Source organism: Tiliqua scincoides, chromosome 8 (genome assembly GCF_035046505.1).
Source record: "Tiliqua scincoides isolate rTilSci1 chromosome 8, rTilSci1.hap2, whole genome shotgun sequence".
Taxonomy (NCBI): Eukaryota; Metazoa; Chordata; class Lepidosauria; order Squamata; family Scincidae; genus Tiliqua; species Tiliqua scincoides.
The window spans coordinates 40663585-40785480 of record NC_089828.1 but is presented as its reverse complement, the minus strand read 5'-3'; the positions used below and the strand labels follow the sequence as shown (position 1 = coordinate 40785480).

General features: G+C 45.9%; 4 protein-coding genes across 6 annotated transcripts; 3 read left to right on the top strand and 1 right to left on the bottom strand.

Annotated features, from left to right (window-relative positions):
- Nucleotides 1-2574: 2574 nt before the first annotated feature.
- On the top strand, nucleotides 2575-45555 carry PIAS4 (protein inhibitor of activated STAT 4). 3 transcript variants are annotated; one of them, XM_066635055.1, is made up of 11 exons: nucleotides 2575-2675; nucleotides 13792-14233; nucleotides 26331-26415; nucleotides 26929-26970; nucleotides 32068-32158; nucleotides 32491-32619; nucleotides 36887-36992; nucleotides 40774-40847; nucleotides 41494-41654; nucleotides 43629-43771; nucleotides 44510-45555. In XM_066635055.1, exons 1-11 carry the CDS (start codon nucleotides 2649-2651, stop codon nucleotides 44716-44718), a joined length of 1509 nt encoding a protein of 502 aa, XP_066491152.1. In that variant the 5' UTR covers nucleotides 2575-2648; the 3' UTR covers nucleotides 44719-45555. The 3 variants fall into 3 exon arrangements, with proteins under 3 accessions (XP_066491152.1, XP_066491153.1, XP_066491154.1); XM_066635056.1 differs by having other exon boundaries at nucleotides 2646-2679; nucleotides 44510-45554; XM_066635057.1 differs by lacking the exon at nucleotides 2575-2675 and adding an exon at nucleotides 4834-4916 and having other exon boundaries at nucleotides 44510-45554.
- An 11463-nt stretch (nucleotides 45556-57018) lies between these two features.
- EEF2 (eukaryotic translation elongation factor 2) lies at nucleotides 57019-70284 on the top strand. Its single transcript, XM_066634865.1, has 15 exons — nucleotides 57019-57142; nucleotides 58999-59213; nucleotides 60248-60429; nucleotides 60636-60847; nucleotides 61794-61972; nucleotides 62748-62853; nucleotides 63382-63495; nucleotides 64908-65046; nucleotides 65168-65363; nucleotides 66150-66408; nucleotides 66697-66804; nucleotides 67409-67762; nucleotides 68132-68314; nucleotides 68416-68548; nucleotides 69347-70284. Exons 1-15 carry the CDS (start codon nucleotides 57140-57142, stop codon nucleotides 69538-69540), a joined length of 2577 nt encoding a protein of 858 aa, XP_066490962.1. The 5' UTR covers nucleotides 57019-57139; the 3' UTR covers nucleotides 69541-70284.
- Nucleotides 70285-79105: 8821 nt separating this feature from the next.
- DAPK3 (death associated protein kinase 3) lies at nucleotides 79106-97812 on the top strand. Its single transcript, XM_066635649.1, has 9 exons — nucleotides 79106-79152; nucleotides 80509-80649; nucleotides 85475-85835; nucleotides 88044-88173; nucleotides 89296-89344; nucleotides 89714-89740; nucleotides 91981-92133; nucleotides 92467-92512; nucleotides 93578-97812. Exons 2-9 carry the CDS (start codon nucleotides 80588-80590, stop codon nucleotides 94118-94120), a joined length of 1371 nt encoding a protein of 456 aa, XP_066491746.1. The 5' UTR covers nucleotides 79106-79152; nucleotides 80509-80587; the 3' UTR covers nucleotides 94121-97812.
- A 7204-nt stretch (nucleotides 97813-105016) lies between these two features.
- On the bottom strand, nucleotides 105017-117584 carry LOC136659281 (protein-lysine 6-oxidase-like). The gene is made up of 8 exons (XM_066636417.1): nucleotides 117579-117584; nucleotides 117246-117507; nucleotides 114971-115079; nucleotides 111536-111673; nucleotides 110021-110177; nucleotides 107343-107438; nucleotides 106162-106277; nucleotides 105017-105161 (listed from the first exon to the last, which is right to left on the bottom strand). Exons 1-8 carry the CDS (start codon nucleotides 117582-117584, stop codon nucleotides 105017-105019), a joined length of 1029 nt encoding a protein of 342 aa, XP_066492514.1.
- Between the last annotated feature and the right edge of the window lie 4312 nt (nucleotides 117585-121896).

Here is a 121896-nt window from a genome sequence, read left to right as displayed (position 1 = left end):
GATAAGGTGAACCATCAGTTGAAGATCAAATCCAAAAATGCAGACTGCAATGGTTTGGCCACATCTGCAGAATGAACACCAGTGAGCTGTCACAGATGCTCCTCTGGCAAGAGTGACCTCCCTACTAGAGCTCAAACACATCAAGGGAGATCTAAGGAACCAGTGACTGACCATCAACAAGGTTAGAAATATTGCCAACAATCACCAAGAAATCTGCCACTCTTGGCAAGAGTGGAAATGTATCCTGAATGACACACGAATCCCAGTAGCACCTACAGCAGTGTATTGGTTGAGAGGATGACCTGCTCCCCAAATGCCAGCTATGGACTGAAGAAGAAGCTAGGCTCCCCACAGAACCCCAGTTGCAGCCTGGGATCCTTCTGGATCCACAGCTATCCCTGGATTGCCAGGTGAAGGCTATGGGGGGGGGGCGGATGACTTTGCCCAATTCCAGCTGTCAGACTGGCTACAACTGTACCTGACTCAGGGCCCAATCCTATCCAATTTTCCAGTGCTGGTGCAGCCGGGTTAATGGAGTGTGCGCTGCATCGTTTGGTGGGGAGGCAGTCCTCAAGGTAAGGAAACATTTGTTCCCTTACCTCAGTGCTGCATTGCTACTGCACCAGTACAAGGAAAGTTGGATAGGATTGGGCCCTCAGTCAGATCTGGCTATAGTGGTCCATTCCTTAGTGACATCTCGTTTAGACTATTGTAACATGCTTTATTTGGAGCTGCCCTTGAAGATGGTCTGGAAGCTGCAGTTAGTGCAGAATGTAGTGATTCAGGTGGTCATTGTGCTCAGTGGTTTGAATCAGCTATGCTGTTGCTGTGGTGGCGGCACTGACTGCCCATTTAATTCCAAGCCCAATTCAACATGTTGGTGATTACCTTTAAAGCACTACATGGCACGGGACTGGGATATTTGAAGGACTACCTTCTCCCACATAATGCTGCTCATGCCCTACAGTCGTCAGATTCGGTCCTGCTTAGAGTACCATCGCCACATGAAGCCAAGAATGGTGGCAAGGTGCAGGGCCTTTTCTGTTTTGGCACCATCTCTATGAAACCAACTTCTAGAAGACTTGAGGACAGTCCCCTCTCAATATGGCTTCTGGCAAGATTTAAAAACACATTTAATTTGCTTGGCTTTTGAGGCGGGATGATTTCCCTAGTGATAACTTTTTTTAATTACTGTGTTTAGATTTAGTTACTTTGTACTACTTTTTTGGTTTTATTCTTGTTCTGTTAGATTTATTTATTTCATTTATTTATGGCATTTTTACCCCACCTTTCTCCCCAAGGCGGCTTACAAAAGTGCAGGTACAGAGAAAGTAAAATTCCAGTAAAAACAATTGTGCTATGACCTAACAATTCATAAAGCATTATAACAAACTTAAAAACAACCATAAAACATAATTACAACAGAAGAGCAACAGCAACACAAAGAAGGACAAACCTGTAAAAGGATATTAATTAAAAAGGCCAAGACTCAAAAGGCTTGTTTGAATAAAAAAGTTTTTATAAACTCCTTGTATCGTAATTAATTGATTTTCTTTTATTATTTTGATACATTTTATTATATTAACTGTATTTTGAGCTTTGGAAAAGAGGTTTATAAATCTTTTAAATAAATAATTAAAAAGGCTGTCTCAAAAAATGTTGTTTAACTGCATCTGACAGAGAAAACCTATGCATGTTTACTCAGAATTAACTTACTGTTTTCAATGGGGTTTACTCCTAAGGAAGCATAATGGGATTGCAATGAAGTGTGTAAATTTAGTTGTTAAATCTGCATATATTTGTACGATATGAAAAACAACAGTGTATATCACAGCAGGCCCTGTCTCCAAGCAGCGCTCCCTCCAGTAGAAAAGCAAGGACTTGCACATCCACAGCACTTACAATCCACAGCTTTACTTATACTGCCCTAACCCTACTTGTAAAAACTCTAACCCTAATTTAAATTGAAGATGAGTTGTATATAAATGGTTGCTGTTAATTGAGGGCACTGTTTAAAGAAGTCAGAAGGGTTTATTAACTGATTAATCCAACAGATCTATGGATTAACACTGCACCAGGGACATGCAGTTGGAAGGGAGGCAGAGTCTCCCCACTGGAGTCCTTCGAAAAGCACCGCCACATGGGAGGTGTGGAGCGGGGAGGCAGGTGAGGCAGAGCCTCCCCCCAGCATCCGTTTCCCTTCCCCACTCCCATCCCGTCAACGTTCTTTCTGTTCCTGTCCCTTTAAGAGCTCGGAGGGTGGGGAGGAGAAAGAAGAGCGTGTGGGTGTGGCCACAATCTCAGGCCGGTCCGTTGAGAGAAGCAAGCTCCCTGCCTGTGTTGCTTCCCCTTGAGTGCGCAGGCGCGGGAGGGGGGAACAGAGCGACAGCCTCATCAGTGTCGTGCGCATGCGCTTTCCCGCCTCGCTACGGGCGGCGGAGAGAGCCTGACAGGCTTAGCGGCGTCGACAGCGCTCTGCGCATGCGCTGCCCTCTCTCGTCAAGTGAAAGGGGAATCCAGCGCGCAGTCAGGATTGGCTAACCGCAGCGCCTTCGGGGGGGCCCTACTCAGACGCCATTGCTATCACGTGACCCTGGCGGCTCTCTTCCCTCCACCTGTCCCCGGCGCGTTGGACGCTGGAAGCCAAGATGGCGGCGGAGCTGGTGGAGGCGAAAGTGAGTGAGTGAAAGAGAGGAGGGAGTGGGAATGGGGAAGAAGGAGTCCCCCTCGCCATCCTCCCCGTAGAGGTGGCTGCATGTGCCTCACTCTGAGGGGGGGGTTACCTGAAAGGGGGCGGGGCTAAAGAACAGAAACGCCCCGCCCCCTGACCCCAATTGAGGGGGAGGAGGCCCCCACCCTGGCTCTTGTTCCGTTTGGCCCACCTGAGCCCCCTTCCCTGTTACTGTATATTTCTCCTGCAGACCCTTCGCCAACACTGACTGCCCCACCCCCAAGAAGCAGCCTCTCACTTCCCCTCCCACATTTGCTCTGTGGCCCCCCCCATAGATTTATTATTCCCACATTTTATTTTACTATGTTTCTGTCCTGCCATTTGGAAACTCCCCCTTGATGTGAGAAACTGCCCCCTAGGGACGTGTAGTGGGTGGGGAGGCAGGTGAGGCAGTGCCTTCCCACTGGAGTCCTTTGGAAAGTGCCACTGCCGTGTGAGGCACCCAGGCACCCACAACCCATGCACTCTGTGGGTGGAGAGACAGATGAGGCAGAGCCTCCACACTGGAGTCCTTCGAAAAGCGCCGCCATCATGTGAGGCGCCCAAGCACCTACAACCCATGCGCATTGTGGGTGGAGAGGCAGGTGAGGCAGAGCCTCCACACTGGAGTCCTCCAAAAAGCGCCGCCGTTGTGTGAGGCACCCAAGAGTCCACAATCTGTGCTCTGTGGGTGGGGCGGCAGGTGAGGCAGAGCCTCCCTACTGAAGTCCTTTGAAAAGTGCTGCCGCTGTGTGAGGCACCCAAGCACCTACAACCCATGCGGTCTGTGGGTGGGGAGTCAGTTGAAGGCAGAGCCTCCGTGCTGGAGTCCTTTGAAAAGTGCTGCCACCATGTGATGCTCCCAAGCACCCACAACCCACGTGTTCTGTGGGTGGGGAGACAGGTGAAAGCAGATCCTCCCCACTGGAGTCCTTTGGAAAGCACTGCTGCTGTGTGAAGCTCCCAAGCACCCACGACCCATGTCACTGGCAGACCTAGAGGGGGGCAAACGGGGCAAATGCCCCAAGCACTGACCCTCCAGGGGTTCCTCTGGACCCCCGCCCCCCCAGGAGGAGCATCCAGGAGCGCTGCAGAGAGGCAGCTTGCCTCGCCACCGACTGAACCGCCCCCCTCTCCTCCTCCTTTATAGGAGGATAGGAGACAGGCACCCTAGAGAGGCACTGACGCTCTAGGGCACGCATCTCCTCCTATAAAGGAGGGGGTGTGGCCCAGTTGGCGCCAAGATGCTGCCTGAGAGGCAGCTTCCCGCTGCCTCCCAGGAGCACTCCTGGGTGCCCCTGCTCCGCCTCTGAGGGCGTCCCTCCTCTGACTTTGGAGGAGACACGTGCCGCTTCCCAGCCCCCATGGAGCCTTCCACACAGCTTACAAGCGGAAGCAGCTTACCACTGGAAGCAGCTCCAGACTGGTACCCTGGAGATTCCCGTGGCATGGAATTCTCCGTGGGGGCCTCGGCTGCCTCCTCTGTTACCTCTTGTTTTCAAAGGGGGAACAGAGGAGGTAGCCGCACGGAAGTAATTGCGGTGACGTCATCATCACTGCAATTACTTCCAGGTCAGGTGCGCCTGGGGCAGAGAAGGGGGGCGAAACGGGGTGCGGAGGGGCGGAATACTGGGGGTTTACCTGGGCTCATTGACCCCCAGGAATGCCTCTGACCCATGTGCTCTGTGGGGGGGGAGGTAGGTGAAGGCAGAGCCTCCCCACAAGAGTCCTTTGAAAAGTGCTGCCACCATGTGAGGCTCACCCACCGCATATCCCTTCAAGTTGGCTTGTATGGTGATTTGTCAGAATAATTTTAGAGAACTGGTGTAGCTGTGTGGCTAAAAGACTGACCTGTGTATCAAGACTTTCCCTGTCTTGAGTCTCTGCCACAAATTCAGGAGTTACAGTGGCTCTCACTAAACCTGTCACCTCCTTTGCAGTGTGGGGATAATAACACTCACTTCCCTTACAGGGTGATTGTAAAGACTACTTCAGTATACAGGATGCATTATCAAAATGATGTGTTTTGCAAACTGAAAAAGTGCTTTTCAAATATTATCGTTGTCCATTTTTATAATAACCATAATTAAATTCTAGAGGGTCGTTGGGTCTGTCTTTTACAGAAAGAAGTCTTGTGGCATCTTGGAGCCTAACTGAGTTACTGTTCCAGAAGCTTTTATGGACTAGTAGAACTTATTTTGATTAGGTATATCAAGTGTTATCCCTAACTGTCATAACTGTTCGTATCTATAAACCAGTTTTCTCCAAAATGGAGACCACTTTGAGCCAGCAACGGTTTCTCCGGCACCTATGGCGCTTACTGTTCTGCTGGGGAGCCCCTGCAAAGCTCCTCCGTGTGCCCCCTGTCTTCACCGCGTCCACTCGCTTTTGTCTGAAAATCTGGGCGCAAAGCCTGCTGGGGTGTCGGAAGTAGGAAGCGGCTGGATGACTTGGGGTGGAAAGACTTGGGGTGCACAGAGGTGCTTTGCAGGGGCTCCACCATGGAAATGTAAGCGCTGTTCATGCAGATGAGGGCTTAGGTAGGGTGCTGGATTCAACCGGTAGGCCAGAGTCTGAAGAGCCCTGCTATAAACAATTCAATCACAACAGCAACCAAACAATTCTGTAGACATGGAGACTTTCCTATTGATAAACCATCAAATTCTAGGATTTTTGGAAGAAAGAGAGAATTTTTGGATATGTAAACCCAAACACCTTTGGCCTCAATCTTGAGGATAACACTTGGCATGTGCATATTCCACTATTCTTCTGAGAATTCTCCCACTCTCAGTATTCTTCAAACTGTCACCTACGCCTGGATTTAAATCACAACTGTATATTACTGATGATGAAGGAAGTGTCTAACTAAAAAGTTTTTAAATTCTCTTTTTTGTCATTCACTTGTTTACTCATGTGTGTGGTTAAAATGGGGGGGGGGGACAGTCACAGTGGACTCAAAAAGTTGTAGGAAATGCAAGAGTTAACTGTAGGTTTGTAATGTACCTATGCAAAGCTATAGGTCTGTTGAAGCTTCTGCCACAATAAAACTGTTTAATGTGTCACAAAGCTTTGTGTATGTTGACAGTTGGCATTGTTATTGGTACTGCTTAACTCATGGCAAAAGCTATGAGTAACTAATGATTTGAAAGCTCATGCTAAGCCAGTATGCTATACTAGCTTCTTTACAACATGCACCAATGTATAACCATTGGTGGTGGTGGTTATGACAATGAATTGATTTCTGTGATCGGAGAATAATATGACTGGTGTACTTTACAGGATGGTTGTAAGGATTGCAGAACATTGATATGTGCGGAGAACATCACAGACGGTATAAAAGCAACATATTATGATAGCAAACACATAGAAAATTTAGCATCTGAGGTGAAAATTAGTCCAACCTGATACTAGCAAAGATGGAGCAGAGCCCATTCTTTTCCCTAGCACCCACTGCATCCTTTGCATTTTCACTTACAATAAGGCTCTGTCTTGTCTCTAGGCATGGGTCTATGGCAAGGAATTGGCACGGGTTGTGGGAAGGTTGAAGGAAAGGTTGCAGGTGGAGATGTAATTGGCAAGACCTTGGGTTAACTGAAGGATTCATAACAAGTCCTGTGCATGTTTACTCGGTAAATGCCATTGTGTTCAGTGGGGTTTCCTTCCAGTAAGCCTTTGAATGTGCATATGGTGGGATTGGAGGGGTGTCCCAGATTTGCTTGGGGGGGGGGCCCATTTTCCCTCCAATTTTCTTTTGTTAGGTGTTAGGTATAAATGAGTGCTACTGTTCTTTTTATATGTACACACACTAAGCTAAGCACTTGTAGTATCTGCTTCCCACCTCTGCCATGCCCTTTCTTGCCTGCTCTGTACCTGCTGCTTCTGACTTTTTCTTTTGGCCTTTGTCTCCACCCTACCATCTAATTTGCCTCTGTGCTATTCTAAGCAAGGGGAGCTTGGGAATGTGACTGTGAAATGGTGGGGTGTGACTGTGAAGCTTTGGTGAAATTTTAGGAAACAGCTCTGGTAGGTTTATCTCCTGGGGGCCTGTCAAACTTTGCACACTCTATGCGTCATAATAAGTGAAGCTATGACCTATTTTTCTTAATTAGTTAAAAGGAGAATAGACTTTCAGAGCTGTTTTCATAATTCTCGTATCTAATGCTTCATATAACACTTTCTTCCTTAAGTGCACTTTGTCTATCTGTCTTGTTCTTCGAAGTGTATAAGATAAGCTGATATTTTGATCTTTGTAGGGCAGAGCAAGTTTCCAATTCCCATATTTTAAAGTACATGGCAGACAGAGGGTGCAATCCTAACCCCTTATGTCAGTGCTTTCCAGCCAATGGGACATGTGCTGCATCCTGCAGTTGGGTGTCACTCATGGAGGCCTCCTCAAAGTAAGGGAATGTTTGTTCCCTTACCTAAAAGCTGCATTGCCCTTAGGATTGCACCCAAAGAAAAACAAAGGAGCAAGTGGATGTCAGTTCCACCTCCTGTTAGGTCATCCCCTGGGACAGTGGCCTGATGAGTGAGCAAGTCTGCCCTGTAAGCATCTATAGGGGTTCAAGAAGCATAATGTGGTCTACTATGAGGCCTTCTTTACATAATAATAATAATAATAGTATTTATATACCGCTTTTCAGCAAAAAGTTCACAAAGTGCTTTACAGAGAAAATCAAATATCGAATGGCTCCCTGTCCTAAAAGGGCTCACAATCTAAAAAGATGCAAAAGAACACCAGCAGACAGGTATGGCTGGGTTTACTTGTAATTCACTCCAGTTAAGTGGCTGACAGACTAAATTTCCACCAAACATCTTTCAAGTTCTAGTGCGGGCTCTGGCCCTAACACAGAAAAGAAACCTCAAATTCACTGTTCTTAATTATACTTAGTATTTATATAGCGCTTTAGAGTATGCAAATTGTTTCATAAACTCTTACCTTGCATGATTGGCCCCAGGATGCTGTATCAAGGAGGGATGCTGTATCCCCAGGAGGGATGTATCAGCAAGTTTAATTCTATTAGTTTAGGACTCAGCTGAGACCAGGTGTTTATTCATTTTAGTTTATTCATTTTTAACAAGAGTTAAATTAGCATAGTAAAACTAGAAAAGTTGTGTTATTGCCAATTACTACTGCTGTGGTGCTTTTCATAATAATGGCAGACAAACCCTCTTGCATTTCATGGATTTTGTGCCTACTGTTTACAGCTCTTTTTCTATGCTTACATGTGTATGTTAAAGATGCCACACGACATGTATGTTTCCTGCAAGGTAAGTGTTGTCCCCACATTGCAGTTTTTTGAGATTCTGGATACTTATGCTGTTGGTACCTAAGGCTACCCAATGTGTTTGTGGGTGTGATGAAATTCTCAATCAAGACTTGTACTTTCAGCTGCTATGCTTTGGTTTCTAAGTACATATGTGACAATGGTTTACCAACATTGTTTTTTCACAGTTAATTTCAACCATTTTTGGGTTCATCTAATGTAAATGCCATGTTTTGCCTCTTTCTCATGTTTGAGTTAATCATGTATGGCCATAGGATTCTTTCAGGTTTCAAGGGGCAAGAATTGGATATTAAGGAACTGGCTTCATGTATTTAAGTTGCCAGCCTTTTGAGGTTTCATCTTAGTTGTTTTTGGCTCTTGGGTGATAAAGAGCCTGGGATTTTTCAGGTCTTTTGGAGTACTTATAGGAAGTATGAGCAGCTTGTGACTCAGCAAGCAAATGCAGGTGGCCAGCTGCATATGGAAGCCCACCAGGGGCTTAGTAAACGTCCTGTTTTTTGTTGCCTGGCAGAGGCTGTAGAATTACAAAGCTGTTGAGCACTTGGCAAGCTGCAGTACATGGCTAGTGGACTGCATTCAGCTTTCTGGTTTCAGAATTCTGTCAAGAAGATATCCAGAGGCAAAGGAAAACTGAGCCCCAGTTGTAGACAATACAACATTTTGTCAAATGCAACAAACTCAACTTGCGATCTGGAAGTGCTGCAGCTTGGTTTTTCTGCCTGGCTCTAAATGTTGCTTCACTTGCCCTTCTCTTCTTTGGGAATTAGGCTACAGGGGACCAGTAGCCTTTCCAGGGGTTTTCTAGCTCTCCTCTGCCTTGCTCTGCCCATGGAACATGTGGCAGTTATGCAGGTTATCTGCTTAAGAAATGGGATGCTCTGGGTGGGTCTCTCTCATTGAGGGCCAGTCATGGGGTTGAAGACCTGCTCTCTTTCCCAGAATTTTATATAGGAGGGGTGTGCAGACTCAGTCCATGGTGGGAAAATGCTTTTTAAAGCCTCATTTGAAAGTATGGCCTGTCTTTTCTTGCTCTCCAGACACCAGTGGGTATCTGTAAGAGGAAAAGCAAAAGTGTTTTAGTGCAGTAGTTTAGCTTCAGGTACTGGAAGCCTAATACACTTCCAGCTGTAAACTGTGTGTTTAGGCTGGAAATTGTATACATGTGTAAGTTTGTAAATCTCCTGGTAGAGTCTCTCACACAGCTCATACAAAACACGTAGACTTGCACTGAAGTCTGTGGGGCTACTCATAAATAGTTGGCATAATACTATCAAATTTGGGACCCACCATATTGGGATATTCCGCAAACATACGTTTCTAAAGAATACTAGCTGTGCCAGCTAGATGGATTCCCGGCATTTGCACTGTTCATGATGAATTTCCTCATTCCCAGCCATATAATTATTAATTATATTTTTCGCTCCATAAGATGCACTCCCCCCCCCCCCAAAAAAAAGTGGGGGGAAAAGTGTGTGCGTCTTACGGAGCGAATACTGCCAAAAAAAAAAAACTCCGCCCCTGGCCCCGCCCCCTGCCTGCTCGATCTGCTCTGCTTCCCAGTCAGAAGCTACTCAGAAGTAAGTCTCAGAGTCAGTGGGGCTCACTCCCAGGAAAGCGTGGGTGGGGTGGCAGTCTCACTGCCCAATCCTGTGCATGCCTACTCTGAAGTAAGTCCCATTAGAGTTAGGGGGGCTTACTCCCAGGAAAGCCTCTCTCTCCCCCCCCAAGCCTGGAGCATCACAGCCTCCCTTCCCCCCCCCCACCCCAAGCCTGGAGCATCACAACTTCTCTGCAACACAATCACTTTCCCCCCTCTCTCACACACACAGGCTGCCCCCTTCTCTTACACACACAGATGCTCTGCCCCCCCCCACACACTCACTCACACAGCAGGGGAGGGGCGCTTTCACTCACCTCATCCAGCATCTGAATGTAAGCCCCCCCATCACAAAGAAAAAACTGTCTCCTTGGTCAGAATGCCAGTGTTTGCTTATTGCACAAGCCCCAGGTAAGGCTCAGTTCTCACCATAAATCCAGAGGTTTGTTGTGTCTTGAGAATTCAAGTTGTGGTTGGACTTTCCACTTGTTCATTTGTACTGGAATCATGGAAGAACTGGCGAGGAGGTAGATGTGGTGTCAGCAGTGGCCCCTTTAAGGGTAAGGCCTGGGCATTCAGCAGAGTGTGCTGCACAGCTGCAGCCACTGGAAGGCAATAGGGCCCTCAGGGATATAAGGAGTACCTGAGGCAGAAAGGGTTTGTGGGTTTTGAAGGAGCGTAGGTTGGAGGTAGGAGAGGAGACTGACTGGGTTTATTGAACTTGGAATCTGACTGTGGATTGTGACTGACCTTGGACTGTAATTTGGCTTATTGGTTCTGGACTCTGATTTGGCAACTCTGATTGATGGAACTGATTTATTTGGCATCTGATTTACTGGAACTGGACTCACTTTTGCTTGCTGCACTGGTGAGTTGCACAAGGGGGACTGATCAGCCTTAAGCGGGCACAAGGCCCAGTGGATTGGGATTTGGCAGAACATCATTGTAGCAGAAAGATAATGTGATCCCCTATTTGTGTGCACCTGCTTTTGTGAGCTTCATAAATTCTAACTCTAGCGATGAGTTCTTGGGGTTTCCAGAAAACTAGAGTACTCAAACCTTTAAGTCTCTCCATTTGTTAATGACAGTGATAATGGTTCTTAATGCCACTATTGACTGCTGTTCACTTTACATGGTTCAAATGTTATTCTGTTACAGTTTATTAAATATTTTATTACACTATTTGGTTCAGAATATTTTTTTTCCTGTTTTCGACTTCTAAAAACTAGGTGCGTCTTATGGTCAGGTGCGTCTTATGGAGCGAAAAATACGGCACTTGATTTTGTCTGTAAACTGCTTTGTGAACTTTTTTGTTGAAAAGTGGTATATAAATTTTGTGGATAGAATGTTCTTTGCTCTCTCGCAAAGAACCACTAGAACCAGGAGTCATCCACTAAAATTGAGTGCCAGGAGAGACAGAAGAGACAAAAGAAAACGTTTCTTTACCCAGTGTGTAATTAGTCTGTGGAACTCCTTTCCTCAGGATGTGGTGATGGCATCTGGCCTAAATGTTGTTAAACGGGGTTTAAATAGATTTCTAGACAAAAAATCCATCACAGATTACAAGCCTCCTGGTTTTAGAACTAGGCTACATCAGAATGCCAGGTGCAAGGGAGTGGAAACAGGATGTAGGTCTTTTGTTGTCGTGTGCTCCCTGAGTCATCTGGTGAGCCACTGTGAGATACAGAAAGCTCGACTAGATGGGCCTTTGGCCAGATCCAGCAGGGCTCTTCATATGTTCTTGGATTTTGAGGTCACCTGGTGAAATGTCTTCTGAATCTGTTGTCAGACTTCTTCATGTTAATGCTCAATTGCTGTCTCCTTGGATCTTAGATAGTGTTGCACTTGACATGACATTGATGAAAAACTGGGGCAAAAATGTGTTGAAGCAGTTTGTGGGGAAGGAACCATTCTCTGGCATGTTGCCGCAGTCTAACCCAGTGCTTTCCATATTTTTTTGACTGTGAACCTAAATACAGTTTTTCTCTCAGTTCGTTGACCCATGGAGTAGGTATGTATTAATAACCATGAACATTGTCTTCTCACAACCCTCAGGAACATCTGTGTGACTCTCATTTAGAAACTACTGGTCTAACCCTTTGTTGCTTCTGTACCGGTCCTGCGTTCCCCCTGGGATTTGTAGTTAGGAGGGTTTATTGTGCATTCTCTGCTAGAGATACCTAGCTGTGTCATTACAAGCTTCAGGACTTTCTGAGGAGTAAAAATGGCTGTTAAATCACTTTAAGCCTCTAGTGTAGTGTAATCCTACATGTGTAAACATGAGTTACAGTTTGTGTGTATATGTGCATGCGTGTCCATGTGTGTGTTGCAATGATGCCATCTGTGAAGAGCAATGTATTCAGGCAGGGAGATAATAGTGGCAAGGACTAGCAAAACACTAAAGCCCCATTCCTGACCATTGGAGCCTTTTCCTGGCTGTTACGGTGGGGCCTTTCATAGACCAGAGTTTCATGGCTGAGAAAGTGCCACCTATGGTGCCCTGGTGTTTAATGGCAGTGTCTAAGGATTTGAAACATGACCAGTGTCTTAAGTGGAAGTTTGTTCCCAAGGAATTGAAGGTGATGTTCAAAATTTGAAGAACCTAAAGAATTAAAATCAAGATGGTTTCAATTGCCACAAAACAAGACTCATTTAAATAATGTACTGTTTGTAATTCTCTGTTTGTAAATGCACTGTTAGTATTTTTGTTGTTCAGGGCAAATTACAGTTACTGTTTGATTGCTGTAGTATAACCATTGTAACAAGTTGTAAGCCAATGTATTTTAAAACTTATGCAACCCATGTGTAGAGGTGTTTGAAAACAGTGTTATTTTTTCTCAGAAGTAAGCCCATTGTATTCAGTACAATGTAATCCTTTCAACTCCCCAGAAACAAACACACCTCTGCTTATGTGTCTTGTGCATGCAGAATTATATCATCTTAGTGACAAAGGGGTAACTTTGAAATTGATTTCTCTTTTGCTCTTTCTCTACACATCTGAGGACTATAAACAGCATCGCTGCCTGGAAGATGAAGTACCCAGAAGCCAGGGCTGGTACTTACTGGTTTGTCCAAAAGATGGGAAATAGATGCTGCTTAGTTGATAGCATTGTAAATATGCATAACTTGAAAAATGCTCACCTTCCAGAGGTCACATAGTTGCAGAGCATAAAATAGGAGGAAAGATAACCCCAACAGCTTCTGTGGGTGGCTGTGGTGATATACAGGATGGCATCTTCTGGCTTCTAGTATCAACTTTTTAGGCTCTAGGTCCAATAGGAAGCCCACAGTAATATAGTACTTGATCTATTGAGATATTTTTAATACTTGACTTCAAGTCAGAAGTATTTTCCCCTATGGTTCATTCTTTTACACCAAGTAGCCCCCTTAAGTTAATGTGTTTTGATAGAAGGTTATGGATTAAGTTTCAATAAACTTTAATAAGTTTAACTGAGTGTTGACTTCAATATGTCTATTTTAAAGTTAGTTAACATTTGAAACATGTTTATTTTATAAACAGTTGGTGTAGTTGAAGTCAACTGTATATAGATGAACTGATTATAATGTTAAAAAAAAATTCCGTCCACCCTGATTGATGATGATAAAGGGTATTGTGGGTGGATGGAGCTCTGTCAGCCAGTTCTTACAAATCAGATTATAAATTATAATGAAAAAAGAAAAGCATACTTCACAAAATGCAGAACTGTTTACTGTCCTGTATATCAAAAATACCTGCTAACCAGAATTAAGACGTGAATACCAAGTGCAGAAGTGGAGAGATGGGTGAAAAACTTCATTCAGTGGGAAAATCAAGACTTTCCAGAGCCCTCTTTATTTGAGAAGATCTTTACTGTGTTTAAAAATAATTTTTTGAATGCCTGGCAACACAGAAATCAAATTCTAGCATCATGCAGTTGTTTGCTTCAAAGAGTTCTTTCTTATGCAGTGGCCCTACCCTGAATATGTGTTCACACAATCCTCGCACATGTGTGGGAGGATGTGATAGTATTCTGGAAAGAACCCCCTCATGCGTGGAGTTTGATAATGCAAGCAGAAGATGTGAACAGTGCTCTAATGTCTCATTGAAAAGCATTCATGTTCTGTGTCCCTGCTAGTCATGCAAAGCCTAGCTGGATATATTCATTAGTGGCACGTTTTTGACTTCAAAGTTTCTTTCTCTTCCCCTCCCACCTCAGAACATGGTGATGAGTTTCCGCGTCTCGGACCTCCAGACGTTGTTGGGATTTGTTGGCCGGAGTAAGAGTGGCCTGAAACATGAACTTGTAACTCGGGCCTTGCAGCTGGTCCAGTTTGACTGTAGTCCAGAACTATTTAAGAAGATCAAAGAGATCTATGAGACACGCTATGCCAAGCCCTCTGACCTGGTTCAACCGTCACAGACGCCACCACAGCACCGACCGCCTCCAGAAACCCTTTCCCTCCACTCTTCCTACGACCGCAGCAATGCGGTAGCCAGGACTGCTCTTTCGACTCCTAGCATTGACTATCCTGCCCTATATGGCAAATACTTAAATGGACTTGGACGGTTGCCTGTCAAGCCAGTGAAGCCAGAGGTCCGACTGGTGAAACTTCCCTTCTACACCATCTTGGATGAACTGTTGAAGCCCACTGAACTTGGTGAGTTGAGTGGGTATATTGCTGCTCTTGTGGACTTTCAGGTGGGAGGCAATAAAAAGAGCTGTTGCAGGGACCCTGGTCACATGTAGCTGTGGGGCCTTACGGCATGTTGGCCAGAGGACAAATTGAAGTGCCCTTTCAAAATGACTGCAGGTGACACTTGCATGGTACTCCTCACTTGATTACTTCAGAAAGGTGAGAGATGTTACTTTTTTCTTTTTGCCTAAGGTCTCCTGGAGAGGGGACCTTGAAGTTCTGAGGTTAGTACTGCTGGAACTGAAATGTTTTGGGGTTGGAGAAGACATTGAGCTTCATAAAGCTTCCTTGGGGAGATTGCACAGGTGGTTTTTGGCCGTGACCAACAGTTAAACTAATTATGATAGTGCTTCATAGTGCAATTACTTCTCAACTTTCCATCTTGCTGGGAACTCTTCTTAACATGATCTGCCTGTTTTCATGCTCTAGGGCAGGGGTGCTCAACATGTTGATCGCGATCGACCGGTTGATCGCGAGGCAAAATGAGTCGATTGCGGAGCCCTTAGTTTAGTCTAGACTCTAGTCTATAGACTCTATAGACTAGAGTCTAGACTAGACTAAGGGCTCCACGATCGACGCATTTTGCCTCTATAGTGCCTGGGCGCTTTCTTCTATTACTTGAGCCGCTAGACGCTCTTCTCCCCACGCCTGTCTCCTAGCAAAGGGACCGGAAGTGGCTCGGGGAGGGGAGGGGGGCTCGGCCCCTCCTCAAGTGGAGACGCTGCTGATGGGGCCGCCGTTGAGGAGCCATTGAGCCCCCCTCCCAGCGGCTGGGCCGGGGGGCCCTCCCCACAGCGAGGCGACTGGGCGCGGACCCTCCCCTCTCAGGTGAGGTACGGGGGCTGGGAGGGGACAGCGAGCGGAGAGTGGGGCTGGAGGCGATGGGGGCAGCAGTTGTGGTGGAAGTGCCGGGGCTCCCGGCGGAGGGGGCGGGAGGAAGGCTACGGTGCTCCATTAGGAGGGAGTCGCTGAGGGAAGGCTCGGAGCAGAACTTCGGTTGTGCCTTGGAGAACCTGAGGAGAATCTCCAGAAGGGCTTGGGAGCAGCCCGGGACTGTCTGGAGCAGTTGCTTGGGGCCAGTCAGAAGTGCCGCTGATGCAGAGTGGTGGCAGCCTCTGGCTGGGGAAGTTTCTCAGCAATTGAGAGATGCAGGTGCCCAAGGCTGCGATCCTCTCCTCACTTACCCAGGAGTAAGCCCCATTGACTAGCATGGGACTTACTTCTGAGGAGACAGGCTTAGGTTTGGGCACACAAGCTGCAATCCTCTCCACACTTACCCGGGAGTAAGCCCCATTGACTAGCATGGAGCTTGCTTCTGAGGGGACATGCAAAAGATTGGGCTCTAAAGCTCCTATCCACACCTACCGGAGAGTAATCCCCATTGACTAGCATGGGACCTACTTCTGAGTAGACACCATAGGGTTGGGCTCTGAGGTTGCAATTCTGTCCACATTTACACAGGAGTAAGCCCCACTGACTATAATGGGATTTACTGCTGAGTAACCTCATCATAGGGTTGGGTTCTGAGGTTGCAATTCTATCCATTTACACTGGAGTAAGCCCCACTGACTCTAATGGGACTTACTTCTGAGTAGACATGCATAAGGTTGACCCCAGCATGTCTAATTCTGTTATGGCAAATGCTATTATGTTGAAATGCCAGCAAATATACTACTATGAAGCAAAAGAATTCACTGGAGGCACTGTGTATTGCTTAGCCCTGAACCAGGGAAACTGCCAATGCCCGATTTTTTTTATCTTTATTGATTTATTTCACTATGTAAACTGCCTTATATACTACTTTTCAACAAGAGTAGTTCATAAGCTGTCAGCAGCTACTGTCCGGACTATGCATCCTTGGCTGATGCACTTCAGTGCAAGTCATCAAAGTAAACTCAAGTAATTACAAAAAATGTTTTAGTTAATTATGTTGTGTTGTGCAATATTGTCTCATGCGGTTATGCAAGGTACACCAACATACATTGTACACATAAATGTTATATGTTATGATGGTGCGAACATTGTAAAAAAACTCTGGTAGATCTCCGGGCCTTGCTGGGTTTCAAAGTAGCTCTCGAGCCAAAAAAGTGTGAGCACCCCTGCTCTAAGGAGAGAGACATAGGTAGATGGCAGAGCACATGGTTTGCATGCACGTGATCTCAGGTTCAGCCCCTTGCACAGTCAGTTCAAATGAGTTGAAGTTACATGGATGGGAAAGGCCTGTAGCCTCTGAGCTACAGCCTAAGCCTTTGAAAAGCTGCTGCCAGTCAGAGGAAGAAAATACTGAGTTGCATTGCTCAGTGGCTCAATATGGCAGCTTCGTATGTTCATATACCATGTAACTCCTGAAGTTTTTGAGAATTCTGGTGCATGTTCAAGTGTTGCAGTGGCAGTACCTGACCAGGAGAGAGAACCTGGGGTCATATTGGATAGCTTAATGAAAATATTGACCTAATGTGCAGCAACTCCATGCTAGGGATCAGTAGAAAAGGGATTGAAAGTAATACTGCAAAGTACCATATTGCCCTTATGCAAAACTATGATGGAATACTGTGTACAATTCTGGTTGCTACATCTCAAAAAGGATATTGAACTGGATAGATGGTAGAGCTGAAAAAGAGCAGTAAAGGGCAACCAAAATAAAAGTGCTGGTGCATCTTCCCTATGAGGAAAGGTTGACACATGTGGGATGTTTTAACTTAAAGGTCACGAAGGCAGCAGGGAGGAGACTGGGAGAAGATGATTTAGAAAATATATACATAATGTGGAGAAAGTGAACTGAGATTTTTCTTTTTTCCCAGTGGGAGGGGAATCTAGTTCATCATTGTAGGAAACCAATTGCTGAATTAATGGTCCTTTTGTTTGATCTTGCAGGATGCTGGTAGTTATTCAGTTGTTGCTGGGCACTAGGGAGACTGCCTTAAGCCTCACCTGCACATGCCCAAAGCAAGTTGCCACTAGTTTTCCTCAACCTTTTCTTATACCAAATGTGCAGAAATTTAGTGAGAAAAGGTTTTTAGCATGATGATAGTGACAGGCCAAGCTTCATCTACCAGGCTGATGTTGAAGGTACAGGCCCAGGGGAGAAAGTGGCTGTTCTACATCTGGAAGTAGCTTGTGGCTGTGCATTGCAGAGGAAGTTTTGATGGCTTTTAGAGGACTTGTTTACCATTATGGACAGGCGCCCACCAATATTGGCTTGGCGTACTTATTAGTGCTGGGATAGGGAGAAAGTAAGAATTGGCAAGAGAGAGTGCTGCTGTTTCTTATCTTATCCAAACCTCACTATGAATAAAACGATTACCCCACTCCAGGACACCCCACCCATTGACCAACTGGTCTGGGAATCAGAGAGTCTAAGGCTTTCTTGTCAGACGGACAAGGTCATTTCTGTCAACCAAGTGAATTTATGGATACCTGAATATTGATCTTCTGATTTGAATACCTACTGAGAAGCTTCTAAGGAATCCCAGTATTCTCACAGAACATAGTCTGAACGTCACTGGTTTAGTGTGTGGAGTGTTAAGACTAGAGAGGCCTGAGTACAAATTCCTAGCCTGCTATGAAACTGCACCTATGATCAACTCTTAAACTGATGTATCTAACAAGATGGTAGGAGAGGCTAGAATAGGATGACCCCCATACGCTCTCCTGTGTTCCTTGGAAAGAATGATGCGAATATCAAAAAGTATTTTGGGGTTGAGAAAGGAGTTTGGACCCAAGCCCTGTTAACTAGGAGCCCTGGAGGGATTTTCCCCTCAAGGTGGTTTCCTTATTTAGGACTGGGCATGCTTAAGTTTCTTAAGTGCCAGCATTGTATACAGGTATTTGAGCAATCAAGCTCTCCCCCCCCCCCCCGTTTCAGTTCTGGTAAAAATAGCACTGACCTCATCTGTAGGGAGTGCAGACTTGGGGTTATGGAGTTTATGGGGTTGGGGAACAAAAGGAAGGAGCAGGAAGGTGAAGGGAAATTGGGATCAGGGAGCCCATTAGGAAATGAGCGAGTAGGGAAGTAAAAAGTTGTGGTTTCTGGACTGTGTTCACTTGAACAGGTGTGGGGATTATTCTGGACCTTTATCTCTTCTTTTTGTGAAGTCCATGCATCTTTTATACACAGGGGCACATCCCCTGTTCTCCAAACACCCACACGTGGAGAGATCATGCTCTGTGTTGGCATGTACAGATGGCCCAAATTTGGCTGTTCTGCTAGAGAGGAACATTCCATGAGTCCTCTTGGTGGTGGATAGAAGCATTCCAGGGAGGGATAGGTTCCATACTCCTAGTGTTGGGAACTTGAGTTAGTGACTTGGACTTGAATTGCGAAAATGCATGATTTTTGCTGACTTGCCAACTCATGAGTCGCATGCGTGGAAGTCTCTGAAAAAGACTCGAGTCAGGGCCCCCCTGACTTGGCACTCATCCCCATGCGTGCTGACTCGAGTCTGCCTGTGTCTGGGGGTGCTTGCTCTCTGTTTTCGCAGTGTGGAAAACCTCATGGGGCAAGCATTCCAACGTTGAGGAGGAGGGAGTTCCAGCTGGGAGGCAGGAAAGGGTTAATGCAAGCAGGAGTGGAGAGGCGGACTGGGCTCTCTATTCCTGTCTCTGATAGGAAGGAAGGAACAGATGATCATTGGACAAAGGAGGGGCATTCTCATATTTCCATTGGCTGAGGGAGGACAGGAGGATGAGCAACCCTCATTGAATGAATGGTTGCAGTGAGTCTACTTCTGAGTAGAGCTGCAAGGATCGGGTCATCCTGGTAAGCCTCCCAGCTGCTGCTTGAGACCCTCTCACTGCTTCTGTCCCAGCTCTCACAGTCCCTCCCACCCCCTCCTGCCCTGTTACGAATGGGAGGGAGCAGCAGGGGAGCGAGTAAAGAGAACTCCGAGACAGACATGCACATGCACACCCAGCAGCAGCCCTGTTTTTCCCATGGCTGGCTTTTTAAAGGGAGCGGCTCATCCCAGGGAGAGAGAGGAGGCAGAAGAGCAATCGTACTTTGCCGGCATGGTTATGTTTTTACTTGGGAGGAGGACACTCATTGAATGAGTGGCTAAAGAGGGACTACTTCTAAGTATAGCTGCAAGGATCGGGTTGTCTGGTAAGCCTCGCAACTGCTGCTCATGACCCTCCTCCTCCCTCTTGCTGCTTCTCTCCTGGCTTTCACCATCACTTCCACACCTCTTGCCATTTTACAGATGGGTGGGGACAGCTTGGAAGTGTTCAAAAAGGGCTCTGACACACGCACACACTCCCCACCAGCAGCCCCCTTTTTCAACTTTTTAAAGGGGGGGCTCAAGTCCTTTAGAGTCACTAAAGGGTGACTTGGTGACTCAGAAATTGCCCGTTATGACACATTTTCGAGTCGAGTCATGGGGAGGCAGTGATTTGGCGACTCGACTCAAGTCAAGCAATGCTTGGTTTTCCTAACACTGCATACTCCTGAACGCTTCTTGAGTTTTATCTCCTCTCTCTGTCCATCTGTGCAAATGACTCTGCAAGTGGTAAAACCGTTTCTGGACTGTGCCGCAGTGGACTACGTGGAAGAAAGGCGTTGTGCTCTTCTCCCCCCCCCAAATATAAGGAACCACTTGTACACAGAAAACTAGTGTGTTGGAGAGAAGCAGTGTGGCCTGCCACGACATGCTGATTTTTTACATACAAGAAGTTCTCATGCAGAGGAAACATTTGATCCTGCAGTGTGAAGTGGTGGTGTTCTGGACTAGTTTTACCATATGATCTGCTGTTGCTGTAGTCCAGCCTTTGTGGAGAACAGCACAGATATTACAGGATATGAAGGGGTGGTTAAATCAATAGTGCTGTGTATGTGACTGCTCCTTTGACCTTAGGAAGATTTTGTACTTTTGGGGAACAGACGTTTTAGTCATGCTTGGGTAACCAGACATCTTCCTAAATGCTTCTGTTCAGGCATCCAATGGTAAATAATAATAATAATAACTTTATTTTTACCCCGCCTTTCTCCCCGAAGGGACTCAAGGCAGCTTACAACAGGTTAAAACAGATTAAAAACATAATTTAAAAACAGATAAACAGGGGCAGGAGGTCTGGTCTAGAGGGTTGAGCCTCCATTTGCCTGAAGATAACATCCGAAGGTCGCCAGTTCGAGGCCACCAGCACCGTGCGACCTTGAAGCAGCTGACAAGATGAGCCGAGCTATTCCATCTGCTCTGAGCGTGGGAGGATGGAGGCCAGAATGTGTGACCAGATCAAGAAAGAAACATCTGAATGTTGTGGTTTCTTGAAAGATAGAAACCTTCTTTCAAATTGTAAAAATCCCTACGGGGATTTAAATAGCCTGCCTATGTAAACCGCCTTGAATAAAGTCTAAGGAGAAATCTGAGGACCAAGAAAGGCAGTATAGAAATACCTGTATTATTATTATTATTAAAAGTGTATTAACACATATCATAAAAACAGTCAGATAAAAAGTAGTAAAAAGGTAAAAAGAGCATAGAGCAGCAAGTTATAAAAGAATCAGGCCTGTAAAAAATTAAAAGATGTTGAAAAGATGTTAAAAAGGCAGAGAACTCAGAAGGCTTGTTTAAACTTAAACGGAAGGGTCTTCAGGCCTTGCTGAAAAGTCTCAAGAGAGGGAGCCATTCTTAAGTCAAGGGGAAGGTCCTATTTCTAGCCGCTGCCCCACGTACCTCCCTAGGCGGCGGCACTTGTAAAAAGGCCTTCTCTGTTGACCTAAGAGGACGAGCCGGATTGTACGGAAGTAGGCGATCTCTAAGATACCCTGGCCCAGAGCACTATAGGGCTTTAAAGGTCAAAACCAGCACCTTGAATTGGGCCCGGAAACAAATGGGCAGCCAATGTAGCCGCTGGAGAAGTGGACTGACGGAGTCAGACCGCCTACCTCCAGTAACCGCACGGGTAGTGAAGCTGGATCTGGCAAGCATTGGTTGTATAACTCAAAAAGTGAAATTCCTGTATACTGATTTGGGTCTGTAGTCCATCTGATCCAGGGGTATTCATTCTGGCTGAGAACAGCTCTGTCAGGGTCTTTCCCAGCTCAACCATCTGAGCTCTTACTTAAACAATTTCTGCCCAACGTTGCATATGTGCAACAGGGACCAAATGTGTACACCTGTGGGCTGGGCAGAAATGGGTTAACTGGAGGTGCTGGAGATTGAACCCAGGACCTTCTGTATGTGAAGCATGTGCTCTGTTTGCTGAGCAGTGGGTCATCCTCAGTTCTGTCCTTGAGAATGCTGCTTCATGCTAAATGGCAGGACTGATCTCTTACATGTGCCATGAAAGGCCTAGTGTTAGGTGGCATTTGTAGGAAAAGGGAACTTCACTTCTAGATTGGGCTCTGGAGTAGAAATGTCTATTCTTGTGACATGGCAGTTTCTCTCCCCCGCCCCCCTTCAACCATCTTCAGCTTCTTGAGGATTCTAATCCGCAATGAATGTTTTGCCAGTAGCCTTTTGTTCAGCTGAGCAAAAGCTAAAGGGCTGGCTTCCCACTTGCCTCACTCACCCAAGCAAAGCTCTCTTTGGTTCCCATTCTTCCAGAAAGAGATGCTTCGGCCTCCAGTTGCCTGACCTGTGCTAAGTGGTAAAATATTGAATGTGTCCACTGGAGAGGTGTGTAAGATCTGCAAAATGTGGGTGCGAGTGTGTGATGGGCACTGAACTTAAGAGTCTGGAGGGGAGCAGTGATGATAAGTGATGTGACTAGGTTCCATGCAACTTGACTGGCCTTGGTAGCCATCCAGAACTTATGATTGCCAGGATTTTGTTCCTTCTGAGGAGAAGCAAGGTTTTGTGTCTGAGCTTTGGAGGAATATGAATTCACTGATAATTACACACACCCAGCTCTACACTCCAGGAAGAGACCTGGAGTTCATCACTTGCCAGTACGCGAGGGAGAATGGACCACTCACTATGGCAAGAGAATGATTCTTGGCCATAACTCTGGGTTACAAGAACTTTGGGGGTTGACACAGTTTCTGATTCATAAATGACCTGGAACCGAATGAATGCCCAGCAGCCCAGCAAGATAAAAGGATGATTTGTTAGGGAGGGGAGCTTAGGAAAAAGGAATGAAGAGACCAGAGATGGAGTACAGCAGTCTGTCAACCTGGGTATTGCATGATAGATGTGATTTTTGGGTAGTTAAGAGACTCCTTAGCCAAGCAAGCATTCTGGGAAACAGATCCTCTGAGAGCAGTCTAGGCAAATAGTTCAGATTTTGAGACTCTGGCATCATCAGATATTTAGGCACTATATCAAACTTGTAGTTCAGTAATTCTCAAACTTCTTAGCACTGGGATCTACTTTTTTAGAATGCAAATCTGCCAGGACCCACCAGAAGTGATGTCATTAACCTGGAAATGATGTCATGACCAGAAGTGACATCATCAAGCGGGAAAATTTTTAACGCCCCATATGACAAAATTCAAATCAATCAAGTAAATTAAAAGTTTGCAATAAACGTTTAAAAATTTATTTAAAATAAAAAGAACCCTCTTAATCCTCCCAAGAGGTTACTGATCTGTTTTTTAAAAATTCTCCAAACATCCCAAAGACTGCAATCTTATCCATACTTACTTGGGAGTAAGCCCTATTGAGTATCATTGTTAAAAGCATATACATAGTAGTTGTTAAAAGTACATGTCTGTAACATTTCCCCAAATGCAGTCACATACCATGGTAGTATCAAGTCTAATATATTAAAAATAAAACACACAAAAATGAGTGGGGGCCCATCTGAAATTGGCTTGTGACCCACCTAATGGGTCCCGACCCACAGTTTGAGAAACACTTTTCTAACCTGTTTCAGAGAAGCAGCCTCTGATGCAGAATCTCTCTCTCTCTCTCTCCTTTGCAGCTTTTGGGGTGATTTTTTCCAAATGACCAAATAGGTTAAAACTTGGAGTAAATTTTTACCACACTGTGATCAAAATCTGCTAGAGTTCTCCACAGACTGGTTAAGATTGTTTGGGGCCAGTGTGGGTCATAGGCTGCCATTTGGCCATCCTTGATTTTACAGTAGTAGTGCTTTATATGGTGAGTACTTTTATTAGGGGTAACTAGATGTTTCAAATCAGGGCTAGTTTTTGAGTCTCACAGGACTCTTTCTTGGGCTCCATATAAAATATAAAAGATGTTGCTGATAAAGCGTATGGTGGACTCCACATCTGCAGTGTGTGACAAGATTCATGAAGCTCTTTGAAGACTTATGCTGGTGCTGTTGCCGGAACACAGTTCTTTATCAAGGTGGCTGAGGCAATGTTGTTGTTTTGATTGCAGAAGTAATCAAGAGTGTTAGGTGTCCTCTGAGAAATTCATTTTTGCTCTGATTCAATGTGTTGTTTCCTTGCTGTGGTTTTAGAGCATGGCAGGGTTGTTAAGGGGTTTGTGTGAACAAATGATGCTGTTGCATAACCCGAGGCTTAGTGTGTAATGTATATGTATCTGTGCTGTCCCTGGTGCAACTCAGTGAGGGTGGATAGTCCTTGGGGTGTTTCAGCTGCATTGTGCCACCAGGCTGAGGCAGGCAAGGTGAGCACTGCACTTCATCCTCTCAGCCCATTTTGAAACATGGGTCAAATGGGTCTTGAAACAAATATGTGTCTTCATAGAGAAGCTCTTCCATCACCCTGTCAGTGCTGTGTACTGTTGCTGCCTACACCTTTCCCTAGCCCTGTGGCTCTTACCATCTTTTCCTGTTCTCCCACAATTGCTTCCAGGAACAGTTCTACCACTGGGGCCAATGCAGGCACCAGATGCCCAGGACAGACATTTCATCTGCCCACTCATATGGCCAACCGTGGCATGGCAGGAAAAAGAATCAGTTCAGTAGGTTCCAAGGCTTGGTGTTACTATCACCTGTAGACGGAAATGTGATTTCTCAGTGATAACGAAATACATAATACTGCTTTCTGCACTTTTTATTTTTGTTTTTGTTATTTTGTTAAAATCAGTGAAAAAAATAAAACATCTCTACATTTTGGGCACTAAGCTAGTTGGGCTGGACTGGGGGTTGCATTGGTAAAAACTGTGGCTGTATCTGCTGACATATCACATACCTAGTACACTTTAAAAGTAATTATAATTTATAAAAATGCACCCTTGGAATAAAAACACATTTCCTCCTTGGGAAAACAAAATGGGTGAAAACATAAAAACATTTAAGAATTACTCTACCTGTAGAAGTTGTGCTGGTCAACCACCAAGTGAGAAGACACTTCATAATCCCTAATAGTTCATAACTTCATAATATTTATAGTGAATGCCAAGCCAACGACCTTTAGGTGGAGAGAATAAGACACTTGGGTTCTTATGATCTTCTCCAGGAAGAAGATTTCTGCTTTTTATCTAAAATACGTTGACTGATCTAAGCTTCCTTTGGTTAAGGGTGGTGGTTCTGTTGGTGTCCCAGTGACTACTTTCAGTGCCCAGTTTTCCTTGGCTTCTGCTTTGTTTCAGTTCTTAGTGAACCCAACCAAAAACTAAGATAATGGATAATTGTTTGTTACCTGTTGTAGGAGGCTCTGGCTTACAAAAACCTCGGCCACAATAAATGGGCTTTCATCTAGGATGCCATAAGACTCTTGGGTGTTTACCATAGATGTGTAGATACTTTCTTTTGTTTGGTCAAGTCATGTGAGGATCTACAGCACTGGTTCCCCACCTGTGGTCTGCAAGATCCTGAAAAGTGGTCTGCGTGATCTCAGGGAAAAAAAGATTCCCCTCAGTCACTTCCAGCGTCTTGCTGATGGAGTGCTGCCCCACAGACCATTAGAGAGGGCAGAGAATGGACCACCCAGAGCCAGCAAAAAAAGCAGCAACCCACAAATGATAAATCCCTATTTATTAGAAATTTTTTTTGTGCGCAGGTGGGGTGGGGGAATTGCATGTGGTCCATGACAATTCTAGTTTTTACCTTGGAGGTTCATGGGCTCCTAAAGTTTGGGAACCATTGATCTACAATCAAGACAGTAAACTAAACAAACAGCCTCCCTTTCAAGCACTGACCAGGTCCAGACCTGCTCAGCTTCAGCAAGATCGCTACATCATGTACTTTCAGACCACATCAAGTTAGTTTGCCTAATGATAGAGGCAACCATGACAGCAGAAGAGGCAGCTGAAACCTTTCTGCACTGTATCACTTTAAGCAGCAGGTGATAGTGGGGGTGCTATGTATTTGGTGCTTTCCTAGGGAGGGAGAATGAATCATCTAGCACAGCGCCCCTTCTGGCCCCTACTGTACCAATTTGCACGATCCACTACTGGCCCCTACTATACCAGTTTGCAGGATCCAAGTACCACCAGAAGTAACTGGCAATGGCATCATCGCCAGTGACTTGCTGATTGGGAGGCCAGACACTAAGTGATAAACACCAGTTAGAGGCTTAGGGTGGACAGGAGGGCTTTGTCAAGTGCTTGAAAAGAGCACGCTGGAGTTTTTCCTGCTGAGCGGAGCCTCCTACTGCCTCTTGCCACATTGCATTTCTGGTCTTCCTGTCAGGCGGCAGGGGTTGGGAGTCCTGTGAGTACTACCAGATACCATCTCAAGTACCACCAGTGCTACAAGTACCACTGGGTGAGAAACATTGATTTAGTGTGTTGAAAAATGGCTCTTTCTCTAACATGCTGTTTTAAATGTTGATGTCTTTTCTACATGTGGAGAAGCTAGTTCCCCCCCACTCTTTGTTTTAGTGCTCCCCTGGGTAATGGGAACAGCTCATTTGCATGTAGAAAAATAGTGCATCAAGATAAAAGATTCTGTCTACTTTCTACATTCAGGAAGCTTGAATAAAAACTTGGCAAACCTCTACTGCCATCTGCAGCTTGAACTGGTTTGAGCCTTTTTATTGCTTGATTCTGCTTAGTCTTAAACTGGCCCTGTTGAAATTTCCTCTGAGGCAATGGAAAAGCCTCCAGAGGCCTCCCCTTGGAGGAGTTTTTGGTCATTCAAGGCACAGACTGAACCTGGGTTTCTCATTTAAACTGTGTGAAGTTGAGGTCAGTTTCCCTCTTACCTCAATACTGTCTGCCTGATGTCCTCTTTGCCTCCCTGTTTCCAGTCCCACAGAACAATGAGAAGCTTCAGGAGAGTCCATGTGTCTTTGCGCTGACGCCGAGGCAAGTGGAGCAGATCAGAAATTCCAGGTACTCCCTTTGGTTTCCTGACAATTCCTAGAGTCCCTCACTGCTGTCCCCTTCATGCTGTGATGCTTTTCCTGTAGGCTGGTCTTTCCAGTCTTGAGAATCAGAATCCAGGGATGTGGGAAGCCCACAACAGATTCTTTGGTCCTGCAAGGAGGTTTAGACCCTTGGCTGTTAAAGCATCACCTTATATAATTGATTAATTGCAATTGATTAATAAATTAAGGTGAGAGGAAGTGCTGAAATGATGGAAAAACTATGTTTGGGAAAGGGAAACTCCCAGCAAGACATTACTCTCTGATCTTTAAAATGGGAAGAACAAGCATATCTGGCCAACTGGTAAGCAAAATGAAACCAAGCAAAGAAAATGTAAGATTCTTTAACTCAATTAAAAATTCAATGCTCAGTGTTGGATTAGGTTTGATAAATACTTGTTTGCATTCTGTGTCAAATGGATGCCTAATCTCTCTCTCTCTCTCTTTCTTTCTGTGTGTGTGTGTTTTTTTAATTTGACAGAGAGTTGCAGCCAGGTGTGAAAGCAGTCCAGGTTGTCCTCAGGTAAGCCTGAATGACAGGGTGTTAATTAAACCCCTGAGACAATGACTGAATGGGTGGAGAGAGATTATAAAACCAATGTGATGATGTCTAAAGATATCCTTGATTAACATGAAGCAACTTTGCTGCAAAGCAGTTGCCTGGGTCCCAGGCTCTGTCAAATACCCAGCTTAGATGCTGCAAAAGGTAACAGCCTTCCTTCCTTTCAAAGTTGAGGCATCCAGAGTACGTGTGACTTGACTTGTGCAGTCTGATTGCATTTTAGCCTCTATGCTACCTTTTGGGCCCATATCAAGCATATTTTCAGCATCAGAGCTGGTCTGTGTGTTCTCCATGCTCAAAGAAAATCGACCAAATTCCATATCAAAGAAATCCCTGCTTATTTTTCATAATTATGCTCCATACGATCTATGGTTGTAGGTGGGAGTTCTGGTGGTACTAGAGGGGCATTGAGATGTCATCTTGACCAGTGGAAATACTGTTCAGTAACATGTTTCTCCTTCCTTTACTTTGTTTGTGGCTGCTTTGAGAGCTGGAAACTTTGTGGGGCAGGAGGCATTAAGGGGGGGGGAAACTATTGTTCTTCACATGGTTTAGTTCTGTACCCTGTGGTAAATTCTGCTCTTGGGTAGAGTACAAATACTTCTTCCTATAAATCGCCAAGTGGCTTGGTTCCTGTGCACTACCTTTAAAATACTTATGCCCTGCTTATGAACTAGACAAATCTTGAGAGCAGCTTTCAATGGATTAAAACCATAAAAGAACAGAATACAAAGCAATTAAGAAAATTAAAATTGGCAAGAGAACACCTTTCTTATCACAAGTAACCCAATTATATTCAGTTAAAAACTTGAGCAAACAACTTAAGTGGTTGCTAAGCAAACATTTTTTAGGAGGGATATACTTCCCCCCTTTAAAAAAAAAAAGTGTGGGTGCCACAGCAGAAAAGGCCCTGTCTCTGGCAGCTCCCCACTCACCGCAGACACTCGCCTATAAGTCAGTCTCACAGATAAACCAAGGGCAGGTTTTGAGCAAAAAAAATATCATGGAATCTCCTATGACCCTCGGATAAGTCGGGGGGGGGTCCCTAAAAAAAAAACTTAGGGGGGGTGTCTGACTATAGTTTTGACTGATTTTACCTGAGGCCAGATCCTGAAAAATAACTTACCACTAATTGTTACCTAAGAACTGTACAGTCTCTAATTTATTAAAAACATAGTAAAAGATCATAAGATACATTTTAATTCTTTTTAAATTCTGGTCTTCACCACCTTTGTGTAAGCACTATTCGTGCACTGTAAACAACATACCAGTAGAACAGTGGTTCCCAACTGGGATTCATGTACCCCCAGGGGCACTTAACAGGACCTTTAGGGGTACTTTAGGGGTACTTGAAACAGAATGGCATAATGGCTGAAAAAGGCAGGTCGTGCTCCAGAATGCTTTGCAGGGCCAGCAAAGCAGGTAGGAAGGTAGCTAGTTGGCTGTGAAAGCCCCACCAATAGCTAGTATTTGGTCATCAATTCATCTATGAACCAGTGATTGAAAACCAGCACAGTAAAAAAGCTAAAACATAATATGAAAAGTGATTAATCACCCAGAATTTCTCAGCAAACTTCTGGTGCAAAACAGTGTAAAGGTAGTCTTTTGTTCTTCAAACAGATAAAAAGAGAAAACACTGTGATAAATACATGAAGTCTGGGCTTTCATATAGAAGAGATGAGGGCTTGTATTATTAATTACATTTGTTAATTGAGCTGAAAATAGCCACATTGGGCCTCTCCTCATCAATCTTATTATCCATGGGCTTTGAACAGGCCAGGAAAACCATCAAGCAGCGTATTGTGGACATAGAAAGACCAAATAACCTCAATAATGCCACAGAATTTTTTATTAAGGAAGACCTCAGATATATTGCAGTTGCAGCCCCTTACCTTACCCAGCTGGAGCTGCATAAACATAGAAGGGCATTTACACTGGCCCGTATTAGTGTACTGCCCTTAGCAGTGTAGGAGGGGTGTTATAAAAAGATTCCGTTTTTGGAGTGGCTCTGCCCATGTGGACTGGAGCAAGTCGAAATCACGGAGCATGTTCTGCTGCAGTGTACGCTCTACTGAGACATTCGTGCTGCTCTTATTTCTCCATTGCTGCACTGCTTCCCAGATCACACGTGCCAACAACATACTTATTGACTGCATTCTGATTCTAACTCGGCTGTTGTGTATTGTGTTGCAAAATTTTTTGCTGCCGCTATGAGCATTCGGAAAACCACGGTGAAAGATCTTGGATAATTTTATCCAGACTAAGGACATTGTTTGGATATAGTTGTGAGATATGATCCGATATGTAAGAGCATAATTTAATTAGCAGATTATTGTATAGAACTTATTAATCCTTTGGATATTTAGCATAATTTGGCATAATAGAGATAATACAGTTGTAGTGATGTATGGGTGATAGAGCCCTTTCAAATTTGGATTTTAAATTGTTTATGATATTAATTTTCTTCTCATGTTAAAATTGTGTTCATTTTATTTTGGACTGGTGTGTGACTGTAATAATCAATCAATATTAATTACAAACATTTTGCTAATATGAAGGGAAATTTATGGAAATAGGCTACCAAGGGATATGCAAGTGAAAAAGGTTGGGAACCACTGCAGGAGAACCATGAATCAAATCCACCTTTAAGGTGTCTGGTGTGTGAAGCTGAAAGCTCTACATACAACATACAACCCATAACACATAACTGAGAGTGTGCAGTTCAATTCACAGCAGAGAGATGCAGCTGCATATATTTGCAACTCTTTTTACTCAGAAGTAGACCCACTGCTTTCCATGGGTGATGGTGATCACTCTTAGGTGATGGTGCATTGAATTGTAGCCTGGGACTTTGCTTCAAATGGAAAGGAGGATCCCATCCTGGTGTTGGAAAAAAACAGATCTCTGCTAAATGCAAGCCTTTGCAAAACAGAACCAGGCTGCAACAGTATTTGCAAAATGGAACAGAGGAGAAGAAAAGGTTAACTTTGGCTGGAATTTCCCAGTTGAAGCTACTGGAAGTTACTATAGAAACTAATCTCTGAATTGCTTCTAATGACTTGAGCAAGAAAGGAAATTTTTCAGAGTTGAAAAACTCTGTGCTCTGATTGACTTGGAGATAAGGCGAAGTGATAATTGGAGCTTGATTACTTGGAAAAAAGTTCACTTACTATAGGCGAGTATCTGCTGTAACTTCTGATGGTGAGAGATCAGAATAGTGCTCAGCTGTCAATACTGGTTGCACAGGTAGATTCTTGTGGGCAAAGATGCCCCTTCAAGACACCCTGGTTTCAGACTTCTAAGTGCTTTATAGGTCAAAATGAGCACTTTAAACTGAGCCTGGATAAAACTTGGAAGCCAGTGAAGATCTCTTAAGCACTAGTGAAATGCCTTCAGTATGACAGATCCCAGTTTTTCAGCTTGCTGTTGTATTGAGAATCAGTTGAATTTCTGGATCCACTTCATAGGAAGCCACAATGACAAAGCATTGTGTTCATCAATGTGGACATGGCTGAGACTGTGGAAATGCCCCAATCTTTTTTCCCTTGAAAATCACTCCCTGCCTTGTGATGACAGGTGATCTTTAGAACAGGTGCTCTTTTCTAGTTTTGGCCAGTTCTTTTGCTGTTAGCTAGAGACCCTTCTGCTCTGTAGTGCTTTCATTCCTCTACCATCCACATGTGAAATCTGAAAAGCCAAAGGTAATAGAGAGCCTTCTGGTGGGTGGGTGGGTGAATGTTTTAAAAAACAAAGAAACTACATGCTGCCAAGCATGTCTTCACAGCCGTAATGGTTAGAGGCTGGCTTGGTGTGTTTGTTTTAATTAAAGGAGAGCTGACAGTTTGGGATAAGTGAATTTTGAACCCCAATAGCAAATTCTGCATGTCAACAGGGCAGTTCAGAATGCATTCCAGTATGTGGGTTAACTTTTTGTAAGACACTGTTGACTGGGAAATGGGTGGAAGTTTCTGTACACATTGAGTGAGCCACAGGGATCTGTTGCACAAGAGCTAGGCCCTGACATCACATCCTGCCAGAATTTTCCATTTTTTCCTTGCCTGCATGTCAAACTTGACAGACCTTTGCATGTAAGAGAGAGAAATTCCAGTTGCCAGCATTTTGTTACCCACTAATGTGACAGGAAACAGGTTAGAACTCTGCAGCTAGGAACAGGCTTGTGTCTCTATGCCTGGGGTCATTGGGAGTAGGTTTAGCCCCCACCCCAGTTGTATCCCTGAGAGTATACCCTTTGGCTTACTTCCATCAATGCAAATGCTTACAATTCCCTCAGTTGGGAGAAGTCCCACAGGGACAAACAACATTGTATGCAGAGCCCCCACCTCATCCATGTTCTTTTGTTCTCCTGTGTAAGTGCTTGCACTTCACAGTAGTGTCATTCTTTGTGATAATGGAAGCCCTCTCGCTGCACTCAGTTTGTTTTTATCTTTGCACAGAGCTCCATGGTGGCTAGCTACCCCACAGACTCAGTGTCCTAAGGATTATCCAAACACTGAGGCAGTGGTGTAGCTAGCCACTCTGGAGCCCAGGGCAAAAGTAAAAGTGTTGCCCCCCCCATGGCATACCTGGAAATGAATCACTTCCTTTTGTGACATCACACCAGCTGTTTTTTTTTTAATTGAAAAATAAAAAAATCTGCCACCTCCCTCCACACCCAGCCCTCCTCCTGCTCATCCTCCAAGCCTCCCTGGACTCCCCCCCCCCAAGCTTGAGCAAGCAACCAGATACTGCGATCGCCACTGCCCATCTTGCAAAGGGTGCTTTTTTTTTTGCGCTTTTTGCAAGAGAAGCGACTTGGGGGGCATTTGCATGGGCGGACAGCCAGACTATTGCCTGGTGCAGTTGCTACAGCTGTACTCCCCCTAGCTATGCCACTACACTGAGGTATAGATGGGTGGCTTTCAGGCACTTTGACTTGATGGTCGTTAAATCAAAGTCTGCATGTTTGGGAATAGTAGGGAGGAGGTAAGAAGATTCAGCAAAGATAGCTGGAATGTACCTCTTTCTTATTTTGATTTTGGCAAATGCTTTCTTCTCCAGGATCTGCTACACAGATACTAGTTGCCCTCAGGAAGACCAGTACCCCCCAAACATCGCTGTGAAAGTGAATCATAGTTACTGTTCTGTTCCAGTAAGTCAACCTGAATTTCTTCTCTTAAACTCAATTCATGGGCATAGGTGGTATTTGTCCCCCTCTGCCTGTTTGGGATTCTTGGGCATGTGGTAGCTCCTTTCCATTCATGTTTAGGACAGTCAAGCTGAGTTGGGGGTTGGGAGGGGAGACAGGCTGATTTACCGGCATGCTGTTGGCTTGTACTTCACTCTTCAGTATGAGGGAGGAACTGCTGCAGCTGATCTGTTCTGACTAGACAGAAGAAGAGTTACTGCTGGCTTAACATGATGTCTCAACACTCTTGCCTGGAAACCATAGAAGGGACCATCTCTTTCTCTGTCTCTCTCTAGGGCTATTACCCCTCCAATAAGCCTGGTGTGGAGCCCAAGAGGCCTTGTCGTCCCATCAACCTCACTCATCTCATGTATCTGTCTTCAGCGACCAACCGTATCACTGTCATTTGGGGCAATTATGGAAAGGTACGCGTGGAGGGGAGGGAATGCACCCCCCATTTTGAGTTTTCTCAATCCCAGCTCCCTCTTGTTCTCATCTAAATGTTACTTCACTTTGCACGCTGATGTGCTTTGGTTGGGTACAGGTATACACAGCTGAAGCAGTGACTCTTCTGTAGATCTACATGTGCCCTTCTTTGGAGAGACATACAAATGTTCAAAGTGTATTGCTCGGGGGCAACAGTTCTTCCTGTTTCCAGGAGATGCCAGCTATCCAGTTGGCATCCTTCAGTCTCGGAAGACTATGGTATCGCACTCTGAATAGTGGTTCCGGAACAGTGTCCTCTCCAATGCACAAAACCTGGGTAAGGTAGATGTGGAGGATAGACTGTTACCCATGCAGCAAATCCCCCCTCTCCACGTTGCTGAAATGTTCCAATGGAAAGGCAGAAGCCAGTATGGTTGGTTCCAGCGGCTTCGCAGTAGTTGCCAGATTGTGACTATGTTCAGCCATGAACTGCCTCAGGGATTCTGGCTCTGGATTTTGCCTTGAGGTTGACTCCTGAAGCCTTTTCCATAACTGGATGTAGCCACAAGGCAGTGGAGGTTTGGGATCAGAGTTTTCCTTCTCTGATGAGCTGTCTTCCCAGGCTAACGAGTCTCATCTACCCGGTGGCTGTTTAGTCGCCTCTTACGACAAGTGCAGCCAAACTGAGGGCCTACTCTTGTCCCCAGCCCCCAGGGGAAAGTACTATATAGTACCCCAGCTATCCAAAGTACTGATTTTTCCCAAGGGCTAGCCGATTGCGCTGCTACTCCTTGCTCAGAGTGCTGATTGGCTGACCCTTGTGACAATCACAAAGCCACTGTCTTTGCCCAGAGCAATATGTTCAGTTCAAACCAAGCAGTTTGGCTTGAAAAGAAAAGCAAGTTGCATAAGTATGCCTGGGGAAGAGAGGTTAAAAATAGTCGAAGTCTTGCCTAAAACACTGTTTGCAACAGAAAAGCCCATATTCTTTCCTTGAGGAAGGTGCATCTGTAAGCTTTATCATCCTTGGTTCTTTGCTCACGAACAGCTTCCAATATGTACATGTTCCTAGAGCGGTACATACACTGAAAAACGAGTGTTACCTGTGGAAGGAATTCCCGAATTTACTTGATAATATATTTTCAAAATATATCTTCCATTACTGGAGGAGGGAGGATTTGTCTTTGTAAGTTTGCCTGTCCCTATCAAGATAGTGGGTAGGCAGTGTCCCTACATGTGCAATGCTTTCCTTCCCCCTCCTCACAGGACTGAATGACACTTCTTCACTCCTATGGGAAGAAGTAAAAGGACACGCCATGAGGGGGGTAAACCCATGCCTGACTTTCAGAGCAGGTCGAATAACTCTACCCTAGACTGCAATTCCATTAGATACCCACTTATACATACATACTTAACAAGTGTCTGTCATCATGACTGCTGGGGAAAGACCTGTATGTTTGAAGCATACCATTGTATCCCCCCTCCCTGCCCCAAAAACTGGGTCATCAAGTATCATGGGTGGGGCAGGTTGGTATTTTCCTATGACTTGCAACACCATCATCACATTCAGTGCTTGACTACTTCCAAAACAGCAGCCATTCAGTCCTGTGTGATGAACTGTGTGGAGTACCCCAGTGACACTCTTTTTTTTTGTTTTTTTAAACTGGGGACATGGATCTCAGCTTTGTATCAGTTCTGCTAACTGCATCTTTCTTTGTGCTGTAAAACTCTATTGGAGTCTCTGCGCAGCCTTTCCCCAGACTTAGCCTCTTGTCTGCATTTGTGCAAAGCAGAGACAGAATCCAAGAGCTGGATCTTTTTGAAAAAATATTCTTCCATTTTTTGACAAAGTTCACAAAACTATGTAGCAAAAGGAATGAGAAAACTATGAGAAATATAGTACTATGAGAAATATAGAAGTATAGTATAAGAAGCACAGTGGAAAAAGTGCCACCAGTTTTGGATAGTGGGCTTAAGAAAAGCCCTGCTGGATGAGGCTAAGGGCCCATCTAGCCCATCTTTCTATATCTCACAGTGGCCCATCAGATATCTCTGGGAGCACATATGATGACAACAAGATACCTGTATCCCAGTGGTTCCCAAATCTTTGGGAAGTGCTGCTCAGGCAGCATGTGGCTCCTGGAAGTGATTGGCATTGATACCATCAACAGTCACTTCCTAGCCTTCTGAAGTGGGGGGAGGTCATGTGTTGCTTCCTGCGCTTCAGAAGACTTCTGACTGCCTTTTACAGGTTGGCCTTCATTGCCCACAGGTCCCTGAACCTGCAGGGCCAGCTGATCTGGAGCCACCAGACGCGAGGGGACTGCAGCTGAGGAGTCCCCAGCCCTCATAACACTTTTTAAAGGCATAAAAACAACACTTCTGGGTTTTTTTGGTGAAACCAGAAGTTGCATTTTTTTGCTTCTGAGTCCTGCAGAGGCAGTAGGCATACACAGAGTGTGCCTTGTGATGCCCAAAGGTGTCATGATGCACAGTTTGGCAAACACTGCTGTATCCTGTAACCACTCCCTTGCATCTGACATTCAGATATAGCATACAGGCATCATGACTAGTAACCTGTGATGAACATTTCCTCCATGAACCTTCCCAATTCCCTTTTAAAAGTGTTTAGGCCAAGTGCCATCACCACAGCCTGTACCAAGGAATTCCACAGATTAAATGTAAGCTGGGTGAAGGAATATTTCCTCTTGTCTGTTCTGAGTCTTTGAGGATGTCCTTTGGTTCTGGTATTGTGTAAGAGGGAAAAGAGCTTCCCTCTATCCACTCTATTCCTCCGAGGCATAATTTTATATGTCTCAGTCATGTCCCCCCTCATGCACCCTCTTTCTAGACTGAAGCGACTTAAACCTTGTAGCCTTTCCCCAGCCTGCTAATAATTTTGGTCGCTGTCTTCTGCACCTGTTCTCGGTTCACTGTATCCTTTTGTGGCAACCACAAGTGGACACAATACTTGAGATGTTGCCTTACCATCTATTTGTACAATGGCATAATAATATTCATTCTTAATCCCCTTTTTAATATACCCATGCATGGAATTGGCCTTCTTCACAGCCGCTGTGTACTGGGTCAACACCTTCATTTAGGTTTCCACCAGCTCCCCAAGATCTCTTTCCTGATCTGTCACAGACAGCTCAGAACACATCAGCATATATGTGAAATTTTGACTTGTTTCGTCAATGTGTATTAGTTTACACTTTGCTACATTGAAGCACATCTTCCATATTGCCTCCTTTTCCTCCAGTTTGGAGAGATCCTTCTGGAGCTCTTCACAGTCTGAAGAAGTTTGGTATCATCCACAAACTTGGCCACCTTGCTGCTTATCCCTACTTCCAGGCAATTTATGAACAAATTGAAAGCACTGGCCCCAAGTCATGCCACTTTCCCCCATCTCCCATTGTGAAATAGCCATTTATATCCACTCTTTTCTTGTTCCTAATCCATAAGAGGACCTGCCCTCTTATTCCCTGACTTTTGAGTTTTCTCAGGAGCCTTTGATAAGCTACTGTGTCAAACATCTTCTGAAAGTTCAGATACGTAATATCAATGGGTTTAACTACATCCACATGCCTGTTGACCAAAGAAGGTCAGACTTGCCCTTACAAAAGCCATGCTGATTCTTCCTCAGGAAAGCATAAATTATGAACCAACTTCTATACATAATCTGCGGGTGACAGGCAGCATCTTGGAAGAGGCATTCTCTTCCCCCCCCCCCACATTAGTCTGATGGGTAGTGTGTGTGACGGATATTGGTGGTACCACACAAGCACTCTTTCCCCTAAGGAGGAATTCCCACTGTCTCTTTTTAGGACACCTGCGGTAACTTTTCAGAGTGCTGTTCTGTATTGAGATCCATCATTTCCCTTATGTATCTTTGTAGATTGTGAGCTCCTTTTGGGATAAGGAACCATCTTATTTCTTCTGTGTTAAACTGTTTTGAGAATCATTTTTGTTGAAAGTGGTATTATAAATATTCTTGTTATAGTTGCTTCTGCTTTCTCCCTCATTTGCCCCTGCTTCTGTAATGAATCCTCTGAAGGACGTGGTTCTGTTTAGTAGACTCCTGCTACTTCCTGTGATCCCTTGACTTAGGATAAATGTCAGAATCAAAACAGAAATACACTGTGTTGTGCACGCACTTCACAAAGGACTATGGGGATATCTGAATCTAAGATTTATTTTAAAGTTCCTGACTTTAAGAGGAGTCCTGCGGTCTCACTCACTTTCTGTTATTATATCTCTTTTCAGAGCTACTCTGTGGGCCTCTTCCTTGTGCGACAGATGACATCAGCAGAGCTACTGCAGAGGTTGAAAACAATTGGTATTAAACACCCAGAACTCTGCAAGGCATTGGGTGAGCCTGCCCTGTCTAGGCAAACCTTGAAAGGCAGCCTCGACTGCTTCACACTAAACTGTGAGGAAACTGGTAGTTCGCACCAGCAGAAATGGGGGGGCAGCCCAAACTGGAGCCCATCTTGCTCTAAATCCTCCTTGTGAAAGCAGAAATGGCTTTTGACCAGCATGGATGCCAGATCACCTCCTCTGCTTGTTTCAGAGCTCCACTATCGTGTGTGTCAAGTTCACCGTCACAAGTTTGCTGCTGAAGGGGTGACCGTCTGGGAGGCTTTAGGCAGTGGCTTCCAAACCATATGTGTTCCCCCACCTCCCAAGTTAATAACATAAAAATTTTCTTGTTGGATAAACAAAAAAATGCATCTGCTGTTTTACCTCTCATAGTGTGGTACTCATGGGAATCTTTCAGACGGAGTTCCTCCGTAGTTGTTGTTATCAAGTTAGGGCTAAGCAGAGATGCACTTGCAGCTGTTAAAAGCTACCCGTGTTCCAGATTCCAAGCATTTTGCACACACAGTCTGTGCACCTATAAGCCACTTGCCAACATCTCTCTTTCTGTCACAGTACAGTGCAACAGAGAAACCTGGTGGTGAGACACCTGGTTTGGCACCTGGTGGTGAGACAAGGGATGTCCAAAGTGATTGCTTTACTTGCTTGGAAAAAAATCTTGAAGAGGATGATATTGCCTTAGACTCCCCACCTCTCTACACTGGTTGCTTCTAGTGGGAGGGAAGTGTTTTGATTGGAGGTAACACACCAAGGTGTGATAGGAGTTGTAGGGGAGGTGGAAGATGAGGAAGGGGCAACCATGTGAGGGCACACATTTAGTAGGAGTGTGGTGGGGGCAGAACCTGGGGAAAGAACTTGGCAAGGGCTTGGTTGGAGCTGGTCACTGCCACCTACCAAACTTACATAAGCCTTATCCTAACATATAGTATAATGGAAGACAATACAGCATAAGTGACATTGTTCTAAATGCATTTTATAACAAGTTGAAAAATGTTTTTGCTGCTTTGTGTTTCACTCCCTCATATGGTGTTTTAGCATATATTTCTTACACACCTATATGTACAGAGTATTTAAAAAGAAGCACTCCTATATTGTTACTCTGGTTTCTTTAAAACCCTGGCTATTCACTTGTACATGAGTTTGGTCGAGGTCAAGTTTATAATTTGATTTATTAGCTAGTGTAAAATACAGAACTATAAATCAAATGGCATCTCTGTCTATAAAGTGGAGGCTGTTGCAAGAAACTGCAATTTCCTTATACGAATTTAGAACTCTTGACTGACTTAGATGACTTGCCCAACAATGGAGGCTATGTCCTTTCTTAGAATGTATGTGCTCCTATGCACTTGTGGGAAAAAATTTCTTGATTTGACCATTCCATTTACAAGTGGATGATATTGGAATTTAAAAAATTTCAAATGTTATCTTTGAGAAGGGAAGGGTACTCACAGGTTTCTCTGTCTTTAGCTGTTACAATGGTCAACTTTTACAAATTTATTTTTTTAATATCCTGCCATATCCTATTCTGTGAGGGAAGCTCAAGGTGGCTCACAACTCAATCAGTAAAGCAACAATTAAATATAATACAACCAAGGTAATAATCAAATAATTGATTAAATAATCAAAAACCCAGAAAAAAGGGACAATGCAAGAGAACCATTATTAAAAACAAACAGCCTTATTAAAAACAAACAAAAAATTAAGGGAGAGGCTAGGCCAAATGTCTGCAAAAGGGAGCAGATCAAATATCCAGTGGGACAGAATCGTGGAGGCTGGTTGTCACAAAAATAAAGACTCTGGCATAAGTTGTCGCCAACCAAATTTCCAGCGGAAAGAGAAGCTGCAGCATATGCTCTCACAGGACAGGCAGTGTTGCATGGAGAGAGGGAGTCCTTCAAGTATTTAGGTCCTAGTTTATAGGTAATCACCAGCACTTTTAATTTTGTTCTGAAACTTACAGGAAGTCAGTATAGATGATACATCATCTGCATGGACATGTTCACAACCCCTAGCTCTGGCCAGCAGCTGCTTTCTAGACCAGATGCAATTTCTGAAGCCTTCCTAGTCAATCCAGTGTATGTTATAGTAGTCCAGTTTGATGTCACCTGTGTGTGGGTAACCACTGGCAGATCTGATTGATCCAAGAAAGGGATACCAGTGTTGGCATTCCAGCCTAAAACAACTAAAGGTGCTCCAAACCGTGACCATCACTTTGACATCCTGATTCAAATCTCTTGCGAAAAATTAAAGGAGCTCTGCAGTCAGACAATTCAGACCAGTCCCTTGACCCAATGACTTGGTCCTGTATTGTCTCTGGAAATACACTTGCCCTATTCTTTTGCATAATGTTTTTGGAGAAGTTTCTAATTTTGGAAATAGAATTAGTTTAAGTGTGTAGGAAGCCACAGCAGCCAAACCATATACCTCTAGGGAATGACTCTCAGACTCCTGAATTTTATTTCTTTTTTATTTCCCTTGAGCTCCTGCAGTGGATCTTTTACTATAAATTTTACCTGGATCACTGTCAGTATTAACTGCAACAAATCTTTTCTTCTCACTAAGCATGGATGACTTAGCAATAATTTCCTGCTGAGTTAGAAAGGTCAGAGAACCTGCCCCTATCACATACCACCCTTCCACCAGGAATGTGTTGGCAACCTTCAGTCTCGAAAGACTATGGTATTGTGCTCTGAATGGTGGTTCTGGAACAGTGTCTAGTGTGGCTGAAAAGGCCAATCCAGGAGTGACAATCCCTTCCACACTGGGAGCAAATGCAGTCTGTCCCTGGTCTGTCTCCCTGGCTATGGGCCTTCCTTCTTTGCCTCTTTGCCTCAGTCTGTTGGCCAAGTGTCTCTTCAAACTGGGAAAGGCCATGCTGCACAGCCTGCCTCCAAGAGGGCCGCTCAGAGGCCAAGGTTTCCCACCTGTTGAGGTCCACTCCTAAGGCCTTCAGATCCTTTTTGCAGATGCCCTTGTATCACAGCTGTGGTCTACCTGTAGGGCGCTTTCCTTGCACGAGTTCTCCATAGAGAAGATCCTTTGGGATCCAGCCATCATCCATTCTCATGACATGACCGAGCCAACGCAGGTGTCTCTGTTTCAGCAGTGCATATATGCTAGTGCAGTCACTAGGAATGACTATGGTAGGTTTAGCCTGCTGCTAAGAGAAGAAATTGTTTATTTTGAGGTTGTAGCATTACACCCATGTTTATTGATTAAAATTCTTTTGTGTGACTTAAAAAGCTGTCATTGCCAGTTAATTGGGCAGCAGATTTTCCAAAGTATTTTTTATACACATACGTGTAAAAGCCACAGCTGATAAATGCCATCCTAGAAGAGGCATTCCCTTTCTTTCACTCACTGGAGGGAATATCTCTTCTGAGGCTATACTTGCTATGTCATATGTGTGCATCTTCGAAAAGCAAGAAAACTTCTTGTTTCAGAATGTTTGTTTTTATATGCAAATATTCTTATCTACAACTCATATGATTAAATGGCCAAGGACTGATCAAGTATCAACTCTTGTGTATTTCATTTTAAAAGCAAAACAGGGTGATTGGGTGGACAGGGCTTGGTTCTTCTGTCTCAAGAATCAAAATGTCCTGGATCAGCCCGGCAAACTGCACAAGATTGAAGACAATATTAAGTTGCTTCATGAGAAGTAGTGCTTCCCCCTAGTAGTCTTGATTAACAGCCTGTGGACAGGAGACTGAGGCAGCCATGGAACTGTAAAAGTTACTAATGTAAATCTTGTTTCCCTTTTCCCCACACAGTCAAAGAAAAGTTGCGCCTGGATCCAGAAAGTGAAATTGCCACCACAGGTGTCCGAGTTTCTCTCATATGCCCGGTAGGTGTTTCACACAGTAATGCAAGGGGAATATGGAGGTAGCCAGAACACAAGTGGCAGGTTTGGGAAAAGATGGTGTTACAAGGGGCACATGATATTTTGAAATGTCTCTTAGGCAGCTGCCTTTAAAATTGCGGCCCATGTTTAATTTTTACCCCACTTTCTCTTCTTGTATTTCTCTCTCTGCCCTCTTAAAGAGATTTTGCAAGAAATGGTGGTGATGCAGCCCATTTCTGAGTTGCAACTTGCCAGTTACTGGGAGAGGCATACCCCATTCCCCAGAAACAATTTTGCTTCGCCCCGCTGGTCTGCCAAAAACCTTTTCTAGTTGCGATAACTTGAGATTTCACCTTCTTAATGCTTACACTTTTTTCTGAGGGGTTTTTAAACATAAAGATGTGCATCTTTTTATCTCATGTTGTACCGTAGCATGCGTGCACTGTGAAGCCTCTATTATTAGATGGCACACATTTTATAATGGAGCAGCACCTTGGCCGGTGTCTGGAGAACAGAGTGAGGCCCTGAAAATCCAGCAGCCAGCTGCCCTACCCTAGACCACAATAATTCCAGGAACTGTCTCTGGCTTTCTATTATGTCAGGAACTTTTATGGTTTTGTTTCTTATTTTCCCTTCCCACCCGCAAAAGTTGGTAAAGATGCGCCTGTCAGTGCCATGTCGGGCCGAGACTTGTGCCCACCTGCAGTGCTTCGATGCTGTATTTTATCTGCAAATGAATGAAAAGAAGCCAACATGGATGTGTCCAGTGTGTGACAAACCAGCCACTTATGACCAGTTAATGATTGATGGGTGAGTTACGCCAGTGGTTTCAAGATGAAAACAGAAGTGTTTTTTGTTTTTGTTTTTACCCCAAGCCCCAGGGAGGGCTGCAGAGGGGGTCACAGGTTCCCCAGAACCTCTGGAGAGCTGTAGTGATTCCCAGGTAAGTTTTATTTTTTTTAAAAAACCCTTCCCTGCCTCAGATCAGCGAGATCATAGCGATCACGTTGCTCCCCCACCCACCCACACAAAGACTTACAAGTCTGAGTAGGACTTTGGGAACCACTGGCTTACAGCATTTTTTCCCCTACGTGTTAGATAAGTATTTCTTATCTATTCTCTGTCTCCTGCTCCTCACGTTTGGTGTTTCTGTGATCACTGTGAGGGAGAAGATGCACAGTCAAGAGGCACCAGCAGGTGGAAATGGAAATGCTGGTTTGTCTTGCTGGCTTTCCTTGAAACTTCCTGATTTGAAACATTTATGGGGGTGGGGGGGGAACAATAGGAGAGTGTCATTACAACCAGGTGGTCACTGGAAATGGGATGCAGGACTAGATGAACCATTATTCTGATCTAGCAGGGCTGTTCCTGTTCATAGTCCCTCTGCATACTACCCTGGGTACCTTGGAAAAAGGAGTGCTTCAAATCGTATCTCTTAGTTGCCTGACGACATTTGGGGATCAGAGATGGGAAATATATATTTTACACTCCTCAGTAAATGTACTGAAAAGTTGTCCTGTGCAGCTCTCACTGAAATGAATGGATGGGGCTATAGTTCAGCAGTAGTGGAGCAGGCAGTACTGTTTTGCATGGAGAAGGTTCCAGGTTCAGGCCCCAACAGCACCTTAGGGTCACTTTGGGAAAGATCCTTGTTTGCAACTAGGTGAACCACTGCCAATTGATTTCAGTTGAAAATATTGAGCTAGATCAGGGGTGCCCAAACCCCAGCCCGGGGGCCACTTGCGGCCCTCGGGAGCTCCCAATCAGGCCCTCGGGGAGCCCCTGGTCTCCATTGAGCCTCTGGCCCAATGCAGCTGCTCTCAGCATGAGGACAATTGTTCGACCTCTCACCATGGCTGTGGGACGAGGGCTCCCTCCACTACTTGCCGTTTCACGTCTGATGCAGCAGTGGCAGCGAAGGATAGGCTGGCCTTGTTTTGTGCAAGGCCTTTTATAGGCCTTGAGCTACTGCAAGACCTTCATTCATTCATATAAGTTCCATGTCTAATAAATTTATGTATGTACATTTTAAATGTAATGTAAATTTTACATCAAATTTTAAATGTAAATTGATTCCTTCCCCCCCCCCCCCCGGCCCCTGACACAGTGTCAAAGAGATGATATGGCCCTCCTGCCAAAAAGTTTGGACACCCTGAGCTAGATGAACCAATGGTCTAACTCTGTATAAAGCAACTTCCTCTGAGCACTGTAGTTCATTTTGGTGAGACTTATGCAGAACTTCTCTATGCCTGGTCTCTGTGGCCTGCCTCCTGATAAGGCCACTCTTAACTAAGGCCACGACTTTCTGCAGGGCTCCCCGAAGCTTAAAAAGTGAAAGCGGAGTGATCGCACTCCACTCCAGTTTTGCAGTTTTGTGGGCTTCCCACACCCCCAGGAAGCTGCTGTAGGGACTGGTAAGTAAATGCCAGTCCCTGTGTCCCCTTTAGCTACACGATCCTGGGGATTGCGTCACTGCCTCCACCCTGCCCCTCCAAGGACTGACTGTGGCTCAAACTCTCCTAGAGAGTTTGAGAACCACTGCAGTAGAGCACTGGATGACAAATAAATGCACAAGAGCTCTCTGCAGAGCATAGAATTGGAAGGGCTGGAGCATCCAGTTAGGCTGTAAGATAGGATGTCCCATCCCTAGAAAAGTCTTTAAGAGATGCCTGTTATGTCATTTCTTGAAGACCTCTGTGGTGGAAGCAGTTCTCTTCCTCAAAGGCACAATCTGGTTAAGTGGCTTAGGTCAGCATTTTGTCTTGACTTCCTCCCCACCCCCAGGCTCCTGTCGAAGATCTTAACGGAATGCGAGGATGCTGATGAAATTGAATACTTGGTCGATGGTTCCTGGTGCCCGATCAAAGCAGAGAAGGAGAGAAGCTACAGCCCTCAGTGCCCGATATTAGTTGTGGGAGGATCCACAGGTGGGTCTAGAAGCCTTAGTTGTCAACTGACTTGTAACAGCATTAATTCCATCCACTGACACTCTAACTTTCCCTGATGTGAACAGTGGCAGAGGCTCTTATTATTCATCTCTACAGATGACTTCCATTTTCTGCCTGCAGCAATGTTGCTCACTCATGAGAGCAAGCAGTTAGGGCCCATTTTATGAGAAATTGGCAGGGACACTTTTAAATTGACACATCAAATGCTCAGGTGTGTGTATGAAAGCCCTTTTGTCTGTCTCTCACTTGAGGAGAAAACAACTGAAATCCTGAAATCCATCTGTTGTGGTGGAATTCTCCTTAGGATCCGGACCTAAATTTAGTTCTTGCAGACATTACCTGTCTGTTGTCTCAAACGTGTGTATGGAAAGGAGGGACATCACATGTGTGGGGATCATGGAGTACCTGCCACATCTGTTTCCCAAGATGTGAAAAGATTGTGATAGAGGTTTCTTTCTGTCTTGCTTGGCTTCCTGCAAGGACTCAAAGGGAGGGAAATGGACTTTGCTGCACATAGCCCATAAGGAACCTCCCTTCTGTTGGCCTATTTTGACAGTACTTATGGGTGTTGGGTGTTAAAACAGATACAGGCCCTGAGGCTAGGACTCAGACCCACATGGGACCAGTGAAAACCGTTTGCTAGAGTGGAAGAAGTGTGTGTGGAACCAGTACTTAGACATTTTAATCTCCTCTGCTTCTTCTTTGTCTTTCTCCCAGTGGGCACTTCAGATGTTAATGGGGTGCCACCCCCTGTCCCCACTACAAATGGGGAGAATGGCAAGGTCCCAGCCGATGTGGTGGATTTGACATTGGACAGCTCATCCTCCGAAGAAGAGGATGACGAAGAGGAGGACGACGACGATGACGGTGGACCGAAAAGGAAACTGCCCCGCTTGTACCAGAAGGATTTGGCTTCCGCCTGCTGACTGCAGAAGGCACTCTGAGACATCTGAGCGGAAAAGCTTGAATACTCTGGTGCTTACTCAGACACGGGAAGAGGGACTTTTTCTCCCTCCATACCCACTTCCATCTCGGCTTCCTCCAAGCTTCCCTTTGACTTCTGAGTTCAGACTAAAAAAATACCCTTCAGGGAGCTGCTCCGTGGCTGGAAACATCCATCTTTCAAACCAACATGTGGCTGAGCTTGAGCCACCTTCAGAAGCAAGGGGCGCACCTCTCATGCAAGGCAGCTTGTTGGGAATTGCCACTGACCTGGTTTTCCTTTCTCTCTCCCTCTCTCTTTCTCTCCCTCTTCCCCTCCCCCACTGGTTGCTTTTTAATAACCTGATGCTTGGAGCTTTTCAAAACCCCCAGGAGCTCTTTGAACCCTCTTGTGTTTTCAGAGTTGCGTGCATCTCTTTCATTTTGCCTTGGTCAACAACCATTCCTGGCACATGTAGACATGTGTGCACATGTTCATTTATCTCTCAGTATGTTGCTAGACTCTTTAAAGGGTGGGGTTGTTTTTTCATGCTTAAGCTGGGAGGTTTCTAGAATCCAGCAATATTTCAGGTTGGGTTTTTCTGTTCCATGGGCACATATGATGATAGGGTGGGGGTGGGGGAGAAAATGGAAAACCTCTGAAATGGATTGGAATCACTTGATGTCTCCAGCAGCTCAGAAAGAACCTCATGCAAAGAGACCATTGGAACCCTTTATAGCCTCTTTGGAAAGTTAATGTAGGATTCTTGCATAGCGATTCCTTTTTTTTAGTTGAACAGAAGCCATTGGGGGAGGGTGAAAGGGGGGGGTCGGAATGCGGGAAGGGCTTGAACCACAAATCTGTTGTCTTTTTTTGAAGTGCAATAACTTGGTGTGTTTTGGAAGACAGAAAGGGCTGTGTGTTCCTCTCTTTCGCCAAAGCTTCGTCTCGAGCCAGGCATGTTGAGGAACAGAGCGGCTTTTGGGAAGGGGTGTTGAATGGGAGGAGGGAGGGGGATGATGGGCCTTCCAGAACAAAAATGCCAGGTGGAGGAACTTTTTTCCCAGTTTCTAGCCAACTACCTCGGTTAAAACCCCAATTCAGGTGTAGTTCAGTCACAAAAAAGGTGCAGAGCAGAGCCGGGGTGGGGCAGCATGCAAGTGACTGTCTTGTTGAAATTGCCTCCGCTGTTCTGATACTTCTCCTCTCTGTCCCATAGAGAGAGTGTGTGTGTGTGTGCGCGTGTGTGTGCGTGTTTGGGGGAGGAATGGATCCTTTCACATTGTTGCTTCTGCTCTGCCTGGCATCTGATAAACTTGCCTGCATCTGCTTTGGCCTTTTCTAAACGGTAGGGGAGATAAAATTCACCAGCCCCCCTCTCCCCCGCTGAGAATCCCAGAGCAGATGTCCAAGTAGAAATGTGGGTGAGTGTGTATTCGTCAGTGGCCAGGCAAATAGCGGTTGAGTGTGCAGTGTGGCTAAGGACAAGGACCGTGTGGACAAGGATGTTTGGAATATGTGCTTTCTCTTTCTTTTCTTCCGTGTTCTTTCCAGGTATACGCTGCTTGCTACTTTTGAGTGTTGTCACTCCTTTTCTGGCATGATGCATCTAGTTGCAGCAAACTTAAACACAGTACTGTATATTCTTGCTTTTCTCCCCATGGCATGTTTGGAGGCACCGCCTGTGAAGCTGGAGAGAATGTTCAGCTGTCAAACATACAAAAGAAAAAGAAAACTCACTGGGGTGCTTCCTAGACTACCGTTTTTTTGAAGGAATGGGGAAAAGTACGTTTCAGTAAATAAATAAGCACTTGCTAAAGGCAGATGGTAGCTGAAACAACATATACGCCTTCTCCAGGGATGGGTGTCATTATCCAAATACAACTTTTCCTGGAAATTCCACAATCTGAGAAGCCTGCCCAGATCAGCATCCTGCCATAGGAAAAGACTGGACCATTTCAAACAGTTGGAGGAGAAAAGCACTTCTTACAAGTTCACTTGGGTTGTGGCAATCACTCCTGTTCGAGCTTGCTTGGCTCTTCCTTTTTCCCTTGCCAACTGTTGCTACGTTTTTGTTGTGGGAGACTTGTGGATACCCCGGGTTGTGCTGGCGGCAAGTGGAAAGCCTGAGGCTGTCCCCTTCCTTCTGTGGAAGTCTCTGTGGGGACTTGGGTGAAGGAAGGAAGTGGTCCTCAAACCGTCCTGGCTCTTCCCTATTTCAGTTTTTCCTGCCCCCACAGTAAGCCAATTGTTTTCAGTCAAATTTCAAAACATCTCAAAATTAAGCAATAGTTTGCGATTTAAACACATACCATTCACATACACACCACCTTCAAATCAGTTTAGAATTTGAAATGATTTTTTACTGTATAGATTGCAGCTTGCAACCTCAGCCATGGTTAGGGCTCTCTTCTCTCCCCCTCTTCTTCAATATTTGTATTCTAATTTAATTGCCTGTTGAATTCCTTTGGATTCTTCTTTTAAAATCCAAGCCACCGTTCTCTATTGCTTCTGTTGCTTTCCCTCTCTTTTCAGCTGGTCAGCTTTCCATCCTGTACATATGTTTTTACTTATATCTCTGTCTGTTCTTTTCTTCTTTTTTCTTTTGTAAAGAAAAGAAATTATTTTTCTTTCCTTCAATACACATTCTGCAGAATTCAAGATTATAGTGTTTGTTTAATAAATAAAAGGAAAGATTTCAATTTAATTTCTTCTCTGGTTGTGCTTGGTGTTTGTTTCCCATTTAGACTATTCTTCAAGCAACATTTTGAAGTGCAGATTGTTTGGCTTCCACTATAAGGAACACGTTTGCACAAGTCCAGAGGACCATCAAAGGTAGCGTTCTCTGAAGTGCTACCTGTTCCACGCGCAGGGCCAGCTAGGCAGGCGGAGATCAGGGGTCTCAATGCGTGGATGAGACGGTGGTGTAGGGAGGAGGGGTTTAGATTCGTTAGGCACTGGGGAACGTTTTGGGACAAGCGGGGCCTGTACAAGAGGGACGGGCTCCATTTGAACCAGAATGGAACCAGACTGCTGGCGCATAATATTAAAAAGGTGGCAGAGCAGCTTTTAAACTGATCCCTGGGGGAAGGCTGACAGGAGCCGAGGGGCATCCGGTTCGGGACTCCTCATCCCTATGGGATGAGGATGGGGAGGTTAGAGAACAACAAGACAAAGGCAGGGTAGGAGAAGAAATTGGGAAAGGTAGGGTGATGGGATGTGATAGACGGTTTGGCACAATGAGAGGATGCAGGGACAAAGGAGCGAATAAGCAGCCCATCCTGGGGCATTCCGTGTATAAATGCTTTTATGCGAATGCCCGAAGTCTACGAGCAAAGGTGGGAGAACTGGAATGTCTGGTGACAAGGGAAAATATTGACATAGTGGGCATAACGGAAACCTGGTGGAATGCGGAGAATCAGTGGGATACCGCAATCCCGGGCTATAAACTCTACAGGAGGGACAGGCAGGGGCGTGTTGGAGGTGGGGTGGCCCTTTATGTTAAGGAAGGGATAGAATCCAGCAAAGTAGAGATTGAAGGTGGGTCCGACTCCACCGTAGAATCTCTGTGGGTTAAATTACCAGGCTTGAGCAGCGATGTAATACTGGGGGTGTGCTATCGTCCTCCAGACCAGAAATCTGATGGGGACCTTGAAATGAGGAAACAGATCAGGGAGGTGACAAGGAAGGACAGGGTTGTAATCATGGGGGACTTCAATTATCCTCATATTGACTGGGTCAATTTGTGTTCTGGTCACGATAAGGAAACCGGATTTCTTGACGTGCTAAATGACTGTGGCTTAGATCAGCTAGTCACGGAGCCCACCAGAGGACAGGTGACTCTGGATTTAATTTTGTGCGGTACGCAGGACCTGGTTAGAGATGTAAACGTTACTGAGCCATTGGGGAACAGTGATCATGCTGCGATCCGTTTTGACGTGCACGTTGGGGGAAGAATACCAGGCAAATCTCTAACAAAAACCCTTGACTTCCGACGGGCAGACTTCCCTCAAATGAGGAGGCTGGTTAGAAGGAGGTTGAAAGGGAGGGCAAAAAGAGTCCAGTCTCTCCAGAGTGCATGGAGGCTGCTTAAAACAACAGTAATAGAGGCCCAGCAGAGGTGTATACCGCAAAGAAAGAAGGGTTCCACTAAATCCAGGAGAGTGCCCGCATGGCTAACCAGCCAAGTTAGAGAGGCTGTGAAGGGCAAGGAAGCTTCCTTCCGTAAATGGAAGTCTTGCCCTAATGAAGAGAATAAAAAGGAACATAAACTGTGGCAAAAGAAATGTAAGAAGGTGATAGGGGAGGCCAAGCGAGACTATGAGGAACGCATGGCCAGCAACATTAAGGGGAATAATAAAAGCTTCTTCAAATATGTTAGAAGCAGGAAACCCGCCAGAGAAGCGGTTGGCCCTCTGGATGGTGAGGGAGGGAAAGGGGAGATAAAAGGAGACTTAGAGATGGCAGAGAAATTAAATGAGTTCTTTGCATCTGTCTTCTCGGCAGAAGACCTCGGGCAGATACCGCTGCCCGAACGGCCCCTCCTGACCGAGGAGTTAAGTCAGATAGAGGTTAAAAGAGAAGATGTTTCAGACCTCATTGATAAATTAAAGATCAATAAGTCACCGGGCCCTGATGGCATCCACCCAAGGGTTATTAAGGAATTGAAGAATGAAGTTGCAGATCTCTTGACTAAGGTATGCAACTTGTCCCTCAAAACGGCCACGGTGCCAGAAGATTGGAGGATAGCAAATGTCACGCCTATTTTTAAAAAGGGAAAGAGGGGGGACCCGGGAAACTATAGGCCGGTCAGCCTAATATCTATACCGGGTAAGATGGTGGAATGCCTCATCAAAGATAGGATCTCAAAACACATAGACGAACAGGCCTTGCTGAGGGAGAGTCAGCATGGCTTCTGTAAGGGTAAGTCTTGCCTCACAAACCTTATAGAATTCTTTGAAAAGGTCAACAGGCATGTGGATGCGGGAGAACCCGTGGACATTATATATCTGGACTTTCAGAAGGCGTTTGACATGGTCCCTCACCAAAGGCTACTGAAAAAACTCCACAGTCAGGGAATTAGAGGACAGGTCCTCTCCTGGATTGAGAACTGGTTGGAGGCCAGGAAGCAGAGAGTGGGTGTCAATGGGCAATTTTCACAATGGAGAGAGGTGAAAAGCGGTGTGCCCCAAGGATCTGTCCTGGGACCGGTGCTTTTCAACCTCTTCATAAATGACCTGGAGACAGGGTTGAGCAGTGAAGTGGCTAAGTTTGCAGATGACACCAAACTTTTCCGAGTGGTAAAGACCAGAAGTGATTGTGAGGAGCTCCAGAAGGATCTCTCCAGACTGGCAGAATGGGCAGCAAAATGGCAGATGCGCTTCAATGTCAGTAAGTGTAAAGTCATGCACATTGGGGCAAAAAATCAAAACTTTAGATATAGGCTGATGGGTTCTGAGCTGTCTGTGACAGATCAGGAGAGAGATCTTGGAGTGGTGGTGGACAGGTCGATGAAAGTGTCAACCCAATGTGCGGCGGCAGTGAAGAAGGCCAATTCTATGCTTGGGATAATTAGGAAGGGTATTGAGAACAAAACAGCTAGTATTATAATGCCGTTGTACAAATCGATGGTAAGGCCACACCTGGAGTATTGTGTCCAGTTCTGGTCGCCGCATCTCAAAAAAGACATAGTGGAAATGGAAAAGGTGCAAAAGAGAGCGACTAAGATGATTACGGGGCTGGGGCACCTTCCTTATGAGGAAAGGCTACGGCGTTTGGGCCTCTTCAGTCTAGAAAAGAGACGCTTGAGGGGGGACATGATTGAGACATACAAAATTATGCAGGGGATGGACAGAGAGGATAGGGAGATGCTCTTTACACTCTCACATAATACCAGAACCAGGGGACATCCACTAAAATTGAGTGTTGGGCGGGTTAGGACAGACAAAATAAAATATTTCTTTACTCAGCGCATGGTCGGTCTGTGGAACTCCTTGCCACAGGATGTGGTGCTGGCGTCTAGCCTAGACACCTTTAAAAGGGGATTGGACGAGTTTCTGGAGGAAAAATCCATTATGGGGTACAAGCCATGATGTGTATTGCGCAACCTCCTGATTTTAGGAATGGGTTAAGTCAGAATGCCAGATGTAGGGGAGAGCACCAGGATGAGGTCTCTTGTTATCTGGTGTGCTCCCTGGGGCATTTGGTGGGCCGCTGTGAGATACAGGAAGCTGGACTAGATGGGCCTATGGCCTGATCCAGTGGGGCTGTTCTTATGTTCTTATGTTCTTATCTAGTTCAGCAATTCTGGTAGCCAGTTTCTGATAGCTAGTAGCCAGTTAGATGGGATTGGGAAATCCACAATCAGAGCATGAAGGCACTAGCCTTCTCTGTCATCCTCTGCCCCCGCCCAGCGACTGTTATAAAATGTTAATGGCTGCTGATTCACTTATCAATGAGGCTTTCTCTGATGGATCAGAACAGTTTTGCCTACTATTCTGCTTCTAACAGCAGCCAGCCAGATACCTGCCTCTAAGAAATGATTAAGCAGGTAAGTGATGGATTTCCTCTTATTGGTACCCACTCTCTGGTACACAGAGGTTTACTGCCCTTGTTACCTGGAGGCTTGGTTTAACCTTAAATTATTAGTTGACCAATCCTCCTTCCATTTGAATCTTAGCAAAATATCTCATTAACCCAGAAGTTTGGTCATCTTGCGTGTATAGCATTGTTCTACATTCAACCTTACATGTGCCCAGGGCCACTGAAAGGATTAATGGGTTAGTTTCAAACTAAACAGCATTTATGTCTCCTGCCTCTGGCTGCCTGGCCTGTCAGAATGAAACTTAGCCCTGTCTAATTTCTGTGAATGTTCAGCTACAGCATTTAGTGGTAGAACTCCTTTAGTTTTGCTTCCAACTTCTCCAGTTTTCGGGCTGCAGACACTGTTGTAGCTGGTGCAGGATCTGCTTTAAGAACGCTGGTTCCAGCCTGCTGCCAGATGCCTCTTATCTCATCCCACATCCCCTAAGTTCAGGTCCAACTGCATGTTTTAAGATGCTCCCTGTTTCGTAGTTACTGGGGAAATCGTATAATCAATAGGAGGTGTGAGGGAACTTCTGTAGCAGAGTTTTTCAACTTGTGTCTAGAGTACTGCTTTCTGGAAAGTACCACTGCCTCCAGGGTTGTGTGTGGGAGCTTTCAATTTGCCACTAAGTGGTTCTTTCAGCAATAGAGAATACTTCCCACACATTACTTGACTTCTGGTGTCTCCACCGTTCTGCACCACCACCACCCCAGCACTGAGTTGAACCTCTTCTGAAGGATCTGGGCTGCTGCACTGCCATCTTCTTTTCTGGTTGGATTAGGCCAGGCAGAGCAGTGGTACTATCCGTGGTAGTAGTGGCACTTTCCACACAAGTACATGACCAAGCGTCACCCTCCATTCTGTGAAGCACTGTTCTAGAGTGTATGCGTGTACACAGCATACCCTGTTGCATAACCCCCAGTCTTAAGGGTAGGGTTTTCCCTTGGTTTTTTTCTTCCTCTCATTTAAGTGGCCTCCCAATCACAAAGATTCAAACCTGCAATCATGTACCTAGCCCCTAATCCTAGCTTTTGTTTGGTCACAGAATGTGACAGAATGTTGACAACTGCCTTCTATTTATGCTGATAATGTATAATTTATTATATTAAATATAATTATAATTCTATTTATGCTGTATATGCCACCCAGCTTTCATCAGTCAACATCTCAGGTGAGGCACAGTGCCATTCTGTCCTAGACAAAAAAGATGCACACTCTAAGGAGAAGGGACTGAAGAGTGTGCCCTTAGATGACTGGCTGTCTACTCCTAGTAGTTGAGATGTGAGATGGGATGAAGAGAGCCACAACACCCCAGAGAATTGGAGCTGGGGTGGGGGGGGGAGGAAGGAAATTGGTCAACTATCTAGCAAGGCTATATGGCCAAAGAGATGGAAGCATCCTTACATTTAAAACTAATTTACATAAGCTGCCCTGAGCATCACCTCTGGTAATGCTCTGGCGAGGTAATTCTCTCCAGAGGAGCTGGTGTTCCTTCTGTAGGCACAGCCAAACCATCATAGTCTGCATTCTTGGATTTGCTCTTTGACTGGTTGATGATCATACCTTAACCAAATTGTCTCGTTATGATGGCAATCATGAAGAGAGGCATCCATGATCTGTCTCAAGCATCTCATTTGGAAGCTTGTTCATGTCTGATCTAAGCAGAGTCCATGTTTCTGATCCACAAAGGAGAATTGGTAAGAATAGTGTTTGAAAGAGGTGGATTTTGGTCTTGATGGTGATATTGGCCTTGCAGAAGCACCATTTGAGCAAGGCAAATGCTATTACTGCCTGGCCAATCCTGCTGCGGACTTCGGTGATGGATGCCACTTTTTTCTCCTTTACCGGTGATCCCAGGTATTGGAATTCTTGAACCTGCTCAACTTGGACCCCATCAAGGTGAATATTAGTCTGTGATCCATCTGTGGTTGTAATTTTGGTCTTATTGACATTGACCCTTGGGAGGTAGAATTTGGTGATTTGAACTATGTGATAAATGTCTGTGGCCTCTGCATCTGTGTTGGCAAATATGGCACTATTGTTTGAGAACATCAAGTTGGTCAGGAAGTTGTTTGTCACACTGAACTCCATGCCTGTCCTCATAAGAACATAAGAACAGCCCCACTGGATCAGGCCATAGGCCCATCTAGTTCAGCTTCCTGTATCTCACAGCAGCCCACCAAATGCCCCAGGGAGCACACCAGATAACAAGAGACCTCATCCTGGTGCCCTCCCCTACATCTGGCATTCTGACTTAACCCATTCCTAAAATCAGGAGGTTGCGCATACACATCATGGCTTGTACCCCATAATGGATTTTTCCTCCAGAAACTCGTCCAATCCCCTTTTAAAGGCGTCTAGGCTAGACGCCAGCACCACATCCTGTGGCAAGGAGTTCCACAGACCGACCATGCGCTGATTAAAGAAATATTTTCTTTTGTCTGTCCTAACCCGCCCAACACTCAATTTTAGTGGATGTCCCCTGGTTCTGGTATTATGTGAGAGTGTAAAGAGCATCTCCCTATCCTCTCTGTCCATCCCCTGCATAATTTTGTATGTCTCAATCATGTCCCCCCTCAAGCGTCTCTTTTCTAGACTGAAGAGGCCCAAACGCCGTAGCCTTTCCTCATAAGGAAGGTGCCCCAGCCCCGTAATCATCTTAGTCGCTCTCTTTTGCACCTTTTCCATTTCCACTATGTCTTTTTTGAGATGCGGCGACCAGAACTGGACACAATACTCCAGGTGTGGCCTTACCATCGATTTGTACAACGGCATTATAATACTAGCTGTTTTGTTCTCAATACCCTTCCTAATTATCCCAAGCATAGAATTGGCCTTCTTCACTGCCGCCGCACATTGGGTTGACACTTTCATCGACCTGTCCACCACCACTCCAAGATCTCTCTCCTGATCTGTCACAGACAGCTCAGAACCCATCAGCCTATATCTAAAGTTTTGATTTTTTGCCCCAATGTGCATGACTTTCCTTGTAATGGTATCAATCACAATATTGAAAAGCAGGAAAGTGAACCATCAGCTCCTTGGATTTACACCAACTAAACAGCAGGTGTAGATCCAAGGAGTTCCATGGTGGTGGTGAAGGTAAGTGAGCAAATATTTACTTAGCCTGAGGAGACCTTTCAAACTGCTCCCCTCCCACAGAAACTGTGCACTCAGTTGGCGCAGCTGCATTGGAGGAGGAGGTTTGGATAGGAAGACTGCCTATAATATTTTAATTGCTCCTAAGAAAAGCATGACCCTACTTTTGGTTGTGGGATTTTTTTTCCTGACAGGCCAATATGACTGGTTTCGAAGCACTGCCAGTACTGTCTGAAAATGCAAAATCCAGCCATTATCTGAATCTATTTGAAAGAATTGAAAATAAAGCCAGGGTTGTCTTCATCATATTGAAGCTGGAGGTAAATTTTAGAAAATATTGTATATTGGCAACCTTCAGTCTCGAAAGACTACGGTATCGCGCTCTGAATGGTGGTTCTGGCACAGCGTCTAGTGTGACTGAAAAGGCCAATCTGGGAGTGACAATCCCTTCCACACCGGGAGCAAGTGCAGTCTGTCCCTGGTCGGTCTCCCTGGCTATGGGCCTTCCTTCTTTGCCTCTTTGTCTCAGACTGCTGGCAAAGTATCTCTTCAAACTGGGAAAGGCCATGCTGCACAGCCTGCCTCCAAGCGGACCGCTCAGAGGCCAGGGTTTCCCACTTGTTGAGGTCCATCCCTAAGGCCTTCAGATCCCTCTTGCAGATGTCCTTGTATCGCAGCTGTGGTCTACCTGTAGGGCGCTTTCCTTGCACGAGTTCTCCATAGAGGAGATCCTTTGAGATCCGGCCATCATCCATTCTCACAACATGACCAAGCCAATGCAGGCGTCTCTGTTTCAGCAGTGCATACATGCTAGGGATTCCAGCACGTTCCAGGACTGTGTTGTTAGAAACTTTGTCCTGTCAGGTGATGCAGAGAATGCACCGGAGGCAGCGCATGTGGAAAGCGTTCAGTTTCCTCTCCTGTTGTGAGCGAAGAGTCCATGACTCGCTACAGTACAGAAGTGTACTCAGGACGCAAGCTCTGTAGACCTGGATCTTGGTATGTTCTGTCAGCTTCTTGTTGGCCCAGACTCTCTTTGTGAGTCTGGAAAGCGTGGTAGCTGCTTTACCGATGAGTTTGTTTAGCTCAGTATCATTTAGAAAATGCAGCTTTTCTAAGTGCCTAATCCCAGGGCTTAGGAGAGGGGGGTAAAGGGGGTAATTTGTACATGGGCCCAAGTCAAAAAGGGGGCCCAGGAGCCAAAGGAGGGAGACCAGAAATTTCCTGGGATCTTAAATTTTTCTATGTATTCAGACTTGTTGCCCGCATGGGATGCTGGGGACACTAACAGGAGCGTGGGGCTGCAGGTATTGGCAAGCCATATATGCTGGGCCATACATGACACTCCTTAACACAGTGTCAGATCTGGGAGGAAACCAACCTGCTACAGTAGCTCTTTGGCTTGTGGATCTGCTTGCCATGAGGGAGTGTTCCCTATTGTTTTGCCCTTCTCTGCCTCCGTTCTGCTTACCCGTCACCCCCCCCCCTTTGCAGAAGAAACTTAGTACCCCCTGATAAAATTCCTCCCAGTGGCCCTGCTAGGCCTATGCTCTACACCAGTGGTTCTCACACATTTAGCACAAGGACCCAGTTTTTAGAAAGAATCTGTCAGGACCCACCGACCCAAGTGACATCATCAAGCAGGAAATGTTTTTTAACAATTCTAGGCTACAATCTTGCCCACGCTTACCAAGGAGTAAGTCCCATTTACTATCATTGTTAAAAGAATATACATAGTAGCTTGTTAAAAGTTCAGGTCTGTAACATTTGCCCAAATGCAATTGCATACCATTGTAGCATCTAGTCTAATATATTAAAAATAAAATTGAATTGAATTCCTGAAATTGGCTAGTGGGTCCCAACCCACAGTTTGAAAAACACTGCTCTACACAGTTTTTTTCCTCCCTTTTTCATTTTTTTTAAGCATCTGGTGTTACTCAAGAACATGCATCAGTCATTGGGTCAATCAAAGTGTTGATTTACAGTCTGTTTTGGATATTTTTTTCCTAACTTGCATGAGTGTCTTCTCAAACCCCCTCCCCCCATTACATGCAGAACAATGTGATGTTGGAGAAGGTGGTAAAATGGGCTGCTACCACTTCAGGCATAGCTAGAGTATCGTAGTCTTTAAATTTTCTCCAGGGTGAAAAAACTCCATCCAAAGAAGGATGGTAGCTGAACACAGTGAGGGTTCAGTAAACACCCCCCCCCCCGCAAGTGTTTAATTTGCTGCTTTTTTTTTTGTTCCTTTTGAAAGGACTCTGCTGGGGAGGCTCTGCCTCACGTCCCGATGGCAGCACTGGACTCTGCTGGGGAGGCTCCGCCTCACCTGCCTCCCCACCCAAGAACAGACGCACGACAGTGCGCGAGATCCTCCCAGTGCCTACAGCCCGCGGCCTACGCAGACTGCTGTTCTTGCACGTAGTAGCCACGTGGTCTCCGCCCACACAGCAGAGTCACAAAACAACCCTCCCCACGAACATAGAGTCGACCTCTGCGGGGGAGAGAGAGGCACGCACTGCGTTCTGAGCGTGTAGGCCCACCCCCTTCCCTCCTCGCCCCGCCCCTGCAGGCTCTGTCCTATAAAAGAGCGCGCGGTTGACGTCAACCTCCTCTTCCGCCCGCTCGGCCCCTGCCAACGAGACAGGGCTGCCGGAGCCGCCGCCATTGTTGCCGGCCTATTCTTTTCCCCCCCCGCCCCTTGACAGTTCCTTTGGAGGATCCGCCGCCATCCGCCGCCATGGTGAGGCATCCGAGGCCGGGGTTAGCCTAGGGGGGAGACCGGGGTTGGGAGCGAAGTGCCAGGCAGGTTATGGCCGAGGCTGGAGCAGGGGAAGGGAGGCCAGGCTAGGCCTCTTCGCCAGGCCTCCGAGGCGGTGGCGGGAGGGAACCTGCTCGCTCGCATCTTCCTACAGAGCACAGGCCGCACAGTGCTTGCGCGCGCATCCACGCTGCTCTCATTCTTGCCGTGGGAATAGGCGGCTTCTTTGTGATGCGTGTCTTCCCTCTGGCCCGTTCTCACGACCCTTCTGAAAGCAGGGGCGGCTCCAGTGTTTGTGTTTTGGAGTGGGGGGGGGCATGAGTGCTACCTTAATTCCAGAGCCCGGGTCAACCAGGTGGATAGACCTGGGCTCCTGCCTGGATTTGGAGACCGGATCTACCTACTGGGTAGATCTGGGCTCCCATTCTGCCTCTTCTAAGCTGGTAGATCTGGGCGCTCTGCTGTGCTTGGGCTGCTTCTCATCCCGGCAGGCACCCCTCCTTGCCCACTGTGGGAGCACACACCCATGGCCCCCCTGTCTGAAAGAAAATCTTAACCTTGATTTTTAACCCTATTTTTGCTGCATGTGCGCAGTCTGATCTTTCAAACTGTTTTACCTTGGATAATCTAGTTTTTGTGGGCTGAAGAAAGAGGAGGGTGGGGTGGAAAGGGAAGATGGAGCAGTGTCTGTTTACTTTCTCTGTTCTTAGAAACATTTTAGAAACAATAAGTCTGTATCTTATTTTCTGTCCTGTAGTTTCTGTAATGGGGTTGTTACTTCCTAGATTCTTGTTTTTTTCTTAATTAAAGGAGGGAGTGACCTGGGTTGGGTTGTATGGCTCTTGCTGTTAATACTTCAACCTGGGGTGGGTGGGTGAGGATTTAAATATTGGGGTAAGGGCTCAAAATGAATGTTAAGGGAAATATTAGGGGTATACAGTGTGGTAGAAAGAGGTCGGGGACAGAAAGTCCTGGACAACTCTAGGGTGTTCTCTTGGCCAAAGGGAGGTACTGCAGTGCCACGCGGACTGGAATTTTTCTTCCCCCTGCATTAAAGCAGTCATCTTATGTAACCCTGCAGTCTTCAGGGAGAGGCAACCGGAAACCTCAGAAGCAGATTTTTTTTTTTCCTTGCTCAGAGGCCTTGTAGCCAGATGAAACTTGAATGTAAACTGGGTTTTATGAAGCCTCATGTTATAGCAGCTGGGTGGTTACTTGTTGAACAGAATATCTCAGCTATTTGCCTTGCATTTCACTCTTTATATTGCTTGCCATAAACATTCTGTTGGTGCTTCATGGTGCCTTTGTGCCAGTGGTGTTTGCTTTGAAATGACATCATTGACACCCAGATACATTGTGAAGCTAGTTGAGGTTTATAAACCCTGTCCCAGTGGTAATCTCTGTAGTGGTGTTTACATAGAACAAATAGCCTTGGGTATTCTTGTAGCATAATAATTTTTAGTTATGTGGGATCCTGTCTGAATTGTTCAGAAAGTCTTTACATCCAAGACTGCATTGGGCTTGGGCCAATTCTGATGTGTCCGGGAGTGGGCCCAGCTTGGGTGTCTTGGAGTTTTGTGATCAGAAGCTTGCCCCCTTAAGCTTGTGTGTTCCTCCCATTCCCTTCCATGGTCTAAAGAACCATAGCCCTGATGCAGATTGCTGTGGTTTCCGTGCCTAGTGTGAAGGTAGACTCCATATATCATGACAGATGTCTGAATTTACCCCTGTGTTCCCTTTGTTTTGAAAAATAGTAAGGAATAGACAGAATTTTGACTATGTTTAACATTGTGTGGTGCATGTCTGTGTCTCAATATACTGCCCCTTCTCTCTTCAAGGTGAACTTCACTGTAGATCAGATCCGGGCCATCATGGACAAAAAGGCCAACGTCCGAAATATGTCTGTTATTGCCCATGTGGATCATGGGAAATCCACCCTAACAGACTCATTGGTTTGCAAAGCTGGAATCATTGCCTCGGCCCGTGCTGGAGAAACCCGCTTCACTGACACGAGAAAAGACGAGCAGGAGAGATGCATCACCATCAAGTCCACGTAAGTCCTCTTCTGAATCTGCACTCAGTTTGTCTACCACCAGAGAAGGAATTCTCAACCATGGCACAGTCCAGGGATGTAATCAACTCCTCGGCAAATGCCTATGATTTCAACTGAAGAGATTCAAGTGTGATAGACTCTCTTGTTTATATTAATAGGACTTGGGGCTGCTAAAGATTGGCTGCATTAAACCCCAGATATTTGTTGTGTGCTCAGATCCAATATCAGAAAGCTATTAAACCCTTTTGAACAGTAAGAGGCATGGGGCAGTGTGAAGCTAGCAAAACCTGTACTCCCAGTTGCTCCTTAGTGTGTGGGGGTAGTGGTGATTCGTTTGAGGGGACATTCTCTTCCCTAGAATTCATATCCAGGAATTGGCGGGAAGAACATTGTGTGCTTGTCCTGGCCTAGAAAGATAGAGCTGCCCATGGCTTGGTGGTTAGGGAAGAATTTCTCAAGTTGAAAAGACAATGGGGTTCTCCACCCACATAACTACCCACTTGGAGATCCATCAATGGCTCTTAAATAGGCAATTTGTGTGGGCTGTAGCAGAACCATGCAGTGCAGATCCTCTGAGCAAATGCCTTCTCCAGGCACAGTTGACTAAGGGCCCAATCCTGTCCAACTTTCCAGTACTGGGGTAGCCGCAATGTAACCCCAAGATAAGAGAATAAATGTTCCCATACCTTGACGAGGCCTCTGTGACTGCCTCCCCACTACAGGATAGAGCACACACCCCATTGGAATGCCTGCACCAGCACTGGAAAATTGGCTAGGATTTGGCCCTAACTAAGCTGCTACCTGTGTATTCAGCCTAATACTAATATTTGAGCACTAGAAGTATTGAGTGGTTTGCAGTTGCGAAGTAGTTGGCATGCCATTTGGGAGTGAGGAAGTGCACCTCTGGGCTGCAAGTTGAGGATGCTCCTTGATAAAAGGCCCACATTGATACCTGTGTTATCAGAAGCAGTGGGAAATACGTTGTGGGGGAGTAATTGAAGATTGAAACTTGATGTGTTTTTCTACTTCTCCAGGGCAATTTCTCTGTTTTACGAGCTTTCGGAGAATGACTTGGCATTCATCAAGCAAAACAAAGATGGTTGTGGCTTCCTCATTAACTTGATTGACTCCCCAGGCCATGTGGATTTCTCCTCAGAGGTCACGGCTGCTCTGCGTGTCACAGATGGAGCATTGGTGGTTGTGGATTGTGTCTCTGGTGAGATTCCCACCTTGGTTTGGGTTTCAGCACTGTAGGCTTTTGCTGGCAGTGCTAAGGGGCCTTGTGCTGTAAAGTGGAAAGGGGAACCATGCAAGCCCTGCTCGTTGCAATCTTCCCCAACTTTCGGTTGCAGTGGGTTTTGGAGGTGGTAGCACAGCTGTCTAATGATCTCTGATTAACTGAGTCCTGCTTCTCTACCACAGGGGTGTGTGTCCAAACCGAAACTGTCCTCCGCCAGGCCATTGCTGAAAGGATCAAGCCTGTCCTGATGATGAACAAGATGGACCGGGCTCTGTTGGAGCTGCAGCTTCAGCCAGAAGAGCTATACCAGACCTTCCAGCGCATTGTGGAGAACGTGAACGTCATCATTTCCACATATGGGGAAGGCGAGAGTGGCCCCATGGGCAACATTATGGTAACTGTGACACATGGCATCATCCTTGTGATTTCTCCTAGTAAGGTCTTCCCTTAAGGAAACACAGTTGACTTGCTGGGGGTGGGGGACTGGGTTGCTGTCCTACTTTAGAATGAAGTGGATGTTTACTTGACTCTTGCAATTAAAAGGGTTTTGGGTAGGAGGGCTGGCAAAGATCATCTGGCAGCAGTTCTCAGTAGTAGACAGTACTGGGCATGATGGCCCAACGGCTTATGGAAGGCAGAATGATACCTGTTGGAAATGCCCACTGACAGGACCATGTTGCAAATCACTTTTTGAAATGGTCCCTTCTAAAAGTGACCTGTTCTGCCTCAGAGGTTACTGTTCAGGAAATGCAAGTCTAAGGCTCCCTTGAGCATGCTGCACTAGCTGCCTGATTTTCTGATTTGAGGCCTGTGAGGTTCTAGTCTTGTTTCTTAACTTTCTCCTGGCCAGCAGGGGATAGCTTGGAGAGAGCTTTGATACTGCTGACCTAAGCACACTTGTGACAAACTTTGTATGCATTCAGCTAAGATCAGTTCCTTGAGCAATTGGAAGTCTTCTTTTGAAACTCTGATGGGTGATCCAGGCTGTCAATCAAGGACAGTCCATCAAATCTTTAGTTGCCAAATGTTGGCTGCCTTTAGCTTATTTGCAAGAAAATCCTTGCTTGCTTAAAGTATCATGGGTTCTTTTTCTTCTCGATGCAGGGGAACGTAATAAAATGGTGCCGTGCTTCATTACCTTGCATGATTGACTGCCCACATCGGTGTTCTGAGCTCTAATCTCTGAACTGTTAGATAACAAGCACACACTTCAAGTGTAGGAATCTGTATGCCATGAGAGCAGTTAGGAAGTAATAAGTGATGAAAGCTGGGAAGGGATGATAGCTATACATGGTATAAACCTGTACTGAAAGTTTTATGCTTGCCCCCTTGCATTTCAGATTGATCCAGTTCTGGGTACTGTTGGCTTTGGTTCTGGTCTGCATGGCTGGGCTTTCACTCTGAAGCAGTTTGCTGAGATGTATGTGGCCAAATTTGCAGCAAAAGGTGAAGGGCAGTTGAACGCGGCTGACCGTGCCAAGAAAGTGGAGGATATGATGAAGAAGCTGTGGGGAGATAGGTGAGTGACTTTTTGATTCTCAGAGATTGAGCTTTGCTTAGGCATCTGGTATGCAGGTGAGCAGAGAAACCTCTCCAGTTTGTCCTGTTATCCTGCCAGCTTAGAGAAAATGGGAAAATGTATTTTTGAACATCCCAATATTTTTCTGGAGCAGTGTACTCAGCACAGAAGGTTGTCTCTTCGTTCTAGCCAATCTCTTCCTGAATGACAGTAATACTTTGATTTATTGGCCAGCTATTTTCAACCTTAAGTGAATACAGTTTTTAAATCTTGAATTATATTTAATATTTGAAAGGCTTTCACAAGCCAGGCACACAGTGGATCAAAAATAAGAAAAATAGTGCAACTGAGCTAAATATTGGAGCACTGAACCTCTTTATTTTGAGCCAGTTGTTGCCACTTGTGTGCTGGGCATTGGATTAAAGCAACCCAGACATCTTAGAGTTTAGCTTCAGTTAAGGTTCTCTGAAAAAAAGGTATCTGAATTGGTTTTTAGATATCAAAGCACAGGTGCACAAATTCTAATGTGTGGAAGTGCCAATCAAGGCAAAGCGCAATAGGAAGGCTGTGTGTACACTTACACAGCTCTGCCTCTTTACAGTTCTGCCTCTCAGCAAGACTTTTTAAGAGCAGTTGACCACAACTGTGATGAAGATTAGTGTTGCAAAATTGGTGTTTCCCTGGCAGTATACTAGGCATTTTAAGCAGAATTGTGAGCAACTTTGAGAATGTATCAGGCTAGGCATTGGATGAAGCTTCTGTTTGCCCTTTGCAGATATTTTGATCCAGCCACAGGCAAATTTAGCAAGTCTGCCACCAGCCCAGATGGAAAGAAACTGCCCAGGACTTTCTGCCAGTTGATCCTGGACCCTATTTTCAAGGTAACACACTTGCTCTCCTCCCCCATTTTCTCCAAGGAGCTCTCAGTGGTTCTTGTAATATATGTTCTAATACACATAATGTGTGTATGATGATTGGAAAAAATTTCTTCACTTTGACCTGACATGCTGTTATGTTTGAAGAGATTTTTAAAGGTCTGACACAAGCATGGTTGATTATGCCAAGTATCTAGACTTTATGCTTCTCTACCTAAAGTATTTGTGCAAGTTTCATTGCTGTTAAACCAACCTGCCTTGTTCCTTTGATGGCTTTGGGAGAATTTTCACTCTGTCTTCTCTGGCAGTTCAGGGCTGTATGTCCAGTGTTAACAAAGGGTATTCTTGCTAATAGAACAGCTGGTCCTCCACTCTTTGACCACAGAATTCTATGTAATTGCAAATAGGCTCAAGCAGGTTGATGAATGAGGCCTCTCTGAGCTCCCCCAATCTTTGCTAAAGACAAGACATAATCCACTTTGACTTTAAGGGTGTGTCCAGTCTAAACTAATTTCTGTGGCTTCTTTTTAAAAGGTGTTTGATGCAATCATGAACTTCAAGAAGGAGGAAGCTGCCAAACTTATAGAGAAACTGGAGATTAAACTGGACAGTGATGATAAAGACAAAGAAGGCAAACCCTTGCTGAAGGTAAGACTGGCTGCTTGGAGGTAACTGGCTTGTTACCTGCTCTAGACTTGCTGAAGCCTCTACAGCAGTGATACACAACATAGGCTAATTAGTGGGCAGCATCGGTGGGCTTTATTTCTGGGTCAAAATATTAAAATTGGATATGTCCATTAACCCTGACCACCATGGCAGAATTTAGCAACTGCAGGAGGGGGGTAGACAAAAAACTATATCTTCCAAGCCACTTGTAGAGCTCTTAGGGTGACCCCTGATGCCTGATGCAAGGTTGTCCATCATCCTAGCATTGCAGGCGTGCTGGGCTTCTGAGTATTTTCAATGCAATACATTGTCACATGAATGGGTTATTGTAGAGGTTCCCAAACTGGGGTGTCATGATACTCCAGCCAGAGAAGCCCTGTTTTTGCCCCCTAAGGGGTGGGGTGATGGCGAAGGCAGTACTGTGATCACCAGGATCACACTGCTGCCGGGGACAAAGTGTTTTTTTTTTTCTTCACTTACTAGTGGCAGTGCTGGCCTTTGGGGAGGGGGTTGCAGGACTACCCAAGTCTCAGAATATTTAAAAACGATGATCATGACCCCCTTCCAGGAAGATATTCTGAGACTTGGGTATCCCTGCAGTGGTGTCTGTGGGCTCCCCTCACCCCCTCCAGAAGGCTGGCAGTGCAGCTAGTAAGGGGCTGGGCTGTTACTGGGCTGGGGCACCTTCCTTATGAGGAAAGGCTACAGCGTTTGGGCCTCTTCAACCTAGAAAAGAGGCGCCTGAGGGGAGACATGATTGAGACATACAAAATTATGCATGAGATGGACAGAGTGGATAGGGAGATGCTCTTTACACTCTCACATAACACCAGAACCAGGGGACATCCACTAAAATTGAGTGTTGGGCGGGTTAGGACATACAAAAGAAAATATTTCTTTACTCAGCGTGTGGTTGGTCTGTGGAATCCTTGCCACAGGATGTGGTGATGATGTCTGGCCTGGATGCCTTTAAAAGGGGATTGGACAAGTTTCTGGAGAAAAATCCATTACGGGTTACAAGCCATGATGTGTATGTGCAACCTCCTGATTTTAGAAATGGGCTATGTCAGAATGCCTGATGCAAGGGAGGGCACCAGGATGAGGTCTCTTGTTATCTGGTGTGCTCCCTGGGGCATTTGGTGGGCCGCTGTGAGATACAGGAAGCTGGACTAGATGGGCCTATGGCCTGATCCAGTGGGGCTGTTCTTATGTTCTTAAGGAAAAAAGCCCTGTGTCCCTGGCAGTGGTACTGTCCTGGTGATCATGCCACTGTCCCTCTCTTAGCTCCCTCCCCAACAAAGACAGTGATTCGCAAACTCCTGAAGAGTTTGGGAACTGCTGTGTCATTGGGTCATAAGTTAACTAAAGACTGAATCACTTGTGTTTCTCTGCAGGCTGTGATGAGGCGCTGGCTTCCTGCTGGGGAGGCTCTGCTCCAAATGATCACGATTCACCTGCCCTCCCCTGTTACAGCCCAGAAGTACCGCTGTGAGCTGCTGTATGAAGGACCCCCCGATGATGAGGCGGCTATGGGTATGTGGTATTTTTGTGCCCATACTCAGGGCACAGGCCTGGTGGGAGCCTGTGCTTGCCCTGTAGAAGGGGGCATGTTCTGATGTTTTGAAACTCCATCTAACAAACCTGTCCTTTCTAGGTATAAAGAACTGTGACCCCAAGGGCCCCCTGATGATGTACATCTCCAAGATGGTACCTACCTCTGACAAAGGCCGCTTCTATGCCTTTGGGCGTGTCTTCTCTGGTGTGGTATCCACAGGTCTGAAAGTCAGAATAATGGGACCAAACTATACACCAGGCAAGAAGGAAGATCTCTACCTGAAGCCAATCCAAAGGTTGGTCTGAAGCAGTTGGGTTATGTCTTCTGTTCCCCTCCCCCCTTCTGATCTCAAAATAGCTTAAACGGCTGTGGTAGGCTATTGGTGATGACATGGAAGCCCTCCTATTGGCTCCCTTTACCCAAGGTGACATGCAATAGAAGCTTAAATCTTAAAATGAAGCAGTAAACTAAGTACTCAGCTCTGAATTTGAGAGTGACTGTAGTTTGACTTATAGGAGTCTGGCAAGTTCAATTCCTAGCATCCTTACTTAGTCAGATGATCTCTGTTAACAGGGCTAGGAACACCTCCCTCTCTACCAGAGGCTTTGAGATGCTGTTTCCAACTGAAACTCCATTGTTAGGCTAGTTGGATTTGTAACTCACTTCTTAGATTTATATTTGGGGTGGGTGGTAGACTGTCACAGGGTGATTTTGCCACATGTCACATGGTGGGGACAGATGGGAAAAGTCTCTAAAAATGCTTTTCGTAGTGCATACACCAAAATGGAGAAGATTTTTCATATACTGACTGAATTCATCATACCTAAGGAATGATTCCATCTCTGGCTCTGAGCACTTGCTGTAGAATACCTGGTGGAAGATCTTCTATGTCCAAACATTGGGCTTTTTAGAACATTCACAATGTTCTGAGAGGAATGCTGTCTGCTAGTTGTGCCTAGTGCTTATAAGAGCATCCATCTACCACTTAAATTGGGGTTTTTTGCCCCGGAAGATGTTCCCACAACTGCCCTGGTTGCTTGCAGCCTTGCTTACGGATTTATTCTGTCTCCCGCTTTTCCAGGACCATTCTTATGATGGGTCGCTCTGTGGAGCCCATTGAGGACGTGCCTTGTGGGAACATTGTGGGTCTGGTTGGTGTTGACCAGTTCCTGGTGAAGACTGGCACCATCACAACTTTTGAGCATGCACACAACATGCGTGTCATGAAATTCAGCGTCAGCCCTGTGGTGCGTGTTGCTGTTGAAGCCAAGAACCCAGCTGACTTGCCCAAGTTGGTGGAGGGCCTGAAGAGGTTGGCCAAGTCAGACCCCATGGTGCAGGTGAGCAGATGTGCCCAGCAGCATCAATTACTTCTCAGCATGCATAGACACAAGCACAGCTGGTGCATGCAACTAACCTTTGTGGTGACCATAGTAATGCTACACATACAGTACAATCTGCAGGTAAAACAGGCACTTGCTGGATGTATAGCCTGCTGTGTTTCAAAGCATTATGGCAGATAAGATTATCAGAACAAGCAGTGGTTTTGTCCCCCATATTTGAGACTGGGAAAGGGCATTCTTGCAGTCAAGGTTTGTGCACCTGCTCTAATCTCTCCTTTCTTTCAGTGCATCATTGAGGAGTCTGGAGAGCACATCATAGCTGGTGCTGGAGAATTGCATTTGGAGATCTGCCTGAAGGATCTTGAAGAGGACCACGCCTGCATTCCAATTAAGGTAAGCTGCACTAGGTCTCCCCCCAGGCTCTGGTGGGATGATGCATCCACTTGGCTGCTAGAAATGGAGGAGCCCATATGGGCATTGCTCTTTAATTATGATGGTATCTGATGAGATTGACAGAAGGCTGTGGATTTCAAATTCTTGGTGAGGTAGCTTTCCTGGGGAAAATTATTTCCCCATTGACAATATGGGATTATATGACCATGCTTTTTACCAGGTGTTGGTAACTGCTAGAAGGATTGCTGGGATAAAGTTGCCTAGTATGTGATGGCAGCTGTCAAACTACTATGAGAAATAGATTAAACAAAGGCTCTTGTGAGCTGAGAATGTTCTGTGTCTGTATGATGTCCTATTCTGAGCTGATACCTGGATCAGGTGACTAGATTAATTTGAAATGCTGAATACTAGATGGTTTTGATTTCTACTCTTGTCTTCCTTTTATCCATTGTTTGCTAAAGGGGGGGGGCGTATTTGGTGGAACAGTCTAGGGTGATGGGCAGATTGCTACTTCTCTCTTATAACAAGTGTAATAGTGAGAGCTGTATCACACTGCATTGCATCAGCTTTGAAGCAGCTGAGAACTAATACTTTGGTCTGGCAGAAATCGGACCCAGTGGTGTCCTACCGGGAGACGGTCAGTGCGGCGTCCAATGTGCTGTGCCTTTCAAAGTCCCCCAACAAACACAATCGATTGTACATGAAAGCCCGTCCCTTCCCAGACGGCCTAGCTGAGGACATCGACAAAGGTGACGTTTCAGCCCGTCAGGAGCTGAAGCAGCGTGCCCGCTACCTGGCTGAGAAGTATGAATGGGATGTGGCTGAAGCCCGCAAGATCTGGTGCTTTGGCCCCGATGGCACTGGCCCAAATATCCTGATGGACATCACCAAGGGGGTGCAGTACCTCAATGAGATCAAGGACAGCGTGGTGGCTGGCTTCCAGTGGGCCACAAAGGAGGTAAGTGTAATTGGCCCTTCTCACTTATTGCTGCCAGGCAACAGCCAGTCTCTGTTGAACAAGGAAGTGCAGCCCTTTGTGCCAGGTCTAATGTCCTGTGCAAGTGCAGCCAGTAGGCTGGGGGCAAGGAGGGAGACATCCTAGGCTTGTGACCTAGATGTCATGTCTAAACCAGCATCTATCCGTGGTCATGGCCAAAAACTATGTTATGTTGAAGATTCCTTTACTAAAGTCTGGGTCTGTTTTCTTCTGTTTGAGATGAACCCAAATGGCACTTTAACCATGTTGCCAGCTACCTTGAGTTCTACACAGACAACAGGAAAACTCTCTTGTGATCTGATGGTTCCTTTGAAACTTTCTCCTCATCAGGGTGCCCTTTGCGAAGAGAACATGCGTGCGATCCGCTTTGACGTGCACGATGTGACCCTGCATGCTGATGCCATCCACCGTGGAGGTGGCCAGATCATCCCTACCGCCAGGAGGTGCTTCTATGCCTGTGTGCTCACAGCCGAGCCTCGCCTTATGGAGCCCATTTACCTTGTGGAGATCCAGGTGCGTGTCTGTCCAAAACAGGGAAGGCCTGCATACTGCAGGGGGAAGCTGGATTAGTCTCTGCTTCAGCCCCATCACACTGTTCTCCTTTCTCTTTCTAGTGTCCAGAACAGGTTGTGGGTGGCATCTATGGTGTGCTGACCAGGAAACGGGGCCATGTCTTTGAAGAGTCCCAGGTGGCTGGCACTCCCATGTTTGTAGTCAAGGCCTATCTCCCTGTCAATGAGTCTTTTGGTAAGTGTGAGTCTTAAGGGGTTCCAAAACAGCCCTAGTTGTCTTGTACTGGTCAGCAGCTGTGCATTGGAAGCTTCAGAATTTTGCTTGTGATTGCACACATTAACTGATAACTTTTACGTGCCATTTTTAATTTGACCACGTTTCTGTGAGTTGTAGCTAGGGGAGGATTCTATGTGCAACCAAGCTGTTTCTGCCATGGGGGAACTGAGGTATTGACTCCACTGTCCCCATTTAGATCCCTGAAGTACTATCCCTGAAGTACTATCTCCATTATCCCCAAATGGTTTGCCCGATTTAAAGGATGAATGAGACTTATTTATGACTGACAGTAGATAACTGGTTTTTTGGGGGGGGGGGGAGAGGATTGAAGTGTACCAGGATCTTAGGTTCCTGGTAGTAGTGGCTATTAGTTTTTTTAATAATGGCTGGCTGCCTCTTGCTAGAGAATGCATTTTTAACTGCTGAAGACCAAATCATTGTGAGACTGGAGAAAAGGGTTTGTTCCACTTCAGAGGAATGGTGCCTGGGTTTGGGCCTAAAACAAACATTGAGAAAGTTATGTAAACGAGACCCACATGAAAGGTCCATCTGTCTGGCATACTATCCATTCCTTGGAAATGGCAACAAAGCGGCACTCTACTTGTAAATGGGGGGGGGATAGGTGGCAAGATGCAACAGGTAGTTGTGCAGCGCTAAACTGAAACCCCTGAGATGTTATTCCTGCCTGGTGGTTCACCTGTCTCTTTTTTGTTTCTCTCTCGGGGAAAAAGTGTTAAGGTGTTTATCTTTCCACAGGTTTCACAGCTGACTTGCGATCTCACACGGGGGGCCAGGCTTTTCCCCAGTGTGTGTTTGACCACTGGCAGATCCTGCCTGGAGACCCCTTTGACAACAACACTCGTCCCAGCCAGGTGGTTGCTGAGACACGCAAGCGCAAAGGGCTGAAGGAAGGCATCCCAGCACTAGATAACTTCCTGGACAAATTGTAAAATCAAAATCCAATACCAGATCTAAAAATAAATTTATGAAATCACAGTTTGTGGGACTCCAAATCAAACTAAACTTGCATAGTGTCTTTGTTGCGGCAGGTGCTTTTTACAGAAGGCAATGGCCGCTTCCTTGGGTTAAGTCATGAAGCAGATTTTAAAAGGGCCGTGTCTCTGTTCAGCCTCAGAGGTTTCTTGTGTCTCCACATGAACCAGAGAACCATCTCACTCAGTGCCATTGTAATTATTAAAAAACAAAACATGTCCATTTGATGCACTGAAAGGAAAGGTTGCCCGCCTCCATATTTATTTGACACATGGAAGCAAATGAGAAATTGGGTTTTCTTCCTAGTAGGAGTTCCCTCTCTTGGATGGAGGTGCAAGCAGCCTTCACCTTTCTGAAATTCATTCTGTTCTCAAGAATGGTGGTTTGAGCATGGAGGGATGATCTGGGGCATTGTCCAAGTTGGAAATAAGAAAGGGTGAGGCTTTTTTGTTGGGCAAAAACTAGATGGCCTGGAGCCTCTACACTGAGTGTCATTGTGCAAATCAATGTATTAGTACTACTGGAAAAATAAATTTAATAAGATTGATCAGATTTCCTTTTTGTGTTGGGTGTTGTCTTGGGTGTGTTAAGGTTCCAACAGTGCTTAAGAGAACCAGTTTTTTCAAAATGGCACCAAACACTCAAGCATTACCAGTCTCTCTTTACAAGGATACAGAAATAAAGGGTACACTGTTGTGGAATTGATGACTCGGTGTTTTCTGTATAATGCATATAGTGCTGACTTTCAAAAAGTCAATGTGAATGGAACCTGTTCTTTCAGTATGTAAACTTCCATCCATGACAGGAGCTGAAAGTGACTGAATTGTGACTGGCTTTAATTTTGTGAACAGCTGTTTCAAAGACTTTAAGTATTACTTGGGGCCAGTGTTCTGAGTGTGGTTAGCATGGGAAATTGGAGGTTGACTTAGGTGTTCTGTATTTGCCCCTTAATGTGGCTTTAACAGAATATACACTGCTCAAAACAATAAAGGGAACACTCAAACAACACAATGTCACTCCAAGTCAATCACAGTTCTGTGAAATCAAACTGTCCACCTAGGAAGCCACACCGATTGACAATCAAGTTCACATGCTGTTGCACAAATGGAGTAGACAACAGGTGGAAATCATAGGCAAGTAACAAGACACCCCCAATAAAGGAGTGGTTCTGCAAGTGGTGACCACAGTCCACTTTGCAGTCCCTATGCTTTCTGGCTGATGTTTGGGTGACCTTTGAATGCTGCTAGTGGCAGCATGAGGCGGAGTCTGCAACCCACACAAGTGGCTCAGGTAGTGCAGCTCATCCAGGATGGCACATCAATGCGAGCTGTGGCAAGAAGGTCTGCTGTGTCTGTCATTGTAGTGTCCAGAGCATGGAGGCGCTACCAGGAGACAGGCCAGTACACCAGGAGACGTGGAGGAGGCCGTAGGAGGGCAACAACCCAGCATCAGGACCGCTACCTCCGCCTTCGTGCCAGGAGGAACAGGAGCACTGCCAGATCCCTGCAAAATGACCTCCAGCAGGCCACAAATGTGCATGTGTCTGCTCAAACAGTCAGAAACAGGCTCCATGAGGGTGGTATGAGGGCCCGACCGTCCACAGGTGGGGGTTGTGCTGACAGCCCGACACTGTGCAGGACATTTGGCATTTGCCAGAGAACACCAAGATTGGCAACCTCGCCACTGGCGCCCTGTGCTCTTCACAGATGAAAGCAGGTTCACACTGAGCACATGTGACAGACGTGACAGTGTCTGGAGACGGCAGGGAGAACGTTCTGCTGCCTGCAACATCTTCCAGCATGACCGGTTTGGCAGTGGGTCAGTAATGGTGTGGGGTGGCATTTCTTTGGGGGGCTGCACAGCCCTCCATGTGCTCGCCAGAGGTAGCCTGACTGCCATTAGGTACCAAGATGAGATCCTCAGACCCCTTGTGAGACCATATGCTGGTGCGGTTGGCCCTGGGTTCCTCCTAATGCAGGACAATGCTAGACCTTATGTGGCTGGAGTGTGTCAGCAGTTCCTGCAAGATGAAGGCATTGATGCTATGGACTGGCCTGCCCGTTCCCCAGACCTGAATCCAATTGAGCACATCTGGGACATCATGTCTCGCTCCATCCACCAGCACCACGTTGCACCACAGACTGTCCAGGAGTTGGCGGATGCTTTAGTCCAGGTCTGGGAGGCGATCCCTCAGGAGACTATCCACCACCTCATCAGGAGCATGCCCAGGCGTTGGGAGGTCATACAGGCACGTGGAGGCCACACACACTACTGAGCCTCATTTTGACTTGCTTTATGGACATTACATTGAAGTTGGATCAGCCTGTAGTGTGTTTTTCCACTTCAATTTTGAGTATGACACCAAACCCAGACCTCCATGGGTTGATAAATATGATTTCCATTGATGATTGTTGTGTGATTTTGTTGTCAGCACATTCAACTACGTCAGGAACAAAGTATTTAATAGGAATATTTCGTTCATTCAGATCTTGGATGTGTTGTTTATGTGTTCCCTTTATTGTTTTGAGCAGTGTAGTATATTCCATAGGCATTTGACGTGGCCAAAATGGGACCAAATTGTCATTCCTATATGGCTCCATGTTAACTTTTTTCAACAATTGTCTCTGCTCATACCTTATAAGATTGGTTGTAATTATGACGCCTCCCTTGGGCCTGTAGTTCAATGGTGCATGAGCCAGCTTGATACAAACAGAATTCTTACCAACTAGTATACACCATGGATATACAGCTATTCAAGGCATTAGAGGTAGAATTAAGGGCTGCTAAAGAGTTGGTGAAGTGCGCTAAGAGGCTAAGCTGCAAATGCGAGATTCAGGTGCCCTCTTGCTCACCTTCAGTTCCCTACATATAAAAGGAGAATAACTGCCAGATTAGTGTATCTGAACCATTCAATAAACAAAAGAAGCATTGTACAAATGTTTAGTTTTGGAGTGAGGATCTGTTATAGGTTAAACTAAAGCAAATCTTATGTCAGGGATGTAACTTATATTTTGCCTGTGCTTCATTGGCTAATTTCTCAGCTTTGTGAGATGAAAATGCCACTACCCACTTCTTCAATGCATGAAAACACTCATGAGGGTTTCCTTATCCCTACTTGTCACCCTCCAGCAGTCCAGGACGCTGCATAGGCTAGGCAAGTACTTTTTGAAGGAATGCTTGGGTGGGGGCTTTATTTAACCACTTTTCACCGCCTCTCTAGACGCCCATCTTTTGCTTCTGTAGTGAACAGAGTTTTGGAGCTGAGCTTGAGCCAGGCAGCATGTGAAGATTGGTGGGTTGTGCCCCTTAGGCAAGCTAACTCTAGTCTGACCTCACCTCTTCTAGAGACAGGTGAGAGTGTCACGAGGTTCTGGATTTGTGCAGTAGTGAATGAGGACTACAACTTTTAAGGCCCAGAGTCTATGGTACTATCACTATGCATGGAGTACAAAGGGACCTCTTAGGCTTACAATCTGTAGATGTACAAAATACATGCATGAAGTGCTAAAATGAGGGTTTTTCAATACAGGTTAGAAGAAAATATTACAAATGGGGAAGAAAGTCTAGCACCTTGGCTTATTATGATGAACACAGCCCTACATCCCCATCCTAATCTCCAGATACGGCAATGTAGCTATGGCATAGAAATTTCTGGGGCTGGCCCAGTATAGCTTTACCAGGACAGCCCTAGTTCTGTGTGCTGTTAGTGCAATGGCTGAATAGGATTGAGCCGTGAGAGTTGTAAGAGCTGGGAACTGTTCAGATGATCCGCTCAGTACAGTAGTAGGAATAGTGGTGCCATCAACAAGGGCAGAAAGAACTGTTGAACTGGGCCATCTCCCTCCCATTCTACTGTCTCCTTGCCACCACTATCCTCACCTTTCAGATGAGCAGAGCAAATACAAGTACATTATCGAGCGGATATCTGCTTTTACAACATTATTGTGAACTTTGGAAACCTTGGTTGAAAAGTAACCCTTTATTTATTAACTAAATAAAGTAACAAGTATTCATAATTGCGCTTATTTGGAACCCAAGGCAGCAACTTCCCCCTGCTAACTTGAAGGAAAGATACTTGCAATGATCTCCTTCATTATCCATTCCAAAGCATCACTATAGATAAAGGAGTATCTTATGGGCTCACTTCAGTTAAAAATGGGACCATGAATGTGAAATACACTTAAGAAATCCAAAGTGTGGGACCAAAGTTCATCGCTCCCCTGCACATTGTCCTTTACGTATGTCACCTAGGCCCAGCCCAGGAGGCCAGGAATCACCCTGGAGCAGGGGTCTCCTCAGGGGTAAGGGCCTCCTCAGGAGTAGAACCTGAGCACTATCAGGACTGGGATCCCAGGCAAGTCACTTCCCTGGGAGTAGGCCCTAGTGCCTCCTGGGAGCAGTCAGCAGCCACGTGGGTAGAAGGGGTGGGGCTGGACCAGAACAAGGCTAGCCTCATAAGGAGGCTGGACGGCCTAGGGAGAGGTTGCTCCTCTCCAGTCGGGAGGGATCGCAGAGGAGGCCAGAGGGGGTAGCCACCCCGGCATTATTCAGCCGACAGAGTCTTCAAGGGGAACTTGGCTCGCCTCAGCCCTGGAGAGAAGGGCCGAAGGCTGGGAACCACCCAATGCTGGACCCACCTGGGGCCCAGGGGTGAAAACCGGAGAGGCGAGGCCGCTGCCCCAAGGACCCCATCTCAACTACCCCCATTGGAGGCCAGCCTATCAAGGGGCAAGACCGGAGGTACAGGGGGGCCTCCAGAGGACAGCTAAGCTGACCCCCGACAACGCTACGGCAGCCACTGGGAACCCCTATCCCTTTCCGACAGGCACCGGTTGGGGAACCCTGCCGGAACCCGCAAGGGGTCGGGAAGGAGTGGGGAATGCGCATATTGTTCGCCGACGCCGCGTGTCTCTGTAAAGCAAAGGGGCCTATGACGTAACAGGCCCCATGAATGTCAAGAGTTTAACCAGAGTAAATCATCTGTATATATCTGCCGTATCTGCCTGCCGTCCTTCTTTCTGCTGACGACCTGTGCGCATCGTCCGGGTAAGCCCCCCATGCTCGGGCACACCCAAAGGGACAGGGTCTCCGCCCGCCATGGACATCACAACGTGCCACCCCTTTTATGGAATCAGAGCAGGACCTGTGAGAGGAATTTTATCAGGGGATAAAATTTGTACTAGAGGGTACAAAATTTCTTTGGGGTTCCCTCCCAGGGGTAAAACAGTGGGGGAGAGGGAGGTAATGGGGATTGGTAGAACTAGCAAGGAGGGGGCAAAACAGCCAGAAAAATATTCAGAGCCCAGGTGTACTGGGCTTCCCAATGCAGACTTGCTCATGTGGCATCAGCAGCTTAGTATGGTAATATGGAAAACCGAATACACTCTTAACTTGAGGGTAAAAAGTCTTCACTCTTAACTCTTGAGGGTGAAAAGAGTCCAGTCTCTCCAGAGTGCATGGAAGCTGCTTAAAACAACAGTAACAACAGGCCCAGCAGAGGTGTATACTGCAAAGAAAGAAGGGTTCTACTAAATCCAGGAGGGTGCCCGCATGGCTAACCAGGCAAGTTAGAGAGGCTGTGAAGGGCAAGGAAGCTTCCTTCTGTAAATGGAAGTCTTGCCCTAATGAGGAGAATAGAAAGGAACATAAACTGTGGCAAAAGAAATGTAAGAAGGTGATACGGGAGGCCAAGCGAGACTATGAGGAATGCATGGCCAGCAACATTAAGGGGAATAATAAAAGCTTCTTCAAATATGTTAGAAGCAGGAAACCCGCCAGAGAAGAGGTTGGCCCTCTGGATGGTGAGGGAGGGAAAGGGGAGATAAAAGGAGACTTAGAGATGGCAGAGAAATTAAATGAGTTCTTTGCATCTGTCTTCACGGCAGAAGACCTCGGGCAGATACCGTTGCCCAAACGGCCCCTCCTGACCAAGGAGTTAAGTCAGATAGAGGTTAAAAGAGAAGATGTTTCAGACCTCATTGATAAATTAAAGATCAATAAGTCACAGGGCCCTGATGGCATCCACCCAAGAGTTATTAAGGAATTGAAGAATGAAGTTGCAGATCTTTTGACTAAGGTATGGAACTTGTCCCTCAAAACGGCCATGGTGCCAGAAGATTGGAGGATAGCAAATGTCACACCTATTTTTAAAAAGGGAAAGAGGGGGGACCCGGGAAACTATAGGCCGGTCAGCCTAACATCCATACCGGGTAAGATGGTGGAATGCCTCATCAAAGATAGAATCTCAAAACACATAGACGAACAGGCCTTGCTGAGGGAGAGTCAGCATGGCTTCTGTAAGGGTAAGTCTTGCCTCACGAACCTTACAGAATTCTTTGAAAAGGTCAACAGGCATGTGGATGTGGGAGAACCCGTGGACATTAGATATCTGGACTTTCAGAAGGCGTTTAACATGGTCCCTCACCAAAGGCTACTGAAAAAACTCCACAGTCAGGGAATTAGAGGACAGGTCCTCTCATGGATTGAGAACTGGTTGGAGGCCAGGAAGCAGAGAGTGGGTGTCAATGGGCAATTTTCACAATGGAGAGAGGTGAAAAGCGGTGTGCCCCAAAGATCTGTCCTGGGACCGGTGCTTTTCAATCTCTTCATAAATGACCTGGAGACAGGGTTGAGCAGTGAAGTGGCTAAGTTTGCAGACGACACCAAACTGTTCCGAGTGGTGAAGACCAGAAATGATTGTGAGGAGCTCCAGAAGGATCTCTCCAGACTGGCAGAATGGGCAGCAAAATGGCAGATGCGCTTCAGTGTCAGTAAGTGTAAAGTCATGCACATTGGGGCAAAAAATCAAAACTTTAGATATAGGCTGATAGGTTCTGAGTTGTCTGTGACAGATCAGGAGACAGATCTTGGGGTGGTGGTGGACAGGTCGATGAAAGTGTCGACCCAATGTGCGGCGGCAGTGAAGAAGGCCAATTCTATGCTTGGGATCATTAGGAAGGGTATTGAGAACAAAATGGCTAGTATTATAATACCGTTGTACAGATCTATGGTAAGGCCACACCTGGAGTATTGTGTCCAGTTCTGGTCGCCGCATCTCAAAAAAGACATAGTGGAAATGGAAAAGGTGCAAAAGAGAGCGACTAAGATGATTACGGGGCTGGGGCACCTTCCTTATGAGGAAAGGCTACGGTGTTTGGGCCTCTTCAGCCTAGAAAGGAGACGCCTGAGAGGGGACATGATTGAGACATACAAAATTATGCAGGGGATGGACAGAGTGGAGAGGGAGATGCTCTTTACACTCTCGCATTATACCAGAACCAGGGGACATCCACTAAAATTGAGTGTTGGGCGGGTTAGAACAGACAAAAGAAAATATTTCTTTACTCAGCGTGTGGTCGGTCTGTGGAACTCCTTGCCACAGGATGTGGTGCTGGCGTCTAGCCTAGATGCCTTTAAAAGGGGATTGGACAAGTTTCTGGAGGAAAAATCCATTATGGGGTACAAGCCATGATGTGTATGCGCAACCTCCTGATTTTAGAAATGGGTTAAGTCAGAATGCCAGATGCAAGGGAGGGCACCAGGATGAGGTCTCTTGTTATCTGGTGTGCTCCCTGGGGCATTTGGTGGGCCGCTGTGAGATACAGGAAGCTGGACTAGATGGGCCTATGGCCTGATCCAGTGGGGCTGTTCTTATGTTCTTAACTCTCTCAAAAGTCTTTTAAATATAGAAAATCATTGCAGGAAATTACCATCATTGTATTTAGGCTCATGCTAAATACAGAATAGAAAATGTCCTATTTGCAGCAGCTGCAGCCCCACAACTGTGTCCCTGAGCTCCTTTACAGTCCTTCATGGCAAGTAGATCTACACACCAAAGAGCTACTGCAGCAGGCCAGTTTCCTCCCTCATCTGGCACTGTATTAAGGGTGCCATGTATGTACTCCATGACCCAAGTGCATATGGCTTGGTACCATAAGTACTCCAAGTGCATATGGCTTTTGGTACCAGCAGTAGCTGTGCACCCAGCATCCCACGTGGGTGGTGAGATTGGAAAATGTAAGAGCCAGGAAATTTCTGGGCCCCTTCCTTTGGCTCCTGGGGCCCCCTTTTTGACCCTGGACCCAGGTACAAATTAACCCCTTAATTCCCCTCTCATGGGCTTTGAATCAGAGTCTCATACAAGGGACCCATTAGACCAGGGGTGTCAAACATAAGGCCCAGAGGCCAGATGCAGCCCACCGAAGCTTTCTATCTGGCCCTCAGGCTCTCAGCTGCTGAGTAGTGCTGAGGTGTTACTGCTGTAAGGGCACCCTGCATGAAAATTGGGCTCTCCCATATCTTGAAATATGCTAAAGATTTGCATGTTTTCTCTTCTGTCATTTGCAGCTAATGAATTTCTAAGTGAGAAGTGCTTATTTTTGGTTATGACCTGTTTAATGACATTACTTGCTGCATAATGACATCCCTTCCGGCCCTCAGCAGGCATGAATGCCATTTGACCCTAGGTATGAAATGAGTTTGACACCCCTGCATTAGATCATCAAGTTCAACCTCCTGCCAAGGCAGACTATCCACAGCTACCCCATCCTTGATAACTGGCTACCCAGCCTCTGCTTAAAGACCTCTGAAGATGGAAAGTCTGCCACCTTCTGGGGCAGATGTTTGGAGGCAGTCTAGAAAAAAGGCACCTGAGTGGGGACATGATTTGCAAAATAATGCAGGATATGGATGGAGTGGATAGAGAAGTAATTTTCAACCTTTTTAATTTCAAGGCACACTGAAAAGGTGCTAAAATTGTAAAGGCACACTGCCAGTTTTTTGACAATTGGTAAGGCAACACATGCTGCCGATGGGGGCCTCACATCCCTAATGGCCTTATTAATATATATGACCTTCCTCTAAACTCCCACGGCACACTAATGTGCCATGGCACAGTGGTTGAAAATGGCAGGGGATGGATAGAGTGGATGGAGAGATGATCTTTTCTCTCTCACTCAACCCCAGAACCAGGGAACACCCACTAAAATTGAGTGTCAGGAGAGTTAGGACAGACAAAAGAAAATATTTCTTTAAACAGTGTGTAGTTAGTCTTTAGAACTCCTTGCCTCAGGATGTGGTGATGGCATCTGGCCTAGATGCCTTTAAAAATGAATTGGACAGATTTCTGGAGGAAAAGTTCATGACAGATTACAAGCCACAATGGGCATGTGCAACTTCCTGGTTTTAGAAGTAGGCCCTACCTCAGAATGCCAGTTGCTTGGGAGTGGCACCCCGATGCAGGTCTCTTGTTGTTTTGTGGGCTCCCCAAGACATCTGGTGGGCCACTGTGAGGTGCAGGAAGCTGGACTAGATGGGCCCCTTGGCCCTGAACCAGCAGGGCAGGGCTCACTCCCCAGAGCTGAGCTTTGGACAGCACCCTTAAAGAAGACAAGAAAGAGTGGGATGGAATGCTGACGTCAGGGTAAGGCGGTGCCCTTGCAGCTGGTGAAGCGGTGGTGACGTCAGCCCGCGCCTTAGCCAATGGGAGGCATGCTGGTTCTGAGAGAAGCGAGTGCTGGAATGCGGGTGACGGTGGCGGTCTCTCTCTCATTCTCACCCCCCCCCCGTGGGTGGGTAGAAGGGAGGGGGGAGTTGCGCGCCTGGGAGGGGGTGGCTGCTGGGGGGGAGGAGGAAGTGGGGCTTGGGAAGGGCGGTGGCTTTTGTGTGTGGGGTGAGGAGGAGACCTGGCTGGCTGGCGCTGGCTGGCTGGACGGACCTCTGCAGTGGGGTGGGATGTGAGGTTGTGGGGAAGGTTTGGGGGGCTGAAGAGGGGGAGGAGTGGGCTGTGGGGTGGGAGGGAGGTGTAGGGGTGGGGGGGTTGAGGGCAGGACTGTGAGGACAGCATGGGGGCTGTGAAGGAGGAATGAGGTCAGCAAGTGGGGGGTGGGGAAGAAAGTCTGATGCATGTGGGATATGCAAGAGCAGAGCCTGTGAAGGGAGGTTGTTACACGTGCCCAGAGAGCAGGGGAAGCAGGTGGAGGCAGAGCCTCCCCGCCGCAGTGCTTCGAAAAGCACTTTGTGCGTGGGTTGTGGGTGCTTGGGTGCTTCACACGGCGTGGTGCTTTTCGAAGCACTCTGGCGGGGAGGCTCTGCCTCCACCCGCCTCCCCTGCTCCTCCACCCACCACATGTCCCTGGGCTTGAGCAGATACAAATCCAGATGCTGTGCTCTGAGACTGCCTTTCTTAGGGCCCCCCCAATGGGTCATGGATTCTAGTCTTAGGAAAGGTAGTACCAGAAAGTGTAGGTTTTCTTGGGGCAGGGTGGTTGTGTGTGAAGATAGGAGAGTTTTTGTTTGGTGGGGGTGCAGTTTTAAATTGAAGGAAGAGAAGTGGGGATCTGGAAAGGGGATGCAGGGTACCAGGAGGGAAAGGTGCCTAAATAGGCCAGGGGTGTGGTGGGAATGGGTGGGAGCTAGGAGGAAGTGGGTGCTGGATTGATTGGGGGGTGGAAATCCTAGTTGAGATTGGCTTCCACTTGGGGCAGTGATAAGAAATTTGGGAGGTGGGGTGGTTTGAGTGTAAAGAGGTAGGCTGTGAGAGAAATGTGTGTCTAGGCTGTGAAATGGGTGTTGGCTTATGACAGGGAGTGTGTGAGGGCTGAGGAGGTGGGCCATGGGCCTTTTGCTACCATGGAAGTGTGTGAGCAGGTAGGGCTCTTAGAAGGTGGGGCTGGAATATATATATATATATATTTACGTAGTTGATATTCCACCTCTCAGTCCCAGACGAACCAAGGAAGTTTACAGACTTTAAAAAGTCCAGTTTACAGTCCAGCAGCAGTGGCATGGAGGGGGAAAGATGTGAATGGGCAAAAACCCCACAAATGGGGGGATTACAATGGTTGTTGGCTTGCTCCATTCCAATCTCGCAGATCTACTTTTCTTCACACTGATATATTTGTCACTTTCTTTAATGTTGAATGCAGCCTTGGTTCTGGCTGTTGATTTTGGTGCAAGGAATATCAGAACCTGAGAAGTGGACCAAATTCTTTTCTCGTGGAAACCATGTCTAGTTTTCGCCAGGAAAATGTGGAGGACCACTATGAAATGGAGGAGGAACTGGGAAGGTGAGCCTGTGGAGCACGGTTTGTGGCTAGCTTTGTGTACATCTTTTTGTGAAAAGCCCTGCCCTGAAACTGTGGGTTGCTGGGCATTCAACATGAATGGGCAAATCTTCTTCAGAAAACCTTTTGCAACTGTTAGCTGTCTGTAACTTCCCTTTTAAGAAAAATTTCCAGGCTATAATTCGTGCCTCTTAACCAGTATGTTTTTAGATGATGTAAGAAGCTGTGTGTGTAAAATATATGGGTTAAAACAGGCTACTGCTTGAGTTCCTGTAAAGGTAGATATAAGGCAAGATGGTACTGAACCCGCATTTTCCCCCCTTTGGGAATGAATTAGAAAAATGGTAGTTGTCACAACCACTTGTTGTCCAAAGCTGAAATACTCAGACAGAAGGAGGCGACCTTGGGAAAACCTCTCTCTCTCAGATCAACAAGCAGACCCAAATTCCAGGGGTCCTCATCAAAATAGGCAGTAGTAGAATGTGGGCGGTCTTGGAGTTGTGATAACTCACTCCTTGCCCAAGTGAACTGAGACCAGGCAGGTGATACAGTAGAAATACAAGAACTGTATTAAGCGTCTGGCAAAGATCAAAGCAATAGAGAGAAATGCAAGGGTAAAAACAAGGCATGAATAATTTCAATGAGAGGAGGAGGAAGGTGGTGCCAGTGTTGACAAGGATGTTAATATGCAAGCCATAAATAAAACCTGAGGGAAATTCCTTGAGTCCTTCCCCTACACCCACTGATCCAAGTTCTTAGTCCTTGAACTCACTTTAGGAAGCAGTGCACTCCCATGAAACACCAAAGGCTCCCAATGTCAGACCTGGGCAAATGTGCAGAGGGTGAATGACCCTGTTTTTTATAACTTGTAGCTGTTATCCCTGCTTTGTGTGGGACTGGATACTGGGGTTCACCTGAGTCCCTAGAATTTCCAGCTCCTGGGTTTCAGGTTAGCTTTATGGTTCAATGATGTGGCTCAAACACAGGTTCCTTGTTTACCATCAGTGGGGGAAGAAGGAAAAAGTCAACAAAACAGCAAAAGAACAATAGCTACTGCAGCCAGACGACTTGGTAGCCCATTGGGTTGCTGAGGTATCAGAGAAGCTTCTGAGGTAATAGAGGTCCAAAAGGTGAAAGAACAGGCAGCAATAGGGGAAAATTTAGGATTTGCATCACAGCTCCCCATGTGTCATTGATTTATTTGCTGTGATGTTGTGGACTATCCATAAATGTCCTAACTGGGAAACTGTCAGCAACAGAATGTTCAAAACAGTGTGCAGCTTTTGTAAGGAAAGTGAAAGGTCTGGTTAGATAAATGCATCTGTCACACAGTGCCTGGAGACAGCAGAGACCTAGAGAGAGCTATGGAAATTCTGAAGGTTGAGAGATGCTGGGTTCAGATAACAAGAGAATAGTGGGGAGTGGTTGTGGGGGTGCAGCTATATTTCATGCACTGACTTGAACTATCAGGTTGCTCTTTGGCTATGTATTCATTTCTATGTTCATGTGAGAATCTTGAGGAGACCAGTTCTCTTGCAAGTTAAGTTACTATGACTTCATTACTAAAATTTCACAAGGAAGGATTGCTTCAGAACTTCAAGTACAGTAGCATTCCTGATCCTTGTCTCAGTTGCTAAAACTGTTTCAGACACATTTCCTGTCTGAGTAATAATGATCTGTCAGTCCCTGCAAGATAGTCCCTGGAGCATGTGAAAAAAATGTTACAAGATAACTGGATTTTGTTTTTGCCCCATTTATCATGTGTGTCACAACTTTTGTGGGGAGGGGGGAGGTGTGTGCAAAATCCTTACCAAGGCTGCATTTCCTAATAGTGACATATTATTAAACTCCATATTGTGGTATTATTAAATCCTTTTGTGTAAAGGAGTTACCATTTGACAGTCTTGACCTAGGCACATTTATTTGGATGAGGGTCCAACTGAATTCAAGGGGTCCAAGTTATGGAGGCACAAAACTTCAACCCTACCTTGCAAAGTGATTTTGTACTTTAGATCAAGGTGATCTTTTGGTCCCATCAGGGGGATAAATGTGGTATATATAAATAAAAAAATTCCACTCTAGGGCTTTAGAGCTCAATCTTGTACATGTGCACTCAGTAGTAAGTCCCACAGTGTTCAGCGGGGCTTACTTCCAGGAAAGCATGTATAGAATTGCTGCCCAAGTTACCTCTGTGTATCCTTTCGTTGAAAGCAGTGACTTTTCTTTAAACTTTGAAAGTTGTGGTCAAAACTTTCAAATATGGAAGAGGGAGTGAGAGGGATCTAAGAGCATATGCCTTAAATTTCTGAGCCTTTGTTCATAATATACTCTGAAGGTTCAAATGCGTCATGTTTTCAGCTTCTGAAAGAGGATTGTCTTCAGACCAAGAAAGCCTGTTTGTTCTTTTACTTTGTTTTCTGGATCTCTTCTGTCTCTGCCCCCCCCCCCGCACTTCTACCAGCAGCATTGCTAACCAGATAGATTTTGCTGATGTGTGGTGGAATTGAAACTTGTCCTGTTGCTTTTGTTCAACTCCTTTTGTAGCTGTAACCTTATATGGAAAACTTGCTGACATGACCTCACCTTTTAAAAATGTAAATAACGCACTATAGGCTCAGTGCCTATGGCTTTCATGCAGATGAAAAAGGATTTGTCCTCCCCATATGAGAGGATTCCAGAACCAGGGAGTTGGCCCATTAAATATTTTGTTTTGGTACATGTATTATTTAACTCTGGTTCAGTAGCGATTCAGTAACTGGTTTAGTGACCTCATTACTGTTTGGTAACCCGTTTAGACGCTTTGGAGCTGTTTAGATACATTTCATGGAGATTAATATCAAGCTCTTTGGCTTGCTTTTATATCTCTATAACATGAATACAATAAGCATCTCTTCTCAAATTAAGTGGTTATTTAAACTGTGTTTGAATTTGTTAAAGTTTTCAATAGGATTAAAAAAAAAGTGGGAGAACAAGCCCTTATTCACACAATTAAAAGCTTGAGTACCTCGTTATTGAATGACTTATTTTGAACCAGCTTCTGTTCGTTATGTTTAGGGGGGTTGGCTTCAATTCAAAGTAGTCAAGAGTTTGTTGGTTTGGGTTGAGTTAACTGAAAACTCCTTCTCTCAACCAGTTTTTGTGTTTGGGTTCAGTTTGTACATACTATCTAGAACTTTCGGGGTGAACACAATGAACACATTTTTGGGGTGTGTGTATTCCCTTGTCTTAATGGCTATAATAGTTTGCCCTTTACATTTAATTACCATAAAACTGGGAAATGTATTTTAGTGATGAGAATGGAAGGAATGTGGCAGGGAGCCGAGGTGAGTGTCACAGTCTTAGTGGCCTTAAGAGGGAACTTCTAGGTTTGTTCTGGGCCAGTCAGAATCAACTTTGAGCACAGGCTCCCAAAGAAAATATTATCCCCTTTAGGCTAACACCTTCTTGGAATGCCTTGGCTTGTATGTTCTGTCTGGTCTTGTTATTTGTTGGGGCTACTTTTCTCTTTGCTGCTCCAAAGCTCCTTTGACTTTTTTCAACTCCTCCTTACTGATGACTGTTACTCACCCCAAATAGTAAGGGCCTTCTTGCCCCCCTTTCAGTTTCTGCTAATCCTGTGGTGCTGAAAAACAGGTGCCAGGGTGGTCCCATGGCACAAACCTGCTCTGCCAAATTGTTGCCCTGGGCAATGACTGATGGTTGGTTTCTGTTTAGGCCATCTGGGATAACTGTAGCTCAGTCTTTTGGGTAGCTTTGGTTTCCCTTTTTTAAAATGTGCAGAGACAAAAAGGAAGAGGGGTTAAATGTCCCTCTGTTGGTTCAGTGTACATGTAATAATAATAGGCTATACAGTTAACTTTGTTTTGAGGTGATGTTGATGTGTAGATTTACAGCCTGCCTTATCCTTCAGGTTCAGAGGAGGTCACATTTTTGTCCTTATCTTGTGGACAGATAGAACTGGACTGTTAGAGTTTTGTGACTATTTGGGCCCTGTGCTGATGGTGCAAGAATACTGGCACTGCATTTGACATATCCCAAGCCTGACCTGGCAATGCCTCATTGACTCAACACTGGTGCAAAATGGGCCAAATTCATCTCAGCCACACGCTCACTAGTTCAAATAAACAATAGTGCTCTTGACCAACTCCCCCCATATGAACTGTAGGAAAAATAATGGCCTACTTCTAAAGGCTATTGTAAGGTTTCCTGAGAAATGAATGCAAAGTGCATTTCAGGTGTTCTGAGCAATCCAACTATATATAGTACCATTATCCCATTCTAAGAAGAGTAAGGCTTTGGGAGGTTGAGTTGATCTAGGAAGTTATGGCAAAGCTGTGATTTATTACTGTGCTCAATTTTTCTAATAGCCATATGGAGAGTGATTTCTGCCATGATGTCTAGTCACTTTTTAATTATGAGATGAGCCAGAAATGACCTCCCCCTTGAAACCTGTTATCTCCATTCTGCTGTTGCCCATAGCGTTGGTTCACACCCCAGTTACTGTGGCTACTTATACTTCAGATTCCGTATGCTGGCTTCTGGCACAAGTTTCTAATCTTTGTTATTGTGACGACCTACATGTAAGCAGTTGAACATATGAAGCTACCAGGCAGTTGGTTATGCAAGAGGGTTAGGGTGTGAAAATATAGTGTCCTGTGCAGCTTCCAGAAAGATAAACCTTCTTCTTTGTACAGCACTGACTCAGTCCAAGCTGATGTCTTTTAAAAAGAAATTATGTGCTGTTTTCTACCCTCTCCTGGCCCTTGTTTTAGGGACAGTCACAGTTAAGGTGTTCATCTGTCAACATCTCTCTTTCTCTCTCACCCAGTGGCCAGTTTGCAATTGTGCGAAAGTGCCGGGAAAAAAAGAGCGGCCTGGAGTATGCAGCCAAGTTCATCAAGAAACGGCGCCTGTCGTCCAGCCGCCGTGGGGTGAGCCGTGAGGAGATTGAACGGGAGGTGAACATCCTGCGAGAGATCCAGCACCCCAACATCATCACCCTTCATGACATCTTTGAGAACAAGACAGATGTTGTGCTGATCCTAGAGCTGGTCTCTGGCGGAGAGCTCTTTGACTTCCTGGCTGAGAAGGAGTCTCTGACAGAGGAAGAGGCCACACAGTTCCTCAAGCAGATCTTGGATGGGGTTTATTACCTGCACTCCAAACGCATCGCCCATTTTGACCTCAAGGTGAGATCCTTATCATGCAGCCCACCATTGGAGATGCAAAGAACTGTTAGTTGGGGGATTGGTGGTTTGTGCCATTGTTGCTTTGATGACCTGGCTCCCCAAAGGTCTGACAGAAAGCGGCAGATTTTTTTTTACAAATATTCCCCACACCGGTGGATTGATGTGCATTGTGTCTTGCAGTATATATTTTTGGGGTGACAGAAGCAGCACTTGCACAAGACCTGCTTTGGTAATGTTCATATAGCATAGTGGTACTTTTTCCTTTCTCCATCTTCCTTATCTGAGTGCCAAATGAGAGTTAAAACACCTAAGGAGTTGTTGAAGTTAAATAACTGTGTGAACAAATATGGGTGTGCCCTGGTTATCTCCCAGGGTTAAGCAAAACTGTGGATAACTGGGGATGTCCCTCCTAACCCTACCCTCCGCCTTCGGCCACTTAGGGCTTCAGAACATCCGTTTGGGCCAAAAAAAGATTTCCAGTTTCCTCTTGGACTTCCCCAGGCCTCAGAACACCTTATAAGGCAATCAAAACATCACTTCTGGTTTCCCAAGGAAACCAGAAGTTGCTTTTTTTGGCCCAAATGGCCATTCTGAAGCCCGCAGAGGCTGCGAGCAGATGCATGCCGCCACTGCAGGGCTCAGAACACTTTCTGGAGGCAAGGGGAGCAGAGCTCTCCTCACTTCTGGGGGAGGGGGCACAGGTGGGCCACGAACCCGATACATGAAACTGCAGATAGGGGATCAGCGGATATGGGGGCTCCTCTGTATTTATTTATAGAATTTATATCCCGCTTTTCTGTCCCAGTAAAGGGCACTCAAGGCAGCTTACAAAAGAAATCATATAAAAACATAAAATATATAAATATGTATAAAAATAAAACAATAAAACTTGGAACCCAAAATTTAAATAAATAAAAAATTTTTAAAAAAATAAAAAGCCATGGCCCCATGTGTCAGCACTGAAAGGCTTCTTTAAATAAAAAGGTCTTAGGCCCCTGCCGAAAGGACTTTAAATAGGGAGCTGTTTTCAGTTCCAGATGGGGAGCCACCACCAAGAAGTCCCTCTTTCTTGTATGGAAGGAGGCGGTTCCTCAAATACCCTGGACCCGAACCGCATAGGGCTTTAAAAGTTAAACCTAGCACTTGGAATTCAGTCTGGAAATGAACTGGCAGCCAGTGTAGCCACTGAGGCAGTGACCCGACTGAGTCAAACTGACAAGCCCCAGCAACCACATGGGGTTGTACTTGTTTGTGTTTGTATAGTATATAAAAACGCACACCTGTATATATTCAATACAGGTGATGCCTTGTTATCTGCAGGGATTCTGTTCTCAGAACCCCTGCAGACACCGAAAACTACAAGTAATGAAACCCATGGGTCAAGTGTTCCAGACCCTGTGAACGTGACCGGAGCAGAGCTCGGGTCATGTCTGGAGGGTGTTCTGAAGCCCAGGGAGGCCACTCTTGACCACCCATGGCCTCTGTGGGCATCAGAATGCCTTCTAGAGGCAAAAAAACAACATTGCTCTCAGTTTTCCTGTAAAAACTGGAAGGTTTTTATATTTTTTAAAGCCATTCTGAGTGCTGGGGAGGCCGTGGGCAATTGTGCATGGCCTCCCTGGGCCACAGAACACCCTCCGGGTGTGATCACAACGTTTGGTTGCATTCGGAGGGTTCAAGTCAGGCCTCATTGGGTCTCAATGTGGGTCAGAGGACCCGCATTGAGTCAAATGCCCAGATGATAAATTCGGGGATGATCAGGCACCACCATGATCAGGATGTTGTAGTTCAATGCAGATAAGCCAAAGTCTAAAAAATAGCATTACAAAGCAACTTGAGAATCAAACTAGGTCTTAGTTTGCACAGTCTCATCTGTTCTTAGATATTACAAGACTTTCTTTAAGACAAGAACAGAAGTGAACTAGACTTTGTGTTTGAAAGCAAAGGACTTTTGGTAGGATAGAAAGAGTACCAGCAGATATGTACATACAGTACTATCTATGTGCTATACATATAGAGTAGCTGTTCTGTTTTCTCTGTTCTGAGAAGTATACTGGAAAAGGCTGGGAAAGAATACTCAGTTATCGTATTCTTAGTTACACAATAGTATGATAACTACAGATCAGTCAAGGATTCCCAGCTGATGGCTACACGGCAGATGCTATAAACAAATATACTGTAAATGCCTCCCATTTTTCTTCCTTCCAGCCTGAAAACATCATGCTGCTTGACAAGAATGTACCAAGCCCTCGGATCAAGCTCATTGACTTTGGCATTGCTCACAAGATCGAAGCGGGAAATGAGTTCAAAAATATTTTTGGCACCCCAGAGTTTGTAGGTATGGTTGAGGGAGGAGAGAAGGAAGGGAATATTCTGAAAGTACAGTTGACTCATTGGGTGGGGACTGTGTTTATTCCTAGGTTTGCACTGCTGACATTGCAGTTTCCATGTGGTGATCTCTCTAGCCCTTTTCATACATTATAGCCAACACAAAGAAAAGTTAAGGATGCGTGGCAATAAGAGTACAGCAGCAAGCCTCATGCCAGTGCACTCATGAAGCCCTCTACCAACCTCTAGCAAGCCTCCTTATGCAGTGCAGTGCAGTGTGTGTTTGTAAGTGCAGTGTTTGTTTGCACTGACAAGTGCTATAACTGGGAAGAGATCATCTCAGTGATCTGGAACACTGGGCAGGATACAGTGTTTGCTGCTGCAGAGAAATGCTGTGTTCATACTCGAGAGGGCAGGGCTTGCCAAGGTGCTCTTGCTGTCTTACTACCCCACGTTTCTCTTAAACTGGTCATGATGTCTGAAAAGGACTTCTAGCTATCATTCTTTGCATTTCTCTGATGTCTTGAATTAAGACAACACTCAGAGGGGCTCGTAATTGTTTAAAATATACCATATATGAAAACAGAAAAATAGACAAAAAATAAACAGTGCAGAATTAAAAAAGAGCAGTCTGGGGAAATCTTTCTTATCCAAACAAATTAAAGGCACCATCCACCTAATGACTAAAAAGGAGGGAGCAGCTTTAACTTCTAGAGGAGGGAATTCAGCAGTTTGGGTGGCCAGGCTCTGGAATTCCCCTCCCCAATACCTCAAACGGTGTTCAGTTTTCTTTGGTGTACTCAGCAATGTTATGGGGGAGAAGTGCAACTATGGGCGCATTCCTAACCCACTTTCCAGCACCAACATAAGGGCTATGCAGTTCTAAGGTAAGGGAACAAACATTCCCTTACTTTGAGGAGGCCTCTGTGACTGCCACCCAACTGCAGGATGCAGCACATGTCCCACTGCAACAGCTATGCCAGTGCTGGAAAGTTGGTTAGGACATGGGCCTAAGTGCTCTGTGCTAGAACTGCATTGAGAGCAGTACGTGGCATAATGAAAGATAAGCCTTAAGTGTGTTAGGTAAACTTCCTTGTTACTGAAATGTCTTTTTCCCTTCCCCCCCCCCCAGCTCCTGAAATAGTCAACTATGAACCGCTAGGCCTGGAGGCTGACATGTGGTGAGTGAAATTAGCTTTACTAGAAAACTGGGTCCCTTATTTAAATTTAGAAGAGACAAATACAGAGAACTAGTGGCTTTATAGGCCACTATAAGGACAGAATATGTTACCTTCAATAAATTTTTTGGACAAATTTGGGTCAAACTAATATAGTAGGCCAGACCCTTAATCTGTGACTGGTAAAGGCAGAGGCAGGAGAGAGGCTGGATCTAGGGAGCAAACAGGATATACTCCCTGGCTGAGTCTGTCTTCTGAAATATCAAGCCTCCTGGTGGGCAGAGAGGAGAACCCCTGTGGTATCTGCATGCCTACAGACTGTTAATGCCAAAGGCTTAATCCTCTCTTCTTTTTGTTTTATTTTTTCCTTAGGAGCATTGGAGTCATCACGTACATCCTGTGAGTATGTTTATAAAATACTTTTTATGGAAATGCGCACTTTCCTATGTTGAGAAGCATTGTGGCTCTGGACCTGATGTGGGTTAGAGCAGGGGTTTCCAAACTTCAGTACAATAGCCACATCGTATGTATGACACGGTGTTGAAGGCCAAAAATCAAATAAATTATACATGCATGGAGAACTAGTGTGCTGAGTGTTTGAGTGAATATAGTAAATGGGTGGGGGTGGAAGAAGGAGGGGAGCAGAGGGCAAAATTGACTTGCACAGGAAGAGGGAGGAAGGATTTTGAAAAAGCATCAGGCAACCTACAGCACAAATCACAAACCTTTGTCTATTGTCTTATTTTCTGCTCCATATAAGTTTATTATAGACATTAACTCTTATTTATTATTCCGGGCCTCCTAGCATTGGTTTGTATCTCCTTCAGCCACTAGAGGTGCTGAACATAATGTAATGGAATAATTTCTTTCCATTACATTGCATTATATTCAGCACCTCTGAATATAATGAGGGAATGAGGCTGAATGAGGGATATACCCAAAGTGTGTCTTTTGAGCTATTTTTAGTTTGGAGAGGTTCAGGAACCATGCGTGCCAAATAAAAGCCTCCAGAGTGCCAGTTTTGGTCTGCGGGCCAGGGTTTGGAGAACTTGGGGTAGAGGAAGGGTGGTGCTTGCTTGTGTTGGGGCTTGCTTGTAGAGAGCTTCTCTCCCACACTAGATCAGGAGCTCAGTATCTATATGAAGAAAGGCTCGGGTGCCACTGGCTGCTAATACTGCAGGTACAGAATAGACAACTCTGGGTGAAGTTTGGTGCTGTGAAAGGAGACCATAGCTGCCGCTCCTGTGGTTGAAGGGCAGAGCAGGATATTGGAGGCCGGATAAGTCTTGGATTCCAGCCCAGAGGTGAAACTTTCTAGTAGCAGAGAGGAGCATCTCAGATGGGGGAAGGGCACTGGTTCTGCAAGAAGCAGTGAAGCGGAACCAGCTGTTTGGGATCAACTGGTTGCTGATAGGAGGACGTTCTGTGCAGGAACAGAAGCTGAGGGGTGATTGCTTGAAACCTCATCCCCAGTGTATGGTGCAAGTGGCTTAGATACTAAGGCACCATACAGTGCCTGCCTGTTTCCCAGAATCTTCTGGCTTCCAGAATTGGAAAGAGTCTGCACTGTGCTGGCACCCCCACTTCCCACCTCTGAACTGTGGCAATGCATGAAGGAGAAATTGGTGCATTGCCCACAGAGCTCTGGCTTCAAGCTCTGCAATGCCTAAGAGGCATTTAAAAAAGGATAACAAAACTCCTTTCCCCTTCTTCTTTCCTCACCACCATATTGCTTTCAAATAGCCAGTGCTCTTTGGATAACGGGCTGCTGAGATCGAATTCCAACTGGGTGGTACCTGTGAGCAGTTCTTGTTCATTTCAACAGGGTGGATTCAACTGGAGGATTTCCTAGCAGAAGTGTGTGCTACCTGTCAAATTTGTTGTGTATGTAGAGGGGGTGGTATTTTGATTTTTCCATCTCAGTCAACTAAAAACTTTCAGTATCTTTCAATATTCAGTATCAATGTCTCTAGCTGCTTCTGTGCCATGGTAGCTTTGGGACCCAGCTAGTAGGCGCTTGAAGTCTGCAAAGAAACAAAGCAGAGGCTATAGTGTGATTGTGAATTGGGATCTTAAAGTAGATGAGTCAGGGGGAGATGCACTAGTCTCAATCACTGTAATTTCTGCACCCTAAACTTGATGGGCATCTTGACCAGTGGGGCAGCATAGAGTTCAGCTCCTTTTTTGGTGCAGAAAGAAGCTCCCAATTTCCAGAAGTTAAGATGGTGCAACTTAAATATAGCTTTGCACAAAGAAATCTTGATCTAGTTACTTCCTGTAGTGATGGATTCAGGCACATTGATGTTGCAGAGCAATGTGAGAAAGTTTGAATCTCAAAGTGGTGGATGAAGCATGCTTAGGGAGGTGCCCTCTCTTCCCCATGAGTTGAAAGAGCTTTAATGGAGTCAATTGCTTATCACTCCAAGATGGAATTTGGGGTTTAGAATTATCCCTGAAATAGTTGAACCAGTATAGCTTTGTAGCAGACTAGCAGATTCCCCATATAATAAACCTAATCAATAGACTTGCTCCAATCCATGATTATAATTTTGCCACACATAATAGATTGCAGTGAGCTGGACAGCCTGGATGCAAGAGTGGTGGACACTAACTGTGATGTTGCTGTATTTGTCCTGCAGCTTAAGTGGTGCTTCGCCGTTCTTGGGTGAGACAAAGCAGGAGACCTTGACCAATATCTCTGCTGTGAACTATGACTTTGATGAGGAGTACTTCAGCAATACCAGTGAACTGGCCAAGGACTTCATTCGGCGCCTGCTTGTCAAGGATCCCAAGTATGACACTAGGGTGGTGGGGTTGGGAACAGTTATGATGAATGGTCATGATGATCAAGATTGACCATGGTATATCCTGTTCAGATGGTGGCCGCTGGAAGCCATTTCATCTCTTAAGGATTTACAGAGGTTTTGCAGAGGAGGCTGCTTGTGGCATGAAGTTCTCAGTGCACAATCCCCATTGAAACAATTGGATTGCCCTTGTGCATCTACTGTTAGTTTCAGTGGAGCTTGCTCAGGACAACATCTGGTTGAATTGTGCCCCATCCTGTGGTTGCACCTCAAGAGAAGGCCTTATAAAATCTGAGCTGATGTTTGCTCCTTCTTTTTCAGGAAACGAATGACAATTGACCAGAGTTTGGAGCACCCCTGGATCAAGGTACAAACCACATGTTTTTTTCACAAGGGGAAAGTTCTCCTTTTCTTGCTCACAGTCTCCACAGCTAGATTATGCTGCTTCCACATAATAGGACAGCTGATGTGACTAGAGCTTGTCCTGCCAACTCCCGCCTAGCTCTGAATTGACCAGCTGACATTTTGGTACATTCTAGTACATCTATACCTTTGACAAACCCCTTTCCCACTTGATTTCTCACTTCTTTGTTTTTATTTGAGGGTAATTGGAGAGGACTGTTGAGCACTGAGAGGCTGCACATTGCCTACCTTCTGCAACCTTGTCTACGTATGTGGCAGCACAGATTAAATTTCTCCAAAGAGCAAATGAAGAATCTTTTTTCTTTTCCTATGTCAAAACACTCCCCACAAGAAGAAAACTAGTACAGCAAGGAGCAGTCTGAGTTAGAATCTTTCTTCATGCTCTGCTGGTTCTCTTCTTTCATTGATCATTTTCATGTGGAGGACATTCAACACATGGTATCCCTCCACTTTGTGAGGGGATGGATGGACAGCCTATTCTACCACCTCCTTCTGTTGCATAGAACGGTCCTGGTTCTCTGACCTTGTGTTCCCCAGGAAGAGAAGGAACAGGACCTCAGTGGAATAGAGGAGCTAAGGTGCTGGTTTTCAAACTTTTTACCTCCAAGGAATTGTGTTCATAGTGTCTTCCTCCACCAAGGAACCCTTGTGCATTATAACCTAGCTTGTTATAAAAATTCTGGGAATAGTAACATACATTCAGCTCACATGTTACTCACCAGACTTGCTGATCCATCCTGTAACTCCCCAGACAACATAGAAATGCATACTAGAATTATAACACTGTCCTGTGGCTGCAAGTTGCAGGGTGAAATCAGCTATAAGGAGCAAGCTACTTTTCAGGGAAGCTTGTCCATCGTATATGATCTTCTCACTGAGAGAACCTGACAATCTTCCATTGAACCCCACAATTCTCCAGAAAAATGTTTGAAAGCTCAAGGAAATGAGGGCAGAGATGTGTGAGGACTGTGTCACTTTTCTGAAATTCTCCCTCTTTCTTTCCTTGTAGGTGATCAAAAGACGCAATGTTCGCAATGAAGACAATGGCAAGAAACCAGAGCGGCGGCGCCTCAAGACAACACGGCTCAAGGAGTACACCATCAAATCCCACTCAAGCATGCCTCCCAACAACACCTACATCAACTTTGAACGCTTCTCCAAGGTCATGGAGGAGGTGGCAGCAGCCGAGGAGAGCCTGCGAGAGCTGCAGCGGAGCAAGAAGTCCTTCCGTGAGGACATTGAGGCTCTGCGCTCCATCTACGAGGAGAAGGAGTTGTGGTACAAAGAGGAGAATGAGGCCATTAGCCAGGACCTCCGACAGATCCGGCAGGACATGACCAAGACAGAGGCCCTCAAGCGGCAGACCCAGGAGGAGACCAAGAGCACTACGTTAGCAGCCAATGGGCTGAAGCGGCGTTACAGGAAGCTGGAGAACCGCTACGAGGCCCTGGCCAAGCAGGTGGCCTCGGAAATGAAGTTTGTGCAAGAGCTGGTGCGCTCCATTGAACTAGAGAAGTTGCAGGGTGGAGAAGGAGACTGTGGAATCCACTAGCACTGTTCCTCCAAGTATACTTGTGGAAGTGGGGAGGAATTAGGAAGATGTGAGTGGAGCTTCCCCAGGCATGGCTTTCAGTGCTGGATGTGCTGTGTCTCCCCTCCCCACCCCCGACTATTGAGCCTCTCTAAATGGCATTCCAAGGGCAGAAGATTTAATGGCATAGACTCCTTATTTAATCACTGGTATGGCTGCTTCCACAACTGTGCATTCCATCATGCAGTGTTCCTGCCTTGCCCTGCACAGTGGATTAGGACATTGCATGCTTGGGGCTTGTAGTCTGCCCATCTTAAAATGAACTGTGCACTTATATTTCTTGTATGGACTTTGGTTTCTGCCTCTCTTGGCAGGGGTCACTTTCTTTTCCTTTATCGGTAGAGGTGCTCCATTTCATGAGGATCTGAGAATTCTGGAGTGGTTCCTCTCTTGACAAAGTAATTCTGACCAAATTGAAATGAAAAGCATTTTTCCAGCATTGGCTGTAACTCAGTTGCAGTGCTTCTGAAGGGGTAAAGACTGTTGTCCAACTAGCATTGAAGATGAGTATAGGAATGTAATCTGGGAAGGAGTGTGTTCATCTCCTTCCTAGGTAAGTCACTCCAGGACAGTGTCTGCTGTCCTACCCATAAGCTGAGGCTTATCTGTGCTGAGGCAGTATCCTATGTGACTGGCTTCCCTTGGTGCTGCATCTTGCTTCTGAGAGTACTGGCTGAGCTGGACAGGGAGTGGTATCCTGAGAAAGCTTGTCATGACTAAGCTTCATTTAAGCTTAATAGGACGAGTTAGTCATAGCCTGTCTGATTTCAATGATGTTTAATCAGGATTCATTCTCTTGCATGTCAGAGTTTCTGGGACCAAGGGTGGTTTTCTAAATGCTAGGGGAAGTCTTCATGTAGCATAACTCATGGTATATCTGGGGTGTATGCAGTGAAAGGTGCCTAAAGGAAGAAATAGTGCCCTCAAACTGGGGTGTGTGTATGAGAAATAAGGTACTTTCACTTTATTAGTTATAATGTCCAGCTGTTTGTTTCCATGAAGTGATCTACCTGCATGCCCCACACTGCTTTGGATGCCTAGACCTGTGGAAGATTTTACTTATATACTTTGTGTCACAAAAACTAGATGGTAAACTAAGAATTGTGGGGTTCTTGGTTTGAGTTGTTCTTTAGGGGAAGAGTTTGTATAACTGTTTTGGCTCCTTCCATCAGTTGAGGGATCCTGCTTCTGGGATTCAAAGATAAACTGTGGATCTACTGTTGAGATGCAAAAAGATGGGAGCAGTGTTAAGCCCTTAAGCATCCAGGGCTGCTGTAGTCCTGTGTTCATTGACTGGTGCTGACACTGTCCTAGAGGTATTCTTTGTTTTGGAGTTCTGCCTACTCTGTCTCCAATGAGGATGAGCTTCTGATGAGCTTGGCTGTATCTTGGGCAAAGTGGGGAGACTCTGTCTTTGGACTTGCCTTGGAGCTTGAGGCAACCATATTCTTCAACTGTGCGTCAGTCTCTGGCAGCAGAAGTTCCACTTGTCTGATGATTGAAGCTGTTGCCCACTGCAGTTTGTACTACTATTAGGCTGCAATCCTATGCATGTCTTCTCAAAAGTAATTTATTTCAATGGGGCTCACCCCCAGGTAAGTGTGTCTAGGATTATAGCTCAAATGTCTTGGTCTTTAATGTGCTCCAAGATTGAATTTGTGTAGCTTTTCTTTGAGGAACCAGCGTTGTAGTTCTCCTTCAGCCCGGCAAAGGTTCTTTTCTCTGTGCAGAGCAAATGACCTCTGGGCTTGGCTTGTGACAGCTGCTGTTGTCATCTTTGGTTCAAAGAGGCCCACGTCTTGCCAAGGCTGCAAATAGCCATCTGATCTTCTCTTCATTATAAACTTACTCTTTTAGATCTCTTAACTCACTTATCTGTACTCGGTCTACACTCTTTTAAGATCCCTACTCATTTCCTATTGTGGCAGCTTCCTTATGAAATTCTCTCCTGATTTCAGTAGCCATACTTTATTATCTGTCTCTCCTTTACAAAATGAAAAAGTTTCTGAGGTTTCTTCTATTAGAATGTGTCCAACATATTAATCGGTCAACAGTCCATGTGCCTCACATGCCATGGCGAAGACCCTTTTCCCCTGGTAAGCATGATTTGTGTATACTTGTTACTCACAGAAAAGAGCAAAGGTGGTTAAGAGACTTTGGGGGGGGGGGAATAGCAGTGGTTCTCCCTTGGGCTGGAAGGTGTGGGAAAGTGCTGGTAAAGGGTGGCTGCAGCAGCTCAATTATGGAGCACAGTGTAGAGCTGAGGTTGAAAGAGAGGCAGTAACTCAGACTCTCACATGTTCCACACAGAGCTGTTTGAGCTTCAGAGGCTCAGCTTCAGAATTCAGCATGATGTCAGAGAGACCCCATCCCTCTGAAGCAGGTTACTGCCCACTGCCATTTTGGATCCAACTGCCGAAATCAGCACATACAAATTCCAGGGTATATATTTCTCTTCTTCAGAGTGTGGTTGGAGGGTTAGAGCCAGCGGCAGCAAGTGTTGCCTGGGACTTTTACTAATAGCAGAGCCAGTGGGCTGGGTTCAGTTGCTCTTTTTATGTTGAAATTCAGGATGAGGAGGATACATGCCTGTGAATGAGAGTTGCCTTTTTGCCAGAATTCTAGGACATCCTTTTTTTTCCAATAGCAAAGAACCTCTTTGGCTTGCTTGTGTGCATTGTGAGTGGGGGAATTTGGTACCTCTAAAGCCCAGAGAAAGTGCAGCTCGAGATTCTTTAAAACAAGCAAACTTTTTGCTCTTGTTGGATAAAAATTGCAGTGTTGGGTGCTGAACCCCAGCTGTGGCCTGTGCTGACACCTCTGATCCTGACACACTTTCCTTCATATTACCTTGGTTTCTTCAGTGCCACATTGACTGCAAAGGGTCATGGATACTGAAGCTCTGGGCAAAATAGTTAAAGGTCTTGCTTTCAGTTGTATATTATCAGAAGTTAATACAATCCCTTGTATTTGTGTCAGTCTCATATTTGGTAAAGGGAATTCTATGCCCTCAGTGTTCAATAATATAGCAAAATGCCTTCTAGCATTTTGAAATGTAAACAGCGTTTAACATTTCAGTCTGCATTTAAGATTTTATCAAAAGTTCACTCTTTTGATGCCTGCCTGTTGAGCTTCTCAGTAGCTGCTGCTCTCTGTCCTAAGTGGGATTCTGAGAATCCTTGTGTGGATATGCTGTCCAGAAGGGGCTTTTCTGCTACTGTATGTGCCTTCATGCTAGGAGTAGCTACACAAGAAACAGAAGTGTGTGCTTTGCAGGAGGAACACTTTGCTGTCTTTTGCATTGAGATCCATTTTGAGAGGACAGCTCTTGGCAGTGTATTTAACTCATTAGTGTGATGATTCTTATTGTGTTCGAACTTTCTGTTAGATGGAAAGTCCCTGGAGTGTTTGAGGCAGGCATCAAGTGGTCTCCAGGAGTCAGTTTTCAGTTGTATCCAGATGCACTTTGGGGCAAACCTCTCATCCTGGAATTCTTCCAGGTTTGGCATTGGTCTGTCCAAAGGAGTGATCCCATTATTTCCATGTTCAAAGGATGTTTTGCTTGGGGTTATTCCCTTCCTTCCCTTGAAACTAGTAGTAAAGCCATATACACTTGTAACATGATACCAATTGGTTGTACAGCAGAGTCTGCCCTTGACTGTAAAAGAATAAAAACTTTTTTACAGATTGAGCTGAATCTTGCCTCTTTTTCTTGTTTCTTTTAGGGGGGAAGCAATTTTGGAGAGGTTTTGTATTTTAATGTGTCTCTAATTTAGCAAAGTGGAAAAATATGATGGTGGTATGCTGCAGAAGCTGCAAAGTGAGGGAGAGGAAACAATAGGCCTTGGTTAACATTTGTCCTTAGAAGAGCCTTGTGTTGAGAGACCAATCTACCCTTTAGCCTTAAAGACCCTGGCATTTTCAGTTTCAAATACTGTGGTGTTGTTTTTTTTTAAAAGTTCTGGTGTCCAGGAATGGTTAGAAGCTGTATTTTTGTTTGCTGAAAACTACATGGGCTATAGAAAAAGCTATGTTGTCTCTTTCCTGCTCACATTCCTGCTTTTCTGCAAAGCTCATTGCTATAGGAAATTGATGTGTCATCTGTAAGGGGAACAGGAGCTGTAGTGCCTGTTTTGTGAGTGTGGCTACCGAAGGCTGCCTCCCAGCACAGACATTGCATTGTCTCCTGGCTTGCACATAGGGTTGTGGATGTAACGTCTAACTTCAGATTGTGGCATCCTGCATTTAGATTTCTGCTCAGCCACAGTGCTTACTGGGTGATGCTGGGCCAGTCACCATCTCTCAGCTTTTCCTCCCTCTCAGGGTGGTTCTGTGAGGGAAGGGAGAACTATGCCCACTATCTTTTATGGATAGTATGTGCCAGTTCTGTAATGGGTAGAGTGCCTCTCCATGGTGTAATCCCGGGGCCAGAGCTGTTAACGGGAGATGCTGCAGGAGTGCATCTCTGTCGCCTTCAACAGGTGCTGAGCGAGAAACTAAGGAGCGTAAAACTTCCACTAGAGGATGCCACATGTCCATATGTGATGCAGGGGCCTTCTGCACTGAATGCAGTTTTTGGAATTTAGAGTGATTACACATGGAAATAGTTTGGCCCTGAGAAGCAGGTGACCATGGCTACCCTGAGAGCTCGCCCAAGCAGCTTCAATGAGAAGTCCTGCAGTAATCTATCAGGTTTGATTTTTAATATGGATATTGTCATTCAGTGGATGCAAGTATATGTATCCCAGCCACTGCTTAAATCCAGTTTAATTTTCACTAAGAAAGCATGGGCAGCTAGCTATGAATGCTTTTGGACATGCTTATTGGGAGAGAAAAAAATTAAATGTGTTTGGTTGGTCAGTGGCCTTATGTAGGCACAGTGAGCAAAGATACTTGTGAACAAAGAGCTGTGGTGAAACTGAGAGGGAACTTAGAACATCAAGAAACAAAAATTCACTTGATGCCAACAAGAAGAGCATGAGATCTAATTTCAGCCACTCATAATAACTGCTGCAGCTTGCCTGAAACCTGGAAGACTCCAGGATGAGAAAAGTGGAGGGGTTTTCAGGGGAATAGAGGAGCCATTTCTACTTGCTTGAGGACTTCCAGATCTGACACAGATCATGGGTGCAAGCTAATGATCCAGGGCTGTATTGGCACAAATTTCATTTTGCAAGACATTGCATGTCAGGTGACTCATGTCCTTTGTGCCAGGACTTGGGTGGCAAGGCTTCACTGTTGCCCATCATCATCTTAAAAATTCTGGCTCAGGAAGCTCTTTCTTCCATGATCCAGTCTCAACTAGCAGGGCTTCCCCCTGCTTCTTCATAGATGTTTGGACTGAGGATTTGGCTAGGCTCAAAGGAGAAAAAGTATAGGCATCCCCTAGAGCTTTCATTCTGTGAACTCTTTCAGCCAACAGCTTTGGAGCCATATAAAAGAGAATATGGGGATTTTTCAGGGCTATTACAGACCTTGTACACTGCCTTGGAGAAACGACATGCTGCAAATGTTACTCATAGTAATGGATGAGTAGTAGAATAACCAAGGGTGAAAGGAAATAAAGTTCTGGTATAAATGCTTGAGAGAGGAGGCCTCAAAAGTCTCTGTGGGACACGGGGACTTCTAAAGTTTAAAAATTATGCTTAACCCTCCTGTATTGGTCACTACCACATTAGCTGGAACTTAGTTTACCCTAATCTTGGCACCCAGAAATCCCCAGAGCAACCCAGAGTTTATTCCTACCTCCTCTGCCCCAAATGGGGCCTGTTTACCATCTTTCTGTCTTTTGCGGCGCATCAATGTGCTCCAACAATGTCTCCCAAGGAGGACACAGGACAAAGAACTTCATAAGCTGTGGAGCACTGGTGAGAAAGGAAGAGCTGCGGAAGAATTTACAAGGGTGTGAGAAAGCTCACGCATGCAGGCATAGAATGACAATTGATGTCACAATGCTGTGTGGACATTTCATTTTTAAGCAAATGGGGCAGGCCAGAGGCTGGCATTGGGGGTCAGGCATTGATCAGAGAGACTGAGTTGGCCAAAGGCATACAGCTCAGGCCCTGGCTGGCTCCCACTGTGATGATGCACAGATAATGACTTTGAAAGAAGCCCATGTGCAGATGAGGAGGGCGCCTGGAAGGCCCCCCAGTAGTGTAGCCTGATAGGGGGCTGTGTGGTAAGTACAGCAGGCACCGCAACTCCCCACTTAAGCAGCTCCTCCAAGTTGCTTTCAGAGCCACTTGGGGTAGCAATGATAACGTGCTCTGCACCTGTGCATTGCTATCACTGCCACTAATGTCTTCGATGGCGACTGGGAAGAGCTGCTTTCACGGGGGAGTTGTGGAGCCTGTTATACTTACCATGCCACCACCCCTATCTGGCTATGCTACTGTGGTCCTCCATGTTGGAAATAAGCAGGGTGGGGAAGGGGAGAGCAGCAACCCGGAGTGCTTCGTGCTTGTTTCGATGGCCCCCATTTGGAGAGACAACAATGCAATGTTGGGCCTGTTCCATCATTGCATGGTTGTGATGACCACATTGTACTTTGAAAAAACAACATGGCAGCCACCACAAAACGTTCAGATGACTACTGCACAAACAAGGCCTCCACTAAGTCTTAGGGGGCCTACAACAGCACTTGGCTGAGGGCTTGCTAGAATCTGGAGCGGCCTCTGTTGGAATCCTGCTGAAAAGAAGCTGATTGCAGTTGCTTGGTTGTGAGGGAAAGGAGTTCTGTACCAGCTCAGACATACTCTTGACTCTACCTCAATTTGTTTTTGGACAAAGCTCAGAAAGGGAGGTGTTAAATGGCATGGAAGCCCCACTCTTTAACAAGCCCCTCCAGTACCTGAAATAGTCCTATTAATGATGCAGGGATCTCTGGGAGTGTTCCTATTTGCAGATGGGGTACCAGGCACCAGTCAACTTCTGCATCACTGCCACCAGTACAAGGGAGTTGAGAGGACTACTCTAGCTGGATGGGCATTCAAATAAATCTGCCCCCACCTCCCAGCTGACCTCTGATGCTGTCTCTGAGAGTTCATGGAGATGACCGGCAGCCATTCGAAACACAACTGGGCCAGCTCAGTTGGCTTGTGCTCCATATGCGACTGTGGGTGCACATGGAATGCTTACACAGACAAACCCTTGCCCTGTGGCTGCAGTCATGGCTATTTTGGCCCTGGAGTAGTTGTTGGGACAGAACTTTCAGTTTTTTGTGAAGGCTCAGTGGCCCTGTCCTCCATCGGCAGCCAGCCACTGCGGTGCTCAGGGTGTGCATGTTGATCTGAACAGAAGGAGCAGGTTGGTGGGGAGGAGCTGGATTTCATTTTGTGGCTGAAAGGAAATGTTTGCTGCTCTTGAGTGGACTCCTCTGTGCTGTGATATGGTTGACTTGGAAGCTGTGCACACTAGTAGGCCGATGTTCCAGACAGTAACCAAACAGACTGTGGCTGTCTGATGAGGGGAGGAGAGGGGGCTGGGGCATTGCAAGGCTGGCTAGTTAACTCATTGGAAGCCCCTGGAGGCAGCAAAGGAAGCTGCAGGGCAGAGCTGGTTATAGGTGGCAAAGCTGGGCATATGTCGGGGTCCCATGAGAGACTGGCAAAAGGACTGATTACCCTGCTGCCTTACCTGTCTTTGAACAGAGCCCCTAGGAAGAACAGAGTGGGATGGGGGAATCCTTGAATATACCCTTTAGCTGGAGAACCCATCAAATACAGGGGCAGGCATCTTAGGGGTGGCCTTGGAGGCCAGCTTCCTCATCACAGATTTCACCGGGTAGCCTTGGGCCCAGGACTGACCCATTCATGAAGCCAACTGAAACCATTGCTCCAGGCAGCAGACAGGGAGGCATTTCTGTGAGTCCACTTGCTTCCCCTACTGCTGCTCCCCTCCCACTCTCTGGACTGGAAAAGGAAGCAGATGGCAGAGAAGAAGGTTGGAAGAGAAGAGTGGTGGGCTAGAATGCAATCTTGAGAGTGGGAGGAGCAAAGCAGGTGGGGGGTAGCCTTTGGCATGCTGCCTCAGGTGCTAGGTAATTTGGGGCCAGCCCTCCTTTGGCCTGTCATTTTTGGCTTTGGCTTCAGCCAACTTGTTAGCAACAAAAGCTGGCATGACTTTGGCCACCTTGGCTCATTTAAACTCGGCTACCACATGTGTTTCTGAGTGGAAAGGTTGAACAGGTCATGTGGGTGAGGATTAAAGCCAGTGAGGTCTATCCTGGCTACTGCTTACAATTTCCTGGTTACTGATGCAGCTATATAAGCATATAAGGGCTGGGCTTAAAGTAGATGAATACAACATCTTGAGGAAATCCATCTCCTATGTTGTTGGGGGGGGGGTGGAGAAGAAGGCTGAGCTCTACTCTTGCTGAGGCCCCAGTGGTATGGGTCTTTTGCCTCCCAGGCTATTGCCAGTCATTTGCTCCTATATTTCAGATGGAAAGAGTCACACTTGTAATCTGTCATACCGCGAATCATTGCCTAAATGCTGCCCTCCACTGCTACGCATTGCTGAAGGCTCTTTGCTGTCTGTTTGCCTTTGTTTACTGTGTAACAGCTTGTGCTCCACAGATCTGCAAGTCAAGACAGTGCCTATTCGTTGGGTTGAACACATACAAGGAAATCATATTTGTCTTAACATATTGTGTCAACCACTCAAAATAGACCTCTGCAGCTGCAGGTGTGAAAGCAGCTTGTGCACTGCAGAGTGCCTCTGGGTTCTTGCTTGTATGCTTGAGAAAAGGTTTGTTTGCTCCCCCCGCCCCAATAGCTTGGCTCCTAGAGACTGTGGGGAGGGAGCTGAACTCTGAAGAGTTCATTGAATAATTCCTACTAAATTCATTTCAACGAGGTATTCCGCAAAATGGAATCTGAGTAGGGGCGAAAATCAGAAAGCAGGAATTTTCCTTGGTAAACGGGCAGTTGGAATGCATGAATCCTACAGAGCAGATAAAAAGTGTCCCAGAAGTTCTTTAGGTTCCGGTTTGGAAATTAATTTTGAGAGTCCTAAATTCCTCCCAACAAAGGAAAAGCAAACTCCTGCAGCTTGGGTTTTGAGACAGAGCTCAAAGAACATTTGTCCTCCCTCCCCACATGTCCCCACCAGGCTCCCATCGACCTCATAACTGCAGGAGCCCACACAAAGACTTGCACGCCTTGCATGTCCCTTTTGCTTTTCTTTCTTCCTTCCTGGAGAAAAGGGGGAAACACCTTGAGCAGTCCAGTTTAAATTTGCGGGCTGCATTGAGAGCACCGAGAGAAGGGTAGGACTTCTCCCCCAACTGCTGCTAGGTTAAGTAAGCTGTGTTTTTTTTTGGGGGGGGGGAGGGTGGTTGAGGGATAGATTGCTGGCAAAAGCAATTTTTGAGCCTCAAAATGGCTTGGTAGATTGGTTTTATTTATTTAGGAGGAAAGATTGGACCATTTTTGAGCTGTTGAGAGGGGAAGCTCAACAAACGTGCTCATCCCATGCTCTACTGAGGCAATGGTGCATGACAGTGACAGAGAAGACAGCTCTGGGAACCAACAGAGCTGTGCTTTAACAGTGTTGGGGGGGGCAGAGGCAATGGTGAAGCCAGGCTAACAAGGGCTGAATGTGAACAAAAGCAGAAACTGTTTGCTTCACTTGGTAAATTGTATTCTTCACTTGGGTTCTTGCATTAAGTTGGCAGCCTGGGAGTTGTAGCAGTGCCATGCTTTCCTCCATGGCTGCATAACATAAGAAGCCTTGTGCTAACAGCAGGTGCCCAAGGAGTGCCCCATTTCCCAATACCAGGGCCAATCCTGCTGCAGCTCCCAAGCCACTGAATGCAAGACTCCAGTCCTTGGGATTAAGCAACAGCCTTTTTTTGCAGAAAAGGTGCACTTGGAAGGACATGAAGAGTGAGAGAAGACTGGTCCAGTTTAGGTGTTCCAGGAGAATTCCAGGCACTGCAGTTGCTGGTCGTCCTTTTGTTAGTTTTTTCCTTTCTCAAAAGGAACTGTCTTTGCATTGACACAAGCTGGTTGCAAAAGCAGCAGTTCCTGCCACGTGGGCCTTGTCTGCCTTGGTGAGAGTGGCTTCAGACAGGCCCCCTTCCCTTGCTTGCTTGCTTAGAGTAAGAGTATGTAGCAGCAGCTGCAGCACTTCAGGTGTTCCATAAGTTTATGAGAGGGAAAGGATTGGGGATGTGCATGTATACATCTGCTGCTTCATCAAGGGTGGAGGGTATGACTGGGGCACTGCCTCCGCAGACAGCACCTAGGGCAGTGCCAAGGACACAGTTTTAAGCAAGGCTGATACAAATTCCCTTTGGGAGGGCATTGGAGATGAGGATTGACAGTCCAGAGACCAAAGCACCTTTGCATAGGGAAAGGGGAGGTGAAGGATCTTCGTTTCAGCTGCTCTGGGTCACCCACTGTTGTGGAGGGAAAAAATGGAAAGGAAATATGTGTCACAGTTCAGTAATGATAGTTGGAGACCTGCATGCATTCAGGGGTGTGGTTCTCTACATGCAATACATTCTGAGTCCTTGTCCCTTTTCACTCCACCCCCACCCCATTCATATGCAGTGCCAATACACATGTACTACTTCTGTGTATCATTCAGATACCACACATGCTTGGTCCACACTGGGATGGCCAATTTGAACTCCTCTTATATATCGCCTCCTACCAACTCTGAAGAAGCCAGAAAGTTCATAAATGTTCCATGATGATCTCAGCAGTTGAAACAAATGAACCAGGGGAGCTCACTTCAACCAACGGCAGCCAGAGGTCTCTCAGCCACGAATGCTTGCTTAGGAAGGTTTTAAAGGCGGCTGCTATTTTTTCCCCCCTTTGACAACCTTGTCTTGGCAAACTCACTATGTTCCTACAAATCCATGTCCTTGGTGTTGTTGTACTGCATGTTGACTTTCTGCAACCATAGCAATGCTTGGGCTGATTCACAAACAGCTTTAACTATGAAGCTAGAGACCTGGCCTCTGAAGAAATTCCTTTTGGATTCCCGGCCAGGACTTTGGAATGAGCAAAAGAAATCATCCCACATTAAAAGTCTATTATAGAAGGACAGGAAATATATATTTTGAATTAAGGGATGTGTTGAACTGTCACACGGTGTAAGGCTATCCTTGAGATGGGTTTAAAGATGTATGTTAGCGCAAGGATTTTCAACTGGTGTGCCACGAGTGGTCCACAGGTGTGCCATGGGAGTTTGGCAAATTTATTAATGAAATAAATATCATTTATTGATAGGGCCGTTGAGGGATGTGAACTCCCACCAGCAACATAGTGTGCCTTGTCAATTACCTAGACTGATGGTGTGCCTTGACAATTTTAGTGCTTTGTCAGTGCGTTGTGAGATGAAAAAGGTTGAAATTGCTATATTAGAGGGTCAGATTGTTTCATCGGTTCAGAGCACCCCATGGCAATTAGCCATGGTTGCTCAACAGAGCTTCCATGTTCAAAGGCAGTATATATCTGGAACAGCAGGTGCTGGGAGGGCAACAATAAGGGAAAGCTTCATGTTCTCTTTGTGAGTTTTCTAGAAGCATCTGGCTGGCCGCTGGTTAAAACTGGTTGATTAGATGGACTCTTGGTCTGAGCCAGCAGGGCTGCTTTACATTTTCATATCTATTTCTGAGTAAAATGCATAGGATTGCACTGCATGTATGTGAAGCACCTCCACTATTGGCAGTGCAGTCCTATCCATGTTTACTCAGAAGTAAGTCTCACCGGGTTTAACAGGACTTGCTCTCATGTAAGCATGTTTAGGAATGCAGCCAGTTATCTGCAGACTGGACTTTTTTGTTGTCCCCAGCATATCCTCCCCATCTGCCTTTTGTATTAATTTGTTTTGACCAAACACCCATTTGAAGAAGAGTTTGCTTGCTACTCCATAATATTTCAGCAGGTCTTTCTACCCCTTTTGGATTTTTTCCAACCTGACCAATGCAGTGTTTATCCTAATGAGAACACAGCAGCTCTCTGTAGCCTTCTGAGCTGCTCTCTTCATACCTGGTGATCCTGCAATTTCGAGCGGTGGCGTGCCTCCCTGTATACGTGACATCACATCTGGCGACATTGTTTGTGAAGTCTGACTCGGCCACTAGGAAGTCAGGGTTGACCATCACCTCAAGAAGAAAAGAACCGTGTCATGCTCTGCAATTTTGTTTCACCTCCCATCTTCCCCTCACATCAATTTATTCTTGAAATTAAGGGTGGGCTTCTCTGTGACTCTGGTGACCTGCTTCAGCTAGTCCAAGTTCTGCACATCACATGGCTTTATCTTTCCCACTAGAGCTATCTTAACGCTTGCACTCAGTACCAGGGGGTTGCAGTCAAGTTAGGATGCCACACTGCTGTTAATTTACCACTGTGAAATGGTAATTCCACTTCCAGCAGACTGTTGAACAGCAGAGCCTTATCAACGCTTAAGAGGCCTCCTTGACCTAGAATAGAGGCATCCTTGGACCAGGGAAAACTTTCCCACTGCCTGGAAGCTCCCTGGTAATCCTGGGGCCAGACACCAGCTCTTATACTTAGCCCATCTCACAAGGTGATTGTGAAGATTAGATTGGACAACCCCCCCCCCAATATTTCTCTTAACTGCTTGAAGAGAAAGTATGAAATGTGATTTTTCTATCTGTCAACTGATTTTTGAAAAACTGCACTTTGTTAACTCATCATATGAATGTTAGTTAACCAACTGATTATACTTGCAAACATTTGCAAATGTTTGCAACATCAAGCAATGACTTGCATGTGTGAATGGACCACCACAGGCCAAATCTTCATATCCTTCCACATACATGCTTTTTTCAGTGGAGTTGCTTTATGTTTTGCTTCTGCAGATTTAATATTGCATGGGAGGCTGTCCTGTAAGCCAGATAAGACCCTTCGATTATCCATTTAGCCTAGTGTCTGCTGGGGCTGGTGGCTGTTCTCTGCAGTTGTGTGTTCAAGGGCCTTTCCAAGTCCTGCTCAGCAACGCTACCAGTGACTGATCTTGGGATCTTCTATCCACAAAGCAGATGCTCTACTATTGAATTCTTTCAGCCTGCAGCCCTTTGTGAGTTTTAATTTTTAATAGTGCATCTTATTGTATCGTGTTATATTTGATTATTTCAGCTGCCCTGAAAATCTTGACTGAAGGATAGCATACCAATACATTAGAGTTCAATACAATCACTAAATACCTTGAGGATGTAATTCCCAGGCGGGACATCTGTAATGTCAATCCACTGGCAGTCAATATTGGCATTGTATGTGTCGTAACAGCCAGGGCCTAGACCCTATACAGGGAAGAAGATCACACCACTTTGGGTATTCTTTTTTTTGAACAGAGAAATGAATTTTCTGTGCATGTACGAAGTGCAATTTCATAATCTCGGAGTATCTACAATTGGTCTACACTGATTTTTGGATAAAAGCAAAGAATTTTTTTAAAGTAAAGGAGAATGCTTTCTGCCTAGGCTTGAGCTCCAATGCTACACTTTTTGACCCTCATCTGTATCAAAAAAGTGTACTTTACTAACCCACCACAGAAGTTGAATGTACCCCAAATAAGTCATAGAAATAAGAACCTTGGTGGGCTGTCTTGAGCATGACACCACCTTCAACAGGGAAAAAAAAATCTACCCTTCTGAATCCTTCCCTTTTGCACTACAGCATGGGTGTCCAAACCCTGGCCTGGGGGCCAAATCCAACCCTCAGGAGGATTTTATCTGGCCCCCAAGATTCCCCAGCTTCTCAGGGCTAAAAAAAACTCAAAAGATGCACTTCTGGGTATATACCACATTCAGCCACTAGAGGTGCCAAATGTAATGCAAATAAATTATTCCATTACATTCAGCATATCTAGTGTCGGAATGAGAGATATACCAATGTTAAGAGATTTAGTTAAACTTAAAATGGAGTAGCAACTGAGACAGAAAAAGTTTGAGATTTGTGTCTTGATGTTTTTTTCAAAATCCTTTCCCCCCCTTTTCCTGTGCAAGTCAATTTTGCCCTCTGCTCCCTTCCTCCTTCCACCCCATCCACTTAATGTATTCAGTCAAACTCTCAGCACATTGGTCCTCCATGTATTTATTACTTATTTATTTTCCAGCCCTCAGCACTGTGTCAGACATGCGATGTGGCTCTCATGGCAAAAAGTTTGGACACTTCTGCTCTAGAGAAAAGGAAAAGCTGCAAAGATCAATACTAGGGTTATTTTGGTGGATAACAAAAATGACACTCAGCAGATATTGGTCAGATTTTGTTTCACACTCGTTTCAAGTGGGGTACAAAACGTCCCTGCCACAACAGCCCATATGCTGCTAGTACAAAAATGCAACAAATGCAGGGGGAAGCATGAAGCACCAGAAGGCAATTGGTCTTCTTAAGAGTGAAGAACATGAGTAGTGTGGAGTGGCTGGAAAGAAAAATCAAAGATTTACCCATTTTTTTCCACTTCTCTCAATCAATTTTGACCCATTTGGATGAGGGTTAGAAATGTAGCTGTCAAAATTTATCAAGAGCAGCCTATTTCTTCTTGGCCGCACTGTATGATATTAACAGTGGATTAGGTCAGGGGCAGCCCAGCCACAAAGGCTACGCAAACTGAATGCTTCCAGTGATGGGCTGGGGGAGGTGGCAAACTGGCACTCATCCATACCCCACACTTGCCTGTTGCTTGGGTGGTTGCTCCCCACCCTTTTCTCTCTCACTCTCTTGAAGACCAAGCAAAAAGAGGAGGGGGAGGGTGAATCTTACCACCTCTAAACGATGTGGAAACAGAGTGGCTTTGCTCCCAGAAGCCTCCTTGCTGCCAGTTGCCAGAAGAGGCATTGCAGAAAAATGCAGATAGAGGGTGCTAAATGGTGCAGCAATGGATGGATGATGGCATGCTGGCTGAAGCTCACGCACGTGTTTGTGCATGCACAATAAAGGGAGGGCATAATTCGGCATCCGTAACTCTTCCCCTTGCCAGAAGAAGAGTTAATCACTAATCACTCTCTGGCCATGAGAAAAATCTTAGTTTCTGAAAGCAGTTTTGGAAATCTAAATATGATGCACAGATCAGGGGCGGGGTGGGGTCAATGGCATAGCTATGCCCAGCACCCAGGGGCACAAAATTTTTTAATCCTCTGCTCAGGCCTTAGAAAGGCACTTTTACTTTTTGGTAAAAACCGCATGTACCTTTCAAAGACCTCTAGCAGGCCTTCTGAGCCTTGGTGAGGCCACACACTGACTTCCCAGGCCTCAGAAGTCTTCCAAACAGCACCCCCTGACACCCTGCCAGGCATGGCATCTGGAGAAATTGCCCCCCCACCTCCTAAGCTACGCTACTGGGTGGAATTGACTCCAGGGGACTTTGACAATTCAGTCTCTTTTTGACCCCTGGCATTTTCTGTTTTGTTCTCCCCCCCCCCCCCAAAATAATCTTGAAAATGAAAACTTTATAACCTTTCTGAAATAATAAAAAACAGTATGAGTTAGTATTCCTATCCCTGTATTCCAGAGGCCATCAGTTTAATATTTCCATATGGAAGGGAGGTGGTTTGAGACTGAGAAGAAGTAGCTTGAAGGAAGCCACTCTCGACTCCATAGCTGTGGGAACCACCTGGTTCACACTTAGCCACTAGATTGATGTGCTGTTCTTGCCTATTTGTATTACCCATGCTCTGAATCAGAGGTGCCAACTGATCAAGGAACACAGTATGGCACAGTATGGCATGTGACTTCAACAGCTGCTTGATCTGAAGAAAAAAGCAGGTGAGGCTTTTCATAAACATCTTCATCTCTAGCGTCTGCTGAAGGTGAAGGCACAGGAGCAGGGGGCTGATGCAAGAGTGGATCTGCCCTGTCACGTCTCCCTCTCTCACTTACTCACCTGGGTGTGAGCTGTGCAGGCATAGCGCCGCTGGAAACCCGCATCGCACGTCGTATCCTCCAAGCAGAAGCTGGCTTTGTGCCCTTCAGCCACCTTTCTGTGGGTGAAGGCGTCCAGCAGGTCATAGTTACTAAAGGCATCCATGCTGTGGTAATGCCTGGAAGGAGGAAAGGAAGCTGCATAGGTGCTGAACAGGTCAATGATGCAAACACTGCCAGGAAGATAGCCAAGGGCATGTGCTCTGTCTCCTTCCAGTCGTGTGTTCTGGGAAATGGGAATTCCTTTGCACATGATCACACTGGTCATATCAGGGAAGCCAGGCGCATATTGCCCCCAGATTGGAAAAGCTGTAAAAACTGTAGAGAAAAGCTGTAGAGAATATTGTGATACTCAACTTGAAAAGTAAGGGGGGGACAACTCCAGACCATTTGCTGTGCTCTGCCCTTCTCCCCATTCGTTGCCTGCCTGGTTGCTCCCCTAAGAAACAAGCAGGTGGGGAAGTGGTAGTGATCACAATAGCATAGCCAGGAGGGGGTGGTAAGTATTGCAGGGGCCATGATACGCAGTGTAAGCGGCCTTTCCCACTCATTGAGGGAAGTGACAGCAATATGCATTGCCATTGCTGCCCCAATGTCTCCGACAGTGAGTAGAAGGGGCTGCTTACACAGCGCATTGTGGTACCTGCACTACTTAGCGCACTGCCCTCCCTCTGGCTATGGTACTGGATGGCAGCTGCAACAGCAAAAATGATGGTGGGTTGTGCGCTATAATCCGTGTCCGAATTTAAAAAAGAAAAGGATGTGTGCATGCACAAGCAGGGATGGTGAATCAGGCAACAGATCTGTTGAGACTGCTTCTGAAACATAAAGAAAGCCTTTGTCAGTGTGCCATTCCCTCATCAACCCACTGCTCAAAGTGGTCATTTCAGTCAACCTCATGACTGAGCTGGCCCTGAATGGTTTGATCCTGCAGTTATCCCTTATTTAAAAAAAAGCATACCCAGGAGCATGTACACCAGCTAAGAACTGTAGTGGGACCAAGGAGGGGGCTTTAACATTTTGCGTTTATTATAGTTCTTGTTTGACTCACATGTATCTTCTCTTTCCCCCCCCCGTGCTATTTACATTCAGGAAAAAAAGCTTCCATTGCCTCCATTCCATTGAATGGGGAACTCAGTCACGGCTCTCCCAGTGTAACCTATAGGTTGCATCTTGCTCAAGAGATCCATACAGATGGATTTCAAGTGGGTGCTCCTCTCTTACTTAGCAGGGGGAGAGTAACTGGCCCTCCTCACCCCAGCAGTGTCTTTTCTAGTGGCTGTCTGCTGGTGTTGCATCTTTTTAGACTGTGAGCCCTTTTGGGACAGGGAGCCATTAGTTGTTTGTTTAATTTTCTCTGCAAACTGCTTTGTGAACTTTTGTTGAAAAGCAGTATATAAATACTGTTAATAATAATAATAGAGAGGTCGCACCAAACAATCCACCAACTCCACCCTGCTTTGTTTGGCCTACTCACTGGTGGCAGCTGTGCCACTCCCAGGCGTGCTGCGGCTTCACAGGGAGGAAATCTGCGGTTCCTTGGTTCTTAACCCTTTGAGGGAAACGAAGGAGGACACGATAGCTGATGTCACTCACCTCGGGTCGGTAGGCAGACCTATCAGAAAGAGTGGAAGTAATTACAGCAGGTTTCTAGAACTGGAATACTGCCACTTATGGATGCATCCCTGGCTGCCACCAGAACATCTGACCGATCACTGAAACGTTTGATGCGGGGGTGCAGTGGTGACCCATGCATGTCCTTCTGCATTGCCTGATACTGTCTGAAAATTCAAATTGCCACCCCATCTCCCAGAAGAAAAATATCATAAGCACGAATGGACAGCTTGCCTTTTCTACATGGTACTATGAGATCTACTGAGTCAGTCTGTCTTGCTCTGCCCAATGGTAGGACCGGCTGTAGCCATTGCAATTCCTTTCTCCCTCAGTCACGGGTTGGTTCAAATCAGGGTTGCCAACTTTTAAACTAGACCCTGCAGTTGTGCCACAATTTGATCTGCAGGAATAATCAGATAAGCCAGTGATGAAAAGCTATATTGGCTGTTTTCTGTAGTTCAGAACTGTTAGAGGCAGTACAGCAGGCCAGGATGTCTGTTTCTGCTCAGTTAGTAACATTGTTCAGGAGTGGGGTGGAGGGAGAACAGAATTCTGTTGCATGTCTGACTCTTTGCTGCTGCCTGCTGTTATAAGGCTTGCAAGCAGACGTGATGTCCGGTGCTTTTCTGTCCCTTATGCTTGTATTACCCATTTGAGATGGTAAGTTCTTTGGGAGCAGAGACCTGCTATTTTTGCTTATGAATCTTCAGAAGATACTAGATACACAGGGCTGACCCAAGACCACCTGATGCCTGAGGCAGCATGCCAAATGCTGCCCCCCTTACCCAATGATGTGCCAGCCTCTGCTTCTCCCACTCTCCAATGTTCCAGCCCAGCACTTCATATTCCTTCTTTTCCTTTGTCCCCCTCTTCCGTTTCCAAACCAGGCAATGGAAGGAAAAGGAGGCTCCATGGGAGACAAGGATGTGTGCCCATCATCAGTCTGCTGCCTGAGGTGACCACTTCAGTTTATTTAATTGCACTTTTCAAACTTTTATACTACTACCCTTTCTCCAAGGAGCTCAGAGTGCTATACATAGTTCTTCCCTTCCTTTTGTCCTCATAACAACCCTGTGATGTTGGTGAGGTTGAGGTGACTAGCCCAAAGTCACCCAGGAAGCTTCATGACTACTAGGGATTTTAACCTGGGCCTTCCTGGTTGAAGCCCTCTTGGAACAGCATATGGATAATACATTAAATTCATGTGTAGGATTGCAGCCTTCAAAGTTTTGAGGAAGAGATGCAAAAATGCCCTGTTTTCAGAATGCTCTAGTAACCAGCATGTGTACCAATTTTCTAGCCACAGCCTATGATGTCTTTGTTGGCAGGTGAGTGTCAAGAAATGTAAAGAACATGCAATTTTAACAAGGGGGTGGAATGCAAACAAAACTTTGCAGGTTTGAGATTGTAGGAATTCTGTCCCAGCTGGCAGAAGGATGTCCTTGCTGAGATAAAAGAAGCTGGGAAAGAGAGGGGAAAAAGGAACCATTCACTGAATGAGCAAACAGGGAAACAGAGAAGGCAGTGACCCTTCTGTAAAACCAGGACAGCAGCTTGGTTTGTTTGGGTGTTTACAGGAAATGGGGCTGTTTCACCCACCCCCCTTGATTTCGGCATTTTCCAAGGCTAGAATCAATAATCAACAGAAAAACGTGCTGTTCTGGACCAAAGTGTTAGAGGGCCAATCAAAGCATGGGAGCCCTCCCTCCCTCGCAATTCCATAGCCAAAGCCTCAATATTGGGCTGCTTTAAAAAATCCTGGGGTAATCTAGCATGAGTTCCTTTCATCCAGTGAAGTCCAAGCTATTTGTAAATACCCACTAATGAACCGGCAGTCCCTTGTCTGAATGCCAGAATCCACACCAGAAGCACACTGGCTGCAGCAAGTGGATAAGGTAGAAATGTGCACCTTTTGACACACATGAGGAGACAGAGAGTCATCAAAAGATGAATGAGGAGGAGAGAGAAATTCACTCTCTCATTCTGCAGGATTTGGGGGTCTCCCAGTGAAAGTGAATGGCAGAAAGTTCAGGACAGATAAACAAAAAAAAACCTTCACAGCATGCATAGTTCATTTCCGGAATGTGCTGCCACAACATGGCCACAGGCTTAGAAGTCTTTCTAAAGACCTATGACAGATGAATGGGTGGGTCTTGTAATTTGAGTTTTTATCATTGGGGGTATTTTACTTCTGAAAGCTGCCTTGGGCATCATTGTTTTTATGATGGAAAGAAAGTCTGAAATAAGTAAATAAATACAATCAGCTCTTAGTACAATAGTGACTAGCATAATCTCTTTGAGCCTCAGTTGCATACTGATTTCAAGGGAGGACTCAAAGGGTTATGTCTTTTTGGAGGCTTCCCATCTGCCAATAGGGCTGTTAATTGGTGGTAGAGAAGGTTTGTGGCCTGCAGAAGATCCCATCTCTGGTCTCTGGCAGCATCTCCAGGAAAGGCTAGGAAGGACCCCTGAGTTGGAATCCCTGGAGGAGAGGATGCTCAGTTCCAAGACCCAAGCTTCCTCTGACTTGGTCTAAGGAAGCTTCCCATATTTATCCGGTCAGCTGATATGGGAAGCAGGAGGATGAAAACAACTATTATGAACTCTATGGAGCTCAAATCTTGTTCTTCATCATGCACAGGAGGAAAAAAAGAGTGGATCTGCCCCACTTTTTTGGTCCTTCTTGAAAAGAACATAAGAAGATCTGCTGGATCAAACTATCTATTAGTCTAACTGGCCATCAATGCCTTTGGGAGCTCACGCATCCAAGGTGAAGATAAGGGCCTTCCCCCATGATCCATCCCCAGTAGCTGCCTTTCAGAGTTCTACCATCTCCACACAAGTGTGATTACTGAACTCTCCTCACTCCTTTCTAATCTATAGTTATACACAGTGTGAAGAGAGTAGACACATAGGGGAGGTTTTCATAAATGTTTAATTTATAAAAACCTCCCCTATGTCCACTTTCTTCACACTATGCATAGTTATAGATTCCTCAATAACATCCCCCTTTGGGGATAAAGAAGATATGTATGAACACTTTTGTACGTGTTATGCTTCTATCACACCCTTCCTCCAAGGCAGTGAGGGCAATGGTGTGTCCCCCACCCCAAATTTATCTTAACAACAATCCTGTGAAATAAGAAGGACGGAGAGTAGAATAGCCACAGGGTGCCCACTGAGCTTTGTGATCCAGTGAAGATTTGAACCTGGGTCACCCTACCCTGACACTAACCACACTGGCATCTCATAAGTCCACGAACAATGGAGAACAGAAACTACAAAGCGCACTGACTACCTTGCAAGACAGTTTTCCTCAGCTGCACATCTTAATGCATACATCTGGACACGCTGTACGTAGGTGGCAGCTTGGATGAAATACGGATCTGGAATCAAGTCAGGCAGGCCTGAGAGGAGGAGGAGGAAACAGAACAACATGAGAGATGCATAAACTGGTAGAGCACACCATTCACATTCGGGGAGCAAATGCACTGCCAGAGGAGGGCAAAGGGAACAGGTGCCCTAGATAAGTAATTCACTCCCCCATTCCTGAACCCTTGCATTAACTTGACAGAAACACATTTTTCCACATAGTTTCCTTCATTCCTTCCCTAACTGTGCTTAGATAGATAGCTAGATAGATATCTAAACACAGTTCCTCACGAATGTGAAATGTACCATTCTTTCAGAAAGATAGTGCAGCAAGAAACTGCAAGAAGCATCATAGTTAAGACCCGGAGCTGTGAACCAGCAGGGCTTACCTGATTTTTAATCCTGGCTCAGGTCTATGAACTCCATGGATGGTCTTAGGTGAGCTACTCCCTCAGCAACATGGCTGCAATATGGGGGTAATACAGTACTGACTTCCTACGGTTATAAGGCCAACCTCAAGATGACCCATGGACAGCACTTTTTACACACTCAGAAAATGCTATATACATGTTACTGTAAGTATTCTCAGAATGTGGGATCAAGTTCCCCTCCACACTCTTTTGCACCATTTCTGCCCCCCTCCATTCCTTTTTCTGGGGCTGACACTGTTTGGCGACTGACATTTCTGCTGCGTGGAGCTCAGTCCTTAAAGAAAAGGGTGACTGAACATGTGCAAAAAGCCCTTCCTGCAGAATTCAGCAAATGCTCATATTTTCTGGATTGAAGGATTTAAAGAGCGGAGTGACCCCCAGGACAAACGGGCTTTTCTGGAAGGGGTTTTCTGACACCCTCCCCCCACATCTAATTCAGCAAAGCCCTTCTGCATTGGTCCTGCCTCTCTTCACTTCCTCTGTTGTCTCCCTTGTGTCAATATCTCAGTGGTTCTCAAACTATTTAGCCCAAGACCCACTTTCTAGAACAGGGGTGTCCAAAGTTTTTGGCAGGAGGGCCACATCATCTCTCTGAGACTGTGTCGGGGGGCCGAGGAAAAAAAGAATCAATTTACATTTAAAATTTGAATAAATTTACATAAGTTTACAAAAATGACTATATTAAAGATGAACTTATATGAATGAATGAATGTCTTGAAATAGCTCAAGGCCTGTCAAAAACCTTGCACAAAGCAAGACTGGCCTTTCCTTTGCTGCTGCTACTGCATCACAGAGTGAAACAGCAAGCAGTGGAGGAAGTCCTCATCCCACAGCTCATGCGAGAGGTCAAACAGTCGCCCTCACGCTGAGAGCAGTTGCATCGGGCCAGTGCAGGCTCCAACAAATCTCCAGAGGGCCAGAGGCTCATTGGAGACTGGGGGCTCCCTGAGGGCCGCACTGAGAAGCCTCAAGGGCCGCAAGTGGCCCCAGGGCCGGGGTTTGGGCACCCCTGTTCTAGAATGACAACCTGTCTAAAATGTCATTAACCTATCCTAGGCTGCAAGCCTATCCACACTTAGCCAAGAGTACGCCCCATTGACTATCATTGTTAAAAGCAGATACACTGTAAGTCTGTTAAAAGTACAGCTCTCCCCAAATGCAGTCACATATCATGCTGGCATAAACGGGTGCGCACTTATTGACGGGATACGTTATCTGATTCCCATTGCTATGCGATTAGGTTATTAAATGAACATTCAGCCCAATCGATTGCCTTTATTGTGTAAACAGACATTCCCTGCCAGACACTAGCAGGCTGCACAGGCTACTGGAGACAGATTGCCTCCTCTTTGCATTAAGAGCCTCTTTGCTGTGTAAACAGACACTCTGCTGCAGGCTATGGTAGATGCGATTGCCTCATTAAGAGCATCTTTATTACGCTTTGACCACTGTCATATATGTGGTCCATCATTAAGCGAACCATTGTTAGACACCTGTATACTAAAAATTAAATATTGAGATGAACAGGGACCCACCTGAAAATGGCTCGCGACCCACAGTTTGAGGAACAGTGCAATATCTAGATTGTAAGGCACCTGCATCAAGAACCTGTCCCCCACCTTCTTCATAAGTACAATGGCACTATAGTCATCATCATCATCGCTGCCACCACCACCAAAAGTGGCACTTCAGTGGCATCCTATTCTCCAAATCCCACCACTCACCACCAACCAGCCCCCCCCCAACTGACCAAGCCACCCCTGTGCTCACCATGGTGAAAGTATCTGGTTCCATACCCGGACCTCCAGTTGGCACCCGGGGACCCAGCACGTCTCCCGGCATTCGGGTACAGATTGTAGAGGACGCTGTTCCTCCGGGGGTCGTCCTCTACCGAGCCGCCAGCTTGCCGGAGCCCGCCCCGCTGGGCGCTTGCCTGGGGTGGCGCGGGAGCGCCCTCGATCTCGTTGCCGCCTTCCCCGGGACGAAGCGCCTGCGAGGGGCTGGCGTCCGCCCTGCTGTAGCCTGGCCCCGGCTGCCCGGGGGGGGACGCCTCCCCGGGGCTGGTGGCGTTCCCTGCCCTGGTGCCCCTGACCCCTTCCAGGCTGGCATGGGGGGTACTGGGCGCGGGCACCGGGTCAGGGACCGCGGGGCGCCTGCTTCCCTCGGGGGTCCCCCCCGCCGCGCTGCCCCGCCACCGAGGGGCTCCTGCCCCGGAGCCGTCCTCTCCGCTCAGGGCTCCTCCGGCGTCGGGGGCGCTGCCGTCCCGCAGGGCGACTCTGCGGACCGTCCAGAGGCTGGTCCGAGGGGGCGGCGTGGCTGGGCTGCTGCTCCTGGCCGCGCTCAGGTAGAGGCTCTGCCCCGAGGAGCCCCGCGGGGGCAGGAACTGCGAGGCGCTGTTGAAGAGGCTGTAGAGGCGCCCGCGGTTCTCCCAGCGGATCTGCTGCCTCCACGAGGGCGGCTGCTGCGCCGCGCTGCCGTCCGGGCGCACCAGGAGCTGCAGGAGCAGCAGCAAGGCGAGCGGGGGGCGCCTCGCACCGGCCATGGCGTGTCCTGGGCAGCAGCTGCCGGCTGGGAGGCGGACAGGGGAGAGCCAAGTGGGCGCCAAGGGTCAGCTGGAGGAGGCCACTGCCGCCCGTCTGGGGGAGGAGACTCGGGCGCCCCCCCCCCCAAACAGGCCAGCACTCCTGGGTCCTTTCCAGTGGTGCATCAGGCACCACGTTCAGTAAGTGCAGCTCCCTCATCACACAGAAGAGACGCTACAATCCTAGCCACACTTTCCTGGGAGCAAGCCCCATTGACTATAATGGGGCTTACTTCTGAGTAGACATGCATAAGATTGGGCTCTGAGACAATCAAAGAGGCAGGAGACCTTACAGCTAACCTTCCTAGCAGTGCGCCAGGCAGAAATTTAAAGGGTTAATTTCCAAACCCCAAATCCTTCTCCTGAATCAAAAAGCCAAAGTGCCCTAGATAGTTCCCACTTTGGCCACTTTTTTATTATTTTCTGTCCAGCCATTAAACAGACAGGCATTCAATAGGTAAAACTTCCTCCAACAATAAAGCTGCAAGGATCCATGGTGGGGAGCCACCCTAAACGGGGGCACACTATTTATTTAAGGGATTTATATCCCACCTTTCCACCCTGCTTATAAGGTGGCTTACAAAATAATTCAATACAATATTGAATTGTTATTGTAAAAAGCCCCCTCAGGGGTTTAGAGAAAGCCTGCCTGTGTGGACTGCCTTGAGGAGCAATCCAATGGACCAAAAAGGCATTCTAAATACTATAGTATACGATACTAAAACAGTAATGGAAACAATTAATAAAAATATTGCCTTTCCTTTTTATGCCAGTGCTTCATCCTAGGTCCTTTTCCTGAGATGCAACAGGCAGGTATTCAACAGGTGCACTTCCCCCCAGCAATAAACTGTGAGATTGAACTAGGCAGCTGTTTCCTAGCAAGCCTACTTTTTGTAGTTTCCAGTGACTTTGCCCTCACTGGTCTGGCAGACAGACATTCATCTGGTGAAACTTTCTCCCAATATAAAAGCCACAAGATTAAGGTTGTGTTTTTTTTAAGGTTCCAAATGCTTTGTATATATTATCTTCACCCTAATGACAGCTGTGTACAGTTAATCACTATTATGTTTGTACTGTAGATGGGAGGGGGCAGAGACTCAGAGATGGGGGGCATTTAGAGGTTCCTGGCAAAGGTAAAACTTATATGGGGAGGGCTGCCTGGTTTATCACTCAGCCAAACCACCCCTCCAATTGCTATAAACTCTTTCTGCTTTCGGCACCAAGGGGAGCTTTCCTTCTGGGCTGAATAACAGTTTCAGGGACAAACATTTACACTGGTCTGTGATGTAGCAGGAATGCCATCAGCTATAGTAACTCTTAACTCAGTCCTATGCCTATCTACTCAGAAGTAAATCCTATTATGATTAATGGAACTCACTCTCTGGAAAATATGGACAGGATTGTAGCCCTAGACTTGAGATCAGATATCCCCATGTGGTGTGCCAGGATGGGGTAGTATAATTATTTTAAACCAGAAAAGCTCCCAATGCAGTCTTACATAGGATTACATAGAATTGAGAAAATGATGTTCAGTCCCAAAAGGGCTAGATGGAAGCATAAAGGAGACAGAGGGCTCAATCATATCCAACTTTTAAGCGTAGGTGCAGCCTCAATGCAGCCCAGAAGTAAGGAAACAAACATTCCCTTACCTTGAGGAGGCCTCCATGACTGCACCCCCCATTGCAGGATGCAGTGCATGCCCCATTGGCACAGCTGCATCAGCACTGGAAAGTTGGATAGGATTGGGCCTACAAGCAATAGCTCCTGGAAGGAAAGGTGCCTCTCTCCCCTGCTAAGGATCAGAGAGCCACCACTTTGAAAAGTGTTGTTAGCAGAGATTCATTCCCACATCAAATATCTCCAAAAGAACTGGTCAACTCAAGTGGCTTATGTCTTTCTTAATGGCAGGTGGTTCTAATTAACCAGTCAACTTCATATAAACTTCCTCTAAAAGGATTTTGTTTGTGATCCTATTTTTCAGGTTTGGGGTTTGTTTGTTTTTTACTTTAAAAGGTAGAGATAAGTTGTGTCTCAGGGCATGTTTTGCAGATTTTGTAAATAACTTTCGGATAAGAGCTTGCACAAAAGGACTGGTCCAGTAGATTCTGAGGTTGTGAAGTTTGTTCATCCTACCATGACATCACATACAAGAGCCATGTACAGGTGTATACCATGTGTACCATGGTGTATTCATGTACTAAAAAGGTTTATCAATTGATTGACGGATTCAGTGTAGTGTAATGGTTAGTACTGTCCCAAGAACAGGGAGCCTACAAAATTTTGCTCAAAGCATAGAAAATATTCACAAAGTACTTTGAAAAAGCAACATACTACCTTTATGATTCATCTTGGCCTCATGGCTAAGCATGTGAGGTGGGAACTTGAAGTCTTCAGTTTGACTTTTGTGAGTCAGCTTGGTGGGTATATGTCTAAGACCCTGAGCTGAAAAGACTTCCTTGGTTAAAGTCTTGTTTCTGCCATGGGCTCACTAGATGGCTTTAAGCATCCTATTGACTTGCAGCCTCAATCTCCCCCATCTGTAAAATGGGGCTAGTAAAACTTACCTTACAGAGGAGTTCTAAGAACCAAATCCAGATACATGTGAAACACTTTGCATGCTCAAAAAGGTGCTACAGTATAGAAATGCTATATATCTGGTCTCAGAAGTTATGGATCATAACATTGGATCATGCCAGGCAGTGTTCTCTCAGCTTCCATTTGGACTGATTAATAGCTCTTACCCTGCAAGGGCACTGGAAAGATTGTTAAAGATAATACACAAGAAATGCTCTGAGCACTATAAGTGCAATTTAATATTGCTTGTTTACTCTTGTTAATAACCCCAATATTAGCATGATGCCCAAGCCCTGGTGTTTAAAATGAGTATTGGAACAAAACCGGAGGAGGGAATCCTGGCCAAGAGAGAGCCTGGCTTCTCAAGCAAGACATCAGCCTTCAAATGGGGTCATGTCCTTTTGAATGAGCTGCTGGTAAATTTCCTTTCTGCCTCCCAGGCGCCTCCAGTATTGCCTACTCTGACTGAAGGCCCATCAGGCAAAAAGGGCTGGAAAAATATTTGCAATAACCACAAAGGAAATGGAGTGAATTGGTGCTTGCTAAATAAAGACCCCAGTCAATATTTGGCCACTCAGCGGAGTCCCTTAAGGAAAATAGAAAGCTGCCTGTTTGCCCATGTCCCAAACGCTGGTCATTTCTTCCAAAGGGGGATGGAATGTGTTGTGCATAACAGCCCCAGTGAGTGACCCTGTTCTTTGTTAGCTCTGTGGATATTTGGTGCTGGGAGGGGGTAGACAAGAAAAGAGTTTTGTGGCTTGATATTATGTCTGAAAGCAGCCTCTATTCAGCCGCAGAGGTGAGCAAGCAAAAGGTCTTCCACATCCACTCCAACTGCCCCTATTTACCAGAGGTTGTCCCAATTTCCTGATGTCTATGACTGGTAAGGGCCCAATCCTATCCAATTTTCCAGCGCTGGTACAGCCGTGCCAATGGGGCATACACTGCATCCTGTGGTGGGGAGGCAGTCACAGAGGCCTCAAGGTATGGGAATATTTGTTCCCTCACCTCAGCGTTGCATTGCACCGGTGCTGGAAAGTTGGATAGGACTGGACCCTAAATCACCTCAGTTTTGTCCCTGTTTTACTATCTGGGGAGATTTGGGGGTGGAAGACTTAAAAAAAACAAAAACCCTTTGTGTGCAGACACAGCCTTCCACAACCCCTGTCTCTCCCGATTGCAAACATTGCAGTGTGAGTTGGAGTGGCAGCTATTTTGCCAGAGGTACCATCTGAGATTATCACTTGCATCAGAGTTGACGTATTG

Bases quoted from the DNA above. Each gene is read 5' to 3' on its own strand.
- PIAS4 (XM_066635055.1), top strand. From the start codon at position 2,649: ATGGCGGCGGAGCTGGTGGAGGCGAAA. The intron at 32,620-36,886 runs GTACGCGTGGAG...ATCTCTTTTCAG, and splicing joins TTTGGGGCAATTATGGAAAG to AGCTACTCTGTGGGCCTCTT. The intron at 36,993-40,773 runs GTGAGCCTGCCC...TTCCCCACACAG, and splicing joins AGAACTCTGCAAGGCATTGG to TCAAAGAAAAGTTGCGCCTG.
- EEF2 (XM_066634865.1), top strand. The intron at 60,848-61,793 runs GTAACTGTGACA...CTTGCATTTCAG, and splicing joins GCCCCATGGGCAACATTATG to ATTGATCCAGTTCTGGGTAC. The intron at 65,364-66,149 runs GTTGGTCTGAAG...CCGCTTTTCCAG, and splicing joins TACCTGAAGCCAATCCAAAG to GACCATTCTTATGATGGGTC.
- DAPK3 (XM_066635649.1), top strand. From the start codon at position 80,588: ATGTCTAGTTTTCGCCAGGAAAATGTGGAGGACCACTATGAAATGGAG. The intron at 80,650-85,474 runs GTGAGCCTGTGG...TCTCTCACCCAG, and splicing joins ATGGAGGAGGAACTGGGAAG to TGGCCAGTTTGCAATTGTGC. The intron at 92,134-92,466 runs GTATGACACTAG...CTTCTTTTTCAG, and splicing joins CTGCTTGTCAAGGATCCCAA to GAAACGAATGACAATTGACC.
- LOC136659281 (XM_066636417.1), bottom strand. The intron at 115,080-117,245 runs GTGAGCACAGGG...TCCTCCTCTCAG, and splicing joins AACCAGATACTTTCACCATG to GCCTGCCTGACTTGATTCCA. The intron at 110,178-111,535 runs GTGAGTAGGCCA...TCCTCCTTCCAG, and splicing joins GAGTGGCACAGCTGCCACCA to GCATTACCACAGCATGGATG.